The following is a 144179-nucleotide window of genomic DNA, read 5'->3' on the forward strand; positions in this document are numbered from 1 at the left end:
GCCACAGAGGACTGAACTCACAATGAAGCTAATAAAAGGTAAGGCGATCAATCACGCAGGAAAAGAATACGCCATTGCAACATATATCGCCCCGGGCGCCATAAATACACAGGGGGTCATTACTAATGCGTGTTGGGACAAAACTGAAGCTGAAATTATTAACGACCTACAACGCCAAAACCCCTCCGAGAAAATTGTCGCAGCCAGACACATGGGGCGCTCCAAATCAATAATGATCACATTTGCCCGAGGGGCAAGTTCCGTGCAAGATTATATACTTTGGAGGGGTCCCCTGTGCACCCCATATCGGCCCAGACCAGAAGGATGCACCAACTATTGACACCCTGACATGGACACCGATACGACGTGCGCTTAAAGCCAAGACAAACAGGAGAGAGACTTCAAGAAGACATCTCAAGCTAGTTGGTTCATCACAGAGAAAAAACAGCGCAAACTTCACAATGGACAGAGAAGGGCAGACGAGACACAGGCGCTGTGTCTCGTCTGTGTCTCGGCGCAGGAGAGAGACACATGCACGCCAACATGCATCCTGTGTGAAGGAGCCCAACTCACCGGGACAGGAAGATTCCAGGTAATGCCGCGTCCCAGCAGGACCAAAGCCAAGGACCCGCCAACCAAGCGATCGCACAGACAAAGCAGCAAACGAGGGAGACGCACTTTACAGAGCCGAGCAGCCGTGCCCCAGCGCAAACGAGACGGACTACGAACAGACCTCACATGCATAGACAGGGTCGACTGCCCTCAGGAACCCCCAAAAGTAGACCTGGCTTGCCTACGGGAAGAGCTACGACGCCTTCAACACCAGCTTCATAGCCCACCCCCATCCATCACATCCCTCCGCTCCGCTCCCATCTTGACAGCCCACTCACATTCCACCTCGGCAGCACCAGAAGCCTCCCCGTAATACGCCACCCTCACCTAAAAAGAAGTTCATAGAACAGGAACCACCTCAAACTGCACTCGAGGCGCTGCAAGCCTGACTCGAAGCAAAACTGCAGCAAATTAAACCGCAGAAAGAGAAGCGATTCCAATTGTTGACTCAGCAATTAGAAGCCTAATTGAACTCCGTCTGCGAACTGCTCAACCCAAAAGGGTGAATGATCTAGACCGCAATCGTGCGCACCATGCAAACAGTCGAATCCAGATTGGCTGCACTCCCACTCCCCCACATGATCCTTCCTGAGATACCCGCAAAAATGCCCCCGCCGACAGCACCCACTCGTGTGAGTAAGCAGCTGCACGGCCGATTATTCATATCATCCAGCACCAACAGAAAGGTCGCTAGGCATTTGGCGCTGGAAATGTCGCAGCCTACAGTGAACACATGACCACTTAAGATAGCTGTTAACAACACACCCATATCTCTAGACTATATCATCCTACAGGCCATATAGGTAGCCTTAAATTTACCAAGCTATATCACATGTCACGCCCCAAATCGGCAGAAACCAGCCGTCATCACCGATGTTAAACACGCACTTGGAGATATTGAGGCCAACCTGACGCAAGCGGCCACCATAGTGAGCCGTTATGCTCGCCGCTGCGGCCTTCAATGCTCCCCTCAAAAATCTGAATTTGGACACATACGCCCCTCACCAAGTGTATGGCCGAAATTGAACTCTCTTTGGAGACAAGAGCAATTCCTGAACCCACGTACGTCCGGGTACTGGGGCTCTTCATTCATCGACATAGGTGGTTGGACACTACTTTGGTGAAACTTCGTAAGGTGGGGGACCAGGTGGGCTGCATGGTCCGGCGGATTTCTAACAAAGGTAGAGGGGGGGGGGGGGTTCAGAGCAAAGACACCTTGCGGCTGGCGCATGCATTCGTTACCAGTCGAATCCTGTATTTGGTTCCTTACCTCCACCGTCGGAAGAGGATGCACTCGAAGTCATCCCGCGCAAAATTTTTAAGAGAGCCCTCGATATCGCCGTGACAACGTCCAACCTGCGTCTACTGGGCCTGGGCATGGTGAATACGTTCCGGGAGATCAGAGAGGCTCACTTAATTAACCAATACACACGTCTTTCAAAGACACTGTCGGATTGCCGCCTCCTTTCCCGGCTACACATCCAACATACCATCCTTATGAAAGAGCGTGTACGTTTCCCTTTCGAGTGCAGATGCGCCCTCTACGTACATCCTCTTCCTAAAAACATGACACGTGAAGACCACATTGCCCGGCGCCTGGCGCGGGCGGAAGCACTGGGCCGCTATTATGGGTCGAATCCCGACGTAGATGCCTCCGTCCCCCCTATGAGGGATGGTACACGGCCGCAGTGGTCCACCAGTCCAAAACTGTTAACGGGCTTACATTTCGAACCCGTCACATAACTCACACGGAGGGCGTCATTGCGCTGGCAGCTACCCACACTTATTCCAAAACAATTATCTCCGACTCGCCAGCGGCCTATCGGAACGTCGAGCAAGGCTGGGGGCCATACTTAGCCTACTGACTACTTCAAAATTGCACCTATACCAGGGACCCCGCTTACCGGAAAATTGTATGAGCGCCTCCTCTATGGGTCTCGAGGGGAATGTGGCAGCCGATGCCACCGTCCGCGCGCTTTCTTTGCGGGCTTCCCATCTCGACCCCCTTGATCAGGATCTCGAATTTGAACCCACGTATTCTTTTAAAGACATTGTTCTTTATTATCAATATTGCCATAGTCTTTACCTTCACCAGAGTAAAGGTCTATTTAAGACGGAGGAGTGGCTTCTACTCAGTCTGTATACCAACACTGTGCTGTGCTCGGCAGCACTAAAGCATTTTAATTCTTCCTTCATAGGCAGTTATCCGCACTGTGCGGAGATGTTTTCGGACATGTACCACAGGGTGTGGGCTTGTCCATCCAACCCAGCTATTCCTCCTCACCCCAACCCCACTTGGGAGGACTGGGAGGCGACCCTGCTCGACTGCTAAGACCTGCAGGCTCAAAAGGCCTTGGTCGAATGCGCCCGGGCCGCGGCCGACGCCACTCGGGTCCAGTACTAGGGAACCCACCCAGTATTATTAAGGGCCGGGTCTTCAAAGATACGGCTCATGTACACCTCCACCCTTTTAAAATCAGTAAACGTTTGTCACGACCACCGCCACCACTCTGACGCTCTGTACGAGACAATACACATAGCGAGGTACAGATAATCGTCGAAGTCCTCCCCAAGGATAACACTAAGGACTCTCTCATAGAAACCAACATATTTAACCCTGCCAGTGATAATCGCTCAGCCAGACGAAGACAAGTCCACTTGTCGAAACGTTGGCTGGACCTGCGAACTGAGGCTTCTACCTCTACCCTTGTTCAGTGTTCTCATACTGGATATAGTAGAGGATAATGAGTCATAAATCTGACCCATAAAAAATTACGAACTTCGCATTGAATTCTCTCTATGTTGCTAGGAGTCCTTATCATCGAAAAATACTTACCTTTTAATAAATGTTTAGAGCTTGGAAACATGGGCCAAAGGACCATTGATGCTGTCATAGAAGAACTTATAAAGCAACGCTAAACATCTCAATAAGCACATAACGAAACCTCGTTCGCCACTCGAGGTACACACCACCTTGAAATCGCTCAGGAAGGTTGTTCTACATTCCTAAGAATCGACCTGAAATAATGAAGGCTAGTATAGAAATCCAGAAGAGACTGCGGCTGTGGCAAGCATTAAGAAAGAGTGTGAACAAATGGTAAATTTTGACACCTACAACAAACAATGCGTATTTCTGATTCCCAGATACATGCATCACAATCGGCAGAGGTGTAGCCGAAACGCCAGAGTAGCAGCCTGTAAAAACTATCCAGAAACCCAGAAGCAATCTATGTGGGAATCGGCGCTTATGCTGAGGCAGTAAATGTAAAAAAATAGCAGCGGTTGACAATCAGAAGAAGCCACTTATCAGGGCTTCGATGTAGGATAAAAATCATGCAGTAGCGGAACCTCTGATCATAGCTATCAATGTCAAGAGCCATGATCAACGGGCGAAATTTTTCGAAGATAGAGAAGCAATATGCATCCGAGAATATACTGCTGGAAAACCTCGTGCAGGTGTGAGCACCCTATTAAATATACTCTCCCAATCAAACATCATAGAAAGGAGGTAGCAGCTGTCGTAACCCGACCTCGCACAAACCAGGTGGATCTCCCCCCCCCTGCCACCCATATAATTTGACCTTTCGGTGACGGGCTAGAACATCTCAGGAAGGAAAAAATAGCATTGGCTTAGCTCAACAATGCCAAGATAGTAGTCCTGAAAGGTACGTTTTCCTGGCTGAACTTGTTCTAGTCATGTATATTTAGCAATGCGAGACATCGGGCGTACACACAGCTTCATCACGTTATCAGTCATGGGACGGCCCTTGCTATCCTCTCATTCGGACGGCTTTATTTCCTCGATCCGGTCTTCCAGTAGTGCCAGGGGACGCTGCTGTTTCCGCTCCGCATCAAGGCGTCTACGCATGGCGATGTGGTCATTTCTCTGCTCCGGCGTCTCAGCATCTCTCTTGGCTTTGTGCCGCTCACTCTTGCTTGCCTCAACGGCGAAATGCCTGGCCACAACCTTGTAATTCGACTACTCGAGTTTCTCCTGTCTTCTACACTGCGCAACGTTGGCACCGCTCTCCTTGTTTTCCATGACAGTGGTTACGCCGCTGTATCAACCCCCGCACGCTCTACCCTCGCTCTTGTATACTCGAGACCCTTCCGTGATGAGCGCATGCTCTGCGGACCGCAAAACCCCTTGGTCATAGGCCAGCGGCGTCTGCACCGCAGTCTACAGCCTCGCAGGCAGCTGCGTAGCTTTAACATCTCTCGGCTCCTCGCACCTGCGTAGACTGCGAAACTCCAGACAGTTATAGGAGGACATACAATCATTAGGGCTAACACTGCATACTGACCCCAGCGTGCCCACACGCACGGGCAATAGCCTCAGTAGGCACATCACCCCCAATTAATTTAAATAAAAACACAGACACCGTGAGCTGGAAAAATACTCAGCAAAACTTAAGGAGCGATCACTGTATCATGACACTCACGCTAGGCAAAGGATTCAAAACTTGGTGACTTCAGCTACCGCAAATACACAATGGGACACATTCAGGCAGGTAAGAGGAACCGAAAATGTAGGAAGCATTACCGACATAGACAAGTAGTCCGAAACACTTAAGAAACACGCAGAAAAAGCATCAACTACCCTAGATGAGGAGTATGGTCAAGCAAGTCTTAACGGTAAACTTCTAAAGTTGTAGAATAAGAGACAAGATTTGGAAAAGAGGCTCAAGGCACAACGATGGAACTGTAATGTCAGGAGAGAGCTAGCACGGCACAACAAAGAAATAGAAATATATGTCATAAAATTAAACAAACAACTGGTGTCGAAGATGCGATGACATGGAACGAGGCATGAGCCTGGTCAAAACATGGAATATCCTCAGACACCTGCTACATTCGAGCACATGAAAGATGTAGTAAAATATAAGTCAAATCAAAGTTAAGCACGCGCTTGAGGAATCGGACGACCAGCTAATGAACAAATTAATCGAAATATATATTGGTCGAGCAGAGACCGAGATGTTACCAACATGAACGGGACAACCGAACCTAGACTTAGACGCTCCCATCCCGAAGGCCGAAGTCCGAACTCTGATATTGGGCTTAAAACGAGATCGGCCCCAGGCCCAGACGGAACCACAAACACAATCCTTAGAAACCCGGATGATGAATGAACTATGGCCTAAACGCAATATATGAACAAGGTGTGGGAGGACGGAAAACTACCACAAGCGCGGTAAAGAGCGAACGTAGTCCTCATACCCAAACCAGGCAAACCACCGAAATTAGAAACTCTGAGACCCATCTCACAAACATTGTGCCTAGGAAAGCTGATGGAGCATGTAATATAAACCGAGCTCACTAGATATATTGAACAAAAGAACCTCTGGCCACATGAGATGGTGGGCTTCAGGCCAGGCCTAAGCACACAAGTAGTGATGCTCCGACTCAGATACCAAATCATAAATCAGCACTCTTCAGACAGAAAGGCAGTTCTCGGTCTGGACCTGACCAAAACATTCGAAAATATCAAACATAAGGCAATACCCGAGGGACTCCATACGATCGGGGTCGACGACAAAACATACAAATACATCAAAGATTTCCTCTCGGACAAGGGAGATAACCATGAGTTTTCAGGACGTCAAATCCCCTACAGTCACACTAGGGTGCAAGGAGCACCCGAAAGCTCCATGCTGTCCCCTTTCTTTTTAACTCTGCGATGAGGGGATTACCCCCAGTGGTAGAACAGATACGAGACCTAAAATTCAGTATCTATGCGGCTGATATAAATCTCTGAAAAAATAAGGGCAGCGACGCAGAGATAGGGATTAAACGATATATTACCGCAGACGAGGTAGTCGAGTACGCTGCCCAAAGAGGCCTATCCTGCTCGCCGCAAAACATCGGAGCTCTTCATATACAACACGGACAATAATAAGGGTAAAGCAGACATAAAGATAAATGTAGGAATCTTCTCGGTACCTCAAATAGAGGAAATCAGAATTTTAAGAATGGTTCCTGAGGTGAAAGGCCAGACCACAAAAACCATAAAGAAACTGGAGAATTACGCGGCACAAGTCACGGGCATCTTCAGGAGAGTAGAGCTCTCAAGGCCACGGTCTCAAAGAACGCAGTTTACTGAGGATGGTCCAAGCTTACGATATCAGCCACATATGCTATGCCAAACCTTTCCTCAACATCAAGAAAGCTGAACGTAACATAATCAACATCATAATTAGGAAATGCGCAAAGCGAGCACTAGGTCTCTCCATATCCACCTCGATGGAGACGCTGGAAAACATGGGGATGAACAACGCATGTCAAGAGCTAACTGAGGTGGTCCGCATCGCATAGCTCGAACGATTGTCAAACGGAAACAGGGAGGACCATCCTTGAATAAAGTAGCCCACAACCAGACAAAGGCACACAAAAAACATATATTTCACCCGGCACATGGAAACACCTGCTGGTACCACCTCTGCCGACAAACATGCACACTCGGTACATAATAAAGTAACAAACATATAGCCAAAGTTATTGCAAAACGAATGAAACACAGGGCAGCCGAACAAGTAGCCTACGTCGACGCAGCGTGCGGAATTCATGGAGTGGCAGTCTCGGCGGTAGTAAGTGCGGATGAGGTGCCCGAAATTGCGGCTTCGAGACACACACGTGACACGAACACAGCTGAAGAGTTTGAAATAGCGCTCGCTTGCGTCGCACGAAGCCAAAATTCGTCATTAGCGACAGAAAAACGGCTGTCTGGAATTTTGAAAAAGGAACGGTTTCGGAGGAGGTCAAAAGGATCCTCTTTGCTAACCCGATTACTCGAACAATCTTCATCATATGGTTACCTGCACATGACGCAGTTCCTGGCAACGAAGCTGCATACTTGCTAGCCTGAGCTCTCTACCACAATGGGACAATGAAACAGCCCGACAGCAAGGGAATATAAGATTGCGCCATAACATACAATAAAATCACTAAATTCTAGTAAGGAAATCGACAGAGCTACCCACTGCCGGATTTTTGCCGCGGCATCACTTAACGCGCTTCGAAACTCTGTTATTAAACTCATGGCGAATGTTATAAAACTGTCTGCCGTTCGTTTTCATTCGTTCTAATGAAGCCCTTATTTTCAAAATTGTTGTAAAAAATGTGCTTGAAACAATTTTGCATACGCAGTATCAGCATAGCATAAATATCCTTCTGAAATAGGTACACTGATCGCTCAGCAATAACGTGCAAAATATTTAGTTTTCATTTAGCCGGGAGAGAGCACGTCTCCCCAGCCGCGAGTCGGAGACAGATAAAATTAAATTGTTGCCGAGAAGGATATTGCGAATTGTGACTCCTAAGTTAAGTTCACGAGGAAAAAAAGTCACCGCTACATAAGTGTCAAGCGTTTGTATCGCATATACGCCGTACAACCGCGAATGTTTATCGATTTTGCAAACAGGTCGCATATAACATTACAAACATCCTGATTATCACTGAATTTGTCTGCATTTACTTGCAGGTGGGATTCATGTTTATGAAAAACCTGTTACTTTGATAGGTTTCACTTTAAGGGAGAGGAATAATTTTAGATATGGAGTCAAATGGCTTTCAAGCAACGGCAGCCACCTTTCATAGCTCCGGTAGGGGTCTCCCCAGCATACCCGCAACCTCAGTGTATATTGTTCTCGTTTTTGAAATTATTTTCTATTTTAAATGGGCAGATAAATTTGTGAGTTTAGTTTTCAAGCATTTCGCGAGTCCTCGACTGTTAACAAGCTCATGTTCATGAATATCTTGAATGAGTGAAGAGCACGCGGGAAGAGGAAGGAACGGATGTTGTCACAGAAATAGTCTCTTTCCGATCATAGATTTAACGCCGTTTTGTTCTTTTCATTCTCTGGTAAGCGAAATATTAGTTGTTCCTAATGCACATCACAAATTGAATGTAGCAATCACATTATCACCACTAGATTTATATTCTCAATTATCCGCTTTTCATGAGTGAAACATTACTTTAACGTATCTGGTGGTCACTTGACTGTTTCTTAATGTCTACCTATTTTCTAATACCCGTTCTGCATTTATTTTGCTTACGTACGTGACTCGCAGTTCTCCTTAATCGGTCCCCAAGATACTTAGCGTCTTGAAGGGCGTTTACAGTGACTTCAATTGGGAACGCACCAGACCTGCTTCTTCATCGCAAGCGAAAATAGACCTTCTCACAAGCTGCCCAGCCAACAGCTGCGAGGCACAAAGGCAACTTAGTGCCTCGCAGCCCGACCTCAAAGTAAGCGATGCACAACATAATTTGTTAATACCGTCAGCCAGTATGGGATTCACGTTTGGCATTGCGTTGGTGAAAGAGAATCAATTCGCGGAGTACGGGAATACTAAAATAATGTTGGTGGCGTTGTTCTGTGCCAGATCTACCTCGAAGGCTCCGCTGAGAAGGTTCGACCTTTACTTCGCCGCAAAACCTGCCTTCTGACGTTCTTCAGAGATGTGTTCGTGTAAATTTCTTTGCAGGTCGTGGCAATAAATGGCTTTATTAAATTGTGTGCATATTTCGCGCCGCTTTAAGGGAAGCGCTAATGTCTGCTTGTGCTGCGGTCAAGCCAGGACAGTCTTCAAATTATTTCAGCGCATTCAATATTTGAAAGCTCCACCGAATTGAGCGTTTTATTCGGCGTTGTCATAAATATTTCCCGTAAACTGAATCTATTTAAAAAGCCGGCTGCATATTCTACCCAGAAGCTTTTATGACTAATTCTTACGAATAAATTCTATGTCGGGTCGAAACAAGAGTCGCCGCTAACCACTCTACATTTTCGCACATTACTATACCATGTGGTCGTATGAGCACATTGTATAGTAATAACGGTTTTTCTTATAGAAAATATACTGAGCGAAAGGTATCAATTGTTTTCTAAACCTCACTGCACAAATTATGCAATAAACACTTATTTATTGCGCTGCATTACGCATTTGTCTATGCGGTCAACGTTCAAGTTCTCCGCATATTTTCACTGAAATCCGAGGAAAGCGTTTTGGGTAACATAGTTATGTGCTTGGCATAGTCTAATTTGCATCACTCTTTCGCTAATTCTAATTTATAGTGTGGCAAGGAACATCTGAAACCATTATATCTATGACATTATTGTCGCTTCATGTGCTCGAAGTGACTGTCCATAATATATTTCCAAGCTCTGTTTTCGGGTCTCAGTAGGTTTGAAAAGACTCCCACGTTACGTTTATTGCCTGTGCTGCGCTGAAGCATGGTCCAGATGCCTAAGGCGTTCACTGACCCCACAACTGGCCTTCCAGGGAACGTTTCTATCCACACCTTGAAATCGTCTTGCCCGTTATTTTCGCCGAATGCCTTTTCCTGCGGAACTCAGCTTCCTTAGTGGGACCGATCAAGATATGAAAGCTGGCTAACGTCCTACAAAAGACGAGTCTCTTAGAAATGTGATGCCAAAGCAATGTTGAACAACAATACATTTTCTTGCCGGCGTCATAATCTTCTTATCATCGGAACCACAAGGAGAAGATTCGAACTAAGACTGCCTTCAAGCAAGAGTTTGTCCATCCGGAAGCCAGAGAAATCTGTGCCGGACATAACTTGCGTGAGCAGTCGCTTATCAGAAAACGTTTTACAAGCTACATAGATGAGGTAAGCGTATTCAAATGGCTAAAATTCGGCATGTCGGAAGGTGCAAGACAAAACACATCTTGAAAGGTGTTGACTATGATGCCTTAAGATTGCTTTAGCACTTGACTTGTTTACAAATGTCGCTGTCGTCCCGCTGTGCCAACAGTTCAAGCAGCTGAGCAAGCAAATTCTTCTGGCTCAACAGCACGCAGGTCAAGTTCTAAATTGCTTGCTGCATTGACACCTTAACGAGGCTACTCGTCTTTGCTGTAGTGAAAACGTCTAGTACGTGTAGACAAGGCACATCAGCTGCCTGTTCTTCCTAGCCCTTAAAACCGCCACCACATTTGGCTGCTTGCCAAGCTACTGCGCACAGTTTGCTGATACAATCCCTTCGCCAATCCGCCATTCCTTGTCGATGTCGTTCCAACACCTGCCGCTGCTCCGCCTAAGATGACGTCGTCGCATGCCCTTGACCGCCTACATACCCTGCGATGTCAGCACCCGTACATCGCTTTCATTAACTCATGTGACCGGCTCAACAAGCAAAGCAACTTATAACACAAACTATAAGCGCCCCATTTTGCAACATTTCCGGATTGTCTGTTCATAATTCCAGCTACTGTACCTTCACAGGGTTAGGATGAACTGTTCAAGCTTCTTCGGACTGATCCACAATCAATCGATACTTTTCATGTGTTTACCAATCATCAAGTATTCCTTTCAGCTCGACTGTTGCGCCGTCCAGTCGACGTTCACCTTCATCGTGAAACTGCTCTGTCTCCTATGCAACATCGTCACACCTTCTCGTGAGTGAGCATCTAGGGGTTCCAGTGCCAGAGATAAAACTGCGACCTTGTTGAACATTAAAAGACATTTTTAATTACCCGCCATATTAATCGACGTTACTGTCTAGGACGTTTCTGCAGTTGCTCTGTTGAAATTGGTGCAGCAATTTATTTCAAAAATGCTTAGCTCTGCCGCTAGTTTAGGAAAGTCAAGACACCAGTTTTATAAATCTCAATGCATAAGACCAGGATTATTCAAGTCAGTTCGCGTAGGAAGCGTGCGGCACACGAGTCCTAATGCAGAGCTCACTGTAAAGGAAGGATTCTTGCTTACATGTTGGCATCCTAGACTGATTTTGTGCCACTCTCTACCACTACAATCAGATGTGCTCGCAGTAAATGGGTTATTCTAACGGCTTCCAGGACACAGTGACATAGCGCGCAATCTGAGTGCGGAGGAGATCATGCGAACCGTCCACCAAGACGGCGATTGTGTGTTGATCCCCCCCCCCCCCCAAGCAGCACACCACTAATGGGCCAACGGTGGTCCTATGTTGGAAAACCGGTGTTCAATATCAGACCTACGTTGGCTCTAGGAGAAATTACTAAGTTTTTTTACATTCACGCCATTCATTACGTTCATGCCATAAGTGATGCAGCGTTAAACTACTATGGCGCTACCAATATGCGTTTTTTATTGGCGTATCCATTTATAGACCAAATATGACGGCCTTCCTAATTCATGGCATTATCAGGTTTGGAAAAACAATGCTTTCCTTATATTGTCATATTGACGGCTTTTCCATTTAGTCCCATTATAAAACTATTCATTTCGCAGGTGTTGACAAGCCGTGCAGCAGTTTATCCTACATGATGACGCGGCTACATTTTTCTATTTTACATTGTAAGGAGGGCATACAGGTAAATCCCCACTCACTGACAAACCTGTCATTTCTATCTTTCTGTGGCAACCAGTGCAGTGAACCTTTTTAGTCGCAAGCGAAAACACGTCAAAAAAACAGGCAGCAAAATGATCAGAAAAAAATGTTTGTTTGATTCTTGGATGTATGCATTCAGTGCCTCCTGGCAAAACACGCACAGGAGGGGCAGGTTCAGCCACTGGCTATTTCTTTAGTCTTTGAATATTCAGTAGATATTCAAAATTATATACCTATACCGTATGTGATAGGTATTCAGCTGCTGCAGATTCAAAGTAGCCCAATACTTATAAAGACCATTCTTTATGTATACAATTCATGGAGAAGGAGCTCTTGGGAGGTGGCTAAAGTCATCCAGGGAGGATAGGCTGCATCGCGTGATGAGGCGCCCAGGTGTTCAGAATTTCTCCAGGGACGGGAACCGTGCCTATCTGAAGAGGATGCGTGAAATCAGGCAGCCATTAGAATATCAAAAACCGGGAATCAGAAGCAGTCATTTCTTTGTTTCACTATGGCATCTGCAAAAAAAATAAACACAAGCATTACTGAACCACGTAGAAATCCGGTTAATTGTTGAAATACACAAGCAAATAAGAGGGAGCATACATGTCATTTAGAACAATGAGTCCCAAGCTGCAAGCAATATAAACTGTCCAATAATGATTTTAAAATGTGACAAAGCTCTTTCATAAAAAGCTTCTATGACCTATTGCCACGACTTCATGATTCTTCCGCTGTTCAGTATGCTGTGTTTATTATGTCAATATGACATTGTAGGCTGCTGAAAATGTGTTATAGCGCCTTTACAACAGATGGAATCGAATGGCAGCGGAAGTTTACACAGATTGAAGGGCATATGCTCTTTCCCTGTTAAGTTGTTTCGAGATGTAAAGTCACCATAATAATTACACAATCGTCATACTTATACCCTCTTTAAAACGACGGAAGGGTTGTGAAAAATAAAACAGGAAAAAAATTGTAGCAATATATGCGAAGTGTAAAAAAATGGTAGCGTATCTTAGTATTTTTGAATTCCAATCAACGATAATTAACAAAATAGACTGTTGCCTGGTACGTCATTACTCTGAAGAGAGAGATACAAGAGGGAGAATGAAGAAAACAGGGCGTAATTTTTGCTCAAAAGCAAACACTCAAGCTAGAATTTTGACCCATGTCATGACATGAAAGATACTGTAGAAAACCACATCCTGCGAGAACATATCACAAGGTGGTGCTGCAGGTGGTGGAAGGGCAATACAAAAAAGAATAATTTCAAACAAAATGGAAAAAATGGATATGCCAAAGGAGCTAATGTCTGGAGGCCAAACACTAGGGCATTGCTCAAGGAAACTTTGTCTGAGGCCAACAGTGTTCGCATTACCACGCCCTTTTTTTTACCGCATGTCAGATGCAAACTCTTGCGAAGCTAGGCTTCAATGACACATACATGTTAAGATGGCAGATAAAAGAACAAAGGCCATATCTACAAGTGAGTGCAAATCTGCTAAACATTACAATTTCCGTATAGCAGAAACAAGACATACACTTACCTACTTGGACGCATTGCTTACACCTCACAAACACCATAGAGTGCTCCCCGTCTATTGTCAAACTGTCAAGTGAGGACGACCCACATACCGCGGTCAGTCGTTTCTTTTCTGCAGCACAGAAGGGTGAGTGCAGACAGGAATCTTCAAATAGGCTGACTATCCGGGGATGCTTTATGGCAGGACTTTTTGTTTCCTTTGACAGACTCCATTCACCCCTCTCAACTCTTAAAGCTTTAGCCGCGCCCTTGGTGGCTGCGATCCTATGATGGCACTAGAAGGCGAGTTCTGAGAAAACCTTGAAGGTCTCAGCTCGCTCACCTCACCTTGTTCGCATCCATACAGTACGCTTTCGAGGTGTCGCCCGCGCTTGGAAAGCCTGACGCGAGATAGGGGCAAGCGACTGCGAACGCATTGCTTGGGGATCTTTTTGTTTTGAATCCCATTTGCATGCTGCGTCCCTCTCTTACTGCCGCGCATTCTTCAGTGCCAATTTACGCGGCCACGACGTCCCTTTCGTAGCAAGCTACTCCGGTCACCTGTCACGGACCACTACAGCACTGTATCGAGTGACAGGAGGGCATAGAACAATTGGATTTACAAACCCCTCGACAGTTTGCCTTACCATTGCCGTAAATGCTTGTCCTCTGCGCGCGCTTAGCCGCCTTTCTTTTCAAGTGACAGCTCAGCACACTTTGTCGCATCCTCTTCATGTCACCTTTCATTAGACTGCTGTGATGTCAGTACACACAAGTAAACCTTTTCTGTGAACATTTAGTTCCACAAAAGTCTCTTCAGCCTCACTCTGCTAGCACCGTAGCTTGCTTTACTCTCTGTTGCGCGCGCTTCGCCTCTGCTCCTTTCACGCGGTAGCCAAGCACCCTCCGTAGCAAACGGCACATGCCACTCGAGAAATGACGACTACTTGAGTGTCTCATGTTTGGGAAACACATACTGAAAATGCTGTGGGGCCTTGAACACATCGATCTGCGAATGCCTTGTGTTCTCCCCTGATACGTGCGCAAATTAGAGCGCTGAGATGCCGACACCTTTTGCTTATGTAGCTTCCCGGCTTTCAAATCAGCTTTGAACATGACCTGAGCTTCCTCCTCTGCCTTGAAACTCTCCTGCGTTGTCTTCGCTATGTGACGCCAACCTTCAGTAACTTCTACTGGCGTGTCACAATTTCTCGCAGAGCCCTCACAGGTTAAACTACCAGCCTCCCTCACAAGATCAATTTTGGGCACCTCTTGCTTTTTCTGGAGACTATGAAAATCCTCTTCGCTTTCAGCGTCCTTTCTGCTCTCTTCATCCCCACGGCTCGCTTGCAATCGACTATCCTAAGGCCGGAAGTGGGTGAGATCCCGAACATTGTCGCCTCCAAAACAAAGGCCATTTTCTTTAAGCAACCTATCCGAATTATCATAGCAACCGTGCGGATAATGCTTCGGCAGGTTTTGCGAGACGTGTCTATCTATCTGAGGGACTCCAAATGTCTCCTCAATCTCGACGCCGGCAATGAGCATGCTTACACTATTCTCCTGACCTACATGCCTTTGGAATTTATGCTGGCCTGTTAACTATTCCGGCCAAACGCCTAATGGGTGGACAAGATCCTTTTTAGCAGCCAAGGTACGGAGAACTTTACGCGGTTTACCTTTTCCCGCTCGCTCCCGCCCAGAGGGCTGCATTACTTGTGACTTGTACCCATTAGACTGAGACGAGAAGGTAACTTTTGGCTTAAGGCAACCAGTCGCTATGTGGCCAGGCTATTGGCAAAGAAAACCAACGACTGATTTCCTAGCTTTAAAATCCCTCTCCTTTTTTGCCTCTTTCTCTGTGCTACCTGGTGAATTTTTCTCTCAAGGCGGGCAATTAGCCAATGCGTTTCACATGCCAGTCTTGGCTTCCTCATTTGCATTAAACTGCGAATGACTATGCCTACCCACCTTCGATCCGAATCAAACGCGCTCTTGCTCCGAAACTCTTCGCTGCAATTGCTGATCTCTGATTTTGATTTTTGCATCTACTGAGATTGTCTGATTACTAGTCACATTCCTTTCGCTGCGCTTCATCTCTGCGCTTAGTAACTCAACTGTTTTAAGCTCCAATGCCTTTTGTTTTGCTCTCTTAAACCTGAGGGCCTCTTCCTCAGCCTCCCTGAATCCCTCCTGTGTGAAATTTCACCTTCCTCAGTTCCACACTCTTGAATCGCCCTGACAAGCTGCGGATCTCTAAGACTTTCCCCGACTTTAATGCCTAACTCTTCACAGAGCAAAATAAACTCTGATTTCAATAATTCACTCAGGCCTATGGCAACCTTTGAACGAAGACTTTTTCGAACAAATTGCAGCATGAAAACCCCTTCACCACGCACGCTGCACATGAACAATATCTATTGGTTTTAATAAAATTCCTCAGTTATCAAACCCGGAAGATTCTCAAAGAAAGGCAAGCGGTCACCATGTTGTCTGTGCCAGGACTAAGCATGGACAATCCCACCGCTGCCACTAGGTGATGTGATTAGGTTCGGGGCCTTAGACTTTACCGCAGGGAACCATGAGGAGTACGGATGACGGAGCAGAAGCAGCCAGGGAAGAGAGACAAAGAAAAGCGTTTTATACACGTTTTTACATGATGGGATATGTAGAAGTAGGAGAAAGAAAACGGAGCTCTCTGTGGAGACAATTTCCACCACTTAATACGGCCGGTTGCCGCCAATTCTCTAACTGGGGAAACAAAGTTCAATTGGTGCACTCCAATCACTGGGGCACCAGAAGTCGCTGGAGGTGTCTCCCACTGCCGAGGGTGGTGCTCAAATTTCTTCTCACATATTTCGGTGGCGACTGCAAACTTTTCCAGTGCCGATGACGCTCTTGTGCTGGTGGTGAAGATCCTGCACCAAGGCAAAACGGACCGCACAGTCGCCCGGTCGCGGCGGTAATTTCCCCTGCGTAAATCAAAGGTCACCCGCCTGCTTCGAGAATTTGGCAAGCGGAGTCAAGGCTGCTCAGTGACGCGTTTCTGGTTCATTCAACGCAAAGACACGTTCCCTGCAGCTGCTTTCACCGCTGTGGACAGCTAGGGAGATTAAGGCCCGAAAGGCAGCCCATCTGCGTCCCAAAGGGAGGGAGGCGGGTAGGGTTGGTCGTGGCAGCAGTAGGCATGTCACTGCCCTGCCGTCGCCGCCGCTTCAACTCATTTAGCAGCGGTTGCACGCCGGCGTCCGCTAGACCCGTGTCTGTCTTCCGCTGCTGGAGAATCAGCTCCAAAGTTCGGCCAGAGCCCCAGTCACAACAATGGTATGTGCGCGATGTGCATACTGTAAACCGCAATATAGGCGCACGATCTTCACCTGTCCTCCACGAGTGGGTCACGCTAGCGCACTTTCGTTCTCCGACGATCCGGGGTTCTGCAGATTGCAGGGAGCAGCGTTGTTCGTTGCGAAGGATTTGTGTTGAAGGGTGATGCGGACCGTTTGTTCATTGAAACATTTTAACGTGGGATGGAAGCACCGGCATCGGAAAAGAAAGGGAACGATGCAACATTTGTGGCCGATAGCGTGGGCGGGCTCAAAATTCAGATATTTGCCGATTTGTGTAGCATTTCTGTAAACATAAGTGGCAAGTCAATCCGGGGTACAGAGAACGAGAACCTAAAGAAAAGCGATCCTTCTAGCGTCTTCTTCTTCCATAGTAATTTAAAGACAAGTTTGAAGATACCTGAGATTGCCCAGAAACGAGTTGGCGTCCTCGCGGTGAATTACATCGAAACAATCATCCACATACCATAGAATAGTTTGAGACGAGCGTGGAAAGATAACAGGGCTGAACTTTCTATGTACTCAAGGGCGGGGTCCACAGGTTCCCGATACCAACGCAGCCTTATCGGTAATAAAACTTTGCTTGTAAAACTCGTTGTTGATGACGAAATATGTGTGTTAGACGCATAAGCTGAGGAGACGGCACTCATCTACCGTCTGAAAAGGCGTTCGGAATAACAGTGATGCATCGTCTTCAAGTACCTCTTGCCGCGTGCCACAACGAAGTCAACAGGAACTCATGTAATATCGACTTTTCATCTAACGATACCATGATGCCTGTCATCAAGAGACGTATCCTTGAGCTTCAAAACGATATCCGATGACTCTTTGACGTATGTCTATGTTCGACCTACGAGAGCTGCTGCAAATAGACAGGTTATGCAACGGGGAACTTGTGAAATTGACAACTGGCCAGAGGGGTACTTCCGGATTGTGTACCTTGGGTAAGTTATGGCATACCAGCTTGTCGTTTTCATGCATTCCCCATTGCAATATCTCTTTAAATATTTGGACCCGGTCTTGGACTTCTCATTGGCAGAATATCGATTTGCGTCAAATATTCACTACAAACGTCTTAGCTTGTGTTATGCGAAAAAAGTTTGTTTGAATGAAGAAATTATTTCCTTAGTTGTGCTTTTATAAACAGTGCCTGTAAAGCATGTCTGTTTACACAGGCACTGTAGTAAGCGCAGCAGAACTGAAACTTCATTGTGGAACACAAACGTGTCACCGTCTAATATCATGGTTTCGCATATGCATTCGTGCTTTTTACAAAGCAAACTGTGTCGCTTTAAATGAATCCAAATGCATCGCAAGTGAAATGTTTCCGTCTTTTGGCTACATCGAATTTTGAGGGCTCGGAGCGCTCAGTGAAGTCAGCACAAAATCTGTGCTGGTTTAGCAGAGTCAGTCATTTGCCGCCTTTTCGTGAATCTGATACTGAGGCAGAAATATTACTGAGCATAAAACGTTTTTGCTGCCTCATAATACGAAGTTTTCGCTTTGACTTATGGTCTCCTTAGGCATTGATTTTTTCAACTCATGTTCGTTTTCAACGACTGAATCATTATTGACCTAAAGAGCGAAGCTGCCTATGTACTAATATTTCTTCCTTGACCTGGCTTTTTCACTAATAATTATAATATTTCAGAAAGGAAGGTGTAAATTTATTACAGGTCTGAAATAGGTGAACTGGGATTACCTATGACAGCAGTTACCAAATATTGAATTTCGAATACTTTTTTTCCTTTGCGCTTCTATATATGGAGCATAGAAGTTACATTATCCACATTTGTTTCCCTTATTTCTGGTTGTGGTGAATACATTCTTTTGAATTCTCCATAAAGATATTGCCACTACAAGATTAATCGTTCTGCGTATTTATCACTGTTTCACATGCACATTTAAAGGCACTTCACGTTTTGTACTAAAGAAATAATATTTTGGCCGTAAAGTTTGATTTCCTTCGTGATAACAGATGTTCAAAAAAGGTATATTTTTGCCTTCATTTCTATGAAGCCTGGTCGGACGGACAGAGCGAAACAATTTGTTTTCCGACGAATACAAGGGAATAGCGCAGAGGTAACCCCCCGCCTAGACAACAGTCTTTAGCCCTTGAGCTTTCGCGGCGTCTTCTGCCATTTGGATAGGGTACAGTTGGGGCTCCGGGTCGGAGGTGAGCAATAGTGTCTCTCAGTGTTCAGAGTCTTTATTAATTCGTCTCCCTTGTGAAGCTTGAGTGCAACTCCAGATTGCATGATTTAGGTCGGCTTTATCATTACATTTTTGCATTTGTCTGAGTGATGTCCTTCGTGATCGAAGCTACATAATTAGGGACTTGGAAATCAGTTGGTGCGGAGTGGTCTTCAATTCGATGCCCGTGTTTAGTAAGCGATTTGTCTGCGGGTTGATATTTCAGTCTGGTAAGTCTGTAGTATTGCAGAATACTTCTATACTTGACTAGCTTGTCCTTTCTGTGAAACGCTTGGCTGGCCCTGGGTGACAAGCTCCGAAAGTAGGGCCCCGAGCTAGTTCATGGGCTGCATCTTTCACAGGAAAGGAACCGTGAGCAGGTTACCATACTACGCGAATTTGCCGACAAATTTGGATTTTAAGTAGAACTCGTCTACCTTTGCGCAAACTCGACCCGTGATGTAAATGTTGATTTCTGTTTTCGAATCGCTTTTCCGGAGGATCCTGCTATGGCGATGGCGATAGCGAATCTCCCTTCGTGCTCGTATGAGTCGTGAAAACCCCCGCGCGAATGAACAGGTTACCATGTTCGTCAGAACCGGTTGCTGCCATTCTGTCTTCGGCACAGTTTGTGCGAGTGATAGTACACCGCCGAGTTTTGATTATGAAAAATGTTTGCAGATTTCTGGCTCTATCTGTGCTGCGCTGGGCAGCCCGTTCTGCGGAAGGGGTAGAATTATTAGCTGGCTACGCATCTCATGTGGCCGATCCACTTTGGTTCCACGCTGATATTTAGCTTGGAAAGCTTGAGTCGGCAAGTTGGTGTGGCAGAGAAACGTTCATATTGCGAGATCGTAACTGCCTCTGTGATCTCTCCTAGAGTATTGTGTACACCTAGACCTAGAAGTCGCTCATTTGACGTGCGGATAGGCAGCCCTATTTCTTGTTTAATGCACTTTTTGATGCTGACGCTGATTTTATCTTTGTCAGCTGCCTTCAGTATGAGATAAGGACAAATAGGTCTTACGGCTAATCGCGAAGGCCTGTATGAACCTGAGGACAGTTGCTTCTCTTATACCATAGTGTCTGTTACCTGTCCATCGAATGAGTCACATCACTTGCTGTGCTGTGCCTTGAAGTGCGTTGATTGCGTCTTCATTGAAACCACTTTATTTGAGTACGAGACCTAAAATCCGGATTTTGGGGACGTGAGGTATGGGAACACCTCCAACCGAGAGCGCTGTGTTGTGCTCAGCCTGATTTCTTGTCAGGGTTTGCCGGTAGATAAGGAAATTCTTTTTAGGCGAAAGCCTTTAGAGCCTCATCGTTATCGACAGAAGGTTGTCGGAACAAGGCTGTCAGCACAAGGTTGTCACCAGAGGTGTCACGCTTTCAAGACGGAGAGTTAAAAATAAATTAAAAACCTTGCCTCTACCGGGAATCGAACCTCCATCTCTTGGATCCCCAGCCCAGCACTCTACCAACAGGGCCATGCCCTGTTTTTTTTCTTTATTGCCGACTTTGACATTTGAAAGTGAAATCAGAAATACAGCGCATAAAACGCGTAAGTCAGGCTTCGGCAAACACGGATTAAAATTCTCTCAGCGAAACCAAAACATCAAGCAAGGTAATCCATTCTGGTGGATCAGGGAGTGCTCGGTAACACTCTCAGTGAAACGACACTTTCAACAAAATGCTCGCGAACAGGACGCACGACAAGATCAGCATGTTCAAATTGCATCCTCGTTTTACATATTGAGTGCAGGCCCAGAAGCATAATCAAATCATATAGTATATCCTGTGATGTTTCTATCGGCAAGAACCTTATTCCATATGGATCGAGTGGTAACTGTTTCTTAAGCGTGAGCTGTAAAACATCCCAGTGAAATATTCGGTCCCAGCAGTCAAGAAAAACATGCTCTATTGTTTCAGGTTTTTTGCATCAAAAGCAATTGGTAGTCCAGGGTACGAAGATTCCTTTGCTATAAAGCCTTGTCTGAACGGGTAACGTGTTAGTGTGCAATTTAAAGAAAAAAGTTTTGACTGAAGATATTACCGGCATTCTTTTAACTCTTTTAAGGACGTCTTGTCCGGGGCCTCGACGGTATGGCAAACGGTACAATGGCTGGGGAAGCATGATGTCAGTAAGGTCTCTATAGAGTTTCTTCTTGGTCGCATTGCACAGATATTCATGAGAGAAACGCACATTTAACAACCTATAAGCAAGCATAACTTCACGCATATATCCAGTCACGGCACCGCACATATTTTGACATGACTCCATGCCCCGGTTTTCTCATTATTTCCTGTCAACAAAGAATATTACAGTGGGGCAAAGTCAAAGTATAATACCCCGCAGAGATTTAGCAAAAAGTAAGGATGCACAAAGTTTAACAAACGCTTTACATTAGCCAGCTCGCTCAAAACTGGCAACCATTCAGGTTACCCAATTAGGCTATTATAGATGGCGGTCAGGTTCTTGACACTCTCAATGAAATACCCCCTCGCTGACCGAGCATCCACGTCCGCGTGTCTCACAGCCATTCTCGTTTTCCATACACTGTGGAGGGAAAGCAACCTCTGCAGGATATCGAACAGAAAGACTGCATCCGAATAGTCAAGGAAAACATGGTGTATGGTCTCAGGTTTATGGCAATTCAAGCAGTCCACCGACCAAGTGAGAAAAACACCTTTTTCCCTTAACCACGTTTTAACAGGTAATGCACCAATGTGTAATACGAAGAAAAGCTTTTTTCTGATGACCTACTGGAATATTTTTTAATATTTTAAGACATCCTTACCTTCCCCTCCACAGTGCAATAAACTATACAAGGGCACTGACATTTTATCAAGAAGGTCCTTATACAGCTGCTTTTGGGTTACAACACTTATGTATTCCATTGAGAACCCCACTTTTAATGTTAAATGAATTCACAACCTCGCGCAAAAATACACTTCGTCTTTAGCATTTGATGTTGCGAGACCACACCAAGAACTCGGGTAAGTCTTCGCTTTCTAACTTGGAAAGCCGTACGCAGAAAAAGGTCGGTTTCTTTACGTCAAACATAAACCTTGATACTGTTTGTCGTAAAAAGAAATGGGCCAAACAAAGTGCTCCGAGGAAACAAATTTGATGACTCGCTCTCCCAAACAGAACCCCAAATGAAAATTGGTAGCAATCTGAAATTTCTTGACGCTAACGCTTGACATGGATAACACCTGCAATACATACCAGATTTTGCAACCATGAACAAATTGCATACAGTTATCACTAATAAATCAAAGCCACCCAAATTTTCTGTTTTCGACCGTGCACGTTCAGGTTCCGTATTACAGCTATTTTTTGTATCCTTGTTGTTTTCTAGGGGCCCTTCAAGGTATCTCGCAGGTGTGACAGACTGGTTCTCCCCTGATGGGGCTAGGGCAGGTAGGGTAACCGCCGCTTCCGGCGGGGGCTAGCCTGCCACCGAATTTTTATCTGTTGTAGGCCGTCATTGCACCCGCCACCGCTGAGGTGGTGGACGACGGCTGCTGTTGCGGCGCGCGTCTTTCGTTCCTTCTTCCTTTTCTTTCTTCTCTATTTTCTCTTCTGTCTGCATGAGGCAGCGGAGGTGGCTCAGCTACAGAGCCAGTAGCAAACCCGTGCATTACAGCCACAACAACAACCAAGAAATATTTTCGAAAAAGAAAGGAGCATTGCGCCAGACCCCATGCTACAGCCCCAAATATTTGTCCGAGTAGCCCCGCCGGGGTGGTGCAGTGGTAAAACGCCCGACTACTCTCCGGAGTTTCCTGGTTCGAACCCGACCACGGCGGCTTCGTTTCGATGGAGGTGAAACGAAGTGACGTCCGTCTGCTGTGCGATGTCAGCGCATGTTAAAGATCCCCAGGTGTTCGAAATTACTCCGTAGGCCTCCACTACGGGTCCCCTTTCTCTCTTCAGAGTGAAAGAATTTGCCTAATAGACGCTGCAAGTGGCCGACCGGGGGCGGCAGTCACCGCGGTACACGATGGTAGCGGCTCACCAGTCGTCTTCGCCACCATCCGAAGAAGAAACATAGACACGGCTGAAGAGGTGGCAATAACGCTCGCTTGCGTCGGATCGAAGGCTAAATTGATTTTTAGCGACAGTGAAACTGCTATCTAGGGCAGCCGTAGTGGAGGACTTTTCGACCACCTGGGAATCTTTTTTCAGCGCACGTTAAAGATCCCCAGGTGGTCGAAATTACTCCGTAGCCCTCCACTACGGCTCCCCTTTCTCTCTTTTCATTTTTCACACCTACTTCATCCCTTCCCTTACGGCGCGGTTCAGGTGTCCACATAGCAAGTGTGACAGATACAGCGCCTTTCCCTTCCTGTGAACCAATTATTATTATTATTATCGGAAAAGGCAGGGACTCGCAAGAAGACGTCCGAGTTCTATCAGCTGCAGCTAAAATCGATCACAAAATCACCCTAATTTGGGTCCCCGCACACACGTCCGTCCTCGGCAACGAGGCGCCCCATGATTTAGCCTGAGATCTCTGCTTCCGGGCAAACGCGTAGCTGCTTGACTGCCAGGAGAGGGACGAACGTTTGCAAGCAAAAAAATAATATAAAATTATAAATTAGGAAGACGTCTGATGCCGCCACGGGATCCTAACATAAATAATAAAGAGGCCTTAGCCTGTTGCGGATTACAAGCCGGAAATTTCCCAAACCCTGTCTGATTTTTTCACACCCAAATAGATGAGAAAAAGGATAAATGTAATGCGTACGAAGCGTGGGGGACCATCGACCATATACTTTTGGAATACCGGGCGCAGGGGCACCTTTAAAAGCACAGAAGTCTGGGGGACCTTGCTGCGAAGAGCCGTTCCCGCTGACCAGCAAAGCACCGGTGGCATGTCATCGTCGTCGCGGCGAAAACGATAGCCTGAGCACGCCTGCAGAACACGCGCAGTGCGTCCTACGTGGCTACACGACAGAATGCCGGGGGTTCGCTGTTCCGTTGCCGCCTGGCTCAACGGGTCCTGTCAAAATATATTTGGGGAGACCCGATGACGAGTGCCTGTGGTTAATCTCCACAAGCTGTCCGCCTGGCGGCTGAGGCTGCAAATAACCAATGTATATTCGCCAGTTCTTAGTCGCGCAGGGCCCAGCTCCCGTTCCTGCCTTCAAGGCTGCCTTCGCTGGGCATCCGATTTCGGCGTCCGTACTACGCCTTTCATTGCTGCTTAATCGTACTGCGCACCACACAGCAAATAGTAGCAGGTCCAGATGTTTAGGAGGCGTTTGTACAGCATGCTGATTGATTGATTGATTTTTAGGAAGGGAATGGCGCGGTAACTGAGTCACTTGTTTTCTGTGGACACCTCAACTGCGCCGTAAGGGAAGGGAGGAAGGTGGGAGTGAAAGTGAAAAGAGAAAAAAAAAAGATCTTTAACGTACGCTGACATCGCACAGCACAGGGACGTCTCTTCGTTTCGGCTCCATCGAAACGCAGCCGTCGAGGTCGGGTTCGAACCCGGGTACTCCGGTACTGTAGTCGGGCGTCTTACCACATCAGCGGCGTTTGAAATTGATTTGCAGAATAGAAAAGGCGAAGTATCAGACTGAATAATTCGCGCAAACATGAACCACGCGGTAAAAGCAAGGAGGATTGTGGGAGTGAAAGATGAGAGGAAGATAGAGGTGCTGTAAGGGGGGGGGGGGGCTATGATATACCGCGCTATAATGGCTTTCACCTCAACGTACTTTATTGGGCCACAGTGCCCTATAGAACTTTTTTTGGCGAGCATCTTAGTCCTCGAGGGGGGACGTATGCTTCAACTGAATATACGTCGTCTTCTAGTATCGCCTCTCTCTATGAATCACTTCCTACTGTTTTCCAAAGAGTGATGTCTGCATACAAACTAAAGTTTGTGCATAGAATGCATTCGAGGTTTATCTCCGGTTTTGTGCTCTGCAATATGAAGTTTCGCTATCCGACCAGTAAGAAAGTCCCTAACGTAGTTACATTTCATACTCGATCCCGAGATGCGGAAGGTTTGCCAAAATAGCGTGGTGATGAACGTTATCGAACGCCTTCTTCAAGTTGAATCCTACGCTGCCTCGTGTGTCCTGTGCGATCGCGTCAAGTAAGTGGCGTTTCATTTTCAACATGGGGTCCTGCGAGGGCAGCTTGAGCCGGAAGCCAAGCATGTTATGCGGGAATAATTGGCTCTCCTCCGTAAATTTATTCAGCCACGATTGAATGACATGCTTCATCAGCTTGCCTACTCACGAGGTCAAGGAGATCGGGCGGAGATTCTCAAGCTTAAGTTCCTTACCTTGTTTGAGGATATCATTATCTGAGCGGTCTTCTTCTCTTGTGGTAGATATCCTTCTTTTCTCATTTTTACATGTAATTGGCGGGTGCTGTTCAGGTAATTTTGTCCAGGTTCCAAAGAAATTTCTTTGTGATGCCGTCGGACTCGACGCTGATTTATTGTTTAGTTTGGCTCTTCTCAAAACTCTGCCTTGCTTACTGGTGCGTTGAGTCGGTTAACGTGTTTACTTTAAAATCTTGAAGAGATACGCTCGGTACTGTGCCTATGTAGCGGTCCAGAAACACTGCAGTAATGCCACTAATGCCACTGCGGCATAATAAAAGATTTGAAAGCAAATGTAGCATAAATAAAAAGACTGGCGCAAATAACACAGACAGAGACATAGGAGAAGACAGGACGAGCGCTAAACATCAACTGAGGATTTACTTGCTTTTATGCTCCCTTTATTGCAAGTAAGTCCTCAGTTGATGTTTAGCGCTCGTCCTCTCTTCTCCTATGTCTGTGTTATTTGCGCTAGTCTCTTTATTTACGATGACACACCAACTAGCCCAGCTTTCTGCTTTGACTGCAAATGTAGCAGTACATCAGTTGGCAGCTCTATATTTAAATATTGCTATATGAACAGTGGTAATGAGAAAATAATTTATTGTATTGGGAACAAAGGTTATGTTGGGTTAATTTCCAACTAAACTCATTGAGACCATAGCAACTTCACATCAAGTGGTTATTGTAAAACGTTTACAGTGGTCACGTATATGTTACGCCATGCAGAGATTTATCTAAATACACAATTATAAGCAGTTGCATTTATTATTCGCTGTTTTATAATATGGTTCACCTTGGAAGAGCTTTTATCACGTCCAGCTAAGAATTTCGAGTTATAATTGGCAATAGAGAACATGTTCCTCTTTAGGGAACAGACACGCTACGGACCATGACACGCAACGGACACTTGTACGCTTTTTAAAAGTGGGTGCTTTGTAGTTATGCCGATTAGCCGTTAACTTCGCAAAAAGCTGAAGATAAATAACGATGCTTTTATATCGATAACGCGCAATGTGGTTAGGGCCATAGTGATTGTTTTGTACGGAAGCCAGTTCTACCAATTTCTGAGTCGCGTTTGCGTGGCTTGAAGAGAAAATTCAGGATTTCAAAGCGAGAAAGCCAGGAATATGTCCGCAAAATACAGTGAAATTTGTTTATTCTTGCAATCCACTAACCGCAATAACCAGTGCACCACCAATTCCGGCCTCTGCAGGTACAACTTCCACATTGGCCTGCCCAGCCGCACCGCTGTAAAACAAAATGCGTATGAATATATATAAATCAGACTTTACATGCAGCTTTGCATGCTATCTACATTCATTTTCGCATGCCAGTCACTTTTTCATCCTTAGCAATATATAATACTGTCTCATTGTGGTGACAATGCCCTATTGGACAAACTACGAGATAGCATCGCCATGAAAGCAACTGTTGTGCAAAAGAGAAATATGCAACATGCCGAATTGAAAGCATCAATTTTGCTTCGAATTAAGAATGCGTGTTGCACTCATCAGCGTAGCGCTCAGTTTTATTTTTCGGCAGAAATGTCTGCATGAAGCCTCACAGAACTAGATAAAACTGGAGCACGAAAGAAACAGACGTGAGTGGCTGAAATAATTTTACATGCATCTAGATATTGCCTGCGCCGCACAAAATTGACAAAGCCGTTTTTGGGGTGATACTGAGTGGACAGTCATGGACAAATTTTTGCGAGATACCAGAAGACAGTTTTACAACTGCCCTGGCGTCACTAGACGAATATTTGATAGCATCAATGCTCCAAAGGATGATGACTAGGCGCATTGGCGTTCTTGATTCCCCAGAATGACTACCTGAGCGCTTGTTTCGTGTGAGGGAACGGCGTTTTCCGAACTTCGGGCTAGTGTTCGCTCTGGGGCTCTGGGATCCTAGCGCTTGCCAAAGGCTATGCCGCCCTCTTGCTCAATATGCAGCCAATCTACTGCACTCACGGCTCATGTTCACATAGTCGACCGTCTTTTATTGCATCTATAAAGGACAAAATGTTTCAGTCTCGTTTTTTATCTTGTTTGCGGTGATTAGTTGTTAATTCCAGGCCGGGGGACGGATTGCATTGTTTTTGAAAACTGCTCGCCGCAAGTAAGAAAATTTTGTCGAAGAAGCTGTCTGTTAGTCACAGCTGATAGCATTGACGCGCAACTTAGTTTATAATTAACGTGCCAGTGAAAAGCATTAAAACTAAAGTATGGGCAACGTGCTTATTGCAACGAAACAAAAATTCAGGATAAAAACGAATGTAAGAGTCCCTCTCAAATGAGACTATCTGGTACTAGGATAAGCCGCCTATAGTAGATATCCCTCTTGCCAGATAGCAAGCACGCAGTTGCACAGCTAACCGCCAAAGCGACAAGGTAAAGTGAAAAATACTGCAACATTTTTTTTTCTTATAGATGCCATAAAAGAATACGTTCCCCTTGTATGTGTGCCGTCAGTGCAGTAGTTGGCCGCGCATCGAGCAAGATGACCGCAGACGCCCACTACGGCGTCTCTCATAGCCTGAGTCGCTTTGGGACGTTAAACCCCGCAAACCAAGCATAGCTGCAGCCAGTGCGCGCAGCCAAAAGCGCCACTAGCCACGAATTTCGAAAAACGTCTCACCTCACAAGGAACAAGCACTCATGCAGTCATCAGGGCAAGTATTGGACATGATAGAAGAAAACAATGGTAGCGAAACTTCCATAGAAGCCTGCGTGTTGACTCTTAGCGAGGCTTTAGTTTCTTGGCGCCCCCTTCGAACTGTCTCGAAAAGCATATACATGACTTTGTGAAGTCACAAAAACTTGTCATGTCACAGAGAAGTACCACTAGCGAGGAATTTGATTTGTTTTGCTTTTGGAAGAGGAGTGGAAAATTTTATTGATACAGAAATGATTTGGGAGAGGGAGGTGCGTATAGTTATGGCGCTTGGTAAAACTAGGCCAACAACGATAGAGGCAGAACAATGCTCGGATAAGCCGAAAAAATGGACAGCGTAACTGCTCCGCCAACTTCACTCGACAGGGATTTCTTCGGCTGTCTGTGGATGTCAGAATGGTATGACATCCACATCTACTTGATCATAGCATCGTTCTGGTTCCGTCGTCATTAGCCTAGTCTTTCGATGCGCGTCATGTGAAGGCATTTTGGGGCTTATTTTTTCGGGCCCGTTTCTGACCATAAGGAGCCTACAAGTTAATTTGGGAAGACAACTGATAAGAATTACATGCCTTGAAGGATTTCACTGAAGGCATTATTGAGTAAAGCTGTGCTTCAGCGAAAATCAGGCTTTATTAATTCACGATTACATGCATAGACGCGTCCTGGCCGTGCAAATCTTGAACTGCAGGAAGGCGACCAACGTTCATTCGTTTATCATGCTCTTCATGTAAGTCTCGTGATAACAAAAACAACTGACCGTAGGTGTGTAAATAAGACGCGGTGAGATTATAAAGGGTAAGGTATTTTGCGAATAAGCAAAGTACATATCATTGTCAAAAACCAAAGACGAACGGGATAACTGTAACTCTAGTGTTACAACACCTAGGTATAAGAGCTTAGGTAAGAAATTCAAATGGGTATTGTTACTATTTAGAAGTTATAGCGTCGGCGAAATGAAAATATCTGCGATACAGATTCGCTCACTCCAGCTAAAATATCGCCCTTCTCGCGATTCCATTGATAAGGCGAAAGCCTTGAATGGCTTATACTCACGGCCATGACTGTCCATCACGCCACGATCATGTCACACTACTTTAACTGTTCACTAATACTAACTAATAACTATTCACTATGGCTAACTATGCACTGATACTAATTAGTCATTAGTAATGACTATTAGTATTGACAGATATCACTGTGACTACGTCGACATCACATCGACACGTCACATTCAGCTACCTCCAATGGGCGTAAGTGATGCCATAATGACATCAAATCCGCCCATGACATTACGACTGATCATGACGTCACCAGGCGACTCAGGCAATTACGAAGCTGACCTCGCCGGTCGTCTGATCTAGGCGTCCGTGCGGTGCCTGTCATTTGGCGCTTCATCGAAGGCCCCACTACACAATATCCTCCTGAGACCCGGCTATGAGGATTTGTCGAATATATCGGACACTAAGTAATCAGACAGTACTCCTATGCCAAGGCATTCATCCTCATAAAACCCTGCAGTCCAATATATTGGACACCTGCTAGCGCCATCTATGCAACATAGATGAAAGCGCATCGTTCAAATTCCCGCCAAAACTTTTCAAAACGGCGTCATTCAGCGGCGCGCGCTTTATGGCACCTGTCGGCGAAGTAAGTACTGTTTCTCGTATTTCTACCTACTTTCACATCATATCTTTGATTTTATATTAAAGGTAATGCAACAGCGAATGCGCAGAATAAGAAGTTGAAACTGTTCAAGCGCTTACTTTTATTCATGCGTCCTTTGATTTCTCGTGTCCACTGTGTTGGACGCTGGGACTCAACCCGGTCATTTTGACCACGCTTTTGCCACGGCCTTGTTATGAATAGCAGACGATTATTGTTGGTATTTAGCGGCTTGCGGACGAAATCGCTTCTCTTTGTTTTATAGCAGACCGGCCTCGCGTGTCTGATGAGAGAGCTGACGCAATTTTTCAATTTTATAATTTATAATTTTAATTAAAAATTAAAACTTATAAATCATAACATCATAAATCATAAATATAAAATGTTATAATTTTTTAATATATAACAATGTTCTTTTGTACCAAACGCCAGCTCTGCGTCTGCATCACAAAGGAGGAGGAGGAGGAGGAGGAGGAGGAAAAACTTTATTTAGTCCTATATTATTTGGCGGTTTTTGGACGTCTTCAGAGATGTCTGCTTGTTGTATCCACAAGAGTCTTCTCCGTCGACTTCGTCCACTTTTTACAATGGTCAGTTGCCCTCAGTCCAGGGCTCCGCTGGCTGCTGCCGCCCGTTGGGCTCGCTGTACCAGACCTTTCTGGTCTTCGCAGCGGTCGCTGGACAGCAGAGTCTCCCATTGCTCCGCACTCGGGTTTCGAATTTTGGGGACCACATCTATGTTTTGACATGCCCATGTGATGTGATACAGTGTTGGTTTTTCATAGCACCACGGACATCTGTCAGCGTATAAGGTAGGGTGCATTTTGTTTAGTATGTGTAGGTTTCGGTATGAACCCGTCTGTAATTGTCTCCATATGACAGTTTCCTCTCTGGTGAGAGAACTGTGCGGTGGGGGATATCGCATTCTTCTTCCTCTATAGTTTTCTAGTATGGCCGAGTATGCCTTGGGTGCTGGCAAAAGTTCCGCGGACCCGTCGGATGCTCGGAAAGTAGTGTATGCTCGAGCTATCCTGTCAGCCTCTTGGTTCCCTGCCACCCCCATGTGCCCCGGTACCCATATAATTTTGTGTCTGGTCTTGTTTTCTTCGTGGTTTTTAAATCTGTCGCTCGCTTCGAGGAGTATACGAAGCGCGTGACGACCAATCCTACCATTCATGAAATTTCGACAGGCTGTTTGAGAGTCCGTGAGTATCGTTAGCGACCGCCCAGCTCTATAGCCCTCCGCCACCGCTAGAGAAATGGCTACTTCCTCGGCCTCTGCTGCTGTGCAGTGTCGGATAGAGGCGCTGGTCACTTCGCGTAGAGACGAATTGACCACCGTGGCCACTGCAATTTTGTTCTGTCCTCCTCTCGAGGACGCGTCTGCATACACAGTCGTGTCTTCAGGAGCGTATGTTTTTTGAATAAAATTGGCCCTTGCTTCTCTTCTACCTTGGTGGAGGTTAGGGTCCATGTTTCTCGGGATTGGAGCTACCTTGAGGGACTTGCAAAGTTCGTCGGGGATCGTTACCGTCCTCGCTATTTCTCGCATCTGCTCACAGTATCCGAGTCTCTGTAAAAGCGCTCTTCCAGTCGTTGTCTGCAGCAGCCTGAGTTTTTGCGACTCAAGCTGCGCCTCGCGTAGTTCTTCGAATGTGTTTTGCAATCCAAGCGCCATGAGCTTTTCTGTAGACGTGTTGCGCGGTAATCGGAGCGCCGTCTTATACGCTTTGCGTAGCAGGGCATCAGCTTGTTGTATTTCACTCTTGTTGAGGCACTGGTAGGGCAGGCTGTACATAATTCGGCTCACTACCAGGTTTCTAACTAGTTTTAGTGTGTCCTCTTCGCGCATGCCATGCCGCCTGTTGGTGATGCGGGTGATCATGCGTGTCACTTGTAGCGTTGTAGTTTTGAGCATGGTAAAAGTGTGACTACTGCGTTGGTTCGATTGAACCCACATACCTAATATTCTTATTTTTGTCTTTTCAGGGATGGGCATTCCTTCCAGGTAGATGTTGAGTTTCAGGCTCTCACTGGTTGGGACGGTCCGGTTTTGTTTGTGTTTTTGCTTCCGCCATCTTTTGGTGAGACAGCGTCTGGCTTCCCATAGTCGCAGAAGGTGCCCGTCTACTTCGGGCGTTGTTGTTGTTCGTCTTACACTTTTTGTGCATTTGTCTCGCGTTTCTGTCAACATGCCGCTCCAGTCTTCTAGTGATTGAATGCCGCCTTCAGATTTTTTGCAAGCCCCGCGGAACGCGTTCCAGTCCGTGAGTTTTGCTTGTCCGGTCCGGCATCTTACCCTTTCCGATGCTATTCGCGTCCGGACGATAAAATGATCGCTACCTAGGTTTTCCATCATGTTTTCCCACTGTGACTCCTTGCTCTTCCTTACGAACGTGAGGTCCGGGCAAGTGTCCGTGCTCACACTATTACCGATTCTCGTTGGGGTCGCGGGATCTGTGATTAGCTTACAGCCAAAATATTCGGCTACGTCCGCTAATGTTCTTCCCTTGATATCTTGTTTCCGGTATCCCCAACTCGTGTCCATGGCGTTGAAATCTCCCACGATAATGAGTGCATTTTCTTTGGCCAGCTTGTGCGCTCCGTGGAAGAGTTCGAAGAATTTGGCTTTTCTTTGTCTTGGCGGGCTGTACACGTTTAGTACGAATGTGCTCCTTTCCTTTCGCTTTTTCGGAATGATTTCGACAAGCGCGTGCTCGATGTCCGTGTCGGCGATGGTATCGTGCCTGATTGCGGTGATGGCTTTGATGACTAGAACGGCTGCTTTACCTCCGTTTTGGCTCTCGTAAACATCGTACCCCTGTAGAGAGGGAAGACGTTTTGAAATTGCCCACAGAAAGTGAAGAAGCGAGCGAAAGTTTCTTTTTTTTTTTTGAGCAAAGGAAGGCTCGCTTTTACGTTCTTTTTCACCACTTTACCTTTGAAGTTAATAAAAAAAATAGCACACGAGTTTGAGAGCACTACCTGCGGCATGTAAATACATGCGCGCTTGGTGAAAAAAGAACGGGTAGAATCCCAGTGTCCAATATATTGGACATCGTACTGAGCCGATACTATCAGGGCTATTGAAAAAACGTTTAACACTTTTCACCTTCATAACCATACTGACTTATTCTGAAAGTCAAAGAAAAATCTGTGCACCCAATGCATTCCCGGTCTCAGGAGGATATGAAGAAACGAAACAAGTGAGAGGACCTTGCCATTCAAAACCTCCTAGACATTCCCAATACATTGGAGAAAGAGTGGCGGAAGTGATGTCAAAATTTAGGGTTAGCCAAGTCGGGCCATTTTCAACAGCATTGCTGTTACTATGAGCTCTCGGGAAACTAGCAACAGCGTTGCTAATTGAATGATTTATAGGAAGGGAAAGGCGCGGCAACTGTCTCACTTGTTCTCTGTGTACACCTCAACCGCGCCTGTAAGGGAAGAGAGGAAGGTGGGAGTGAAAGTGGCAAGAGAGAAAGAGGAGCCGTAGTGGAGGGCTACGGAGCAATTTCGACCACTTGGGGATCTTTAACGCGCGCTGAGCACGGACACCTCTACCGAGCCGTTAGGAAAATGAAGGAGATAGAAGTGAAAAAAAAAGAAAGAGTTGCCGTTGTAGAGCGCTCCGGACCCCCGCGAAATGTGATTTTCCCTAATCGCAATTTAGTGGTCCAAAGTACCCCCTATAATGCTGTATTTTTGACTCGCGCTTTATACGCAGAATTTCACATCTATGACAAAAATCCCAATGACAATACCAACCTTCCAGTGATACAAGCTAAAGCACAATCAGCGAACTTGGTTGCGGTAATGTGACGCAAAACGCAAAACAGGCAGCAAAGGGAGTGGCCCGAAGGCTTTGCGTAGCGCGACATACGTCTTGATAGCAATGAAATGTCGCCTTGGTATTTTCTAAATCCCGCCATACTAAAACACATGGACCCAACATTCATGGGCAAGTGCAAATTCAGCGGGCAGTATTCTGACATACCATATGGTGTGGGCCTGGCAGAAAAATAAAAAAACTAAAACCAATAAAACAGCCATCAAGGGAGGGCTGGAAGGCGGCCCTTTCCAGCTCAGAACTGGAGGCCCAGCGTCTCCTGGTCCAGAGAGCTCGGGCAGCGGCGGCGGCCAATGGAGTCCCGGAATAGGGTCTGCAACTCAGCTCCACAACGAAACGTACCTTCCTTCCGGAATCACATAATCGTAAATAAATGGTTTCTCCTCCGCCTCGCCTTGAGCTTTACCGTTAAATCAAAATGAACGCAACGAGACGCCGTTCATGCTGCTGTATCATCATCATCATCATCAGCCTGATTATACCCACTGCAGGGCGAAGGCCTCTCCCATATCTCTCCACTTAACCCGGTTCTGTGCTAGCTGCATCCACTTGACCCCTGCGAACTTCTTAATCTCATCCGCCCACCTAACTTTCTGCCGCCCCCTGCTACGCTTTCCTTCCCTTGGAATCCAGTTTGTTACCCTCAGCGACCATCGGTTATCCTCTCTTCGCACTACATGTCCTGCCCATGTCCATTTCTTCTTCTTAATTTCCACTAGAATGTCGTTAACTTGAGTTATTTCTCTGACCCACTCTGCACGCTTTCTATCTCTTAATGTTACCCCTACCATTTTTCGTTCCATAGCCCTCTGGGTTGTCCTCAACTTAAGTAGAACTCTCTTGGTTAGCCTCCACGTTTCAGCCCCATAGGTGAGTACAGGCAAGATGCAACTGTTGTATACTTTCCTCTTGAGCGATACCGGTAAGCTGCTAGTCATAATCTGCGAGTGCTTGCCAAATGCGCTCCATCCCAATCTTATTCTTCTTGTTATTTCCTTTTCATGGTCCGGATCTGCGGTTACTACCTGTCCTAAGTAGATATATTCGCCTACTACTTCCAGTATTTCGCTACCTACTGTAAACTCCTGTTCCTTCCCGAGGCTGTTGAACATTACCTTAGTCTTCTGCATATTGATTTTCAAGCCTACCTTTCTACTTTTCCTGTCTAGGTCATCAATCATTATTTGCAGTTCATCTCCCGAGTTGCTTAGCAAGGCAATGTCATCAGCAAATCGCAGATTACTGAGGTATTCTCCATCTAGCCTTATCCCTAACTGCTCCCATTCCAAGTCTCTGAATACTTCCTCTAAACAAGCTGTGAATAGTACTGGGGAGATTGTGTCTCCTTGCCTAACACCTCTCTTTATGGGAATTTTGTTACTTTCTTTATGCAGAACTATGGTTGCTGTGCAGCCCCTATATATATCTTCCAGCACTTTCACGTACGGCTCGTCTACCCCCTGATTTCGCAATGCCTGCATCACCGCCGAGGTTTCAACTGAGTCAAATGCTTTTTCGTAATCAATGTATACTTGTACATCAAGCCGCCACTTTTGCGACCTTCCTAAAACGCAGAGCTGGCCGAACCACCGAGCGGTGATGCAGTATTGTCGCATAGTCCGAAATACGCACACAAAGCGGGACAGTTAGCTTCTTAACGAGCAGGCACAGTCTTCGCATTGCTGCCAAGCTCTGCCATGACCAGCAGAGCAAATTACTGACGCACAGATAAGTTGTTCTTGTTGTGGCTGTAGGAAGAAGGAAACGAAGATGCACGGACTTGCTACTGGCTCTGTAGCTGAGCCACCTCCGCTGCCTCGTGCAGACAGAAGAGAAAATAGAGAAGAAATAAAAGGAAGAGGGAGACAAAGACGCGCGCCGCAACAACAGCCGTCGTCCACCACCGAGACAGTGGCGGGTGCACTGACGGCCTACAACAGAGAAATATACTGTGGAAGGCTAACCTCCGCGGCAAACGGCGGTGACCTACCTGTCCCAGCCCCATCAGGGGAGTGCCAGGACTACCCATTTTCTGCCACAGATAACCCACTTAGGACGTAGACGCTTGCAAAAGGCAGCACCCAACGTTGAGCAGGCCAATAAGGCAGCCACCCGCGTGTGAAAACGATTCGGCCTGACTCATCTCTGAGCTTCAGGCCGAATAATATGCTCAGCGGTTACGCTGAGCATATTATTACACGTACACGTGCTCAGCGGTTACGCTGAGCACGTGTACCTTCTTCCCAGAATTGATGATGCTCTAGATCGCCTTCACGGAGCTAAATACTTTTGCATCAATTTACGATCCGGGTATTGGCAGATCGCTGTTCTCAAAAAGGACCGTTAAAAAACAGCCTTTGTCACACCAGATAGCTTGAACCACTTTAAAATCATGTACAAGTCGGGGCGCCTTCATCAAGACGCCGACTGTTTGTCTCGATTATCCTGTAGAGCCCCCTGATTTCGGTGATACGGAGGCCATGCCCTGATATCTGGAAGATCGAATTCTACTCGGTAGCTTTGCGATTTACAAGATGCTGCCCTCTACCACCGTTACTTTCATAATGATGGTTCTCCTCTTCTTTTGGTAATTCCCAAGCTGCCACGCTGCTTTATTATTGAAGAACTCCCCGACCTGTTCACTGCTGGCCACCTCTGTGTGTCTCGCACCTAGGACCAGGTACGGCGAAGGCTTTTTTCGGCCTGGCCTATACCGCAGCCCACGGCGCTGCATTGCAGCATGCGACACGTGTAATCATCATCATCCTGACTATACCCATTACAGGGCAAAGGCCTCTCCCATATTCCTCCAAATAATCGGGTCCTGTACAAACGGCGTCCACTTGACCCTTGCGAATTTCTTAATCTCATCCACCATCTAATTTTCAGCCTCCCCCTGCTGCTCTTTCCTTCCCTTGGAATCCAGTTTGTTGCCCTAAGCGACCATCGGTTATCCTTTCTTCGCGCTGCATGTCCTGCCCATGCCCATTTCTTCTTCTTGATTTCCATTAGAATGTCAGCGACATGAGTTATTTTTCTTTATCACTATGCACGTTTCCTGTCTCGTAACGTTATTTCTACCATTTTTCTTTCCTTAGCCCACTGCGTTGTCCTCAACTTAAGTAGAACCCTCTTTGTTAGCTTCCATATTTGAGCCTCATAGGTAAGCACAGGATAGATGAAACTGTTGCACACTTTCCTCTTGAGCGATACCGGTAAGTTGCTAGTCATTCTCTGGGAGTACTTGTCAAATGCGCTCCATCCCAGTCTTATTCTTAGTGTTATTTCCCTTTTATGGTCCGGATTTACGGTTACAGCCTGTCCGAACTATATATATTAGCCTGCTACTTCCAGTGATGTGCTACCTAACGTAAACTGCTCTTCCTTACTAGGCTATTGAACATTACCTGAGTCTTCTGTATATTGATTTTCAAGCCTAATTTTTTACTTTTCTTGTCTAGGTCATCAATCGTCTTTGCAGTTTATCTCCTGAGTTACTTAGCAAAGCAATGTCATCAGCAAATCGCCGATTACTGAGGTATTCTGCATCTACTCTTATCCCTAATCTGCTCCCATTCCGAGTCGGAATGCTTCTTCTAAGCAATCTGTAAATAGTACTGGAGATATCGTGTCTCTTCACCTAACACCTTTCTTTATCGAAATTTTGTTACTTTCTTTATGTAGAACAAGGGTTGCTGTGTACCCTCTTTATATATCTGCCAGCACTTTCACGTACGGCTCATCTACACCCGTATTTCGCAATGCTTGTATGACCGCCGATGTTTCGACTGAGTCAATGCTTTTTCGTAATCAATACATGCTATGTATAAGGGCTGGTTATAGTCCGAGCATTTTTCTGTCACCTGGCTGATATGCAGATATGCTCGATAGTAGAGTATCCTTTCTGAAAACTTGTTTGATCTTCTGCCTAATTGCAGTCTAAAGTTGCCCTGAGTCTATTAGCGATTACTTTGGTAAATACCTTATACGTAACAGACAGTAAGCTATTAATTCTGTATTTTTTCAAGTACTTAACGTGACCTTTCTCATAAGATAATGTTTGCGTTCTTTTATGGTTCCGGTATCGTCGATGACACCAGACATCGCGTATACATAGTGGCCAGTTTTTCAGCCCAATATTGCCCCTATTCTGCAACAAATCTATATTTACCTGATCCCCTCCAGCTGCTTTCCCCTTTTTTCATATTTTTTATGCTTTCTTAACTTCGTCCTTCGTCACTGGCGGAACGTCTGACGGCACTTCCCTACCATCAATCTCGTTATTGTCATCACTTTTTGGCTGCTGTAGAGATCAGTATTCAACTTCTCGGCTAATTTGACTATCTTTTTCATATTCGTGATGACATTGCCTGCCTTGTCTTTTAGCGCGTACATCTGATTTTTGCCTACGCCTAATTTCTTTTTCATCTTTTAAGGCTTCCCCCGTTGTTTACAGCATGCCCGATTTTCTCCATGTTATGCTTCCTTATATGGGCAGTTCGCTCCTATTGATTAGTTTTGACATCTCTGCTAATTCTATCTTGCCTATTGGATGGGAAACTTTCATACTTTGGCTTTTCTCAATAAAATTGTTCGTCTCCTTAGAAAACTTATCGGTATCCTCTCTAACTATTCTACCGCCTACTTCTACAGCGCACTCAGTAATAATATCTCTGAAATATTATTTATTCCTTCTAAGCTAATTTCGTGATCCTCGGTTAGAGCTAAATATTGCCGCGAAACTTTCAAAACTGTATTTGTTGTTTTTAACAGCCGCCGGCATACAGGCTTATCACTCTGATTCTGTACCGCGTATCATTTCCGTAATCTTTGTTTGTTAATGCTCGATGTCGCGAGTCACACCTTTATCAGTTTCATTGTAGCGCAAGATGCACCGAGATCTGTCTCGAAGGTTCCGGCCACTCGGGTGTCTTTCCAAAATGTTCCAGACCATGCTGGTACCTGTTTGCGACGTTATCTAGATTGTTCTGTGCAGCCTTTAAATTGAGCGTTGACAAGTGTGACGATCATTCTTTGTTCGACGACCGACAAGCGCGTTTGTTGCTATCGCCGCCGCCGAGTTGCTTAGTTCTTTTGCGGGCGCAAGTCAGCCCAAATAAAGAGTTATTTCAGTACCATCACGCCTGTGTTTTCTTTTGGAGTGTACGGCCTTGTCACCACTACGTGACATCTGGTGGAGGTGCTGCCTTTGATCCTTCAAGCGAAGACCCAAGCCGTATTCCTGTCGCCCTCGAAGACCAGCCTACAAGTCACTGAGCCAGCCGCCGATTTCAAGGCATACAACCCGAACACGGTCTGCTGCCTGACCCCATTCGATTTCGGAAGGCATCGATGCTGACAATGGCCCAGCCTACAACACCGGTTGTTTTCTTCCAACCCCGTGAGCCCCCTGCTTCCATGGACAACCGGATGAAGATGCTGGAGACTGGATCGACCTTTTCGACTGTGTGGCAGAATTCAACGGCTGGAACGACGCTGCGAAACTGAGGCAGGTCTACATTGTTCTTCAAGGGCATGCCCGAGTCTGGTTCGAAAATCATGAGGCAGATATGAAAGATTGGGACATTTTCAAGGAAGCGTTTTTGAGTGCCTTTTCAAGTGTCGTCCGAAAGGAAAGAGCCCAGGCCCTCCTTCAGTCAAGACTTCAACTTACTGAAGAGCCTGTCCTGGCATACGTTTAGGAGATGAAGCGCCTCTTTCGCCGCACCGACCCTAACATGAGCGAAGGTGAGAGAGTCAAATTTTTAATGCGAGGCGTCGAAGAATCGCTTTTTGCAAGTCTTGTCCGAAATCCGCCAAAAACCGTGGCGGAATTTGAAACGGAGGCGTCTACTATCGAGAAGACGTTGGCCACCCGGATGCGCCACTACGAGCGACCACTTCAACCTGACTACTCAAGCCACTACTCCAGCGCATATACAAGCGCAGAGAACCTTCGGGACCTCATCCGGGAGATCGTGCGAGAGGAGCTCCGCCGAATGCTACCATCACCGCAACAACCCCAGGTGGCGACGCTCGCGGACGTCGTCCGTGAAGAAGTCCAGCAGGCGCTGGGCGTTCCTCAAGCGACGGCTGCGACTGCTCCGGCACAAGAGGCAACAGCGATGAAGTACGCTGGTGCATTAAGTCGCCCTGCGCCCCGACGTGATGACTTTCCGAACCCTCGCCGCTACCATCCTTTTCCCGAAAACCTCCCCTTGGCCCGCGCCCGCCAATCTTACCAACGACCAACAGCCCAAGGAAGTGCGACGCATGGAGGACAGCGAACAACCGGCCATTATGCTTCCACTGCGGTGAGGCCGGTCACATTCTGCGGCACTGCCCGTACCGACGAATCGGTCACCGCAGATTTGCAGCCGACGCTCCACGACCTCGCCCAGTTGAACGACCGCAAGAAATCGACAGCTATCTGCGTAGCGGTGAGATTGCACCACCAAGCCGTCGGTTCAGATCTCCATCGCCGTACAGGGCCCGCTTTGCGTCGCCAAGCCGTAACTATGATGAGAGTGTGCGCGGAAGGTCCCCAAGCCCGCGCAGAGGAAACTAAAGGCACCAACCTTTGGGGGTGAGGTTGCTCAACGGCGAAACGACGAAGATCCTCCGCTACTGACGACCGCTAAGGACGACGAAACCATTTCATCGCCGCTCCGCACGACGACATCGACGACAACACGACCAGAGTGCAAGCAGACACCACCGCCCAGCGAAGTAACAACGGTATGCCCCGGCCATGACCTGAAGAAACGACGGAGCCGATATCGAACACTACGGCCCACGTGCAATGCGAGGACACTAACAAGTGACCTTGAAGTTGATGTCGACGGTCGCACAGTCACTGCCCCAGTAGACACCGGAGCTGACTATTCAGTCATGAGTGGACCATTAGCATCTCAGCTAAAAAAAGTTACCACTGCTTGGGATGGCCCGCTGATTCGAACCGCAGGTGGAAACCTGATTACTCCATCGAGACGATGCACTGCAAGAATAACAGTAAATTGGCGTACTTACCCCACCAGCTTTGTGGTCTTGCAGCAGTGCTCCCGCGACGTGATTTTAGGCATGGACTTCCTAAATGAACATAGGGCTATCATCGCCCTGCGACCCAAGCTCATCAAGCTCTCTGCAGACAAACCATTCCTGCTACGAGAACGTCGACGCAACACATTGCTCTAAACGTCCTCGATGAAGAATTGACCATCCCGCCCCGATCAAGCATCGCAGTCAGCGTAGGTAGCGCAAACATCGAAACCGCTGAACTCATCGTCGAAGGAAATATCCAATTGCTCTTAGAACAAGGTGTCGGCATCGCAAGAGGCATCAGGAAATTCTGGAGAGGTCCAGCTCAGGTTATGATAACAAACTTCATCGAAGAATATCTGCATCTCAACAAGGGCACGACGATCGCTTTTCTCGACGAATTAGCGGACCTCGAAGATGTATTCGCCCTCCACGACCAAACACTGGAAGACGCACCGGACCTATTCCGTTAGCCCACATTTGACATCAACCCGGCATTGACCCACAGCAGGAAAGACCAGATTCTCAGTCTGCTTCGAAGCTACGGGGAGTGCTTCTCATCGTCATCAAAGGTACGACAAACACCACTGGCCAAGCACCGCATAATAACGGATGAACACGCCCGACCTCTGCGCCAAAGCCCTTATCGTGTATCGGCGCGAGAACGCCAGGCCATTCGCGATCAAGTTGAGGAAATTCCGCGTGATGACGTAGTCCAGCCATCGTACAGCCCCTGGGCGGCACCAGACGTTTTGGTCAAGAAGAGAGACAGCACACTTCGCTTCTGCGTTGATTACCGCCGCTTGAATAGCATAACGAAGAAGGATGTCTACCCGCTTCCCCGCATCGACGACACTCTCGACCGGCTCCGCAATAGAAGGTACTTCTCATCGATGGACCTGAAGAGCGGATATTGGCAAATTGAGGTCGACGAAAGAGATCGCGAGAAGACCGCATTCATCACACCGGACGGCCTTTATGAATTTAAGGTGATGCCATTTGGCCTCTGCTCCGCACCAGCCACGTTTCAACCAGTAATGGACACAGTACTGGCAGGCTTTAAGTGGCAAATTTGGACGTTGTTGTCTTCTCCTCGAACTTTGAAGACCACCTAAAACGACTACAGACAGTGCTGGAAGCCATCAAGTCATCGGGACTAACGCTAAAAGCAGAGAAGTGTCACTTCGCCTACGAAGAACTCCGGTTCCTAGGTCACATCGTTAGCAAGGACGGTATTCGCCCAGACACGGAGAAAAGAGCTGCAATCACACAATTCCCACCACCTGCCGACAAAAAAAAAGCTGTGCGCCGATTCCTTGGGCTGTGCGCTTATTATCGACGATTTGTCAGAAACTTCTCGCGGATCGCCGAACCGTTGACGCAGCTTACAAAGGCTGACGTACATTTTAAATGGGAAGCACCTCAAGGAGAAGCCTTCGACGAACTTAAGCGCCTCCTGCAATGCCCTCCTGTACATTGCCACTTTATTGAAAATGCCGAGACTGAAATTCATACCGACGCGAGCAGGGTGGGCCTAGGAGCCATTCTCGTCCAGAAGAGTGGCGGACAGGAGAAAGTAATCGCCTACACTAGCAGGTCCCTTACAAAAGCCGAAGTCAATTACTCGACGACCGAAAAGGAGTGTCTTGCAATCATCTGGGCCACTTCTAAGTTTCGTCCATACCTATACGGCCGACCATTCAAGGTGGTAAGCGACCATCACGCGCTCTGCTGGCTGGCTAATTTGAAAGATCCCTCCGACCGCCTTGCCAGATGCAGCATACGACTTCAAGAATATGACATGACTGTAGTTTATAAGTCGGGCCGGAAGCATTCCGACGCAGACTGCTTATCCCGCGCTCCCGTCGACGCTCCCCCGAAGGACGATGGCGACGACGCCTTTTTGGGACCGGTAAGCGGCAGCAGTTTCGCAGAACAGCGATCAGACCCTGAGCGGAAAGCTCTAGCCGATTACTTGGAAGGAAAGCCCGCTTCCCCTCCTTGTGTGTTCAGGCGACATTTATCATCGTTCGCGTTAAGCAATGGCCTCCTTGTAAAGAAGAACGTCGCACCCAACAAGAACGCGCAGCTTCTCGCAGTGCCTAAAACCTTCCGGCAAGAAATTCTGCAGGCGTTGCACGATGAGCCCAAAGCAGGCCACCTCGGATTTGCGCGCACGTTGCATCGAATTCAGGAGAAGTACTACTGGCCGCGACTGCCTGCCGAAGTTGCCCACTACGTGAAGACGTGTCGTGAGTGCCAACGACGCAAGACGCCGCCGATAAGACCAGCAGGACTACTAAACCCGATTCCGCCCCCAATCATGCCCTTTCAACAAATTGGGATGGATCTCCTTGGCCCCTTTCCATCTTCGTCTATGTGTAACAAGTGGTTCATCGTGGCCACTGACTACCTTACCCGTTACGCCGAATCAAGAGCGCTACCAAGTGGTACCGCAGCAGATGTCGCCAAATTTTTTGTCGAGCAAATTCTCTTGCGACACGGCGCCCCAGAAGTGCTCATCACGGACAGGGGAACGGCGTTTACGGCAGAGTTGACGCAAGCCATCCTGGAATACAGTCACACAAGCCATCGACGAACAACAGCGTACCGTCCCCAGACCAATGGCCTTACGGAGCGCCTGAACAAAGCGATCGCGGACATGATCGCTATGTACGTCGACGCTGACACAAGACCTGGGACGCCATCTTGCCGTACGTGATCTTCGCGTATAACACGGCAGTCCAGGAGACGACCAGAGCGACCCCGTTCAAACTTGTGTACGATAGGGAGCCCACGACAACGCTCGATGCAATGGTACCGCACGTAACCAATGAGGACAACCTCGACGTCGCCGCCTACCTGCAGCGTGCAGAGGAAGCCCGACGACTCGCACGGCTGCGTAATAAAGACCAACAGCGCACCGACAGCCGACGATACAACTTTCGCCGGCGCCACGCAGAGTACAATCCAGGAGACCAAGTGTGGGTTTGGACACCAATTCGCCGTGGCGGACTTAGTGAACAGTTGTTGCGTCGATACATTGGGCCGTACAAAATCATTTGCCGCGTTGGACCACTGGACTACGAAGTCATTCCCGACGGAAAATCAGCATCACAACGGCGACGCGCACGCCCAGACATTGTACATGTCGTACGACTGAAGCCTTATTACGCGCGTTAAAGAATCTGTGGCGTTTAAACTTCGCAGTGTTTATGTTTAAGTTACTTTGTTTTGGAACATCGAGGCATGTTTTTTTAAAGGGGAGAGTAATGCCGCTAAACCTTCAAAACTGTATTTGTTGTTTTTAACAGCCGCCGGCATACAGGCTTATCACTCTGATTCTGGACCGCGTATCAGTTCCGTAATCTTTGTTTGTTAATGCTCGATGTCGCGAGTCACACCTTTATCAGTTTCATTGTAGCGCAAGATGCACCGAGATCTCTCTCGAAGGTTCCGGCCACTCGGGTGTCTTTCCAAAATGTTCCAGACCATGCTGGTAGCTGTTTGTGACGTTATCTAGATTGTTCTGTGCAGCCTTTACATTGAGCGTTGACGAGTGTGACGAGCATTCCTTGTTCGACGACCGACGAGTGCGTTTGTTGCTATCGCCGCCGCCGAGTTGCTTAGTTCTTTTGCGGGCGCAAGTCAGTCCAAATAAAGAGTTATTTCAGTACCATCACGCCTGTGTTTTCTTTTGGCGTGTACGGCCTTGTCACCACTACGTGACAATATCTATTATGTAGCGAGGTCCTGAACTCCATAGGGAATCATTCGGGCGACATGAACGCTCTCGGTACGTGGCATAGCGAACTGTTGCGTCTCATGCACAGGGGTTCTCGTATGTCACGGAAGTGACTGGCCGTAAAACATTGTAGGGTCCTGCGCAGCGTGGCAAGAGCATCTGACACAACCCAACTCTATGAGCGGGAATCCAGAGCAACACGAGACAGCCCGAAGAGTAGTGGTCGTCCCGTCCCGCTGACGATAATCATGGCGGCGTTTTGGAGAATTTTGGGAGGAAGCTAGTCGGCGCGAGCAATAACGGCGGCGTCAGCTCGAGATATGGCATCACGAGCATAGGAACTGGGATTAATGGTGGGAGGCAGTAGGCTGTAAAATGGAAGGGGAAGGTCGCGGCCATATAGAAAACAGTACCGTGAGTAGCCCATTATGTCGGGACGGGAAGAATTATATGCGAACGTTACAAACGGCAAAGTAACATCTCAGTCACGTGATCACCCGATACATACAATGACAACATGTCCGTGAGCGTGCAGTGGAGGCGTTCGGTGAGGCCGTTCGTTTGTGGGTGATAAGTGGTGGTGAAATAGTGCTTAATGGAGCATTACAGGAGAATTTCGTCGACTACTCGAGCAGAAAGCACTGCCACGGTCAGTGAGCGGCTGGCGTGGAGTACCATGGAGCAAGATGACATCGTGGAGAAGAAACGCTGCCACGTCAGTTGCACAGCTGGTGGGTATCGTTCGGTTGACAGCGTATCGCGTGGTATTTCAAAAAGGACTTTTATGCGAAACCCAACTCGCACTATTTCTTCACGACATTAGTATTAACGCAGACCGTAACATACCGGTTGACGGCCTCTTCATCGACTTCGAGAATGCTTTTGATAAAGTCCCTCACAAATGGCTACAACTGAAACTTTCGCGACTATACCTTATCGCGCTGGTCTTCAACTGCATTCAGAATTTTCTCATTAATCGTCAGCAATTTGTAGTGCCCAACCTTACAACCTTTACGCTATCTAACGTAGTCTCTGGTTTGCCGCAAGGCACAGTCCTTGGCCTTCTTCTTTTTTTAATTTACATGAATGACTTACTTAATAATATTTCATCAAATATTCGCTTATTTGATGACAATTTTGAGATTTACTGTTCTATAACAGCGCTGCAGATAACGATGTTCTTCAGTCTAATTAACAAATTTTAGAAGAGTGGTGTCGTAGATGACTCATGATCGTAGACACTAACAAAACTGCTCATGTTTCTTTCCACAGACGACAAAATTACCCTACGCCAAATTATCTTCTGAACGGTTCCAGTGTCTCATCCTTCAACAGCATTAAATATCTTGGTGTTGATATCTCGGGCGCCCTTAATTGGTCCACACACATTACGCGCATAATTAACAATGCTAATTGAACTCTTGGCTATCTTCATCGTAATTGACGTCTGGCTTCACCAGGAGTTAAATTACTAGCTTATAAAACATTAATTCGGCAAAAATTAGAGTATGCATCTGCCATCTGGAACCCCGCTCAACTTAACCTAACTAAATCCATTGAACTTCCTCAAAACCGCGCCGTTCAGTTCACCTACTCAAATTACTTGTACTCCACCAGTTTTACTTGTCCAAAAATTAATGCATGCCTACCTAACCTCCAGCAACGCTGTATTGTTGCAAGACTATGTTTGTACTATAACATATTTCACCATTTTTCCTATAGCTGTCCTATTCAGCATGCTCGTCGTTCTTCAACCCGCAGAAGCCACCATAAGGCCGTTTACCCTCCACCTGCCTGGACCGTCAGCCATCTTCACTTCGCCTTTGTTCCCACCGCTCGTGACTGGAACAATCTTCCCTCAATCATGTACCAACTAACTCAACTTTCCGTATTACTGCAATCTCCCCACAAGTGCCATCATTCATACAAGCCCACACTAGACCATTTCAAGAAAGCCGTAGAGACATTGCTCTATCACGGCCGCTCGATGGAAGCGTACTGTACCTAGTGCGCTTCCATCGAGCGGCCGTGGCTCTATTAACACCAGGTTGTTTGCCCACCCTTCATGTAAAGCCCTCACCCAAGGGCCCGTGAGGTATCTGAAATAAATTAATAAATATTCTGTGGCCACCGCAAGTCATATATTCCCCGACGTAGAGAGTCGGAAAGGCCCGAGGACATCAAGGCCAACTGGGGAAAACGGGTCTACTGGAATGTAAGTCGGCTTCAGATATCTAGCAGGCACCACAGAGCGCTTCTTCCGTCGCTGTCATCGGTCACAAGAAGCCACGCACCAACGAACAGAGCGGCAGAGGCCTGGCTAAATGAATCGGCGGCGGCCGCTGTCGTACGTACGAGATAGACAAAGATGGCCCTCAGTGGGCGCGTCGTGCAGTTGCTGTAGAACTGTGGAACGCAGGTCTTCGAGGACTACGAGCAGAAGCTCGGCGCCATCTGGACGCATATTTCGCCGGTATAAGGTGCCATTGTGGAACGCAAACAAAGCAAGGGTAGCATAAGGGTGATTAGTACTGAGGCGATTGATAATGCTGAAAAGCTTCGTATCTAAGCGCTATCCATGGCGAATGTTTAAAAGATCAGAGATGGCCAACACACGTGTGTCATTGTCACACTCGCTTGTAGGTGGCGGATCTACCGGGTTGCGGGACAAGCAGTCGGCGTCAGCGTGCAGCCGGCCGGACATGTGGACGACAGAAAAAGTGTAATCCCTGAAGGCGGAGAGTCCAACGCCCCAGGAGACCTGTAGGGTCCTTCAGTGTAGAAAGCCAACATAAGGCATGGTAGTTTGTGATGACGGAGAACGGGCGGCCAAACAACTAACGGCGAAACACTATAACGGCCCACACGAGGGCTAAGCACTCACGTTCTGTAATCGAGTAATTACGCTCAGCCGCAGAAAGGAAGCGACTGGCATAAGCAATGACGCGAGCGCGACCCATCTGCTGTTGGGCGAGAATGGCACCAATATCGTGACCACTGGAGTCGGTGCGTACCTCCGTTAATGCAGAGGGATTGAAGTATGCCAGGATGGGTGGGTTGGTGAGGGCCACAATGAGCGCAGAAAAGGCTAGAGAGTGTTCTTGTTCCCAACAAAATCTAGCGTCATTCCTCAGAAAATTGGTGAGTGGACGAGCAGTCTCCGCAAAGTTGGGGATAAACCATCGAAAATAGGAGCAAAGGCCAAGAACATTACGCACATCGCTAATACATCGGGGTGTAGGAAAGTCACTTACAGCACATATTTTGTCTTGACCTCCATCAAGATGATGCATGGGAAGAAGGTTAGCTAGAGAACACAACGGCTGATGACATTAGTGAATGTTCGGGCAAGCGCCAACCTTCTCGTACCAACAACTACCATTCTAAAAGGGGTGATGAAGTTCATACAGCCTTCACAGAAATGGAATTTACACTGCTATAATCATCGAGAAGTCGCAGCACTACCTGCAACACAAACACGGTCACCAGACTTGACATGGTGAAAGGGCCCAGGTGCACCACAATGGCAGACGAAATTATATGCGTGGGGTAGTGACCATGTCTCCATTAGTATTGGTCCTAATTAGGGACATGTGAAGAAAATTCTAAAGAAAGCTTCTGTAAAACATTGGGATGGTGTATGGCAGGATACTTGAACTCACTAAGCCCGAATACTCTTGTTACCACTCTTCAAACGGTACTCAAGAAACACACCATTACAACTACAGTGAACGAAGATCACCCACTCTCGAGCTGCACCTGCTAACGCTTTGGCCACGCCGAAAACGGGCCGCGATACAGGCGGCTCTGCACCCTGAATAGTGGAAAAAAAAATTTGGTAAACAGAGTGACGGCACAGGCACGCCAACATGAAAAACAGCTGGCTCATAGGAGATGAGATGAATAGTGCAGTCGTTTGGGTTCAGGAACGACCAACAAGCCCCTGTGGAGGACTTTTCATGCCATGGAAAAGAGGCGGCAGGTTACAGATCATGCGGAAAGTATGAGACTCGTATTATAGCTTACACCAGTGGAGTTTGCAGATCAGGCTGCTGCCCTTTTCTTCCCGAACCGTGCACATTATCCGGCACTTTCACCGACAGTGGACGCGGTTGATAAAACAGGAATAACATTACCCTTTACCAAATTGAAGTTAGTGGCTGCTATAGAAGAAGCGAATGGTAAAAGTGCTCCTAGACATGACGATATTCCTTATGAAGTCTTCAAGAACTTCGAAGGAGCAGCAGTTGGCAGCCTGTTGGATGTGGTAAATGAGGTATGACAAGGAGGAGACATTCCACTCTGCTTTAAACACTCGATGGTGGTCTCAATACGAAAGGCTGGGAAACCTCCAACAAGCCTAGAATCTTTGCGGCCTATCTCACTTACACCCACAATTTGCAAGATCTATAAAAAGATGATAACCACGCGCCTGTCATGGTGGTTGGAAAGTAATAAAAAATGCCATGCTAGACAAATTGTGTTCCGAACAAACCTTGGCACAGAAAATGGACTAGCTATGCTCGCTGAAGAGGTCATACACGTGTCGCCTTACAGCCACCTAGTGGCAACTGTAGTGGCTACCGGCGTGGCGAAGGCATACGACACCGTTTTACATGACAAGATTCTTAGCAACATGGAATGTATGGGCATTCGCTTGTAGGTTATAAAAGCAGTACATAATCTGCTTAAGGAAAAGACGTTTTCTATCCGTATAAACGGAAAACAAATTCGCAATTACACCTCGAACAGAGGCGTGCAACAAGGGTAATTGTTAGCATCTTTGCTATTTAATATCGCACTGATCCCATTGGCGTAGAAATTAGCTGAAATACTTGAAGTGCGGTTCATAATATTGTCACGTAGTGGTGAAAAGGCCGTTGACACCGAAAGAAGACACAGGCTTGATGATACTGAAATTAACTCTTTATTGGCTGACTTGCGCCCACAAAAGAACTAAGCAACTCGGCGGCGGCGATAGCAACAAACGCGCTCGTCGGTCGTCGAACAAAGAATGCCCGTCACACTCGGCAGCGCTCAATTTAAAGGCTGCACAGAACAATCTAGATAACGACGCAAACAGCTACCAGCACGGGCTGGAACATTGTGGAAAGACACCCGAGTGGCCGGAACCTTCCAGACAGATCTCGGTGCGTCTTGCGCTACGACAAAACTGATAAAGGTGTGACTCGCGACATCGAGCAGTAACAAACAAAGATTACAGAACTGATACGCGGTCCAGAATCAGAATGATAAGCCTGTATGCCGGCGGCTGTTAAAAAACAACACATACTGTTTTGCAGGTTTCGCGGCATTACTCCCCCCTTAAAAAAACATCGCCTCGATGTTTCAAAACAAAGAAACTTAAACATAAACACTGCAAAGTATAAACACCACAGATTCTTTAACGCGCGTAATATGGCTTCAGTCGTACAACATGTACAATTTCTGGGCGTGCGAGTCGCCGTTGTGATGCTGATGTTCCGTCGGGAATGACTTCATAGTCCAGGGGTCCGACGCGGCGAAGGATTTTATATGGCCCAAAGTATCGACGCAACAACTTTTCACTTAATCCGCGACGGCGAATTGGTGTCCAAACCCACACTTGGTCTCCTGGATTGTACTCTGCGTGGCGTCGTCGTAAATTGCATCGTCGGCTGTCGGTGCGCTGTTGGTCTTTAATACGCAGCCGTGCGAGTCGTCGGGCTTCCTCTGCACGCTGCAGGTAGGCGGCGACGTCAAGGTTGTCTTCGCTGGTTACGTGCGGCAGCATTGCGTCGAGCGTCGTCGTGGGCTCCCTGCCGTACACAAGCTTAAACGGGGTCGCTCTGGTCGTCTCCTGGACTGCCGTGTTATACGCGAAGATCACGTACGGCAAGATGGCGTCCCAGGTCTTGTGTTCAGCGTCGACGTACATAGCGATCATGTCCGCGATCGTTTTGTTCAGGCGCTCCGTAAGGCCATTGGTCTGGGGATGGTACGCAGTTGTTCGTCGATGGCTTGTGTGACTGTATTCCAGGATGGCTTGCGTCAACTCTGCCGTAAACGCCGTTCCCCTGTCCGTGATGAGCACTTCTGGGGCGCCGTGTCGCAAGAGAATTTGTTCGACAAAAAATTTGGCGACTTCTGCCGCGGTACCATTTGGTAGTGCTCTTGCTTCGGCGTAACGGGTAAGGTAGTCAGTGGCCACGATGATCCACTTGTTACCCATAGACGAAGATGGAAAGGGGCCGAGGAGATCCATCCCAATTTGTTGAAAGGGCAGGATTGGGGGCGGAATCGGGTTTAGTAGTCCTGCTGGTCTGTTCGGCGGCGTCTTGCGTCGTTGGCACTCACGACACGTCTTCACGTAGTGGGCAACTTCGGCAGGCAGTCGCGGCCAGTAATACTTCTCCTGGATTCGACGCAACGTGCGCGCAAATCCGAGGTGGCCTGCTGTTGGCTCATCGTGCAACGCCTGCAGAATTTCTTGCCGAAGGGTTTTAGGCACTACGAGAAGCTGCGCGGTCTTGTTAGGTGCGAAGTTCTTCTTCACGAGGAGGCCATTGCTTAACGTGAAGGATGATAAATGTCGTCTGAACACACCAGGAGGGGAAGCGGTCTTTCCTTCCAAGTAATCGGCTAGCGCTTTCAGCTCAGGGTCTGATCGCTGTTGTTCTGCGAAACTGCTGGCGCTTACCGATCCCAAAAAGGCGTCGTCGTCATCGTCCTTCGGGGGAGCATCGACCGGAGCGCGGGATAAGCAGTCTGCATCTGAATGCTTCCGGCCCGACTTATAGATTACAGTCATGTCAAATTCTTGAAGTCGTAGGCTCCATCTGGCAAGGCGGCCGGAAGGATCTTTCAAATTAGCCAGCCAGCAGAGCGCGTGATGGTCGCTTACCACCTTGAATGGTCGGCCGTATAGGTATGGACAAAACTTAGAAGTGGCCCAGATGATTGCAAGGCACTCCTTCTCGGTCGTCGAGTAATTGACTTCGGCTTTTGTGAGGGATCTGCTAGCGTAGGCGATTACTTTCTCCTGTCCGGCACTCTTCTGGACAAGAACGGCGTCTAGGCACACACTGCTCGCGTCGGTGTGAATTTCGGTCTCGGCGTTTTCATCAAAGTGGCCAAGTACAGGAGGGCATTGCAGGCGGCGCTTAAGTTCGTCGAAGGCTTCTCCTTGCGGCGCTTCCCATTTAAAAGGTACGTCAGCCTTTGTAAGCTGCGTCAACGGTTCGGCGATCCGCGAAAAGTTTCTGACAAATCGTCGATAATAAGCGCACAGCCCAAGGAATCGGCGCACAGCTTTCTTGTCGGCAGGCGGTGGGAATTGTGCGATTGCAGCTGTTTTCTCCGGGTCTGGGCGAATACCGTCCTTGCTAACGATGTGACCTAGGAACCGGAGTTCTTCGTAGGCGAAGTGACACTTCTCTGCTTTTAGCGTTAGTCCCGATGACTTGATGGCTTCCAGCACTGTCTGTAGTCGTTTTAGGTGGTCTTCAAAGTTTGACGAGAAGACAACAACGTCGTCCAAATACACCAAACAAATTTGCCACTTCAAGCCTGCCAGGACTGTGTCCATTACTCGTTGAAACGTGGCTGGTGCGGAGCAAGGCCCAAATGGCATCACCTTGAACTCGTAAAGGCCGTCCGGTGTGATGAATGCGGTCTTTTCGCGATCACTTTCGTCGACCTCAATTTGCCAATATCCGCTCTTCAGGTCCATCGATGAGAAGTACCTTGCATTGCAGAGCCGGTCGAGAGTGTCGTCGATGCGGGGAAGCGGGTAGACATCCTTCTTCGTTATGCTATTCAAGCGGCGATAATCAACGCAGAAGCGAAGTGTGCTGTCTTTCTTCTTGACCAAAACGACTGGTGCCGCCCAGGGGCTGTTCGATGGCTGGATTACGTCATCACGCAGCATTTCCTCAACTTGATCGCGAATGGCCTGGCGTTCTCGCGGCGATACACGATAAGGGCTTTGGCGCAGAGGTCGGGCGTGTTCGTCCGTTATTATGCGATGCTTGGCCAGTGGTGTTTGTCGTACCTTCGATGACGATGAGAAGCACTCCCCGTAGCTTCGAAGCAGACTGAGAATCTGGTCTTTCCTGTTGTAGGTCAATGCCGGGTTGATGTCAAATGTGGGCTGACGGAATAGGTCCGGTGCGTCTTCCAGCGTTTGGTCGTGGAGGGAGAATACATCTTTGAGGTCGGCTAATTCGTCGAGAAAAGCGATCGTCGTGCCCTTGTTGAGATGCCGGTATTCTTCGGTGAAGTTTGTTACCAGCACCTGAGCTTGACGTCTCCGGAATTTCGCGATGCCTCTTGCGATGCCGACACCTCGTTCTAAGAGCAATTGGATATTTCCTTCGACGATGCCTTCAGCGGTCTCAATGTTTGCGCTACCTACGCAGACTGCGATGCTTGATCGGGGCGGGACGGTCAATTCTTCATCTAGGATGTTTAGAGCGATGTGTTGCATCGACGTCGTCGTAGCAGGAATGGCTTTGTCTGCAGAGAGCTTGATGAGCTTGGATCGCAGGTCGATGATAGCCCTATGTTCATTTAGGAAGTCTATACCTAAAATCACGTCGCGGGAGCACTGCTGCAAGACCACAAAGCTGGTGGGGTAAGTACGCCCATTTACGGTTATTCTTGCAGTGCATCGTCCCGATGGAGTAATCAGGTTGCCACCTGCGGTGCGAATCAGCGGGCCATTCCAAGCGGTGGTAACTTTTCTGAGCTGAGAGGCTAACGGTCCACTAATGACTGAATAGTCAGCTCCGGTGTCTACTAGGGTAGCTGGTAGACACTGGTAGCCCGTGCTGGTAGCTGTTTGCGTCGTTATCTAGATTGTTCTGTGCAGCCTTTAAATTGAGCGCTGCCGAGTGTGACGGGCATTCTTTGTTCGACGACCGACGAGCGCGTTTGTTGCTATCGCCGCCGCCGAGTTGCTTAGTTCTTTTGTGGGCGCAAGTCAGCCAATAAAGAGTTAATTTCAGTATCATCAAGCCTGTGTCTTCTTTTGGTGTCAACGGCCTTTTCACCACTACGTGACATCTGGAAACAACAAATACTGTTTTGCAGGTTTCGCGGCAATATACGCAGATGATGTCACGATTTGGTCTGTTCATAGACATAAAGAGACAGAATCGGTATTTGCAAGAGGCTTTAAATACCATAGCTGAGCACGCCCAATATGCAGGTCTCGAATTGTCACCTCAAAAGTCCAGTTACAGTCATGTTGAAAACAAGAATGGAAGAAAACAATTGACAATGCAGTCACCCTAAAGATTGGAAATCAGGCATTGGAAGAGGTGGACGAGTTGAGAGTTCTTGGCCTAGAAATTCCCAAATCCGGCAAAGGAACACAATGGCTTCATTAGGAGAAAAGCGTAGGCGCGACTTCCTTAAACTTGATAAAACGCATTTCGTCTAGGGGAGGAGGAGCTCGAGCGGACATGTCAAGACGTCTTGTACAATCGGTGTTACAGCGAGGATACTATACCAGGCCCAATTCCAAAATACTCATGAGGCGGCAGTTCTCCAAGAGTTGGCACAGATAAATACGTTGACAGAATTATTTGAACAACGAGAAGCAACAAGGAATATGAAGCGAAAGTACGCTATGCCCATACCATCCTTGTACAACGAAGTGGCAGTTCAAACACCACCAATGGCTGACCCCCCTCCGTGGGAATTCACGACTGTTACGACAAACCAGACCACTCGGCTTCGTCGCAAAGAAACGCTTGCGTCTCGACCTCTGGTTGATGAACTTCCAGGTACCTGCAGCAGCAGCTACTAGTCCAACACACAGTGAACTAAAGGTACATAAAAAATATGTCTCAGAATAGCCGGACCCGCTTGTGATGGAACTCTAAGCAATCCGCGATGCTATGGAGGCCATAAATAAAATAGATTCCATAACAGAAGCCTACATCTATACAGACTGCTTAGCCGCCACACAGCAACTGAAGAAAGTGACAAAGACGCTATGTGTAATGCAGGAAATCCACGCACTCAATAAAAAAACAAAGATACGCATCCAGATACATTGGGCACAAAACGATGCTGAGAACGCTGAGCAGAGCAAAGTTGACCACCTCACACATGGAGTTCCAGACACTAATTCGCCCCCCACCAGGCTCTCTTTTGATGCCCGCTTCGCTGTTCCCATCTGAGCATCCTCTTTAAGGAAAAGTACACGCGCCCTCATTCCCCCGTGTACATTCCCCCTCCTTCATAACCTAACGAGATTTAAGGAGGTTTCCCTTAGCAGGATAAGTGCTGGGCAGCCCCTACCCCGTCGGTAACATGCCGATGGGAATCTCAAGCAAACATCCGACCAACCACATTCCCGAAGTGTTTCACACCAGCTGCAGTAGTGGATGCTCACCACCTGCTGTGGACTTGTGTAGGGACAAGGGCATCAAGGACACATATTCTGCGCGAAGTGGGACTAACCACAAGAAGGGAAGAAGACTTCTCTAAATGGCTCACCGACAACGACAAGAGTGGGAGCCTGCTCCGGTTCCTTACCGAAAAAATTTACATGAGTTTCTATAATATGCCTTATGGCAAGCTTGCGTAACAAAAAAAAAAAACTACTATTGCTACAGCTTCGTCTTCCTTCCCTGTCACGCCTGTTGATCGTCGTCTTGTTCAACGTCCAGCGATGCAGGGCATATATGTAGCAATATTAACCTCTAATGTTACAATAAATATGCTAACAGTACTTTAACACCTGAGCCCCTTTCATTACAATATCTAATGATATAAAATGATGTAAATGTAGGCATCGGAATAGTTAGCCCCAATTTGAGGGAAGAGCTCTTGGAAGGCGGCATCCGGGAGCTGACATGGGCGGACACTGCATGCATGCACAGTTCTTCGATGCTGCAAGACCACGCGCTTCTCAATTTAGATATATCTGTGATGGGAACTCTGTCTCCCATTAATAGTGCCTCCAGATCGAGGCATGCAACCCCCGGCCCATGGAGGAACATTTGTAGGGCCTTATTGAGTTGTGCTTCAAAATTGTTTTGGTGGCCTTAGTAAAATAGACATTTTGCGATTGAGTTCTAAATTATCTTCATATTTAGGAAATACATCAACAGGAATTAATTAGGCTATCGATCCAGGAAATATGCGAGAACAATCATTTTCAATGTTTCCAGTAGAGGGAGACAACTGCTTTCACGCTGAAGCGTCCTCAATGTTGTGCTTTGTTCTTGGAACTTTCCTATCGCTCAAGAGAAGCAATTTGTACTATAGGAAAGTTCCAAGAGCAACAGCTCGGATCCGGGCATTCAAGCCTTGGCCATCGAGTGGGCCACTAAGGTCGCCGCCAGCCATAGACTGGAGGCCATCTAGAGCGGACCGTCTGCATCTGCATGTTGACGAAATACATGTTTTCCAATCCAATTGGAACTTTCCTTCTTTCGCGAACAGACAAGTTCGTTTCCAATACGCAGGCACCTGTCTCCCTTCCGGTTGGTTATGCAACTAATCTGCTATATATGCAATTTTCTAAATGACAGATATGCGCTAAAAATTAATACGTTCGCACGAATACACGCAGCCTGCAGACTCTTGCTTTTAAAAACGTCCATCGTCGTTTTATGACCCCGTATTGCCTTTTTGTATAAAGAACACTTGAGACACTTGAAGTGTGGCCCTAAAGCAAAGTCGCGAAGCTTTGTCGTATCTAGTGTGCAGCCCCATTGAGGATTCTTCAACAAAATCATGCAGGTTATCTCGTTCTTTGTTCACGAATATCTTCATTTCCACGTATCTTATCTTAGATAACCTAACTTTTAGTATTTTGTCGTAAGAAAAAGTTAGGTGAACCCAGCACGTGGTCGAAATAAATTCAACTTTAACTAAGTCGTATTACCATGGGCGCGTGCCTCTAATTAGCTTAGCTGAATCAAAATCCAAAGACCAAAGCGGGTAGGATTTCAATCCAATCAACCTTTACTTATAGAGCCGTGCAAGTTACCTGTGTAGGCTCGCGACGTGACACAATCTACCGTTAAATCTGCAAATTTCATGTCACAAGATTTTCCTATCCGTGATGTTTCATTTTTCTGGGGTTAACTGCTTGGGAAGTGGTTCAGAAAGGGCCACATAATGGGCTTCTGCGGCACTAGGCGGACTTATGGTTGTCCAATGGCGGAATGGATCACTGGCCCATCGGCGCAACCATCCGAACATATGGCAGCGTTTCTCGATCACAGTGTTAATGACAGGCACTCTGCAGAAATATATTTAGCGCTATTGCTTTCCCTGCCACTCGTCTTTAGACAGACTCCATACAACAGTACAGTGGCATGAAAAGACGGGACTTAGATAATCTCAACGATCCGAAGGCAGACATGATTGCTATTTACGTCTATGCCGAACCCTACATATCAGACACCATCCTGCCCTACGCCTTCATAGCAGCACCGCGCGGGAGAACACTAGCTTAAGCCCATTTCAACATGTATATACTACGGTGTCCAAGACAGAGCTCCACATAATGCTGCTGCATGGTGGAGAGAACAACGACGATATCACCGCTCGCCTTCAACGTACAGGGCAAGGCCCATGATTCAAACTGCTGCGTAATAAACACCAACTCACCAATGCCAAATGCTAAAACGTACAATAACGCAAAACACACTAGCAGCAGGAAGAGAACCTTGGCACGCAAATTTACCATTGAGGACTGACTGAAAAGCTCGTTTGGCGGTACCCTGGCTAGTGTAGAGACCTCAGCCATTTAAGTTAACTCGACTAAGATATCATCACCGTTTTCGCGACCACATCGCGAAGTTGTTGCGCCCGCCCAGAAATCATGTATGTTGTTTGCCATAAGCCCAATTATAAAAGCTAAGAACCCATTAATGCTCAAACTTTTTGTACATGTTTAGCCTCAAGTAGGGTTTTCTGGCGGGCTAGTTGGTGCTTGTCGCTTATGATTAAAGTGCGCGAAAAAACACGGACAGAGACAGAAAACACGTACACACATAGACTGCAGAACTTCCAACGTTTCTTTGAAAAAGGCTTACAACTACCACATGAAACAGCCGGGATCAAAAACAGATAAGTATTGACAGTTACGTGTACATGATGCACGGACCCGCCCGAGCGCCAATCTAAACTACACCGGTGTATGCAAGCTTACCCACCATTGAACTTTGATAAAATGTTAACAGGGAACCGAAAGAATACAAATCCTAAAAATGAAGATACTACCAATACCACGAATGAGGGAATCAACAAAACGCTGTATTACTAGCGAAACGTATACAGCCAAATGGGATGAGACGCAGAACCGAGAGTAACAGCGGAAAACGATGAAGGTGCAAAGCCAGTAAAAGACGTAAGCTGAAAACGACTAAGAACTAAGAAAACCGCCGAGGCTAAAACCGTGAAACTGAGCGTGAAATATGGGAGACAACAAAAAACAAAGTTAAAGGGGACGCGAGCAATGAAAAGGCAAAACACCAGACTGAAATCTGATGATGTTGGAAAAAAACAACAAGAGGGCAGGTGAGTATTTAAAAAGGACGATTTAAAGTCGTTTCGAAATACAAGATTTCTTTATCAGAAAGCATAATAGACGGCGTGCTCACACAAATCTTCGAATTCTTCGTGATTAGGAACGCCTCAATTATCTCCCTTTCCGTTTTAGTTCTAGCCGTCGCTAATAACTCTGTGCTTTGAAGAAACGGATGACAATCAGGTTTTTCGCACTTCTTACAATGTAAAGCTAAATTTCCTCCTGAGGAGGTAGAAAGGTTGCGAACATGTTCAGCCGCCCTCTCATTGAAACATCGCCCGGTTTGACCGATGTAATCTTGCAACGGGATAAGGGCACTTGATAAATAATTTTTCTGGCACATTCAGCGCACTGAAGGCTGTGATTTGAGGTGCGTCTTTGCTGCCTATCATCTCGGTTCATGATTCCACACAGTTTAGCGTGTTTACATGGGCCGAAAACACGAGTCTGACGCCGTTAAATTGTGAAACACTCGGTGCAGGTAAGGCTTAACACACTGATTTTCGATCTTCGCTCATTTGACGGTTCGTATTCTTCATCCTCTGTAGCCGACTTTCGCAAACACAGGCTATTATTTGCGGCGAATACCCAGCAGCATACACCTTCTCAATCTGCCGGATACCCACCTTCTTAATCTCACATGACTTTTCTAGGGCCGAACGGCAGGCAAGGTGAACAATCCCTCTTTTAACCAACTTTGAATGTGCACTGTCAAAGGGTAGTAATTCTGCTTGTTCATTCTAGGGTTGTATGACCAACAGATAAATTCTAGATCCAGAACCTGGATTTGGTTGCCTTTGTGCAAAATATTGTCACGACTGAAGTCAGAGGGAGCCGTGAAAGTACACGTAGCCGAGGACCCGAGAATAAGGTCGGCTTGTAGTTCCAAACACACAGTCACAGAGCCCAGCACCAGCGCGCCGCTCGTGCCAACCACCGCTTCGTTGTCGTCGGCACCAAACACGGCTGTCGCGCGGCGCTAGGCACGTGGCATTATTCCCCCCCGTGAAAGAAAACATCGTCCCGATGACAAGGTGAGAGGAGAAAAAAAAGTTAGGCGTGAGGTGAACTGTACAATAACGCAAGGTTTCACTTACATTGAACGCTCAGTCACGCGAAAAGTACGGCTTTAAGCGCACCACATGCACAATTTCAGGCCGCTGGCGTCGAACACTGACGGTCACAGTTCCGTCTGGAATGACTTCGTAATTAACGTTGTTTAAGCGGCGCAGGACTTTATAGGGTCCGAAATAGAGGTCGAGTAGTTTCTCGCTCAAGCCTTTGTGACGCACGGGGGTCAACACCCACACTTGGTCCCCTGGTTCGTAGTGGGCCTCCCTGTGCCGAAGGTTATAGTGTCGAGCGTCGGTGGCATGCTGCTCCTTGATGTGCAAGCGGGCCAGCTGACGGGCTTGATCGGCCTGTTCTGCGAAATGGGCGGCGTCGAGTTCGACAGCTTCTTCCCCGCACGGGAGCATCGCGTCCAACATCGTGCGGGCCTCTCTGCCATATACGAGACGGAACGGCGAAAACTTCGTGGTTTCCTGCGGCGCAGTATTGTAGGCGTAGGTGACATACGGCAGGATCTCGTCCCACATTTTATGCTCAACGTCGATGTACATTGAGATCATGTCCGCCAAAGTTTTGTTTACTCGTTCCGTTAACCCATTTGTCTGAGGGTGATGCGCTGTTGTTGTGCGATGCTCGGTATGGCTGAGACTTAAGGTGTCCCGCAGTAGCCGAGCTGTAAACGCCTTTCCTCAGTCAGTAATGATAGTCGACGGTGCACCGTGTCTGAGCACAATGTCGTTCATAAAGAATCGAGCAACTTCGCCGGCAGTACCTCGGGCAAGGGCCTTCATTTCAGCGTAGCGTGTTAAGTAGTCTGTGGCGACTACGATCCACTTGTGTCCTTTCGAGGATAAAGGAAATGGGCCTAAAAGGTCATGCCCACTTGCTCGAAGGGTGTGAGGGGTGGTTCAATAGATTGTAACATACCAGATGGCTTGAGCGTGGGTTTTTTTCGCCGCTGGCTTTGTCTACAAGTCTGTACGTAACGTCTAACGCTCGGAGAAAGATGTGGCCAGTAGTAGTTCTGCCGGACTCGGTTTAGGGTGCGTGTAAAGCCAAGATGCCCTGAAGTTGGTTCGTCGTGGCAGGCCAGGAGGATTTCGTGCCTTAGATCAGCCCGTATGAGTAGCAGGTATGTTTTCGCACTCGACGTAGAATTCTTCTTATAAAGCACCCCATTGCGGAGGCAATACGACGACAACCCGCGAGCAAGGTATCGGGGTATTGTTGGATGCCCACCTTCAAGATGGTCAATAATCAGTCGCAGCTCGCCGTCGACACGCTGTTTGGAGGCGAGATCGGACGTAGTGACTGCTCCGAGGAAGCTATCGTCGTCGGTGGCATCTGACGAAGGAGGGCCGACGGGCGCGCGGGCTAGGCTATCAGCATCGGTGTGCTTCCGGCCAGACTTATAAATAACATCGAAATTGAACTCCTGTAGGCGCAATGCCCAACGTGCTAAGCGGCCGCAAGGATCCTTTTCCAAGTTTTTCAGCCAACACAACGAGTGATGGTCAGTGATGACGCGAAACGGTCAGCCATAAAGGTACGGGCGGAACTTGGCAGCGGCCCAAACTACCACCAAACATTCTTTATCAGTGGTGGAATAGTTATACTCAGCACGGGAAAGTGCACGGCTGGCGTAGGCAATTACTTTCTCGACCCCGTCTTGGTGCTGAACTAGAACGGCACCAAGGCTGACGTTGCTCGCCTCCGTGTGTAATTCTGTGTCGGCATCATCGTCGAAATGTGCCAGGATCGGGGGTGACTGGAGCCGGCGTCGTAACTCGTCGAAAGCCATCTGCTGCTCGGCGCCCCAGGAAAATGATGCGTCATCTCGAGTCAGGAGAGTCAGAGGGCTGGCCATCTGTGCAAAGTTTTTGATAAAGCGACGATAATAGGAGCACAGCCCCAAAAACCGTCGGTCTGCTTTTTTGTGTGCGGGGACGGGAAAGGCAGCAACGGCAGCAAGTTTCTCAGGGTCAGCTCGGATGCCATCAGCACTCATGATGTGCCCAAGAAACTTCAAATCGGTGAACCCGAAGCGGCACTTCTGAGGCTTGAGAGAAAGGTTGGCACACCGGACAGCTTCGAGATCAGTTCTCAGGCGGCGCAGGTGTTCCGTGAACGTCGGTGAAAAAATTATTACGTCGTCGAGATAAACAAGGCATGTCTGCCACTTAAGACCCGCTGGAAGGTGGCAGGAGCACAGCAGAGCCCGAATGGGAGGACGCGGAATTCATAGAGCCCATCTGGTGTTACGAAGGCGGTTTTTTCACGCTCCCTCTCATCAACTTCAATTTGCCAATAATCACTCCTGAGGTCAATGGAGGAGAAGTACTTGGCTCGGCGAAGTCGGTCGAGAGAGTCATCAATCCGTGGCAGCGGATAGACGTCCTTCTTTGTCATACTGTTAAGTTTCCGATAGTCAACATAGAAACGAAGTGTTCCGTCTTTCTTTTTAACGAGGACTACAGGCGAGGACCATGGGCTGCTTGAAGGTTGAATGACGCCATCGGCGAGCATCTCCTTGACTTGATGTTGGATAGCGTCTCTCTCCCGAGGAGACACACGATAGGGCTGCTGATGAATGGGTCGAGTGCCTTCATGCGTGATAATCCGGTGTTTAATGACCGACGTTCATTATTAAGGATAAGGCAATATTATTATTAAGGCAATATTAAGGATAAAACTAACTACATTAGGCAGACTAGAGTTAGAAGAGAGGTCTATCATCACGAGATAATCATCAACGTACAGAAATACCCGCACAATGCGTTGGTCGGAGAGACACTGTTTCTAGCGCCGGTCCGAAGAAGCAAGCAACGTATTACCTAAAACTGGTGCCACAGGTGATCCAATACAAGTATCACTTTTACGAATGTAAAACTGTCCTTTGTAGCAAATCGCGGTCGATGCTAGGTTAAATTTCAACAGTTCAAGGAATTGTTCCAAAAACATGTTAACAGCGCTACGGAAAGTGACTTCACCGTATTCTTCTACTTGCTGTTTGAGTGCTACAAACAAGGCTTCATGCGGAATAGAGTAGAATAGGTCGTCTATGTCTATCGAGAACGCCGTGGTGGTAGAAGTTACGTCACCTAGAGTGGCAAGAAACTTTTTTGAGCCCTACACTAAAAACGCGTCCGGTCCGGACATATGGTGCTTGTTTAGAGCGCATTAAAGGCATGCTCCAGCTGTTTTTCGAGTGAAAGAAGTTCTGCGCTCTATGTGTGTACGGGTTTTCTGTATCTGTCCGTGCTTTTCCGCGCAGTTTAATCATGCATGTTTAGCCTCCCCTGTTTATTTTCCAACGCGAGGCGATATTTTCAACTTTAGGGGAGTAACACCACGAGCTATTGAACCTTTTTTTGTTACTGGCAACAGCCGCAGACATAAAGACTGAACACTTTGCTTTTAGCATGCAACCTTATCTAGAAAATGACGCGAAAATTTTGCTTTGCGCACACAAAAACCTGCTGTTATGATCGGGCTTCTGCCTCAGGATTGCGCGACACGGCTTCTGCAGCGGTCGACGTCTGGAGCCGAGTTGATGTCGAAGAGCGCCAGATGCCCCTTTACAAACTTAAGGCTCTGCGCCGCATGGTTTCAGCACAGTCAGAACAAACCTGGGATCCAGACACGTTTCGGCACATTTGCCAGAATTTTTGGCGTCTCTACCCCGTCGCTTGCGCCGTTAAGGCGCGTTCTCCTCCCCTCTCAAGCCGCTGCAGACATGCTGCGGGTGAGAAGCATGTTCGCTATTGGGCCTTCTGGGCCGCCGCCGGCTGCTGCCTCTAGATTGGGCAGTTTAAATGCCAATGACTTCCTTCTGTAAAAGAAGGTACACTTTCGGTTGTCGAGGTAAGTCGTCGACTGCAGTGCTGTTTACCTCGAGCAGAAGTAGCGGAAACTCCCTGCCCGTCGCTGAGTGAAGACAGTCGCGAGTAGCCACTAGCTTTCGGCAACCATGCTGGTGTTGTTGTACCTTGTACTACGGCCGAAAATAATATATAATTTCACTTTTAGTTTACCTTATCTCGTGGTTTCGAGACCTTGATTTGCGTACACGGAAGGAATCGTGACATTACCGGGCACAACGATAACATTTTCTTCATTGCGCAAGATGCACAGATATGTATTAAGAATGCGTGCTACCTCTCCCGTCTGTCTGCATCTGATTCCAGGTTGTTCTAGCACTTTTGGCATTTTTTTAACGTTTTTGCGGACCTAACACAGAGCCCTACAAGTGAAATGGCATTCGTAGGTCTATAACCGAAGAGCTCGTTTGTGGCTATATTCGCTGCATTGGTACCTAATTCTTTTGCGGCCGAAAGTCTGCCCATGAAAATCTACTTTCAGTAGGTGCATTAGAATTTCCAGTCCCGAAAAACCTGCTGACAGATCTCTGCTTCCGCTTTGACAGGATGTAACATAGGGTAACATGACATTGCAAGCTCGCGGCATCATCTGCTTTAGATGTTGATGCTACCTGCTAGTCATTAATATGAAGTTCTGAAGCCGTGACACCATTAGCACTTTTATCTTTGACATGTGTGTTATATTAAATACACAAAACATAGGGGAGAATCAATTGATGGGAACTCATCTTGGGAGAGTTTGCGTGCCGTTGCCTTCCAAAGCAGACAAACGCGTTTGGAAATGATTTACAAGGTGCATTAGCTGCTACAGCATACAACAGTTCATTTGTAATACTTGCAGCCCTAGGTAGTGAAAACAACGAAACAGGTGCATTTTTGAGAAGCACGAAGAAACACTCCGTACCAGTGGCTATCCACCTGAGCATGCGTGTAGTAGAACTGAAAGGAAGGAGGTGCCAATTCAACATAAATTGTAATAGCGACTTCTTTATACCACTTGCGGAGCTCGTATTACGGTTTAACGCAATATATTGCCTGCAAGAAGGCAGTAATTAGAACGAGCATGGAGTCTAACGAAGAATTTTGTTCTCATGATTAAGGGTTCCGAAAATCAATAACCCCAACCTAGTTTAATTATTTAAAAAAAAAACAATTTTACGAAAATAATTCAACAGAACGTATTTTAATCTAAATTAGGTCAAGTGTACTGCAGTTCTTATTAGGTGTTCCCAAAATGCACACTCCAACTTCATGATTATGTTATTTCAAAAATGTAAATTTGCTAATTGTTGCGAACATCCTTTATTAATTTACCTTACTTCTGCTCTAGTCTGGTACTGTCAACACTAGGAGAGATTCAGTTGATTAGGCGACACAGACTAAAAGCTTTATTATTTGGCAGCAATGTTACTCACTCTTCCAACACAATCCGGGTCATGTTGTCTTCGTTGTGGTATATTTGCAAAGCATCCATTCACGCTGAATAAAAAAAAATGCAGGCTCTATTATGATATCTCGTAAAGGTGAACAACAAAATCATGTTAATAGTAGTATATAATAGTTATTTTATTCATTGCTACTTAGAACTAAGCATTTTAGTCCTTTTTATTCACTTTCATTCATTACAAGTCGTCACTAAAGATATTTTTCCTTACAAGTCATGATTAGTGGTTTAAGTCATGTCTACTAATTTCAAAACATTTTACTCATTTGTAATCAATTGTAGTTGTTAAAGTCGGCCCCAGATATATTCCTCAATAAGAGTAATTAGTATCTATTACGCGTAATTAGTAGCCATTACAGGTAATTAGTAGTCCTACAACTAATATTTTGATCATTTTAGTGATTACTACTCATTACAACTGAGGCCGCTCAAGGAAAGGCCCAATTTTTGGAATTAGGTGGCAATGTATTTGCAAATTGTGGCCCCATAATGAACCTATTTTACAGGTAGCTCACCAATGTTGGCAATGCCACTTTCTGACACTTCCAATGATTGTCCGATATCACCTATTCCCCCTTTTTAAGCATTTACACTACGTTACACTTCCAACGATGGCCCTGGTTGTCCAATATTCTGCTTATATAGGCAGTGCCACGCCACCACACTGGCGACAATGGCCCTTGTGTGCTGATTCCCTCAAATTTGCCCTACTATTTCTATAACGGGGCAGTGCAGGACCTTTGACCCTTATTCTCCGATGTTCCTTTATGTAATTCACAATAATTGTGTAAATATATGCAGTTCACATATGCAGTTTTAGTGGAAAGCAATATAATTGAGGTCAGGCATGTCCACTTACTTGACGGGAAATCATTGAACTGAGACATAATAAAGGAAATGACAACCAGACGGAGGGAAAACTGGGCCATCAAATGCGTTTTCGGAAAATTATCAAAATAGCAATGCGTTAAGGAATGCGGGCTGAAGAGCCCAATAGAAAATAAATCCAGTATGGCTCAAGCAAACTACTATCCTTTTTCTGGGAGGGACCAGGCGCAGCATTTCAGGAGTGGTGCCTGCATGATTTTTGGATATAAAAGCGTGCTTATTTCGTAAATGGTCAGATAGCCTTCTTGACCAGGCGCTTTCTGTGATTTGCTGGTATGAGTACCTCGAAAACAGCCAGAACGTGCTCTAACCTATACCATTCACTTCCAAAGTCCTGCAGCAGAGTCTTTGTATTAGATGAGCTGTGTATTATAAGCGCGTTAGCTGAAAGGCTTCAGTGTACAGCCAGAATGAAATCGGTAATCTAATGTAAAAAATCAGACATGCAAAATTCGTAAATATGGGGTCGGCTTCACGAACACAGACTGGATTCCAGGCTTTTTGTGCTATTTATGATAGCAGAAGATCCTCCGTTGCTTCATTTTAAATTTTGTTTCTTCGGTTTGTATAGCAGTAAATTCTTGTTATCAAAATTTTGGACTTGTAGTATTTCTCTTGCTGCTCCATGTATGTGCCTATATTTTGAGGCACTTTTTTTACGCGCGGCATTTATAGTAGAGCAGCATTTGGAGTAGTTACCTACTTCAACTCTAATCCCTTTTGTACATTTTCACTTTTCCTAGCATAAAGCTGCAAAGCCAAAAGGTTGAAATTAGTGCTTTGTATTTCTTCCGGCAAGCGTAGGCACGCACGTACAGAGGACACATAGACATGTCGTTAGGCGAAATGCAAACCTTTTAAGTTAAACGTAGCCGATTCTTGGTTGTGTATACACAAAGAATACTATGACCCCTTGTTTTTTTTGAGCTTGACATTTAGCTTGTCTGCCATAAGTACACTAATAAAAAAAATTAATTAGCAAGCATCGTGCCTTTTATGGTCACTCATATACTTTAACAAGGTTACATAATAAACATTTGGATCGGGAGAACAAGCGGTATATGTCCTAATTGTTGGAAAGTCTGGGATGTGTATTAAACTCCTGCTTAGAGTCATGCATACGCACTTGAACATTGTGGCTCAAAACGAGTGTTGGCATTATAGCAAGAGTTTCAGGGTACAAACCTCGGCTGGATCTCATCACATGCAAACATAACTTTCATCTGACCTTGCAATAGAGCAGCATCTCTAAAACACATTAGCAGTACGTAAGGGTTTGAATTTTAGGTTATGGCGAAAAAACTGACAAAAGGCGTAATCGCAACACTGACGTGGCCCAATTTGGACAAACTGGCTGGACAATGGCACAGTTAAGGCTCGTAGACTGGGCCATTGATGATAAGATGCTTGCATATAGGCATAGGCTTGGCGCGAACGCGTGCACTGTTCATAGAATGGCGAACCATGGGCCAATACGCAGTGAGCGAGGAAAATTTCTTTCTAACTTATGCATATATGATGCGGCCATTGTTAGAAAAAAGTCTAGGATTTCCAAAATGTCAACGCAGGACTTATTTTGGCACCCAAATACCAGTGAAGGACCAATGTTCTTTTCCTGCCTGGGTAAGTATCTTTAATACTTTGTAATCAATTGCGTTCCGGTGAACACATCCAAATCCACCAACGTTCTACAATTAGTTTAAGAAAAGGCACAGATCTGTACTCGCGCATACTGCTGACAAGTCAGGGACAAATCCGGCAGTAGCATGATATTCAGCATTACCGTAGAAATGCTTTCGTCTTAATAAATGCATGAATTCAAGAAGTTAAGCAACTTTGCCTTTGCGTGGTATACATAAAGCCAGTAGTATCAAAAGCAGGGATATCAGTAATGCTATGGCGAAATAATGGCATTCGTAAATGCTATAGAGAATTTCAAAGCTTTTGAGAATAAAATCCCGATATCTTTATCGGGAACGCTGACTCTGGGTAACCGGTACTCTCTTTATATCTCTCGGAAATGATGGTGAATAATTGTCGAAGAAGGAACTCGAAGGAAGAGAACGTCAAAAAAATGAAGAAAACGCGTGCGTTCTAAACTCCTTAGGCCGCTGTAAAGGAGAGAAGCTGATAGTGCTATTTTGTATATTCAGAGTGCAACGCGCCAGCAGTTAACTAGTTCGATAGACGGCTTCGATAAAATCTTCTTCTCGGCTCCTGAGGCAAACCCGGTTTTCTATCTGTCAGGAATCCCCAAGGGAAACTTGCCATGTGTTGAGAGGAAAATCACAAGCATGGGTCTGGCAGCTGGCATGGCCGATCAATAACAGGGCATAGGATTACCTGACGTTAGCTTTGGCAGCAGCGGCAGACTCGCGCCTGTTCTATCATATCGGAGGATGATACCAGATTCAGCCTGCTAGGATCGCTTCATTCGAGTTACCCTTTGCCACGCAAGTACGTTTATACGGGTTCGCTAAAGTGCGGCGTTATATGTGGGCTGTCAGGCTACGCTCTCTTCTTGTACTTTTAAAGGCAGCTTGAGTTTCCCCCCTTCATTGTTGTATGGTGGTAAATTTGCGGTGCGAATATTTTGAAATAAAAATGAGGTGTAGCTTTGTGCATTTTTGAGATGAGGAGGGAATTCGTTGTAGTGATGTTTACACTTCTTGGAGCAGGTTGTTTTATCCTTCTACTGAGCCTTATTACTCTTTAGAGACAATGAACCATACATTCCCAGTGGGGCCAGGTGGAGAGCTATTATATGCAGTACAAAGCCTAACTATTATCTTGAATAATATATAAAATACCCAATAAACTTTTATTGTTGTATAATAAAGGACATGAATGTAATGTGTAATGTGTAAACGTGTAATGTATAATTCGATGCTCTTGGCAATAAACGCGCACCGCATTTTTAAATTTTTTAATGGCTGTGTGTTTACAAATATGTGTTTAAAAAAAAAAAGCAGTGTTTCTTCGTTAGTGTAGCGATGCTACCAAACATATGCGACATTTTCGACGCAATCAGTTAAAGAAATTGTTCGATATATGGTATAAAAGAAACGCGATAAGTCATGCGATTACTGTGCACTGCAAAATAATAGGATCCAGCTTTTAAATACGCGCCGCACTCCCAATTGAGCAAATTTAAAACTGGTATGGAAGAAGGCCAGGTCGAAACGAATGCCGTATCTGGCGTTTCTTCCGATGGACAAAGAAGATCTTTGGAAGGTTCATACAATTTTCCCGACAGATCGGAAGCGGCTAGCTGGGCCGCTCATAAGCAACTGCTGCATCGCGGCGCACAAATGGCTTCAAACGAAACACATGAACTATCTCAGTGCCACGGTGACATCGATCGGCTGGGGGATGAATAGGTGTCACTTTGTAGTTCACTGAGGAAGTTTGGGCGATGATTGTGTGTAGACCAAGGTAGAGGTGATGAAATTTATCACTAAGGCCAGGGGTGCGCAGAAGTGCGTAAAGTAGTACTTCGTCACCAAGACTTAAAGAAACCTCACGATCAGTAGAATCATAGCGACTCTTGCGATCTTCTTGGCAGGCTTTTGTGTTGAGGCGAGCAAGGTGACAGCATCTGGCCACACGAGATAAGAACTGGGCAGGTACTAATGTGGAGGAACAGTCTGATGTAGAGAAGAATGAACTGTCGAGAATTGCGGTGGGAGGGCGGCCATAAACGAGCAAAAATGGAGAGTAACCGGTAATCCCCTGTACTGCTGTATTATAGGCAAATATGACGAATGTTAAAAGATTGTCCCGATTTCGATGATCCGTTGTGATGTCACGAAACATATGCGACATTTTCAACACAATCAATTAAAGAAATTGTTCGGTATATTGTATAAAAGAAACGCGATAATATACATGGAGATCATATCCGATGAAGTGCGATTAAATCCTTCAGTCAGACTGTTACTCAGAGGATAGTAGCTTGAAGTGGTATTGTGAAGGGTGGATGATGCGTGGAGAACTTCGGCAGCGACTGTTGATAAGAAGGTCGTTCCGCGGTCGCTTAGGAGCACCCGCGGTGTGCCATGCCGCAGTACAATATATCGCAAGAAGAAATTTGCAACCTCATGCGCCGAGCCAGTGGGCACAGGTGCTGTCGCCACGTAGCGCGTAAGGTGATCCACAGCCATGATGATCCAATGATTGCTCCGATCAAAGTCAGCCAGGGGACCATATAAGTCGATGCCAACTACTTCGAATGGTGTGGCGGGACAGTGAAGGCGGACAGTGAAGACAGGAGGCCAGCAGGTGTAGAAGTCGTCCGTTTGCGACGTTGTCACAAGGGGCAAGAAGCGACATATTTAGCTACACTGGAGGACAAGCTAGACCAGAAGAACCATCTCTTCACTCGGTCGTAGGTTATGTGAAAACCAGGTGGCTTGCCGTAGCGTCATCGTGTAGAGCCGCTAGGATACATGGGCGAAGCACACGCTGGAGGCCCGGGATACAGCGGGTTCGCTCAGGGCAATACACATAGCAGAGCAGGATGCCATCTTCGAGCTTGAAGTTGTGTAACTGTCGGTGGAGCCTAGCACTGAGTGGGTTTATGACAGTAGGCGCCCGCTAGTTGCTGCGAGCGGAGGGTGTGTTTGTTCTCATAAGCGTTAAAAGAAACTGCTGTGATATGCGTCGGAGGAAGTGAGAATTGGATCTGGTTAGAGGAGGAAATACATTGCGTAGAAAGACTGCAGGTTGATAGCGAAAGTGGACAGCGAGAAAGCGCGTCGGCACTTGGTGGTGCGACTGGATTTATAAACCACGTCGAGCGGGTACTCTTGTAGGCGTAGAATGCAACGACCAAGTCGGCCTGTCAAATGTTTCAGCGAAGACAACCAGCAAAGAGCATGGTGATCGGTCACAACTGTGAAGTGGCGACCATATAGATAAAGACGAAATTTCTGAACTACCCAGACGACGGCAAGACGTTCCTGCTCGGTATTGGTATATTTTGCTCAGCTGAAGTCATGGTTCAGCTAATAAAGGCAATCACTTTCTCACGGGAAGTTGCGTCACGCTGTAGAAGTACAGCGCCGAGACCGCGACCACTGGCATCTGTATGGAGGAGGGTTGGAGCCGTGTCGCTAAAGTGGCCAAGAACAGAATCCGGTGTTAGGCCGTGCTTGAGGTTCTTGAATGCAGTTTCGCGTTGTGCAGTACACGCGACAGCATTGCGCGCTTTAAGTAGTTATTGAAGGGGAGCAGCAATAGTTGCAAAATGTCTAATAAAAAGGCGGAAGTAGGATGCCAGGGCGAGAAATTGCACAAATCTGCAGTCCGCTGAGAACGAGCGAAATTCAGGACCACCATGATTTTTTCAGGGTCTGGATGAATGCAGTCATGACTAACTAGATGTCCCAATATTTTCTTTTATTTTGTGCAAAGTGGCAATTTTTGGTGTTAAGTTCAAGGCTTGCGGACGTGAGATATGTGAGAACTTCATTCAGGCGCGTATGATGGTCGTTAAAAGTGAACGAAAAGATAACAATGTCGTCAAAATAACATAGACAGGTTCTTTAGTCCACGGAGTACCGTATAGATCATTCTTTCAAATGTCTCTGGTGCGATGCAAAGGCGGAAGGGCATAACAATAAAGTCGTAAAGTCCATCGGGAGTTGCGAAAGCGCAGTTTTCTTTGTCATCTTCGTGCACAGGTATTTGCCAATAACCAGAACGGAGGTCCAAGGCCGAGAAATATTTAGCGCCTTGGAGAGAGTCAATAACGTCATCAATTCGCGGCATCGGGTATACATCTTTGCGGGCAATTTTATTGTGTTCACGGTAGGCAACACAAAGGCATACCGACCCGTCCTTTTTTTTTAGTTAGTACTACTGGAGAGGACAATGGGCTTGTTGAGGGACGAATAATATTGCGCTGGAGCATGCCCATTTAGAGTTTCTTCAATAACTTTTCTTTCAGAGATAAAAACCCTTAAAGGCCGTCGGCGAACAATAGAATTACCTTCAGTAAAGTTGCACACTGGTCCGTCCCTGTGATGGGGACGTAGCATCGAAAATTTTTTGGTAATGTCGAAGCAATGTCAGCAGCTCTTGGCGTTTATAAGGCGTGAGGTTCGGATTAATAGTATTTGAGAGAACAGGCAGAGAGAGACGTATGTTGAAACTCGCTGCTGAGGCAGAGGCGCGGTGAGGGCCATCACGCACAAATGTTGAACATCCACCACGCAAGCAGGGAAGTTCCTTTTGGGAGCACGAGGGATTCACGTGAAGTGTTGGTGGCCGCTACTGACGCTGAGCCGTTGCGGAACCGGACAAGACTGGACGGGAAGGCGATGCCGCATGCAAGCTGACGATGAGATGGTGCGATGAGCACGTCTCCGTCAGTGATGTGGTCAGAAACAACGGTAAGTAGTTTTTCGCGCTGAGAGGGGCAACAATATCAGCTGCGGCAATGAGGGGATAATGTCGTTCAGTAAAGTCAAATACAAAATACCTGTCTATCATATGGATGACACAGTCGGCACAGAAAATTAACGCTGGAGTAGTTGACAAAAATTCCCATCTAAAAATTATCAGATGCGCACCAGGTGAGAGCACAGCAAACTGCACATGGTGGCGGGCGCCGTCGATAACAACTCAAACAGTGCAATTTGCTGAAGGGTGCAGAGGAACGTCATTGGATCCACATAGTTCAGGTCCTTCATATGGTGTCGTCAATTTTCATAAGCGGTAGCACAAATGAGCATGAATAACAGAAATTGCAGCCTCTATATCAAGCGAAAACCGAAATCGTATTGTACAGGCGATCAGGAGGACTTTTAGTAAGTTCGGAGAGTAAAGCTTGACCTCCGGCAACTGCATCACTTACTTTTCCGAATGGCGGACAGGGGGAGTTGTGACGGGACGGAGAGGAGAAACTGAGCGGCGATATGGGGATGGGGAGCGGCGCCGAGATACATTGTCTCCACTAGGCTCACACGAGGACACTGGAGGTGGAGAGGACCGACGAGGCGGGCTGGGTATAGACCGACTTTGATAATATGAAGCTTAAGGCAGATCAGTTTCGAAGGCGTCGTAACCATGTCGCTGGTTTTGAAGGCGGCGGCAACAGAAGCGGGATATATGTCCTCTAATGCCACAGTAGTGGCAGATTGGTCGGGAGGGGCGCAAAGGTGCGTAATAGCTATTACGCACCTTGGGTGATTCAGATTGAGCCGTCGCCATTGTGCTGATGTGATTGTAGGGCGGTGCCAATCGGGGAGGTGGAACAACAGGAGGGGGGATGCTGCGACGTGCGCGTAAGTCTGTTCTGGGCGGATGAAGGAAGGTCGTATGTCATAGGTTGGGTGATTGTTGCCAGCTCTTCTTTATTGATGCTGCGGAGAGCGGTGTCATTTGGAGTTACCGAAGAATGATCACACCCATGTCGACAGGCAGGCTTGAGGGCTTGGAGCTGCTCGTGGATAATGGCTTGAATCAGTGCCCACAGATCGAGGTCAGCAGACGTCGGGCCAGTAGTGATGTCGGGCTGCAACTGGGAGGACTGCAGGTGGTCAAGGCATTGGCAGGTCTTAATAATGGCATGAACAGTTCAAGGATTCTGGGAAATTAGGGTGTTATAAGCCACAGCATTATTTCTTTTCAAGACGTGGTGTACGCGTTCAGGTTCCGGCATGGTGGGACTAATACGCCAGCATAGTGCAAGTATGGCCTCTATGTAAGACGCATATGAGTCATCAGGACCTTGAAGGCGGGAAGTGAGCTTGTTCGTCGCGATCTCAGTCCGAACTGCTGCTTGAATGTGGTCCAGTTAATGTTGTGGGGTTCGCGGTTAATAAGCCAGGTTCTGGCGACCTCAATGAGGTAGAAAGAAACATTGATAAATTTTGGAGCATCGTTCCACAGGTTTTAGGCACTGCAGCCTTCACAGGAGTCAAGGCAGTCATCGACGTCTTCATCGCGACGACCAGCGAACAGCGGCGCATCGCGTTGCCGTGTGGGCACAGTCGGAGGGGGTGGTGCAGCCGATGTATAGAGTCCGGTCGGTTCGTGGGTACTCTCGGTAGGCATAACAATGGTGTGGTGGCGGGTGGTAAACAGCGACCGGAAAGTAGCTCCAGCGAGAGGCACGGCACAAAGCCGGAAGGGGGGTCAAGTCTCACCTCCACCACTTGTGGAATAAGGCAAGGTCGAGACCACAAGGCAAGGAATACCGTGTCTGGTGTTTATTCCGATGGACAACCGAGGCGTGTGCCACCAGTGGCGCCACGGGATGATGACGATGGTATATATACGTGACAGAAGATCCTTGGTAGGCTCACACTAGGAACAAATTTGACGTCCATGGTGTTCACTTCGCTACTCCCAGTTCAAAGAAGCCAGCCGCAACGTTTAGACGTAGTTCTTTTGATGTATGAAGAAGGCTTCATGATGAAAAATAGCGCGAAAAAGTACACGAAATACGGAAAAAGTACACGAAAGACACGGACATTTGTTTCACTTCTGGCGAACGCAAGCGACGCCATTATACCTGCGAATGACTAATGAATGGTAAATTAATGGTAAATACTTGCTGTTTAAACATATTGCATCGTATGTTTTGGCGCCTTCTTGCAATCACATAGTTTTAGCGGCTATTTTCAATACTCTACAATTTTTGTATAAAAATAGAAACCTCGTCTCTGCTCGGCGCCGTGGCTAGACAATCTTCGCACAACTTGAGCCGTCAATCAATTTCGGAAGTGCCACTCATCTTTTATCTCCCGGCTCCGGTTCTCTCCTATGCTTGCTGCTCCAACCAAGGCGAAAAAGTGGTGTGCCAATTGCAGATTTTGTTGATGGCACGGTCTGCAGCGCTTTCTGTGCTGGTTTTAGGCGGGGAGCATTTTGTGGCAAGAATTAGTCAAATATGTAGAGTGACAACGCCGCGGGTGATCGTGTTTTTGAGATTTTGAAACCTAATATACCTTTTAACAATGGCTTACTTTAACTTCCTGACGGAAGCTTGGCTCTTAACTGTTAATACTTAAATTGGATTTATTTGACCATAGAAACAGGCGTACTGGTTCCTCTTATTCTCCACTTCCCTGACGTCCACCTAACGCTTGCACAATTGTGTCACATAAGCCTCATTTATATCTCCGATAGTGTGGCCTTGAAAAGTTTCGCTCAGCCGCTGATTCAAGCCCCACGTATAATATTGCCCCATTATATTGACCGCAATATGCTGATCATCAGTTTCGGTAATTCATCGCACACTCATTTTCATATATGTTATAATATCCGCCTGTCTGAAAAACGCAGCTGGACGTACCACAAGACATATTTACAGTCTGTGAAAAAAGATTTTTCAGTCTACTAGTTAATCACTCTTCAGATACACCACGTGTGGCGAGCTTAGTTTAAAGCCCTCCATGGAAAGTTACATAGTGTGATGACACGCCTCTAGTAAATGATAAAAACATCTCGTTGTCTCAATTTTCAGTAAGATTTGGTGATATTGCTAGTCTCTAAATATGTACATACCTTAACATTAGACTTTGCACAGAAAGCAGAAATATGAGTGCGTAGACCAGATGCTGCTGCATTGCGCCCCTTCTGAGTGGTCACTTCGTGGTACTCGCACTGAAAATATAGCATATAAGCATACGATGTCATTAACTGAGAATGAATAACAACCCACAAACTGGTGTCGACATTGTATGCCCAACTATCCCAGGGCAAATTTATTACACGAGGGAACTTTCTTACGGCCCCTGCCAATGCTCACTGATCGCCCCTATGCAGACTCGCAACAGCTGCAAGCGTACTCTCCGACACTAAGCCTGATGCCGTGTGAAATAGAGAACAGTCGATGTGTAAGGCTGTTTACTAACATCTTAGACCAGAATTTGCTACCCTCACACGCAGGCTGCTAATGCGCTTCCCCTCTTAACACCAGGCGCCATCTGTTGGGCTCGAATGGCCAGGAGACTACGGGTCGCGCGGGCGCCTCGCGTTGAATATATGTTTGGGAGCGAGCGTTCTTCAATTCTGTCATTAACGCGCTCTACCAACTATACATGTAAGTGTGTGCTGTGCATTGCTACTAACATTTGTCCCTGCTCCAGAGGGTGCTGCAGCGATTTGAATAGGAATATACAAGGGCAGTTTACCATGCATAGTTAATAAGTGTAAATCGCCATTAATGAGCAGTAGAGATGTTTTTGTATTTGTTTTGGGTGTTGGGGTACCCTTCACGTGTAATAAATCCACACGTTTTTTTTTACTTTTTGATAGTGCCCACAAGCATGCAGATGTTTGAATCTTACTCCATGGAGTAAGGTTTAGCCGGATCGACCAGCATCGTGGCGAAATTTTCTTAGGCAAAACCTATTTGTGTCGTAAACAGTGGTTGCTTTGGCTTTCATTTTTCTTTAAGGGAATCTGAGTACGACTACCAGGACTCCTAATTGTTATTTCCTTATTTCACAGAGAAATGGGCCTGCAAAGCGGTTGAGCGTAGCAGCCTTTGCTGTTAGTATCTACCTCGGACGCAACAAACACTATTTCATCGCTTGATATGACCTGGTCCAAACGAATAATAAGCGGTTTCACTTTCCAAGTTGTTCCGGTGTTCCAGTATTCCCTTGTTGATACAGCGCCCTGTTACAGCGCTGCTTAAGAATTACATGTATAATATTCGAGTCAGGATATTGACTACGCATGTATTGATTACCTGACATTGCCTTTCGCGGTGGCGGTGGTGTTGCAGTTGACACTCGGAGATTGAGCACAGTGGCGCTCTCTCCAGAGCGGCAGTGAGTTTGGCTGGATTGTGCATAGAGGCAAAATAACAGGCCATGTTAAGGAGCACCTCCTAGTTACTTTGTATCACCCCTAGTTGGCTTCGATGAGTCGGATGCAATGGCGCTTCGTAGAGTGACCACCTCCTTGCGTGTTCACTCTGACAGTAGACGACAATATACAGCTAGGGGAATGGTATGAAATGCCAACCATCGACCATGCTAGGTTTGATGCCTCAACGGGGAGATGTCAAGTGGCAAGAAGCGCACATGAAAAGTACTCGGAAGGCATCTGGATGTAGTCAGTGTATCATGTTGCGCTTCATAACGTCCTTTCCTTGCATGCCGCTCATTTCTTTTTTTCTGTATCTTGAAAATGTAAAATTGTATCCTTTATGGCAGCCTTCACTTCCTGTTGCCAATACTTTTCAATATAAACGCTATTATTGAAATCGGAAAAAAACATAAACAATATTAGCTGTTGGTTTGAAAAGTCAAAGAAGGACGTTTAGCCAGCAGTGAAACAGTAGAATTTTGGGAGACACAAATTAGCACGGAAATGCATCTTGTAAAGTTACGTAACACGAAGCATAATTAAAGAATAATAAGAAAATATTTCCCTATCTGCAGCATTCGCCTTGTCTGGGACGCGACTGTACTCTAAGAACTGGTTGAAGAAAGCAAGGACTCTATCGCAAAAATACCTGTGCCCATACTGGCAAGAGTACTGCTGAATTATCTCTGCAAAAACATATAAATAATTTGATCAGTTTTCACTATTAATGTGCCTAGATCTCGCCTCTCAAGTGAATATTTCGTTTACTCTGCACTGCAAGGTGTGGGCATTTTTCTTTGACTGCAGCTTATAGCTTTCTTCTATGAGTTGAAAGGAAAGTGTTATTCGGCATGTTCGGGCAAAGCTCACCGCTGTTCTAACATTAGAAAATATGTGTCAGAACTATGTACAAGAACGCTGATGCTTCATGTTTTGGATCCGTTACAGATCTAGATATACCCCGCGGAAGCGAGGTATACTTTTATGTCGAAAGTAGATGTTCTCGAAAATTTTGAAACAGGTACCATCCTGCAGAGCTACCGATACTGTACAAAAAACCTGGCATGCAGTATCCACGCATGTGCTATCGGTATTGTCTGGTAACTACTATTGAATAGAGCCAAAACGCACATGCGCTCCCTTGGAACCACCCCTTTTATATTCTGTCATCAAATTTCTTTCTGGAAGCGTGTATGAGTTCAGAACATCTTACGAGCCTTATGGATGACTTTGAAGCCCTCTCTTCTGAAATCCAATCCGTTATTGTAGTTCATATAAAAGAGCTCTCCCACTGGAGCCAGCTGCCGCCATTGGAAGTGCTCTCTTTAGAGATTGGTCTAGGAGATATCAGTTCAAAAACACAAATGCCTTTGCGAGTAAGTGTTTTTGCCTGTTCAATTTCTGTCGCTATCTTTTATTTTCATAATACTTTACTGAATACCACTTTACCACATATTATAAAGACCACTATCCAGTGGTACTTATAAATGAAAAAAAAAAAAACGAGCTTAAGTCTCTCTTTAACACGATATTTTAGGGCGCTATTTTGACCTGACGACGTCTACTGAAACAAGCGAAACCCGGTGATAATTGGGGGTTTATATTCTGTCTGTTCGTATAGAAAGTTACAGTATGGCAGCTTTTTTAGGTCCCATGGTATGCTTTATCATTCACTATTGATATGCTGCTGTTATGAAGCTCCCGTTGCAAAAGCTGCACATCGCCACAAGGACCTGTATCAAGAGAGCGAATATACTTATTGTCTGGCAGAACAGAGCTATACCAAAAAAGAAATGAACACAACCTTTCACTATTTTCTGTTTGCGTAATGTTTAAAACGCCACTGCAAGGGCCCTGTTAGCGGATAAAACTACATCATCGTCGGTGCGGCTATCGATATTATGAAAGAAAAATACGTTATCCATTTACCTGATTTTGATTGGCAGGGGACGTGTACGGCCGCTGACTGGTCGTCGCTACGTGCGACCTATCGACACCACACTAAATCACTCAGATGACACAAGCTGTCGCCTTGGGATAATTATTTCTGATGTTGAAATGCCAACTTGGCTTCAGAATCTCACCTAATCAGACTTGCTGATCACGACTAGGACATTCTACCCCTAAGTCACACAAACATGTTTCTCTGGCTTCTCTAAAGAGGGACTTTACATCTGAGTTGAGCAGTGTTGTTCATAATGTGGGAGCTTACAACTGTATGTTAATAGTATGGTTGACAAAATAAAGGCATGATTTATGGATTAAAGATTAAGTGAACAGAGAGACGAACGTAAGAGAAGGATCCGCAAGGAGATGCGGATGTCAGTAATTAATTATGTTGCATCACGCATTAGTAGGCGGAGCTTAAGTGTCCCTTGATTTATGTCGCGTGCATGATTACGTTATGCTCTGATGCCCGTAAATAATGGGCTACTGTTAAATGCCGAAAAAGAGACTAGCGCTAGGATCAAAATGGTTTACATACAAATCTGCCATCAAATTCAAACTGACTGAAGACAAATATTTTCTGTATTCCTTCATTAAAATTATATGGCCTTGTAAATTCCCTCGATATCTTCGTCTTCTCTGGACCAGTCAATGTTGCAGTTTGTTAGCAAGCAGACATAGAGTAGTACCGTTATAGAACAAGTCCTTTGGCTACGTTTCCTTGATTGTTGCAGCAGTTATTCAGGAGGTAAACTACAGGAAAGCATGTCTGACCGCGTTTAATGGACTTCCCGCTCTTTAATCTAAGATTAAAAATTGGTGAGTCTAGCCTGGCTTTTCAGTACAGAATACCAAAGCACAAAAATATTTCGCTTCAATTCCCGAGCTAAGTGGAGCTAAGCGCAGTCACATTTTGTTGGCATTTTCGACAGTGCCAATACGAGCGCTTATAATTATGATTTTAACACACAGAACGGTTTTTATTATACGCGTTGCCTCCGATAAGTGGCTTTAAATTTTGTGCCGTTCTTCACGCGCCTAAATGTATATCGACCGATTCCAGCACCTCGCGTCCCTTTATACAATGATCCAGGTATTTTTGGCCATCCTTGCGTTTTACCGATGCTTCTTTGGTGAATTTTAATTGCACTGTCGAATCCAAATGTTATTAGTTGTTGGACATCCGCCATAATGTGTTGCGCTATCCCCGCCACAGTTGTTTGATTCCTTAGCGGGCAATGTCTAACTATTATGCAAATTATTTCAATGAAATCCAAGTTTTCTCGATGTGATATGGTCTTGTCAAACCCACGTGACACCAGGCGCAGGCGCGGAAGACAATCAACATGAAGATGCCCCTGTAGGCATAGCCAGCGGAGGAGGCACATACTCGTTTTCGTGCAGCCTTGTGGGCCCCCATCATCAACGACCGGACAGATGAGGATGCGGAAGAAGGACTTAACCTTTTCGACTACATGGCAAGATTCAACACGTGGAACGACATAATCAGCTTGAGGAAGTATATTTTGCAGTTCAAGGACCTCCTCGGGTGTGGTTTGAAATTAATCAGATTGTTCTTGAGTGAGAGGTATTTAAACAGTGTTTAAAGGCGTTTACAAGAATACTGATAGAAATAGCTGAAATCGCTTCAAAAGCAAGATACAGCTTCCAAAATTGCCCATCGTAATTTAAACTGAAAGAAAGAGGCCATTTCGTGCGCAGGCCCGTAATTCCCAGTCGGAAAACACTACAGAAAATTTTCTGATGTTACACAAGAATTTCTGTGCGGTTTTTGACGGGAAACCTATTGTGACAACAGAACATTCTGCAGTAACATCAGAAATTTCTGTTGTTACAACAGAAAAGTGCTGCAGAACTACAGACAACAGAAATATACTCAAGAAAAACCACAGAACTACAGAAAAGTACAACAGGACTACAGAAACATCTGATGGTTATGACAGAACTACAGGATACTTTGTCGTATTTTTGACACAGTTCTGTAGTTTTTTCGACTGTGTTCAATAAGGCAAAAAACTGAATTTTTTTTCATGCGAGCATTAAAGATCCCTTCTATGCTGGCCTCGTGAGAAACCCATCCTAAATCATGGCTGGATTTAAAAGAGAAGCGTCATAAACAGAAAATACCCGACTCCCGGGCTCGACAGTACAACAATAAGCTTCTTATCAAACAAGTGCGATGCCGCAGCAACACGCTGAGATAATGCCCGTGAGATTATTTGTGAAGTCCTACGACGTGAGCTGCCCAGACTCCTGCCATGACCAAATGAGCGCAGGTTGCTTCGCTCACGGCCGTCATCAATGAGGAAGTTCAGGAAGCATTGGGCATTCCTCAAGCGGCCGTTCCTACAGCTCCGATGCAAGGAGCAACAGCGATAAACAATCGGCTTCTCTACTACGAGGCCCTCCAATCCCGCCGGAAGCAAACAGGCTTGTACTCGACGTTTTGTACTCTGTCACGTTGCATGCGTGGCTGCAATGCTCAACTGGAAAAAGGAACATCAGAGAAGGCTTGAAGTACATGTACGCCGAGCTTTCAAGACAGAGTTGGGGCTCTCCGATAATGCCTCCACTGAACTACTCTTACAGCTAGGAGTGCACAATACCCTTGCCAAAATCATCGAGGCACAGCACACGGCACAGATTGCACGCCTATCAAGCACCAAAGCGGGCAGAGAGATTCTCGTTAAGCTCGGCCTGAACAGCATAGTAGAAAAGGACAACGTCCTGCAGTTACCTAAAGTCGTGCGAGAAGCAATCAGTGTCCCCCTTCCCAAGAAACGTACACCCGATCCACAATCAAGGAAGAAGGCTCGCCCGCGCCAAAGCCCTCGCTGCGGACGCGGCACAGTTTCCCTACCAGACAGCTTTCGTGGATGCAGCGTACATACCGGAGAAGCATACCTACTCGGTAGCAGTAGTCGACGGACACGGGCGTACGCGCAACTCACTCACACTCTACGCCAAGAAGCCAGAGGTAGCTGAACAAGCAGCGATAGCACTAGCTCTAAAAGACTCGAACTGTATACAGCGACTCTAGAGCAGCCACTCGAGCTTTCGCCAAGGGCGGGATAGACAAGACGACGCTACGGATCTTAGGCGGAAGTAACATCACCGATCACTCCATCGTATAGTTCCCGGCACATGGGTAGCTTATGGGGCGGCCTGCGAAATCTCAATGAGATCGCACACGAGACGGCGCGAGGACTCATCGACCGTGTCCCTCCGGTTTCCCCTGCTACTCCACATATCGAGTACAGAGATCAATTATTCACGTACAACGAGCTCACTAAGCACTTTTATCTAGGCAGACGAGCATTTCCCCTCCCGGATAAGAAATTAACCCGCAGCCAATCAGTCACGTTACGCTTGCTCCAAACGAACTCATACCCCAACCCCTGGCGCATGAAGCACATCGACCCAGACTACGACGGACAACATGTGTGTGAACGATGCAGTGACCGTGTAGACATAAACCATATGCTGTGTGGTTGTGCATCGAGCGACGCCTACGCCAAGAACAAGGAACGTTGCGACAAGGTGTTAAAAAGTGCTTCACTACATGATCAGCTTCGGGCTGTCTAGGAGGCCCGCGCGGCGGCGGAAAGGTTCGGGCTCTCTGTGCCGACGTGGGAGCTGCCCTCTACACCTGGCGCCTAGCCGAGTGTCCTCCAGGGCCGCTACTGCGGGAAATAAAGTTTTACCAAACCAAGCCAAAACATCACCGTTTAGCCTACACGCGCCATGCTTACAAAAGCTAATATGGCGCCAGTAAGTGCAACGCATGGAGAACTACAAACGCCACCCTCCATGCTTCCATTGCATTGATGACGACCATAATGCAATACTCGTACAGATGTGAACGCTCCCCGCGGTTTGCCAATGGAAGTAACACAAACCCGCACCGGTGCTCGTCCAAAACAAAACCAAAACGACGTAATGACATGGCTTTGAAATATGCTTTGATGAGCAGTAGTATTGAAAACATATCTGATGTAGGGCGATATGGCGTGGCAGTTCTTGTGATCGGAGTCACATGCTTGTCAAACATGTAAAATAGTGTCCTGTGTGTACGTGCTGTCAAACGGTTTCTCTGCGGGTAATATCGAGTTGAGTGTCTGCGGGTTACTGAGCATCAACAAAGTAGCTCGTCAATGGTATCGGTTTTAATCGGCGGTATCGTTCGTTGATTATTCATTTCTCAGGAGGACTGAGTTCAGGAAGAGCAGCGCCACTAGATGCATGGTAGCGGATGGCAGAATAGATTTTTGACAATATTGTGTAATATAGTCCGCACATACCACGAATAATCGATTTTCATTCGGAGAATTGGGAAAGGGCCAAGCAGAGAAAATTCGACCGGCTCGGACGGACTGCTCCAATACAGATAAAGATGAAGTATGTCATGTGGAGCATGGGTAAGGTGGTTCTGGCTCTGACGCTGTGCGAGAATGGTCGCTCATTGTTCTGACGCGGAACGCATTATCGGCCAGTAAAACCCCTTCTGTCTCGACGAAGCACACGAGCTAATCACCCTCTCTACGGTTTCTTCTTTTCTCCCAGCTCTCTCCTGTCTGCACCGGGCAGACGTGTCTGGAGACAGATGACTTCGGACCGCGCTGATGAGCGGCCGCTAGCGTGCACCTCTAGTCGAGTTCTAATAAGCAGTTTTTTGTGTTCGCAAACACCTTGTTCCTTCAAGCCAACCGCGGACATAACAGTGGCGAAGTGGTAGCATATCCAAGACCAGCGTTCTGCTACGCCGTACAACAGTCATGGCTACGCTCACGCTTCCTGGACTTATACCGCAGTTCAACGGCTCCTGATGAATATCGTGGTTTGGGCACCTTCAGTTCTACTTTGAAGCAAGCAACATCGCAAGAATGCCCAGAAGAGGGCCCACCTGCTTACTCTCTGCGAGGAGGAGGCGTTCCATACCGTTTGAGCTCTAGTTGAGCCAAGCACTTCGGCTGCCGTGGCCTGACGACTTCGTAGCTGCACTGCAGGCTACTTCGACCCGCTGCCATCCGAAGTCTATGGCCAGGCTCGCTTTTAACGACGTGGCCAGTTCGAGGGAGAAACGGCAAGCGCCTACGTTGCGGTACTAAAGAGACTGGCTGCCAACTGCAATTTTGGGATGCTGATTGCGAGCACATCCGCCACCGAAATGTCCGCCGGAGCAAAATCATCCCTGTCGCCAGCTAACTCCACAATGCTCCCCTTGCACAGCATGCTGCGCAATCAATTCGTGTGTGGACTGCGTGACAAGTCCTTGCAACAGCGCCTGTTCGCGGAGGACCTGTTCTTCGCGAAAGCCTATGACGCCATCTTGCAAACGGAAAGTGCAGGGCAGCAGCAGCGACAAATGCGACGATCTATCGATTCAGTGCACCAGACAAGTCATTCGAACAACCAGAGCTACATCATCGTCATGAACCTGACTATACCCACTTCAGCGCGAAGGCCTCTCCCATATTTCTCCAATTAGCCCGGCTCTGTGCTAGCTGCGTCCACTTGAACCCTGCGAACTTCTAAACCTCATCCGCCCACCTAGCTTCCTGACGCCCTCTGCTACGCTTTCCTTCCCTTGGAATTCAGTTTGTTACCCTAAGCGACCATCGGCTATCCTCTCTTCGCACTACATATCGTTACCCCCACCATTTTTCGTTCCATAGCCCTCTGCGTCGTCCTCAACTTAAGTAGATCCCTCTTGATTAGTCTCCACGTTTCAGCCCCATAGGTGAGTACAGGTAGATCTGCCAGAGCCACAACAGGTGTGCCAGAGCCACAACTTGAAGGCAAGTTCCAAAAATCTTTCAAGGGTCCAACCCTGTTGGCCATGTGACGAACAGCATAATCCAAAGACGTACCGCTTCCAAGCAACTATATGCATTTTTGCCACAAGTGTGGACACATCGAGAAAGCTCGTATAACTAAAAAGAAGCGGGTAAATCTGCCCAGTCCCGCAATCATAACGTAGACGCTTCTGATGTCGCGGCAAAAGTAGGTCGCACAAGCGTTATGCGACCTAAACGTCGTTGCCAAACATCGGCACGCGTCAGAAAATATGACCTGCTTGACCATCAATAATAAGCTGATCGAGTTCGAAGTCGACTCCGGAGCTGCCCGCACATTCATCAGCGCGGGCACCTTTCGAACAACGTGGCCTTGAGCACGCATCCAGACCAAAAAACGCCGACACGCACCTCAGGACGGGGTCAGGTCAGAGTTTGCCGCTACTGGGTAGTGCCAACGTCGACGTTGTGTACAACGGGAAGAAATGCAAGCTGTCACTCTTGATTGTTAAAAGCAGTGGATCCAGCCTCCAGGGAAGAAACTGCTTTGACGCATTTGGGATCACCATTGGCGGCGTCCACCAGACTTGCACAAAGTCAGTGGTGGAATGCCTTCAAGCGAACTACAAGACAGTCTTCTCTGATGACATCGCTGGACACGAAGGACCTGCTGTCGACCTAGAGTTGGTCAGCAATGCCAGCTCCAAATTCTTCGAAGCTATTCTAGTACCTTCCGCCTTAAGATCTGCAGTAGAAGCGGAACTTGATAAATTGCAAGAACAAATGCATCATTGAACCTACACAACACTCTGAATAGGCAATACCACTTATCATAGTTCGGAAGAATAATGGCACTCTACGACTATGTGGAGACTAAAAGATCACAGTAAACAGTTTTACCAAACCTTTCTACTACACGCAGCCAACGCCGTGGAGGTCTTTAGCACACTTCGCGGAGGGAACTTTTCACCACCGTGGACCTCGCGCAAGCGTACAGCAGCTGAAGGTGAGTCAATCAACATCTCAGTTGCTTACCATCAATATGCTGCAGTGCCTCTACAATGTCAAACGACTGCCATTTGGCATAGTGGTAGCCCCAGCAATCTTCCAGAGTTATCTTCCACAATACTTCGTGAAACTCCTTGAACATGCCCTTATCTCAATGATATAATCGTCACAGGAGCAACAGACGAGGAGCATGCTGCAAGTGTGGAACAAGTGTTCGAAAGGCTAGCCAACGCGAACTTGTGTATATGCACGGAAAAATGCTGTTTTGCCGTACACAAGGTGAAATCCCTTGGTCACTTAATTGACGCTGAAGGCATCGATCCCACTGAAGACAAGGTGCGAGCCTAACAGAGACGCGAGCACCAACTAACAAGCTGGAACTCTAATCCTTTCTTCGACTCCTTACATTCTATGACCGGTTCTTAGAACAGCGAGCAACTGTGGACACCGACCTGTACAAACTATTGCAAGAGGTCCTATGGACCTGGTCGGCAAGCTATCAGGAGTCATTTGGGGCGCTGAAAGGGCTTATTTTGCAATGCACAGCCACCAAACTTTAAGATGAGTGCAAGCCCTTGATCGTAATCTGCGACGCATCATCCTACGACATATGTTCTGTTCTTTCACAAGCTGACAGTGAAGGAAAAGAGGCACCAATTGCTTTTGTGTCACGCAGTCTATGAGCAACAGAGCGCAACTACTCTGAGCTCAAATTTGCTAGGGGCTTGCCGTGGACTACGTGGCCGAACACTTTCACCAGTACATTGCTGTATGAAAAGTAACATTCACAACAGATCACAAGCCACTGCTAGACATTTTGAGGCCCCTGAAGTTAATACCGTAAACGTTGTCACCACGCATGACACGCTGGTGCATCAAGATATCAGCTATGACTACGATCTTGCGCACCGATCGGGGAAGAAGCACCAGAATGCAGACGCACTGAGTCGCCTACCGCTGTGAACGACCAACGAAGAGCCGCCTAACCCGGTAGACGTGTTAATGGTCGAAGCCCTGCAAGAGCCGCCGCTATCAGCAGATACAGTTGCTACGTCGACTCAAGAGGACCCATCCGTATAGGAGCTGTACAACGCAATTCAAGAAGGCAATGTGAGCCGATTAAAGGGAGCAAACATAAACGCCTACTGAAAGAGAGCTACGGAGGCAAGTACGTACCGAGGTTTCATCACCTGTGGGTCACAAGTTGCTATCCCACCAGCACTACACGCGAAAGCTACGTCACTGCTTCATGTAGACCATTGAGGCATTGATGCTATGAGGAAGTGCCCTCGAAGCTTTATGTGGTGGCCTAGAATAGACAGCAACATCGAAACAAGTGCTCAGAATTACAAGATATGCCAAAGCAAGCAGAAAGCGCCACCAACGGCCCTGGCCCCACTGTAGGAGAAGGCAAGTGAGCCCTGGCAAACTATTTGTATCGACTTTGCAGGACCGGTCGAGGGAAGCTGGTTTCTTGTTATTGTCGAAGCCTACACTAAATAGGTCGAGGTCAAACAGATGACCAAAGTAACGTGAGCTGCAGTCATTGATGCGTTCAGAAGATTGTTGGCCACGTTTGAATTGCCAAAAAAATCGTCTCTGTTAACTGCAGCGCCTTCGAGTGAGCGGAGATCAGGCAATTTTTCAAACAAAACGGTATCGCAGCCCTCATATCCGCTCCCTACCCTTCGGCTCCAACGACCACGTTCAACGATACGTGGCAGAGCTAAAGCGAGCTCTATAGAAGAAACACGTTAGTTCATCGCACCTACGCATCGCCTCCTTTCTCTTCAAACAGCCCAGCACAGTGTAAAACACAACCTGCTGAACCCCAGAGAAGATGTTCACACGCGAGCTGCGAACCCATCTGAGCAGCATCCCTCCGGAGCCAGCACCTGAAACCAAGCAGAAGGAAGGCGATCTTGCATATTGCGGCGGCGGATTGCGAATGGTTTGGAAGAGTTCGCGGAGCTTTTCTTTGCTGTCAACTAGCTTTCATGAGCCTCGTACCAGGCTAGCGCCATGCCCTCAGGGGAAAAGCAACGTACTGAAACGTTCGTAATTACGTGTCCATTGTTCTGTCTCCGCAGTATCCGTACCACTAAAACAGCCAGGATCACGCGGGCGGATGAGGATGCCGATGACAAGGCCACTGTTTGGGCGGAGACAGTATCCTGAGGCATTGTCGGGTAGGAAAACAGGCGGCCGCTGTGATGTTTGGTCACGCGGAGATTGACGCCGGGATCAATGGCCGCACCTCACCCAAGACTCCACCAAGACGGCCACACCTCCACAATATCGGCGACTGGCTTACCAGCTACGAGCGAGTCGCCATGGGGGACAAGCAGCTCAACATGAAGTCTGTTTATTTGGCACTTGAAGGCGCTGCCAATATGTGGTTTGAAAATCATGAGCCTGCCATCACAACCTGGCCTGATTTCCGGCAGCAGCTTCCGGGAAATGCCGGCAAAAATGGGAGAAAAAAAGATGGGTGAACTATTTTTACCGGCCCGAGCATAGCTGCCTATTGACAGCTTCGCCATGTTCGCGAAAGAGGTGACTCGGCTGCTTAACCACGCATATCCACCCCTTTCGGAGGCAAAGATTGTGCGCAACATTATGTGCGACGTCTAGGAGCACCTGTTTGTCGTCTTTGTACTACATTGCCCGAGTAGTGTATGTGATTTAACGAGGGAAGCGACAAGCATAGATCATGCCCTACGGTAACGATTTGTGCATTATCATCGATCAGCGAACATCGCTGCTGTGGTCATTCTCTTGCAAATGTCCGTGAGCGAGAGTGCAGCTTTCCGTGAACTTGCCTGCAGTGCAGTCACCTCCAACACCCGCGTGTTGGCGGTAGCTCGATTTTGGACTTGAAGAACTCTGCCAACTGTGCCAGCAATGCCATTTCCACAGCCGCCTAAGCGTACGTCAAGACCTAAAGCGACGTGTTGCATGCCCCTGGCGCCAGCACCACCAGTACCTTGCAGCACCGCTCATAACACAACTCCGTACCGCTATCCGGTTCGACTGGTGCACCTGATGCTCTGCCGCGCGTTACGAAAGCGCACGCGTGGTTCGCCGAACAACCTATCGCTGTGTTTCCACTCCAGGGAAACCAGTACCGTGCTGCGGCACTGCTTCTACCACCGCATGGGCTTTCACGGAGTTTCACCGCATTCCCTTCTCTCACGCTACGGAGAACTACCTCAGAATATTGACCATTTTCTCAGCGACAACGTCTCACCTGCATCCCTACCGCGACGCCAGTCCAGATCACCCTCTCCATGACCATTTCCATCCAGTCTCCAATATTCCTTCAGGCACTCTCCAAATTCGCATCGGGAAAACTTAGGATGGCGACTCTTAAAGGTTGGAACGTTGTTCATCTGTTTAACAAACATAACCATCCGCGCACCGACTCGATCAAATAGTCTGCCTTGCGAATCTCCTCAGGCCAGCAGACTGACCATCTTCAGACAATCACAGAAGCTTTCCTCTGACGCGTCCAATCTACGCACTGAACGATCCATCAGTCTGAAGAACTTCCCAAGACCACTGAAGGATACCTTCGACGCAGCTATTCGACGCACGGAATAATGAGCCAGGCGATGTTGAAAATCCTCCAAGGTAGGCTGCAGCAGTATGTGGATCGGGAGCTTCCGGACGTGCAAGCTGGGTTTCGCAAGAGCAGAGGAACTAGAGACCAAATTGCCAACCTTCGCTGGATCATGAAAAAAGCAAGAGAGCTCCAGAAACCCATCTACTTCTGTTTTATTGATTATGCGAAAGCGTGTGACTGCGTAGATCACAGCAGATTGTGGCAAGCTCTCCAAGAGATGGGAGTTCCAATTCACCTCATCTGTCTCCTCAGGAACCTGTATGAAGGACAAGAGGCCACAGTCAGAACTGGGCATGGTCTTGCTGATTGGTTACCGATTGAGAAAGGAGTGAGGCAAGGCTGCATACTGTCGCCCTGCCTATTTAACCTATATGCAGAGTGCATCATGAGGAAGGCCGGTCTGGAGGAGTCTTCAGCTCGAGTGAAGATTGCTGGAAAACGTGTCAACAACCATAGATATGCGGATGATACCACTTTATTGGCAGAAAGTGAAGTGGAACTCAAGAGACTTCTGATGCGCGTACAAGAAGAGAGTGAGAAGTTTGGGCTTAAACTGAACATTAAAAAGACAAAGATCATGGCGTCTTGCCCTATCAAGTCCTGGAGCATCAATGGACAAGAAGTGGAAGCTCTGACAGATTTTCTCTTCTTGGGCTCCAAGCTTACCTCGGAAGGAGACTGCAGCCATGAAATTAGGAGACGCCTGCTTCTGGGAAAGAGAGCAATAGTTAGCCTTGACCGCCTAGTAAAGAGCAGAGACATTAGTCTGCCAACCAAAATACGTATAACTCGTGTATGGTCTTTCCAGTTGTGTTGTATGGATGCGAGAGTTGGACTGTGAAAAAGGCTGACCGCCGAAGAATTGACGCGTTTAAATTGTGGTGCTGGCGAAGACTCTTGAGAGTTCCTTGGACTGCCAGAAGATCAAATCAGTCGATATTGTCGACCATTAACTCTGACTGCTCATTGGAGGGTCAAATTCTAAAGTTAAAGCTCAGCTACTTTGGTCATTTGATGAGAAGAGAGGAGTCGCTGGAAAAAGATTTGATGTTGGGAAAGGTTGAGGGTCGCCAGAGAAGGGGTCAGCAGCAAGCGCGATAGCTAGATGGCATCCTCGAGGCACTGCAGATGAAGTTATGTGAAGTTAGGAAGATAGTGAGAGACCGGAAAGCGTGGCGTGACATGGTCCATAGGGTCACGAAGAGTCGGACACGACTGAAAGACTGAACTGAACTGAACTGTCTCCCCGTCAATTTGGGGACGGTGAGCTCCTTTCAACTCAGATACAAATCGTCGTTGACAACCACCACACGACTGCCCTTATGAATAACGGCGCTGAATTTTGCATTATAAGTCGTGGGCTTGCTATCTATCGACGTAAAGTCCCGACTCCTTGGCACGGAGCGCCGATACAGACAGCAGCATATTTTACGGCTTCGCTCTGATTGTGTTCCACTGGAATCGAGATTAGCCACGCGTCGTTCTGTTGTTTTACTGGGCTGGAAGAGTGCTCTAAGAAAATGGTCATCGGTCTTGATTTCCTTCGGAAAAATGGCGCAATCATCGACCTCCGTAACCTCATAGCGACTTGTTTTTCACTCAGCGCACAATTTGCAAGGCATGAAAATCATGGAGGCCAGTCTTCTGAGTGTGCGATGACTACTTTACTTCACTCTACCTTCAGACACCAGCTTTGTTAATAGCGTGCAGTGCGCAAACCCGCTCGTATTTCAAATCACGCGGAATTGTGCGTAAAGTGGCTGTTGGGCCTATAAGTCTGCGCCGCTCGGAGAGAATTTGCCTCGAGCAACCAGCGAACTCAACTGCTCTTAACAAAACTATAGCGCCGCATACCGCAAAATATTGCAAGGTACCGTCGTCGCTTGTTTTGATGAAGTCAGCGAACCATCCGCCCCTGAACCATATCGCTGGTCCTTAAGAACACTGCTGACAGTACTCGTTATGCATTTAGAACGGACGTGAATCGTGACTTGCCTCTTGGCGATAAACGACAGCTTCGAGACATTCTTGACTTTTCCCATGACTGCTTTGCCATCACTTCCAATTTGAAACGGGCCTGAGTAGCAAGACAACACGTTACAGTTGATTCCAAGGAATGCCTTATCCGCCAACCTCTTACCGAGTATCGGCGAAAGAACGTGAGGCTATTTGTGTGCAGGCTGATGAACTGGTTTGAGATGACGTAATACACACTTCTACAGGCCATGTGCCTCGCTAGATTTCCTGCTCCTCAAACGGACGGAACAATCGAATCCTGCGTCGACAACAGCAGGCGCAAGAAAATTATGAAAAAAAAAGACGGATACGCGCTGCCTCGAAACTATGACTCGTTCGACCTAGTTCGGAATGTGACATAACTTTTATCGCTTAATCTACGCGGGACAAGCAAATTGAACGTGATGAGCGTAATCACAATAAGACCGCACTCATCGGTTCTGATGGACTGTAAGAATTACACTTGCTTCCCTTCGACTTGTGCTCCACTCTTGTCACTATTCAAAGAATGATGGACACTGTCCTAGCGGGCCTCATGAGACAGATGTGCCTCGCCCACCTTGACAACGTTGTCACTATCTCTGCGACCTACAACGAACATTTGAAGGGCTTGACGGCCGTTTTAAACTCTCTCAGCGCGACCGGCCTCTAGCTAAAAGCAGAAAATGCCGCTTCGCATTCGAAAAGCATGAGCACTGAGAGGTATTAGTTCTGACCAAAAAGATGGCGGGTGCCATAGCTGCGCTTTCAATCGCCACTGATAATAGAGACGTGTGTAGAGTTTTGGTCTCTGCGCAATTTACAGCCACTTTGTGCAAGACGTCTCCAGGATAGCTGAACTTCTGACTCGCAGGACGATCAACCTCTGACCTAGGACAAAGAGCAGCACAAGGCGTTCGAAGATCTTTCTAAACGAATCCAAACAACGACCATACTTCGTCGCTTTGATGAGGAGGGGAACACAGAATTCAATACCAACGTCATTACCATCGGCGTCGTTGTCGTTCTCCTTCAGTGGCAAGTTGGTGTTGACTGGCAGATTGCTTACACCAGCCGCACCCTGTCTCATTCGAAGTGAATTATTTTGTTGAAAAGTTGCGCTTTGCAATTGTGTGAGTGACAGCAAAATTTCGGCCGTATTTGCATGGTCAGCCATTTGGATTTGTAAGGCACAACCACAAACTTTGTTGGCTAGCGAACAATGAAGACATTTCGGGGTGGTTAGCCCGCCGAGTCCGCGCTTACACGAGTTCGATGCCACTGTTGTGTACAAGTCCGACAAGAAATACAGTGAAGCTGACTGCCTGCCCTGTGGCCCTATTTCATGCTCTTTATTTGACAAAGATTATTCCGTTTTTCTAGCAGTTCTTTAGATGCTTGATCTCGCTCAAATACAGCGGGAGCTCCTGTTGTCCACCTATAAGTTAAGACCCACCAGGTATTGCCAACGTCGATAGCCACCACCTCACAAGCAGGCTTGCCTGCTGCCTATCGATCCTCCTCATGTACCTTTTCACCACTTCGGTAAGGATTGCTCACTCCATTATTTACGCCATTAATGGGAAACCGGTACATTATAGTCGCTACTGACTACCCCATCTGCTACTCTGAAACAAAAGCTCTTGCCAGCAGCACCCCTTCTGATATTGCACACTTGTTTCATATTTAACCTAGGCATTCGTCATTGTGCCCCTGGAGGCGTTCAACATGACAGAGGCACAACATTTACTTCAGCTCTAACAGAGGACGTTATTCGGCTCAGTGGCACTTGTCATCGGAGAACAGCCTACGATACTCTGTCGAATTGCCTTACTGAGTGGCTCAACAAGACTATTGCCGATATGATTTCTTGTAGTATGTCGATGACAATTACAAGAACTGCCACCAGATACTCCCTTATGCCGCAATCGCGTATAGCACTGCAGTACAGAAAACAACCCGCTTGACAATGTTTCTTTTGGCGTATGGTCGCGACCCAATTAGCATGCTGGGTGCAAAGTTACAGCCAGATATTGCCCACCCATCAGTAGCTGGTGCGGACCAATTCGTTCATCACGCTGAAGCCTACCGCCGGCTATTTTATACCCGCTATGTCAAGCCACATCTTATTTCTTTTCTTTCTGTGACTAGGTCTTGCTTCTCCGTGTGAACTTGACATTCATGCTCCCCGTGGTTCTGCTTAAACTCAGAACGCCGAATCGGGACTATGCCTTTTGCTCTGGGAAGTGTAAGGCCGCAATGCCAAATACTTACGGCGCCGCCATGTGGTCTGGCTCGGGAGAGACTGACATGCGATCGTCGTCTTCGATTGGAGAGTTTGTTCAACCGTGTCATCGTTCGCCAGTGCTTATGTGTTGGTGACAGTAAATGTGATACTTAGCCGTACCGGCTTGTGTTACAATATTACCGCGAACCACACAAAGCTTCACAAAATTAAATCTTTGCTGACCTAGCAGGAGCAAGTAAACTCGGCTCAGAGAAACTAGAGTGACACGCGCATGAGCGCATGCGGCGAGCCGAGAGTGTGGCACTGGCTTCTACTTCGTACACACGCTGCATTTTTTTCACACAGCTGAGAATAACGTTTCCTCACACAACGAGACAGCCTTCCAGGCCCTTGCCTACCTTTCCCTTCACATCCATCGCTCCTTCACTGGATCACTTTCTTGGATCTCCACATTAAAAATTCCCTCGATACATTTCCTTTTCCTAGACAAGACTGCAGTGCACTTGAGGTTCATGGATATACAGTAGCCACACTCTAGAAGGAATGCTTCTGCTGCGTTTCCTTGATATTCGCAGCCAGCCATTGAGGAGTTACACCAGAGCAAAACTGTCTGTCCATGTTTAGTCGAGGTTCCACTCTCTATGTCAGGCTCAGGCCTAAGTGACTCTCACCAGCCTTAACAATACTGAATATCCAAGCAAGAAAACTTTTCGCCTCCGTAGCAGGGGTTAACAGAGCTAAGCCTTAGTGATTTTTTGTTGTTTTTACAGCTATGAGCACGCGATCTTACAAATGTAATTGTTCGTCAAAGAATAAAGACTTGTGCATGTTGTATGCCGCTTGGACACAGTATTATTATTTTTGCTCCTTCAGATACGCCGAGATGTATCTTCAGGGATTCCAGCCGCTCGAGCTGGCAATGTTGTTCAAATTGTCCAAATCAGGGATGTGTAATTGTATTTAATAAAGGTGATTTCAGCGAACTTTCCAAAATACTGTTGCTGTTGTTCCGCAAAGTACTCGAACACTAGTTTAAACAGGTTATAATATATTGCAATACACTGTATTTTAGAGCATTGACTACACATTTGCGGATTTGCGAAGGACAAATAAATTTAATAGCATACAACCAAGATGCTACTCTAAAGAGCTGCGAACATACATGTTCTAAATTTGTGTTTCAGGACATATCAAGATAAATTCTTAGCTATTTATTCTATAACGCACATTCTATGAAGTTTACCTGTTAGACAATGTTACCACAAGGGGCAGTGCCGAAGAATGTCCATCTCAAAACGACTTCTGCGCCATGAAACTGTTTTTGGATGAAATATCATTACGCCAGCAGCTTCGTTGGCTCTTTGGCTCAGCGATCACGCATATGCTCTTCAAGCGCATTCGCATTCGTGCCACCCGATGACTAGGTACACTTCACGAATTTTAGCGACATCACATTTACAAACAGTTCATTTACCATAATAGCAGGGACACTCACTCTTCGCTCTTTCGCAACCATTGCTCGATATCTTCGTCCTACCATGCAGGAAACCACCGCGTGCTCCTTTCTGGTCGGCCAATTACTCTGTGCTAATGGTAGGGTCCAGGATGACAAATTTCAATCTACTGCAATCGGCACTCGGCGTTCAAGTAACATTTTTCGTCGTCATCAACCATACCGTCCGTGCATTCTACTCGGAAGAGCCGTTCATACAGCGAAGTATTAAGCAGCCATTCACCCGCCTCTCACCATGATGTTTCACCCCTCTTCACGTCATTAGCGCATTTTAAATCATCGCAGAGCCACTTCCCGCCGCTCTTGCAGGAAAACTAGACAGCAGTGCCAATGGAGATGAGGTCGCTAAACAATGTGGATATTCTCCATGTGTTTACATGCTAAATAACACCTTTAATATGTTTGTCGACAGGTTGCTAAATGGCATTAGTATACAGTAGTGCTACATTTTGGGTAATGAGGTCAGCTTTTACCAAGCTTTTGGGAACGAACCTAAAGTTATGTGGGACAACCTTGCTCTGATATGTGGGGTTATAGGTTTGCGTTCTATCCTAATGGAGAGTGTAGGAGTAAAGTTTGGTGGAGCTCATAAAAATTACCGGCACAATTTCCTGTACTGCTTCGATTCACACTCGGCTAATCTTGGGAAATTACTTCCTGCGTATTTGACTTTTGACTGTCCTGTCTGACTTGATTTTCACGCGTTAAGCGCTGAGCCATATCGGTCCTCTTCCGCATGGACGTTTGGAAGATTCAACGAAGTGTGACAATGTTTTGTACATATATGTGCGTGCTGATGTTGTCATACCTCCTCGTTCTTGTCCTGCTCTCGTTCCTGCAATGCATCGGTATGGGGTTTCCGCGGCGCCTCTTCATTCATAGTGCTTAAATAAGATGTATCAGTGGCGCATTGCTTGGTCATCGTGAAAATTGGAGACCCTCGTAATTTCCATTTTCACGGGTTTTTGCTTCCCAAGAGCGTTCCAATTATGGGTGGGGTAGCCGGGATCTTCATGTGTCTTATACTCTTGGAAACTTTAAGCTGCTTTGGTAGCCTTTCCAAAAGCGCTGCCTAGCGGAAGAAGCCTTGACGCTTTACATTGGCCAGACATCATGGTCGACCGTGTAAGCAGCCTAAACTATAGGATAGCGCATGGAAGCGAGTGGTCGTCCCTTGTCCTCTACCGACTTGGTACATGTCGCCTGGTTGAAGCCTTGCAATTCCCTTGGGAACGACTAACTACCTCACCAATGCAGCTTGGGATTAGCATTGGCGGTAAATATAACAGCCCTGAACACATAATTGTAAGATCAGCAAAGAAAAAGCCTTATACATTAGATTTTAGTCAAGAAAGGCGAAGTTCCTCAGATAGTTAAACTTTTCTTCCTTCTATTCAGCACTGCGGCAATAAACTCGCATTCGCATCAAATAAAAGTTTGCCCGCGGCTTCGGCATTCGACATAATTCAATGTTATTTGCTCCCCAGAAAGACAATGATAATCTGCGTGCCGGTAATCAGAAAGAGAGACCAAGAAAAGTGTGAAGATTTTAGTGACTGTACTCCTACGGGATTGAAATCTCATTTCTACAAAAACATTGAATGCGGCTGAAATTTCTATTTTCATCCATGATAGAAGGAACTACAATTATTGTCGCGTAAACCTACACATGGCGCTACGTGTTGGCATGTCCAGTCCTGTGCAATATATTTGGTAACAAAATAAAGCAAAAATAATTTCTCTAAGTAAGATTAGACTTTGATATAATATTCATAATAGCTTCATAAAACAGGTATAGCGAACGCAAATTTTGCTGTTTTATACCCATAAAAATCGCAAACATACTCACAGGTAATGCAGGAAATCATAAACCGCAATGCAGTAACTTTAGGTTCGGTGGTTTTACAAAGGTTGGCTAAACACAATCTATTTCTTTACTGGCGACACTAGACTAGCAGCAACGTATATAGCCTCACCATCAAGGTAGTACGTTGGTCATTTTTTATTTTTTTTCATGTCAAATGTGACAACACAATACATTGATTAACCTTTCCGGCTGCCTTTAAAACATCTACGTATTTCGAGCAGTAAACTGCTCGAGGCTTGGTGCAAGACATCGAGCTCCCAGGAAAGCTTAAGAATAAATAGAAAGCAGCTTATATATATATATATATATATATATATATATATATATATATATATATATATATATATATATATATATATATATATATATATTTTTTACCGCGAACCATTTTATTCTTTATTTGTTCTTATTCGACAGCCACTCGCATGTGGCCTTATCATTGTGGTACTAGCGCGCTCATAGATTCCGTATTCTGTGTTTGTTCATAGTGCTTGTCGCGAGATATCTATCATTTTCTTTGCAGCGAAAGAGGCGTCCGGATGAATCTCAAAGATTCCAGCCGCTCGCGTGTGTTTGTACAATGTTCCAGGCCATGCCAGTACCATTTGCGGCTTTTCTAGATCCTTCCTCGCCGCCTTTCAAATAAGGGCTCACAAGTGAAACTGGCATTCTTTGTGCGACGACCGCCGAGCAAGATTGTTTCTATCGCTGCCACCCAATCGTTTAGCTGTTTTGCGGATGCAAGTCTGCCCAATTAAGAGTTAATTTCAGTGCTTCTATACCTGTGTGTATTCACTTGTGCTCGCGAACTTGTCCCCACCACGTGACAATATAAACAATTCTCCACACTGCTTCCAATATTATTTTGAGCACACGTTTGGTTTGGAGCCTTTCTTTTATCAAGATTTGACATACAATGCTCTAGGTGTACTCATTATGATATTTGGAATTCTCATAGGGGATATAAAGACATTCAACCGAGGACGCCTTCATTATTGCGAACAATCAGTGCACTCACACAACATGCACGGAGGTAAATATAGACAGAAAGGCAAGCAGACCGCTCTGGCGCCTTCAAGTGAGGTTTACACAATAAGGAAAGTATCGAAACCGCATATGAACAGCCATGACCAATAATTTTGCATGAGGCAAACGAAATTACTAGGGATGAAAAAGTAAATGGAGCTCATTCCAAAGAGCTGATGTCGGCGCGCATTCATACAGCCCGTCCCAAGTGGCAACGAATCGTATCTGTACATGCGAGTATTAAGGCGAAAGCCTTTAATTTCTCACACTTTCGGTGTACAGCCGGCCACACTATAACTGTCAATCATCCTGACAGCCACGCGGGACCCGTGAGAAGCATATCTTAGTTCTGCTTAGCTAGCGTCCTGCCAACGGGGTCGCCATGGGGACCACCCCCGCTGCTGTTTACCTTTAAAGCTGTCAATGAACAGCTCTAGTCAGCGGTAGATAGTGACCGATGATGACAGTCACAGTGATCATAACAGAGATGATTGTGACGTTATCCCATGGTGACGTCATCATCCGTGACGTGACAGCATAACCGAATGTAACATTCTCATGACCTCACATCTGGTCATGTCTAATGCTCGAAACTGACGTCGTCATGAGTGTCATATACAGTCATGTCATCATTCAGAAATATAAGAAGCTGACTCCTCATAGCGTCTGATCCAGGCATCCGTTTTGCGTCTTTCATTTGGCGCTTCCTCGAACGGCGCACCAAAGAGCATACAGACGAAGATGCGGTAAAGCAGGAATTATCGGCATTTTAATTAGAATTATGTTTATTTAACATCCTGATGATGTTGGGTGCGCCGGCAAAAGGCCAGAAGAAAGGCTTGACGAGGCCGACGCACCCTACAGAGGCATTGCAATGGTACATAGAATAATATCACTCTTACAAACAAGAACAAACATAAACGAGCTGATTTTTATTACCTATACGTTTGTTCAGAATGTTTATTTAATCAGTTCAGGAGAGTGTAGTTCAGAATTTGATAACCATAATTCGTTCGGATCTTAGGTACAAGCCATTTCGGTGTCGTTCGTGTAGCGTATATTGACTCTTTGTGTTGCAATCCTGAAAGTTTTATCATCAGGCAGTTGTTATTGTGAACACCGATTTCATACCGCCGCAAGAGTAAAGTTTCGTATAATTGTGGCTAGCGGATAATTCGAAGTTCATTGAATATTGATTCAGTGTGCCCAAGTCGGAGAGAATTCATAACATTTCGAACGGCTTTCGTTTCAAGGAGGTATAAGCGGTTAACATCAGTAAGGATCGTGGTACCCCACAACAAAAAGCAATACTTAACAACAGAAGAAAACAACGCATTATGCAATATTTCCTTAATACGCTTCGGCATAAATATTTCAATCGACACAAGATACCGACAGCCTTTGACAGCTTGTTCACTGCCATATCATTATGATCATTCCAACTCAAATTCTCGTTGAAAATAACGCCCAGGCTTTTTACCGCCGAAACCGTTTGGATGTGTGACGCACCGATCTTTAAACAGAGTGGTGGCATGTTTGTCAAATTGTTGCGAGGCCGGAACAGCACAGCTTTCGTTTTTGCAGTGTTTATATTTAAAAGATTATTTTGAGACCGTTCTAGAAGCGACTGTAGGCATTTTGAGGCTTGTTTCTCAAGAGCTATCAGTTGGGGAGCTCTGAAAAATAAACTGGTGTCGTCAGCATCAATCACAAAAGTTGGTAGATTAGTGATACGGACAACGTCATTGACGTAAAGAAGAAGCAGCAACGGTCCCAAGATACTACCTTGCGGAACACCAGAAACCACGTGCTTGACATCTGATAAGTCATTGTTTATTTTTACTTGTGATCGAGAACTTAAATAGGACTGTAATATATGAAGGAACTGTCCGCGGAAACCTTTGTGTTCGAGTTCAGCCAACATTATTTTGGGATTGATTCGATCGAATGCTCTTGAAAAGTCAACGAATATGCCAAGAGTTAGAAGTTTGTGCTCAAACGACTATAAAATTAGCTCTTTTTTTGTTAGCAGTGCAGTTTCTGTTGAAAATTTTTTTCTAAAACCATGCTGACTGGGCGTATTATGTTGTATTTGTTACAAAAACGTAATACCTGTGTGAACAAGATCATTTGGAAAACACTTTGAGAAAACAGGTAAAATAGATATGGGACGGTAATTTGACAGATTATTCCGGTCTCCACATTTGTGATTGAGTGTTACTCTGGCAAACTGCGTTCCTTAGGGAATACTGCATGTTCAATACAGCAGGTAATAATATATTCCAACACTGGTCTGATTACATCAGCTACATGTTTGACTGGGCAAGGTTTGAGGTCGTCAATGTCAGGCGACTTGCTGTTTTGTAAAGTCAGGATATAATTTTGGATTTCGTTAGCACTGGTTGGAGACAAGAATGCACGGGAAACAACTTGCGAGTCAAGGCACTTCACGTTATGTTCCTGGAAACTGCCTAAGACACAAAGTAATTATTGAACTCATCGGCTAGTTGTTTCCCACTCACTTCTTTCATTGTTCACCAAGATTTCAAGTGCACTAGTAGCAGTTGTAACTCGATTTAAAATTTGGTTTATGTTTTGCCACACAATGTCGCTCCTTTCTAATAAATCTTGGTTGAATAGTTTTTCCATGTATACTTTTTTCGCCTGAAGAAGATAAGACGTACCTTTGTTCCGACATGCTTTGAATTGTACAAGATCATCCGATGACCTCGTTATGATAAAGCGATTGTACAGGTCTGTTTTAGTTTTTATTATTTTTAGGCATTCAGCGGTTATCCATGGTTAGCGAGCTCTGCGGGGTTTTTTGGATGTTGCAAGAGGGAAAAATTGTTCGCGAATAGATTTAAATATGGCATTAAAAGTATTGTAAGTCTCTTGTAGGTCCTCTTTGTTTCGCACAATAACATTTAGCAACGCTGCCCTAAAGTGGTCCATTGTGTCATGATTAATTCGTCCAAAGGTGGTAAATGGGAACATACAATTTTTAGGACAGGAGACACTCTCAATAAGCATGTATATTGGAAGATGGTCACTTATGTGGCCATTTATTGCTCCAGAAGGCAGACCATCAGCTGAGGAGTTAGTAAAAAAAGACATCGATTGCTGTCACTGCTTGTAATCGTGTAGGAGCATTTATGACGTTAATAAAGCGACTACGCTGCAGTATCGACTCTACCTCTAGTTGATTAGCTGAATGTGAAAGAAAATCTATGTTTATATTGCCCGCCAAGAAAGCATTCAGATTGTTCTCTGTGATCCATTGGAGGTATTCGTCAAGGAAGCAGGCAAAATTAAAGAAGTTCTTTGGAGGGTGGTACAATACAAAAAAGACGTTTTTACCACGTTGCAAAGAGAGTATTTCATAGTCATCATGAGTTGCAGTAAAATCGGTAAGAACGCTGCATTTGATATTTCTATCTATCGCTACCATAACACCCCACTTCGTTTATCAACGTGATTTTGCACATACGTGTTATATTTTGGCAATTCTAAGGCTTCGTCACTGCTTTGATACTATGTTTCAGTCACCATCACTTTGTTGAAACGAAAATTAGGTGCAGAAAGGAATGATTCAAAATTGTCACCTTTGTTACTCAATGACTGTGCATTAACGTGAAAGAAGGACATGCTTTTCTTTTTCTGAGCACACGCAGGGTTTAGAGTAGGTGGCATGAAGAATTGAGGCTTTGTTTGGCTGAAAAGGGAAGGAGGCGGGTTCATTTAGGGTGCGCAAAGTGGATTACTCCCTCTGGGCCTAGCCCCAAGTAGTTCATCAAGTTTACTTTCCCATGAGATGACTATTGCTGGCAAGCTGTCACATTTCCTCGCCAGTACTTTGCCATTTCGGTACCAGACATATTTGAAGCCGTGTTGTTTTGCCCACTCCTTTGCGTGTTTCAGCAGTTCGCGGTTCTTTTTCGTCAGGCTTTCAAGCACGTGCGCTGTACCATTTTCTGTTTTTCCTGTTTGCCCACCGCAGATCTCAGGTTTTGTGCTTTGCGAATCGGCAGATAATAGCAGGAATCGTATGTGGGTTTAAAGGCATACGATGTATGGCATCCACATCGTCGCAGGATAGTGGCGGGAGCTGAATCGTAGCAGCAATGACATTAATTTTTCCTAGAAGGTCCTCTTTTTCAGTTTGGGGAATCCCACGAAACCACAGGTTGGCGCGCCTATTCCGCCATTCCAATTCATTAGGCTGAGTTAGGAGTGATTCAGTGCATTCACTTTCCTCTAGCCTTCCAATTCTTTTCCTGATTTGTGTTATTTCTTGCTCATTTTGTTTTACACGTTCAAGCAAACCAGTCAACTGATCAAACATGAATTCCACAGCATTTACCACATCATCGACAGTTTACCTGGCATTAACACTTCCAGTTTTTTTTTCATGGCTAGCAGCATATTCTACATGCTCCGTAGGTGTGGTTCTGCGTCTGCGCTCTCAAGCGGTTGCGTATTGGCTTTCGACCCTCTGCATTTAGGACATCTCCAAGTTTTTCGATAGTCTTTTTTTACTTCAGTGTCGCTTCAGAAACGCCTGCACATTTTCTTACGTGGAACGAAGTGAGGCATATACTGCAGGAAATACCATTTCGATCTTCCACTACTTACTGACATTTCGGACATTAGACATCATCAGGCATTGAAACACGCTTGGCAGCAGCAGCAGTAGTCAAACAATTGACTAAGGTTAGGCATAAAAAAGGGGGAGCACCAACCTGCGAGAGTACAGAAAATGTATCAGAAGTATGTCGCTGTGACCACTGCTGCCGCCAATGTTAACCTAGATGGCCCGGTGGCCTCTTTTTATCCTCGATCAGTCGATGGTACCGCCGCCAAACGGATCACCGATGCCTAGTGCCGATGACGAGAAGTTTGTGTGTGGCCAGGATGTTTTTTCCTCATTTTCTTCTGCAGGAGAAGATCCAGCGTGTATAAGCGGGAATCTACGATAGTACAGAGAATGTATCAGAATTATATCGTCCCTACTGCTGCCGCCAAGTATTTACACAAATGAAAATGCGCAGTATTTATCACAATTTTCCGCGGACACCTGCACCGGGCCTTAAGGGAAGGGATGATGGTGGGACTGAGACAATAAAGCAAGGTGTCTTAAACGGTGGCTTCGGACCAAAGAGCATTTAAAAGTTTTCGCCTCATCGCACTTTACTGTTTCAATGTGCCCCCTAGAGTTTTTCTTAGTGCGTTGTCTACTCGGAATTACATAGGCGTATTCCAGTACTTCTATTTTCCTCTCCTTTCGCTACCTAATGCTATAACAAGTCGAATAAAAACACTGGCCACCATTATTTAGAAAAGGAGGACGGCTGCTGAAATGCGGACTGCTAAAAATAGCAAACATTGTGTACATTGTGTATCAGATTTTTACCTGTGTATACAAGTAACCTCGAAATAAATTTCTTTTGATAATATCTGGATGATATGCAAACGCCAAGGAGGACGGGGTCATGCCATACATTCCGTGTCACCTTTAAGTGGAATTCAGACTCCACAAATTCCGCCTCTTCTCGTCTCAACACTTTGTTCTTCCACTCCATTGTCTTTTCTCCTCCTGACATTTTCCTTCTGCGCACTAGAACTATGCCGGATGAACTTTGATGTCCACCTTGATTACATAACTTCAGACGGCCGACGTGTGGCAGTATAGTTTTCAACAAACTGTGACTAGTTGCGGTGACGCGCACAACTACATATGTAGTTCAGTAATTCTGGCAATGCCCCCTTAAGGGTAATCATAATGGACCAGTAGTTTTCATACAATCCTTGGCGCAGGATTTGGATTGTATCAAAACGTATTGCTCGGCCATTGTAGTGGTTCTTGAAGGATTCTTATATACAATGCAACAGTGGCGGGCAACCCAATGAGTTTCTTTAGTCAAATACAATAACTCTCCGCAATACAAATTCGGCAGGATTAAGTCCCGGCTATAGTACGGTGAACCAAAGTGCAACATCTAGAAATGAATATATTCGGTAGTTTCATAAGTAGTAGAATTGAAAGTGCGTCTGATCTAGCGAAACTGATGTGCCCATTTTTATGATCTGATTCTACATTTGTAGGCAGACATGTAGGCCATTGTCCTGTCTATGCATTCTGTGAAACATTTCGTCGACGGATATGGCGTTGAGGGCATAGAGGGGAATGTGCATAAACGTAGCAGCTCCTTAATGATGTCGACCAGTAATCGGCAACCTCTGTCACTGTTTACCCTCGTGATGGTTTGTGTCGCATGAGGACCGAGTTGAGGAGCAACAGCGACACTTGATGTGTGGCAACGAATGGTAGAGCAGATGTTTCACACATGGAGCGAAGCAGTCGTACATATCATGCTGCACTCTCTTTCATATGGATGTTTTGGAAACAGGCAAGACAGATAAATTCCGACCTGCTTAGATGGACAGCTGCGAGGCGGCACAGGGTGAAAAGTGGGCCAGGTTGAGCATAGCTAAGGTGAACACGATACTAGTTCTGTGTCCACATAAGAACGTCACGGACACAAAAACGACCTTTACCTTCCTCGTTGCAAACGGTACCAAGATAGACTGCAGACTTGAATCTTCTAGTTCCTGAGATTTAAAACTGCAACAGCAGAAATTCGTAAAGGTAGTTGAAACGTAATGATCAAAATTGTCACTGTCGCCCTCTCTGAATGGTAGTGGCACTCGTGAGAGACAGCCTGCGTCAGAGCGTCTCCGCTTGTTCCTCTATACGACATTGAAATAATCCTGCTATAGATGCAGGGTCAAGTATAGGAGGTGACCTCATGCATCTTGAAGATTTACGAGGGATGAGAGAGAGAGTTCTTTAATCACAGTAGTGAATAGGCCATCATTGGAGTACGAACAGAACATTTGTACAGCGAAGATCATAGCCGGGCACTCTTGTATGATGAGACCATCGTTCTACTCTCGCTTGATGACATAGCGCTTTGCACCGGCCTTATTTGAGTTGACACTTAACAGCCCCAATTCCAACACCACTAGCACCGCTGTAACGCTCTGTTTGCGAGGAGGACTCGAAATGCCGGAGTTTGGATGACACCTCAAGATAAACGTCTGCTGCGGATTGAGACATTGCACCAGTCACTACATTCATACAAAGCTCCTCTGTGGAGGATGCACATCGGCAGGTAGGTGATGTCGCAAATCTGAATGAAACGCCCAAGGAGCATTACTGCACTAAATTTCGTCTTACACTCCGTTGTGATAAAATGGTTCAACAGCTGCCGTTTTTGCTAGATCTGGTCACGCGCCTGCCCATTGACAATATTGCTGAGCCCCAACGCTTGCCGCTTTGAAAAGTGGCAATTATTAAAACTGAGGAGTAGTATAGCGGTATGTACGCAGTATAACCCAGGATCTGAGCTTTAGTTATGCTCACCGTACCGTTTTAATAAAACGTGTTTATAATTGTCTAAAATCTCGCATCTGAATTGCGAAGTTTAAAATGCATCACAATAGATCCAAAGGCTATCCCCGGTCGCAAAAGCCGCATTTGTATTGCAGTAGAATAGATAATTCCCTGCAATCTGATCATAAATGTATGCATCTAAAAGTAATATTCCACATCCAGGCCGTCCATGGTGCCATTAGTCATTAGTGCGAGGGAACGGGTATATATACTCTCTGTTGATCCCATTCAACAGGCAGTAGTCCACAAAAAAAATCTCCACATGTCACCTTGCCGAAGTGAATTACAGTAGCTGCCTAAGGGATAAACGGCTTCCCCTTCCAAGCATCCATTTGGATTCCTCGTGAATTTTTCTGTGCTCTGACGGCGGCGCACGATAGGGTTTTTGATCGCTAGGGAGAAAATCAGTGTCGATAATGTGGCGGTACAAGACATGGAAATGAGGGGTGCGCGGTGAATGGAGAAGCCAGAGACAGCCGAGTACTGCAGGAGAGCATCTACAAGCGAGACGCGTTGAGTGGAGCTCAGTTTTCTTATCCACGCTAAAAGTTGCTCTTTCAGGGCTGGGCTATTCTACCGGTACAAGAGATGCAACTGCGACTGACGGTTCATCTGGAGGAGATCGTTTACGTAAACCAAATTTTTAAACCGCTTGACAAATTGTGAATTCAAACAGTAAGTTTTCACACCTACTCGCTACCGTCAACCACATATATCGAACAGTGTGACACTATAACGTCGTGCTATAAGCAGGTTGAATGTGGTGGCTCCGCTACAGCCTTAAACATTTCACGGTAGATGAGGCAGCAAATACCGGAACGAACACTTGCCTGTGATAGAGTGAGAATCGCCTTGAAATACGCAAAACAGCGCTTGGCATGAGACAAAATTTCTATCAGCTGGAAACATTCGCATCGTTCAATGAACCCCCCCCAAATTGCACAGTCGACTTCGAAATGCCCATTCCTAAAATACCGTCGCCGGTGGAGTCAGAGGTAACAATCAGTTCTCTTGAAAAACTTTCTGCCAAGCTAACTTTCAAAATAGACACCCCAGTGGGACGCAAATGCTCGCCGATTAGCCATCACATGTTGAAGTTACACCGCGTTTAAGCATAACTTTGCGTCAAAGCCAGCACTTAAACCTTCTATTGACCACAGAAACAAGGGTGCCGGTATAAACGAGAGCTAATATGACCACATCCTTAACAATCATGCTATCTTTGTTTTTAAACATGAGACGCACGTAGGAATATAGAATAAAGCCATCAGTGAAGCCATTCAGTGGCTACACATCCATCGGTCGGACTGGTAGGTTTTCCTGAGCAGGGGTTACAGGCCATCGACGAGGTGACAAAGACCGACATGTATGAATCAAGAGAAAAGTCACAGTCTGGTCTGATACCGGAGACGAATTAGAAAGGATGGTGCGCTGAAGACAGGTTGAAGGGCAATCGCTGGCAGTCATGACTGCCTCCCTCTGGTAATCCTGTCGCAGTATGAATGTTTATGGCCTGTGCGAGATAAATGGCCCTGCCAGGACCTTGACATATTGCCAGGATTTCTGTAGCCGAAACCAACCAGATGCGGGCGCTCAAGGGTCTGTGGCAGGCAGTGTGCATCAGTGCAGAAGGCCATCAGGAAAAGACAGTAGTATACTGTGCATGGTTTCTGAACACCTTTGTCTACACTGTGGTCATTTTTGTGCCGTAACAATGTACAGTAGAGACGCATTTACGTTTCGCCACCAAAGAGCGGCTCGCTCGGATGGAGTTGAAACTGAAGCAAACCAAATTCTCATCGTCTTCTTTATTAAGCTTGTAAACAGTGAGAAAATATGCAGAAATTTAGAATGAATTCAATAGTTTAGAGCAAAAGTTGTTTTCAGGATTTGTGCACCTAAAGGTGGAGAGAGAGAAAAAGAACATGATTTCAAAACAAAATTCAAAAAAGAAAGAAAAAAAGGGGGGGGCAGTGAGTGGAGTTTACATTTCAAGACCCCAGTGGCCTCGGCTGCCGCTCTTGCCTGAGTTATCAGCCTACACTGGGTCGATAGATTAGAGCATAGCAGAGTGGACTCCCACTGCACCTCCGAATGGTGTATGTTTAAGTCTGCAGGTTTGGGGCCTGTGCACTCCCATTTGACGGGGTAGGCGGTTGGCTGGTCGTTGCACCAAGGGCATATATCTGTGTAGTGTTCTGGGAAAATTAGGGTGTATTGATGTAGGTTGATGTACCTGTTGGTTTGGAGCTGTCTCCATTCCCGCGTTTCCTGTGCATTTAGCCCTTTATGAGGACGGGGATAAATCCTATGTTGTTCTTGTAGGTACTTAAGCCACGCGCCGTAAGCGGCGGGGACAGGAATGCTAGTTGTGAGATCGGAGATGGTGGCCGCTTTGTTTGTGTGACCTCAAGCTAGCCTATCCGCGACCTCATTACCTTCCAACCCGAAGTACCTCGAGAACCAAGTGATCTGATGTTTGAGCAGTGAATTTGTAGCCAGTGGGTTAGTTGTGAAGCGAGCTAATTTTGTAGGTATTCTGCCTTCAAGAAGGCGCCGCTTGTGGCATGACGCTTGTGAGTCGGCGATTACGTGAAGCTCTCATTTGGTCGCGTCACCGTAGGTAATGGCCAGCACGATCGCCGCCATTTCCGCTTCTGTGATAATGCACTGCGGGATGGACTTCTGTGTAAGAAGAGCCCAACCACCACGGCTGGTGCTGCGTTCGATGTATGCTCGTATAGAGCGGCACCCACATCGACAGTTTTCGGACTGCGTTCCACTGCACGCATAAGGTAATTCAATTGGACGTGTCTTCCGCCTCCATTGTCGACTGGAGACATGTTCTTTGGGAGTGGGCCCACATATACTCTTGCCCGGTATCAAACAGGAATGTTAGTCGTTGATGGATGAAATGTAGGTCCGAAGGATAGCTAACGCGCTCGATAATGAGCCGGCCTGTCTCAGTTAACAAAAGGCGTTCCCTCTGGGACAGGACGACATCTTGCATCTCTTCAAAAGTGTTGTGCAGTCCAAGAGCTTCCAATGCGACGTTGGAGGTGTATAATGGGAAGCCTAACGCGTTCTTGTAAGCTGGACGTATCATTGCATTTATTTTATTGAGATCATTTCATAGCTAAGTGAGGTAGGTAGTCCATAGGAGAGGCGACTGATGCACATCACCTGCACCCGACGGGTCGTGTCTTCTTCCCGACTGCTTTTTCTGTTTCTGGCCACCCGGCAGATCATTTTAGACATATGCTATGTTGTAGTCTTGAGGAGGCGGACACGTGGTATACTTTTCTATCGCATTGGAGACCCAGAATCCGGAATAGTGGCAGTTCCCGGATTTGGGATCCGATGCAGGATGATGCTATTGAATGAATTCAGATTTATAAGGGGGAGCATCGGAGCCCGCATAGAAAGGCCTGTTTCCACGCAGGTTGCTGCTGCTTGAAGTGTTTCTTCCTTATGACCTAGAGAGCCGTAGGTGGTAAAGATCGTGATGCCATCAGAATACAAGGTGTATCCGATGTTCGGGAACTGTTGCAGATTCCTTACGACTGCAATGAAGACGATTTTGAAGAGAAGCGGGGAGTTGACCGATCCCTGTGGCGTGCCCTTGTTTGGCATGTCTTGAAGATCCGAAATCATGTCATCTATTCCTATTGTTGCCGTTCGGTTGGGCAAAACATTTTTACGTACCCAGGTAGCACAAAGTGGGCTAAGTAGGAGGCCCCTGGTAAGTCCGATGTAGACAATACAGGACAGTCCCGGTGGGCTCAATGTGGGTGCTGCAAGAGGGGCCGACGTAGGCCTGAAGGGGGCTGTCGACAAAGCCCCGATGGGCCCCACTAGGGACCGATGCAGGCAGACCTAGTGGGGCTGCCCATATTTATCTCGCAATGCCTAAAGGGCACATCCCGCCAACTCTCCACGATGGTCCTATTTTAATTTTATTTTATTTATTACTTTATTGACACTGCGATCTTTTAGAAGACCTTCGCAGGGTGGGCACACAATATGGAAGTACATCAGTGCTGGAAACAACACAACGATCTTAAATATGAACAACACAATTGCAAAAATACAAACGAAACACAGGAATGTAGTGGTACAACAATTTAAAGGTGGTTTTCAAACCCTTTTAGTGAAGTTTGCGTTACTGCATCATTAGTTAGATTATTCCAGTCTGTAATGGTTCTGGGGAAAAAGGAGTACTTAAAGGTGTTAACTCGTGCGTGTAATGGCGTTACTGTAAAATCATGCCGTTGTCTAGTGTTGTACCCCGAGGAGAACGATATAATGTTGGATGTGTGAATATTGTACTGGCGTTTGATTAACTGAAAAAAGAACTTTAGGCGACAGATGCGGTTTCTGTGAGGTACTGGAAGCAAACCACTTTGGTTAAGAAGAGCAGTCATAGATGTGCGGTTATATGAATCGTAAATAAACCGTACTGCTTTCTTACGGACACTGTCTAATTTAGCAATTTAGATTTAGTGAAAGGATCCCATATTATGACGGCATATTCTAGCATAGGGCGAATAATAGTGTTATATGAAAGTGAACGTACACTGGGGGGGTTGGGCTTCAGAGCACGTCGGAGGAAAAATAGTTTGCGTAGGGCATTTGCTGCAACGTTGTCTACATGCTCTGTCCAGGAGAGGTTATGGCAGATCCGCAGGCCAAGGTACTTGCATGTATAGACTTGAGAGAACATTGTTTTTAGTAGTATAGTTAAACAAGAGAGGCTTCTTTTTCTGAGGTATACGCATGAACACTGTTTTATCATAATTAACACACAATTGCCATTGGTCACACCACGCTAATACCTTAGTGAAATTGTTATTTAACCGGACTTGGTCCTCAGCAGTAGTAATCTTTTCATATAACACACAATCATCAGCATACAGTCTAACAGAAACTGAGATGTTATCGACATTATCATTAATAAAAATCAAGAAGAGGAGTGGCCCGAGAACAGATCCTTGGGGAACGCCGGAATCTACAGGAACTGGAGAAGAAAAGGTATTTTTTACTATTACAATCTGACGATGGTTTCTTAAGTAGGCTGCAATCCAAGCGAGTAATTTGTCATTTTTTAGTACATTGCCTAATTTGTGAAGAAACTTGTTATGCGAAACTGTATCAAATGCTTTTTTAAAGTCCATAAATATAGCGTCAGTCTGCTTTCCTTCATTTATTGCCTGCTCAAAATCATGTATAGTTTATACTAGCTGAGTAGTAGTGGAAAATCTTCGTCTGAAGCCATGCTGTGCAATAGTTAGAAACTCGTTTTGTTCAAGAAAATCTGCTATATGTTTATGAATGATGTGTTCTAAAACCTTGCATGCTGTAGATGTTATTGATATCGGACGGTAATTCTGAATAGATGTTTTGCCGCCAGTTTTGTGGATTCGTTTAATTCTTGCCGTTCTCCAGTCATCCGGTAATGAGCCTTCATTTAATGATTTGTTAAATAAGATCCATAAATACTTGGCACACCATTCTGCATAACGCTTCAGGAATGCGTTGGGAATGTCATCTGGTCCGGGAGATTTTTTTTTTAAATCAAGCTTCAATAGTAATTTGAGACCTGCCTCGGAAATCACAACATCAGGAATTGAAGGCAAATTCACGGAATATCAAGGAAGAGAGCCGTCACCCTGCGTAAACACCGATTTAAAATAATCATTGAAAGCCGTGGACACCAAAGCATTATCACGCTCAAACATACAATTTATTTTAAAAGTATCATGAAATCGTGAAGCTGGAGTTATCTGCCTCCCGAATTTCTCAGGGGATGTTTTAATGAAGGTAGGTAGCTGAGTAGAAAAGTACCGTTCCTTATCATGGGCAATCAGCTGTTTAATTTTTCTGTTTCTTCATCAATGATCATTTGGGAACAGTTGCCAACTCTTAATCTTTTGTTCATTCTTTTCAGTTTTCGTTGTGAGCATGTCTCTCCTGTAATCCACAGGTTACATTTTGGAGACTTTTTGGCAATTTTTCGAACGAAGCGTTTAATGCACTGAAAGACGACACTTTTGAAAAATAGCCAGAAGTCATTCACATTTCCTTTAAAATTTATAAAGAGGTCATTATGAAAGTCAAGCATATCAAGAATAAATTCATCATGTGCACGAGAAAAATTAGGAAAGGAACTGACAGTATTTCGGCGACAGACAGACAGACAGGCAGGCAGGCAGGCAGGCAGGCAGATAGATAGATAGATAGATAGATAGATAGATAGATAGATAGATAGATAGATAGATAGATAGATAGATAGATAGATAGATAGATAGATAGATAGATAGATAGATAGATAGATAGATAGATAGATAGATAGATAGATAGACAGACAGACAGACAGACAGACAGACAGACAGACAGACAGACAGACAGACAGACAGACAGACAGACAGACAGACAGACAGACAGACAGACAGACAGACAGACAGACAGACAGACAGACAGACAGACAGACAGACAGACAGACAGACAGACAGACAGACAGACAGACAGACAGACAGACAGACAGACAGACAGACAGACAGACAGACAGATAGACAGATAGACAGATAGATAGATAGATAGATAGATAGATAGATAGATAGATAGATAGATAGATAGATAGATAGATAGATAGATAGATAGATAGATAGATAGATAGATAGATAGATAGATAGATAGATAGATAGATAGATAGATAGATAGATAGATAGATAGATAGATAGATACGATTTTAGATTCGGGCAGCCGCTCTGGATCAACATTTATTTTTTTATTTTGGTTAGCCACTCAGATAATGACATAGAACCGGTGCGGGGTCTATAGCGCAAGCCGCGCTTAGGCTTGCCCACAATATGCTCATAGGGGTCCGACGCACAAAATTGATCAAAAGCCCTTTTCTATGTTTTTCAAATCATTAATTATGCCCACAGTTAACTATTTTATGCATGTCTGCCCTTTCTAAACAGCCACAATAATAAATTTTACAATTAACTATACCATTGTTCTAGCCTACATGACTTTCTGTACATCTTGGTCAGGCTATGGAGGTGTGTGTGTTCTGAACAGTAATATTGTGCTGAGTGTTGCAGGCTATCCACTGTAACCATATTAGGAGCAACAGTTAGCAATCAGTATGTTTTAGTATTTTTAGCGGAATTTTCTTGAGCGCGAGATTTAAAGCCACGTAATATTTCTAACCGACTAAACATGGCAACAACTGTTATACAAATCATCTTTAAATGTAACATAGGGCAACATCTAATGCAAAGGCTGGAAAGAATCATTACACAATTACACGCATGCCTTCTATTCCCATTGCGGCCGATGTGGGTCCTACAGCGGTTTTGTGTGGGCAGCCCCAATTGGGCTCGGTGTTATTTCTGAATCTGAAGCCCACTTGCTGTATACGTGCCTTGAAATGTCCCAAAAGGGACCAATTTTGGTCCATGCGGGAACGCCCACCTTCCACCACTATTTCAGCCTATGTGGGACCTAAACCAATTTAGCTTAGGCTGCCTCATTCGGGCTTTACGATGGCTTGCCAAAATTGAGCTCTTATTCATATTTCACCTACCTTCAAGTAACCTACAAGGGGCCGATTGAGGAAGCATGTGGGCATGTCCGTTTTTTTCTGCCCCACTACGGCCGATGTATCTCCCACCAAAATTTTATGGGGGCGGCCTCATTTCGGTTCTATGAGGGCTTTCCCATAAAGAGCCCACATTTAGGTTGGATTGCCCTTAGATATCCGACAAAGGAGCCTTGTGGTCTAGATGAAGGGATGTTGTCTTCATTATCCCGAGCAACGCTGCTATGGGACCTATGCAGAAGGAACACGGGCAAGCCCAAATGGGGATTGCCCGTATTGGCCCCATCGGGGACCGATGCAGGTTTTGTGGTGGTTGCCTCAGCCCCACTTACCTATCTCGGACCTACTGGGGCCGTCCCACATTCTGTGCTACATGGGTATCATAAGGTGCGTTCGCCATAGTTTAGGTTATTGATGTCGGAGAGGATTGTGTCGTGAGACACGTTATCAAACGCGCCTTTGAGATCTAGAGCCATAATGAGGTGTTCCCCTCCTCTCTGAATGTTGGAAAGTACCTACTCCTTGAGGAGACGAAAAGCATCTTGAGTGGACAGGTCCGATCGGAAACCGATTATGGAGGGACGGAAGAGGCCGTTATCGTCTATGTAGTGTTGAAGTCGCGTCTGGATGACTCGCTCGTAGAGCTTACCCAGGCACGAGATGAGTCATATGGGTCGTAGAGTTTCGGCCGCCGGCTTATTGCCCGGTTTCGGAATTAAGATTATCTTCGAGCAGTTCCACTCTCAGGGAATTTTATTCTTCTCCCACAGCGAGTCGTTCAGATACTTGGCAAGGTCGCTGATCTGCACCTTGCTGAAGTTACGGATTATGGCGTTGCTGATCTTGTCTGCTCCCGCCGCCATTCTGCGAGTGTATGATCGGATTGCAGCGTACACCTCGGCTTCAGAGATGGGAGCATCGAGTGCCGGATTTTCCTCGCCCTGGTAGGTCAAATAGCAAGGTGGTGCTGTGCTACTGCCGATGTATTTGTCCTTTAAAGCCCAATTCAGCGTGACGTCGTCCCCCGGAAAAAGGCGAGCAATGCGCTTCAGGGTCCGTGTAGATGCGAATTTTGTTTAGAGGGGTGAATCAGGTTCCGCAGCATTGCCCAAGAACGGGAAGTTCCCAGCGTTCCTCTCAATGACTCGCAAAACTGTTGCCAATTTTGTAGTGCTAGGTTGGTAGTGAATGTCTGGGCTTTTTTCATTACCTGCGCAATCCGCAGTCGGAGAAGTCTTATTAGACGCTCACTTTTCCATCGCCTCACAAGGCAGCTGAAGAACTTAAAGAATAAGAGTGAAGAAAGAAGGCCACAGAGAGAAACATTCAGTGTAGGGAGGCTCTGCAGGCTACTTTCGGACACCTGGAGTAGTTTCAATGCTACTGACATCGCGAAGGGCTGAAACAAGATATGTACTTCGCCTCCATAAGACGCGGCCTCAAACAGTAATACAGTTAGGACTCGTCGAGCTCAATAACCTAAGGCAATAAGTAGTGAGCCATCGCGACGGATCCGCGACTACGCAAAGCTGCGACTCGGGCTATATAGAGATATTTGATGGCGATTCAACCCGGTTATGCCTCGAGAAACACAAAGAAAGCTGCCAGACGGATGGTTCACAAAGTTTGGCTAAAATATTTTTGCTCCCCGAACATAGACAGCGCGATCAAAAACATCACAGATTTTCTATACAGATTCAGAAGCTGAATAAAGGGATGCAAACGCTGGCGGAGAGAATTAGTTTAATACAGCTGGAGTTGGAAGCAAAAAAAAAATAGCTCAGCTTCAAGATGGACACAAATAAGCATATCAACAATCAAGTCTATAGTAAAATTGCAGAGATTTTAGGAGAAAGAGGTCAGTGCTATAGCATCATAGGAGGAGGAAGATGAGGAGGAAAGGCAGGAAAGTTAACCCGTAAAATAAACCAGTTTGCTACCCTGCATTGGAGGAAATGGCATAGTGGATGGGCTGGGTTGAGTTAGTAACGTAACATAACGGTAAAATCATAGAATTTCGATTAGGCCTGTGCTTTTCATAAAGCGGAGCAGTGCCTGGGAGGCCTTCACCTCTGACAAACGCCGTGGCCAGGAACCTAAAATATTAATTTCAGTCAATGATCGTCCATCTAGACAGTCCAGCGCACGGCACAGACAATGTTTTTTTCACTATATATGGGGCAATCACGAAAAATGTGGCCTACAGTTTCGTCGCACCCACAGTTTGTACATTCAGGGCTGTGTGCCATACCTATCTTAAAAGAATAAGAGTTTGTGAATGCTACTCCAACCCACAGGCGGCACAGCAAAGTTTCTTCACATCGGGGTCGGCCAGGTGGAAGACGGAGCTTCAGGTAGAGATCCAGGGATTTTAAGCGGCAGTTCGCAAACTGGCCAGAATGAAAAATTAGATAGCACTCCTCTCGCAACAGCGCTACAGGAAAAGGAAACAGACGTCTTGCGAAACTGACAGGATACCAAGCTTTTTATAGCAACAAAAAAAAAGCAAAATGAGAATGACCACGCTTGTGAACATAAATGTGGCAGCACTGGAGCATGAATTAGGGCCCAGGGACATAAAACAAGTCTTTGTTGAGGTATGAACCGGCACATATCCCAGAGCCAAATATTTTGATGCTCTACATCTACAGCTCGCCAAAGCAGAAAAATATAAGCTTCCAAAATTATACTAAAATTCTAAAAACGTTTGTATATGGCAAAAGCTATTGATAGTAGGAGACTTCAATGCACATCATCAAGCATGGGGTTATAAAAAACAATGCCCGAGGGCGAACAACTTTGTGAAGCAAATCAATAGCAAGGCTTCATACAGAATAACAACTCAGGCAGCCCAATGAGGATAGAAAATATTGTCAGCAAGGACAAACCTCCGGGCCTTACTATTTTAAAGAACATATAAGCACTAGATAGGTACAATCAAGAATTGAACTTAGGCAGTGACTATTATATCACAGTTCATATAGAAAGGAGACATAAAGCACGAATGATCAAGGAAAGCAAAATTACTGAGTGGGACAAGTTTAGAGACTGGAGAACAGAGACGGAAATTCCACCCATACACATGTGGGAAGCCAAGCAGAGTTTTGAGTAAAGACTTAAGGAACAAAAATGAAACTGTTTTCTTGGAAGGATATCAAAGCCTCAAAAGAAATAGGAGACAACGCATAAAATCTAAGCGAGCAAACCTGGGGCTACAGATGCCATCAAATGGAAGACAAAATGGGTGCGACTAAGATATGGGGCTAACAGGATGCATTCCCGGATGACTGGAAGGAGGGAAAGGTTGTTCCCGTCTATAAATCAGGTAAAAAGACACTCCACTATATTTTCTTCCAATCTCATTAACCAGCGTGGCATGCAAAATTATGGAACACGACATCTACTCTCAAATCATGAACCTTCTTGACAGTAACAGCTTTATTCATCCTTCACAACACGGGTTCTGCAAAGGTTTGTCATGCAAAACGCAATTAGCCATCTTCTTTCATGACTTGGATACTAATCTCGACCTATTTAACAGACTGACGCTATCTTTCCAGACTTTGCAAAAGCACTTTTCAAGGTACCTCACAAGCTTTTAATGCTAAAACTCTCGTCTCTAAATCTGCATCCTAATGTCTTATCATGGATCGAAGAATTCCTCACTATTCGATTCCTTTTTGTCCTCGTTAATGCCCATAGTTCCGCTCCTCTCCCGGTTACTTCAGGTGTCCCCCAGGGCTCTGTACTAGCTCCCCTCTTGTTCTTAATCTATATAAACGACTTTCCATCAACACTGGCTTGTAATATTCGAATGTTTAGCGAAGGCTGCGTCATTTATCACACAATTACTAACACGTCTGATCAAGCGCGGCTCTAAAATGATCTTAACAGCATGCATCATGTGATGACTGGTTAATGTCCCTTAATCGCAGTAAATGCACACTCTTGTCTTTTCATCACTATCGTAATCCATACCAGTTCACGTACTCAGTTTTGGCAGAGAGTTCTACCAAAATGTGATTCACTGGAGAAGGTAATGGCAACACACTCTAGTATTTCCTGCCAAGAAAACCCTATGACCAGTCACAACATTCCCTAAGAATTTGTACATTCATACAAGAACTTGGTCGTCACCGTGTATCAGGATCTCTCCTGGCGCACACACATAACAAACATCGTCACATCCGCTAACCGATCATTAGGATTTTTGAAGCGTCATCTACGACATGCACCTCAGAACATTACGCTTCTCGCGTATAAATCACTTCTCAGACCAAAGCTAGAACATGCATCTGGTATCTGAAGTGCGCATCCAGCATGTATCTCATCACCACACTTAAATCAGTTCAAAATCATACCACGAGGACCATTCAATCCGCTTATTCGATATCAATGTATCAGCACACAAAGCACAATCTGATATAACAACTCTTGCTCATCGTAGTTGGGTTTCCTCTCTTTGCCTGTTTCAAAATTTTTTTTACAGTTTACTTTGCCAACCACCCTACATCATCCCCCCCCCCCCCAACCCGCATATCCCATCGCAACAGCCATTCGCTCCAAGTATTGCTCTAACGGGCTCGCACCGTCACATTTTGCGCATCCTTTTTTCTTCGCACTGCAACGGACTGGAATGGCCTTTCCCACAATATAGCTGCCATAACCTGCCCACCAAGTTTTCTAAACAATTTGTGCAACCATTTCAATGATATCACGTGATCACTAAAATCAAAAATTTTTCTTTTCCCACCCCTTATGTAATACACCACCATGTGGTCTTTAAGGTAATAAAGTGAAGTAGTGAAGTGAATACGACACCCTTCAGACCCGGAGTAAGCTAATACACTAACTTTTATTAAGTTGATAACGGCCAGTCTTATCATTGAGGCAGCGATGAGAATTCAAAAGGAATTAGGGGAACAAAAATTAAAAAACTACAAAGGACAACCAAACCTGTGTCTATATGCTCCCATAACAGTATCTGAGGTGGTGGCAGAAATCCGTAAAGGCGCAAGTGCCAGAAGGAATAACGATAAAGATGCTAAAAAACATGGATAACGATTCGGTTCTGGAAATAATAGATTTCTTTACAGATGCTGGGAGATAGGGGTAATCCCAGAGCAATGAAGGCTCGCTGAAATATTTCTAATACTCAAATCTGGAAACATCTGACGGACGATAATTTGAGACTAATCTCTCTCACATCATGCATAGGTAAACTATTCAAACATGTTATTCAAACAAGACTTACTAGATAAATGAAGGAGAATGAGCTATAGCAAAGGAAGGATAAAAGGCTCTGGCCACATCTTAGTAAGCAAGATAATATGCTCATTATATGCCACAACATAGTAAAATCAAGATCCAAAGATGGTGAATTTTTCTTAGGATTGGACCTGAAGAAGGCATCTGACACTAATACACGAGGCTATTCACCAGTACCTTACAGAACTAAGCGTAGGTGAAAGAATGTATAAATATAGAAAAATATCGAATGGACAGAAAAGCAGAAGTCTGATATCAGGGGATAAAACCTCAAATATTCGACCTTTGGAGAGGGGCACACCACAAGGAGTGGTGATATCACCGAAATTTTCAACATATCCATGCGTGCACTCCCACAACAGCAAAGGCAAATAGAAGATATTAAATTCAGCCTATATGCGACAGACGTAACTGTTTGGGTAAGCAATGATATTGATGCTCAAATTAACAAGAAACTGTAGGTGGGGGCGAACAACAGTGTAGAATATGCAATTTTCTTCACAAAAATCTGAGTTGATCTTATACAATCGGAAACGCGCAAGGAGAAACGATCAAGTGGACATAGATAAAGAAGGTAAGGGGCATGTGGTGCGGAAATTCTAGCAAATGGTGGTACTAGGAATGGTCCACCAAGCAAGCAGATTCAACAGATCAATTACAAATAATGAGGAAGAAATCATACAAACGACAAACGTTTTAAGAATGGCCAACAAAAAGGGAGGCCTTAAGAAGAGCAAGCTATTAATGCTCATACATGCTTTCTTAATAAGCAAAGTCAGCTATGCCATGCCATACTTGGAGCTAAAAAGTCAGAAAAAAATAATGCTCACAAAATATAATAAACGAGCACAACTTCTCACGGAAAGTACCTCCACGGACACGCTAATCATGCTGGAAATGCACAACATATTAGAAGAAATATTTGAGGGTGACTAGCTACACGACGTAATAAAGCTAGAGAAACCTGAGGGTGGAAGGAACATACTCAAAGTTATACGTATGCAACTGAATGAATACTGGAACAAGATAGACGAAATAAAAGGGGAGGTCCGAAATTGTAACCAGTTTCCCTCAATACCAAACAACATGCACCCAGAATACAATAAGCAAAGACGAGAAAAAAAGGCAGAATCAGACATGGAGATTAGAGGCAAGAGAACCAGGAAGATATGCATATGTAGATGCTACCTAATCTAGAAAAAAAATAATACAGTTGTAGTCAGTGGCGAGAAAGAAATGGTAACACCAATCTCCCCCTCCCCCCTCGTTAAAAAGAACAGGACAGACAGCGAAGCGGCTACTATAGAACTAGCTCTTGCTCAGATCGAGGCAATATATACAATTAGTGACAGCAAAAGCGCAACCAGTAGCTACACCGCAGCCGTCATGGCGACGACCATGGGCAGACTACTCGATGAAAAGCCAATAGAAAGAGGCGTTACCCTTGTGTAAGGAGCAAGCGCCACTCAAGTAGGACGCAGAATACGACAAAGAGAAGTAAGAAACAAACAAATGCGGGGCGTATTGGGAACGTGCCACGTGAAAAGGGCAACCGACACGTGGCGCATTGAGAAAGTGCCGCATGAAGCAAGCAAAAAATGCAGACGAGACCGCAGGCAAATCAGGGGGTCGGGTCCAGGACAAGAAAGAGAACAGTCAGAGAGAAAATGTCTCGCGGATAAGTCTGTCTGCTGGTGACCCGAGTGAACAGGCTTTCGCTTTCGCCCCAGAAGTTCGGGATTGCTGACCAGGATAGCCCTCGACGACAGAAGATTCTGCTGTTGACCCGATCGACCAGGCTTGGGTTTCTGCCACAGATGTCATGGATACCAAAAATGGATTGACCCGATCCTGATTCTACAGGCATCTTCTGTCGAAGCTGCAGGAATTGTCGCAGCTGTACTTTTACCTTCCCAGCAGCGGTGATGATGTGGCCAAACAAAAGTGGCTCGCGTCTCCACCAAACGCTGCCCCAGTCATCTGAAGTACGCGTACGAGACTCATAGCTGTCGAACCTAGGCTGCACCGCGTTGTAGAGTAGCTGTTGACCTGATTCGTCGATTGAGAGTGCACCCAGAGTTTTTAAAGAATCGAAACTTTCGTTTTATATTTTCGTAATTCGCGCTTGAAGGGGTTGTGCTCCAAACCGAATATGGCGATAACAGTCCCAGTATTTTATTTGCTTTCACATATAGTGCAGGTTTAATTGACCTCGGATTGTTATTCACCCTATATAACACAGGACAATCATTTCAATCTTTTATGAGACATACATGCTTGCCGATATTCCCAGAAATGCGCATTTTGTGCACTGTCAAGTCATATTTACTACTCAAAGTATAACATAGTCAGTGTGAAACGGAATAATGATGTCTTTTGTAATTTTTAGCCGTCTTGGGCACTGTGGAAGCTTAAACCTTTCCACACAACTAAAGATGGCTGCTTTCGGTGACAGTGAGGGCAACATTACGATCTTGCTTCATCCTCAGTCTGCCGCTGCCGATGTGCAAAAAATCCTTTTCTCTTGAGTAACCCAACCGGAGTGTATTTGTATAGCATCCCATCAGAAAAAGCAAGCGCTGACATTTAAGAAGACACTTGACACAGCGAAAGAATTTCAACTATCAATCTTTCCTTCCCCATTCGAGCGCGAAAACAAGTTCTGTGCGCCAACTGCCTAACAATGAGCCTGAATTACTCTTGTTTAAACTAAGGATACCGAACAGCGCTTAGAGAAACATGAACAGCAGTAATAAATAAAAACGACAAATGAACCAAAGCCTAAAATAGTATTTATGAGGTGGGAATACCGCGACCAATGAAAGCATTTGAATTCTTTCATTATTCGAAATTCTAACAAATAACACAAAATACAGTGAAACTCCCCTCAGATGAGTAGCGCAAGAGAGGCTAGCAGAACACTATACATTATGGCAGTCGTGAGCGGCTCTCGCCAGGTAGCCATAAATCTTCCCAGCGCCTCGATTTATTCTCAATTATAGCACATAACACCTATTAGAAGCCGTAAAGGCCTAAGAAAGCAAACCCGTTGTAATATAATCGGCAGCTATAGAAGGAATTCTTAAGCAATAACGTCCCCTGAGCAGACATCAGTGCGCCCATGGAATTTTTTGCAACCTCTGAATTCTGTAACAAGCTCTTGCCATAGCTATTGGGATATGCCCCACGATGTCTTGCCTTAAAAGTAATAAAATTTGGTCTAGTGTCTTCACGATTTGCGAGCATATGAGCGCAATGCTCCAGGTTTGTGCCGCGACCGATTTGCTTCTGTGAACATGCATTTTGAAAACGTTTGGTGCAGATTGTTATCGGGCGGCCCGTTTACAATTCACTCAAGCTATAAATACTAGTTAGAAGATTTCTGCGTCCAGAGTGCAGTTCGGGGGATCCCAGCTGAGTCTTTGACCTTTGTCCTGCTCATGTGTGAGCTATTTATGCACATGGAACAACTAACGAGCTTTGCTCAAAACTACAAGTTACGGCAAATCAGGGGGATCTTGACAATCTCACGAGGAGAGGTGAGTTCAACACAGACTCTTTCAAGCTTCCTATCTCAATAGGCCTGCCAAACATCATGCCGTGATGAAGCTCTCGAGCAGTCACGTGTGCAGGCTGTACTGCTGCAATCTTCTATTGTGTACAGTCTCAGTCTAACCTACTTTGGACACCGCTGTTTAGCAGTTCACTTGCGCATTCATGACAGAGCACGCCTTCTAATAGCGCGAGCATTACGTTCAGCAGTATTGATTGGATGGAGCAGAACTGGGGTCACCGTCTTACGCCACACTTTAGACAGCAAGCCTACCATCAAGCTTTTGGGCGCAAATGTGGCAGCAAATTGGCTTATGCCACCTATCTGCTATCGAATCTGCCAGTGTTAGGAGTAAAAGAAGAATCCGATGAAAACGACGACGATCTTAAGCAAAAAGTACTTCAAGATATTTTTTCCGAGAAACTTGGAGTCTCATGTTCTTCTGTAGGAAGGATCCACAGGATTGGTAAGCCGGGGAAAACAAGACCTGTCATTGTCTTTTTCCAGGATTATAACGAAAAACAGAGTCTTGAAGAATGCGTCTAAACTTAAAGGCGAAGACATATCTCTGCAATGTGATTATTCTCGTAACACACTCAGAAAACGCAAGCTCTTGTGGGAAAGTGCCAAACAAGAAAAGAAAGACGGCAAAAAAGTAATTCTACTGAACGATAAGCTTCTTATGAATGGAACGCTGTACGCATGGGATGGCGCCAGAATGCACGAGTGAAGCTGCCAGGCCAGACTTCCAGGCGAGAATCTGGCAGGTCAGATCATCAGAGCGGCTCGCAAACACCTTGACTTGCGGCTCCGAGTGATCACATATTCAGACTAATAAACCTTAATGCACGCAGTGTTCTAAACAAAACAGAAAAACTTGAGGCTATATTACTTGATTATGATCCGCACATCGCTGTAATTACGGAAACTTGGCTACGAGATGAGATTGCTGACACAGACGTTTTTCCACCCCGCTATCAAGTATTTCGTTGTGATAGGCCTTCTCGTGGGGGTGGGGTAGCGGTTCTTGTAAAAAAAAGCTGTTCCGCTATTAATCTAAAGCAAATCGCTGGCCATGAAAGTATTTCTTTAAAAGCATCCTGTTGCGGTTAGTCTTTCCTAGTTTTTGCAGTTTATTGACCTCCAGATTCACCAGTAACATTCTTTAACGAACTTGCTGATCATATGTCTAGATTTAAGGGTGACAGGATTATATTGGCGGGAGACTTCAACCTGCCAGGAATCGACTGGGATTGCCCATCTCTTGTTTCAGGCTTTGGTGCACATGCTGATAAGTTATGTGACATAATGCTTTGTCATGACCTGCAACAAGTTATCAGGGAACCAACACGTGTGCAAGGCGATTCCGCGTCTGTGCTTGATCTTGTATTCTTCAGTCGTTCCACCCAGAATTTATCCGTATAAGTTGAATGCGGCGTGTCTGATCACAGTATGGTCCACATTTCATTTGCTGTGCGTGATATGAACAAAACTCCTATTGCTATAACAATTCCTTTCAAGGATTTTTCACGTGCAAATGATGAAAGTGTACTAGAATATTTTTAAATTGTCTTGACTTTTTTGATGAATCTCACGTTGTTGTATTATGGGAAAAGTTTAAAAAAAAATATGTTTCCACTGCAGAGACAATTTTGTTCCGACGAAAATGAAGAAAACACGTAAAACAAATCCTTGGATCAATCGAAACATAGTGCTTCTTACGAGCAAAATTAAACGGTTGAAACGCAGAGGAGCCTGCTTACCTATAATTCAAACTCTCAAATTGAACCTCACTGAAGAAATTCAGAAAGCAAAACGGTACTATTTTGAGCACACACTACCAGGATTTATTCATGACTCCCCTCAAAAGTTTTGGAATTATTTAGCAGAAAAGAAAAAGCCTATTAACCGTATTATACATGAGGGTGCAATTCTTGTGGACAAAACTAACATCCCTGAACACTTTAACAGGCACTTCCATAGTGTATTTTCAATTCCAAATCCGTGCAGATTGCGCAATGATGCATTTTGTTTCCCTGATCCAGACATTGTATCTTTGCAAAAATTAACTTCATTGTTGTTGAATCTGAAGACTCAATCTTCTCCTGGTACGGATAAAGTCTCCAACATCTTTCTGCATCGTTATGCAGAAATTATTTCTAAATTTCTTGCAATAATATTTCGCACCTCATTTACCACAGGAAGGCTACCTCCCGACTGGAGAGCAGCTTGCGTTGTGCCTGTTCCTAAAAAGGGTGACATGGCATTTGCTGCTAACTATCGTCCCATTTCACTCACTTCCACATGTTGTAAATTGGCAGAGCATATTTTAGCTAAATATATAACCAAATTTCTTGATGACAATAGTGTACTCTCTTCTGCTCAACATGGCTTTAGGAAAGGTTTATCCACTGTGACCCAACTAATATCGGTTATCCACATCTTTGCAACAGTCCTTAACCGCTCAGGGCAGGTCGATGCCATTTTTTTTTAGATTTTCAAAAAGCTTTTGATGTTGTACCACAAACAAACTTGAACTAATTGGTCTTCCTATATTTGTAGTCACGTGGGTTTCGTCATATCTCACCAACCGTGTACAGTGTGTTAACATTGATGGTTATCACTCAAATCCATTACCAGTTACTTCAGGCATTCCACAAGGAAGTGTACTAGGGCCGTTCCTATTTCTCATTTATATAAATGATATCGTTACTGTCATATCTGAACCAGTTCAAATCAGGCTCTTTGCTGATGATTGCATTTTGTTCAACGAAATAAATAGCCCTAAAGATCAAATTCTCCTCAACTCTAACCTCCAGAAAATTCGCACATGGTGCAGTAGTTGGGATATGCAGCTTAATGCCGCAAAATCTGTTCTTGTGAAAATAACCAACAAAAAACTAGCACATTCATTTCCATACACCCTCCCATCGCATCCTCTTGTAGAAGTTACAGAATATAAATATCTTGGTGTTACCAAAACTAACAATCTAAGTTGGAACAGTCATATTGCCAATACATGCTCATCCTCCAACAGAAAACTTGGCCTTCTTCGCCACAAACTTAAAAATGTCCCTTCCAAGGTAAAGCAGTTAGCATACTACAGCCTCATTAGACCAAAACTAGAGTATGCTTGTAAAGTCTGGGATCCATACACCAAGAAGAATATTGTGGCATTGGAGGCTATCCAGCGGAAAGCCGTACGCTTCATGTTTGCAAAGTACCGCACATCTGACTCTCCCTCCATTTTAATGAATGAGAACTCCATCCCACAATTGCAAATACGAAGAAAAATTCAGAGACTAAAGTATCTATTTTTGCGAAAAAACAACAAACTTGCTTTGAGCCCTGAACCTTACCTTACGCCCCTTACAACACGTCTAACAAGACATCATCATGCACAATCTGTAACTCCGTATCAAGCCAAAATCAATGCATTTAAGTATTCTTTTTTCCCTCGTACTGTTGAAGAATGGAACAAGCTGCCTTCTAATGTAACAATGTCCATTGAATCTATAGATAAATTGCTGGCGTTTTAACCATAGTCGTGTTTCATGTTGATGTATATTTTCTTGTTAGTGTTGAACATGTCTTACCGTAATTTGCTTGTCACTTGTGTTTAGTATGTTACTTCTGACGAATTCATATTTTATTGCATTGCATTGTATTCTTTTCGCCCCTCCTGCTAGGGCCCAGTTAGGACCTGCAGTATTTGGTAAATAAGTAAATAAATAAATAAAATAAATCTATAAGCCACCAAAACTGCGGGCAGCAATGCTACCGTCAAGCTTATGGGTGCAAATGTGGCAGCAAATGTGGAGTTGCTATCTCATACATTTCTCCTGCGTGATAGTGTGTCGAATAGAAGGGGTAAGCAGCTGGGCTGCAGATGACGGGCGTTGGCCAGAAAAAAGCCCAAGCTGTCGGGAGATCTCATCTCGAAAGAAGTCTTAGATGTGAGCCAAAAGGTCGCCGCACACAGCCAGGCCAGAAATGGACGCAGCAGGTGCGGGAGGGCGACGAGTGCTAAGGCGTTGCTTGAGCGACTCGTCGAAACTTAGACAAAGGCTGTATACTGACGCCACCGTAGTGTGGCTCTTTTCCCACAGTATGTGAAATGTATCGGCATCAGTGCTTTTTCTTTTTAGCCTTATTCATAGCCAGGTTCACGCGCTTGTACAAATTCATGACGTCTTCAATGTTGCTTGTGAAGGTTTCACCTTTATGATGAACTCGTACCCGCAAGGATTCTCCAGCGCGCAGTTTCCGCACTGTGGAACGACCTAAAACGTTCGTGAACATTGCATTGAAGTTAGCCCAAGTTGGCATGTTGGCCTCATGATTTCGATAACATAGGTTAGCAAAGTCACTGAGGTAGAAGATGATGTTGTTGATCTTCATTCGGTCATCCCAGTTGTTATGACGACTCACTCGCTCGTACGAGGCAAACCTATCTTCTACGTCCTCTGGTCGCCTTGTCCACTGAAAACTGGGGGTCTCGCTACCGATAGGCACCGGAGCAAAAAATGGACTGCAAAGGGGCTGCCACTGGCTGTTGGCCTACCTCGTTTGTCGCCATAGGTATCGTACGGCTGTCGAGCTCCACGGTGATAGTGTAAGTCTTACACCGGCACGTTTCACCATATGAAGAGGGTGGAGCTTACCTCCTCCTCCTTCTTTTGCACCCTCGAACTCGATATCCAAGCCCTCCGCTGACGCCCTAACTTCCAACGACCTTCTTTTTGAACAACGCCAGGATTCCTAGATATTTTCTCTCCTAGACGTCCTCACCGCGTCCTCAACGTATTCATTCCCGCGAGCCCTTCGTCGTTAAGCATCCCATTTTATGATCTGGGGTGGTCAGGTATATCGCAAACGCTATCGCCCGGATGGTCGCAAATGGCTCTTGGTCATTCCTCGCCATCTTCGCATAGAAATTTGTGCCCATCACCATGCCGATTCGCAAAGCGCACATGCTGGCTTACTGAAGACATACGAGCGTCTCCGCCAGTGGTATTACTGGCAGGGGATGTACAACTTCGTCCGCCGCTATGTTCGCTCCTGTACTGCTTGTCAGCAGCGGAAGTGGTCTCCGCGTTCATCCGCCGACCCATTAAAGTCATTGCCTTGTGCAGCGCGACCCTTGCATCGTGTCGTCATCGACCTCCATGGCCCGCTCCCATCTTCGACATTAGGCAACCGCTGGGTAATAGTCGCCGTGGATCACCTCACTCGCTACGCCGAGACTGCAGCCCTGCTTTCGGCTAGTGCTCGTGACGTCGCCTCCTTGGTCCTGCGTCACTTCGTTCTACGTCACGGGGATCTTTGTGAACTTCTTAGCTCCCGCGGCCGCGTCTTCCCATCACAAGTGGTCCACGAGCTGTTGGAAACTCTCAAAATAGTACATCGAACCACCACAGTTTACAATCCTCAAACCAGCCGCCTCACAGAAAGCTTTACCCGAACTCATGGTGACATGCTCGCTATGTATGTTCCTTCTGACGCGTGTAATTGGGATCAGGTGCTTCCTTACGTCAACTAAGCCTATAACACAGCATCTCAGGACACGACTGGAGTTTCCCCATTCTTTCTCCTATACGGTCGTGAGGCTTCCTGTGTACTGGATACCATACTTCCTTACCACCCCGACAATTCAGAGTACACTTCTCTTTCTGCTGTTGCCCGTAAAGCTGAGCAGTGCCGTCAGCTGGCTCGCTCATTCACGTCGGACATTCAAGATCTTCGCCGACATGAGAGCGATCACGGCAAGCCCGCTTCTGACTGTGCTACCAACACCCTCGTTTGGCTGTGTGTTCTTGCTGATTCTAAATTCTCTCCAAAGTATAATGACCCTTATCGTGTATTAGAGTGTATATCTCCAGATCACTACGTCGTGGTGCCGGCAACGCCTTCTCCGGACCAGCATCGCTGTGGGAGAGAAGTTGTTCATGTCAGTCGACTTCAATCCCCTTGTCATCCCCTCGCCCTAAGTCGCCAGATAGGCTCCCTCTCCCCGCCGGAGCAATTGTAAGGAAGAAGATGATACAGCGCCCACGCAAACGACGATGAAGACTGCTGAGTTCCTGGCGGATCAGCAGGCGCGCGCACTGGAAGCACGGACTGTGTTGTTCGAACAAGATTGTGCTTCACTCACCGATCGTCGTGTGTCACCGGTCGCCGTCTCCAGTCCTCCGAATAACTCCCAATAAACCGCTCTTCATTAATATATATATATATATATATATATATATATATATATATATATATATATATATATATATATATATATATATATATATATATATATAGCATTAGATTAGCGAACAGTCTCGAAAAGCAAGGCAAACTTTTTTTTTATTCATACTGTTTACATTCACAGGAATGTTGTCTTGTGTTGATTACTGGAATAAAGAACATTAAATGCAAAGCGGAAGGAAAAACAACGCACCGATGGTAGGAGTCGAACCCACGACCTCCGAATGTCGCGTTCAGTGCTCTTCCAACTAAGCTACATCGACGGCTATCCCCCCCTCCGCTTACTTGGGTAAATATGTTCACTAACCGGTTTAAACATGTGAGCGTGCACCAGCGCCATCCTCATCCCTAGCGGCGGATGTGAAACATCCTGTTATACCGCGAGCGTCAGGTAGCACGTGATCATTAGGTAGGGAGGCAGCTGTGCTACAGCCCTCTTACGCTAGCCAATGCGACCTCCAGACTGCAAGAACCGAGACCTTCGCAAGCTATTAAGCAGACAGTTGAAAGGCAAATAAAAGGCAAATAAAGCATTTAAATGAACGAACAGTCTCGGAGTGCGAGGCAAACTTTTTTTTTTATTTATACTGTTTACATTAACAGGAATGTTGTCTTGTCTTGATTACTGGAATAAAGAACATTAAGTGCAAAGCGGAAGGAAAAACAACGCGCCGATGGTGGGAGAATATATACATATATCTATATATAAAGGGGAAGTGAGGGTGCCCGTTATAATACATGAAGGAAAGAAGCCAACAGTCGGCAAGGCCAAGGAAAGCATTGGGGATTATGTTTTATGTCTTTTTTTAAATTTCTACTTGGATAATCACAGAAATGAGTAATGTAACCTGCTTAGGGGAAAGATAATTAAATACAAAGTAGAAGAAAAAACAACGTGCCGATGGTGGGGACTGAACCCACGACCTCCGAATATCGCGTCTGTGTTACCGCCAGCGTCACGTAGAACGTGATCAAGAGCGCGGGCGAAAGCTGTGCTAGAACCTTTTTACGCTATCTATGGCTTCAAGACTGCAGAACCGATCCCGTAAGCTACAAGCAGATAAATGACGGGGAAATGAGGGTGCTCGTTAATATAACGATCTGCCATCGATCTGATTAAAGAAGCTGTTTCGTGAGGTCGCAAACGCATGGCCGCGCTCGGGTAACTAAAACTAGGTTTGGGGTTGCGATACCAACGCGTTTTTCAAGCGTGCCAGCCAATAGACAATGAGTGAGCTAATGTCTGACCAGTCATTTAACATAACCTCCTACTGTGCTTTTACACATATACAAATCATCAACTTATTCTAAACCGGAGGGAAGAAACTCTGGTATTGAGGTTTTTTAGGCGAGCGTATTAACCATTGAACAACAGCCGCGGGTGCTTGCGCTTACAGGAAAACATGTAGCAGGTACAAGAAAACATGCAACACGATCCATTTCATGAGGCGGACCCTGAAAAAGGTGGCTGAAAAAGGATAAAACCAGTGGCCTTCGGTATCAAGCGAGCCGCTGCAACTCAGCTGATGGTGGAGGCCCAAGTTAATCCTGTGCCATTCCATCCCTTTAATCAAATATTGGCTTTATTCATTCATTCTGCCATTTTATGCTCCGGCTCCCAGATGGCATCATATGGGAAGATCAACGTGCAGCCCACCATTCATGACCGTCCATAACCCCAGAAGTCTATTTTACGTGAAAATATGTTACAAAAACTACAATTCCAGCGACATAAAAGCAAAAAAGCTCCTTAGTTTTCGACACAAGAAAGGTTCATTAGAGATAACCGCTACCATTTATTTGTTTTCGCTTTTGGCTCTTTTATTGACCTTTACTGGCAAGTCTGTACAGTTGGTCGCTACAGATGGTTCAATTGTTGTTTGCTTTATTTGCTCGTTCTTTGAAATTTTTGTAGCGTTTTTTTTTTCGGTAAGACACAGAAATTCCAATTTCTTTTCTTTCAGCGGCTTTAATAAACGCACATAATATGAAAGTCTGTCCAAAACAAAACTACTTCCCAAAGCTGAAAATAAAAAATCAAGTTTTGTTGAAAAACACGAACCGGGGTGCCACGCAACCGAATAAACGACTTTTTAGCGCCATAAATGTTTTTGTTCAGAATTGGATAACTGCTCTGGACAGTAGAAACGTGTTTATAATGTTGTCAGAAAGAGCAGGGTAGTGCAAGCAGTCTGTATTAGGTATTGTGTTGTTTTCTTGATACCTCTTAACTTCATTATAAAAGCAGTAGTCTTGCCATTAAACTTTTTATAAAAATCTATTTCACTGTACTACACATTATGAAGTGATGGAAAAAGTAAGCAGAGCTTGTTATTAGTATTCATGATCCATCACGGTACCGAGAAATGTGTGAGCAGCAGATCGAAAGTACACATACCGAAGAATCGTATACATTGATATCAGATACAATGTCACATATAACTGGACAAACTGTATTCTAACTTCCATAAGTGCAGCACCGCTACACGAAGAGATTCCCGAAAACTATTACAGCGCTTGTCGCGAGCACATCGCTCCCACCATTCACAGGTGCTGGTAATGACAATAAGCAAACGTTTGTTTGAAGCTCTTGCATCACTCTTTGATCAAAACACATTCATAAGCAGTATACGCCATTAAAAATTATTCAAAAGCTTCTAAATGCGACCTGCTCAGCGAGTGCCTAGTTTAAGGTGGCATCTAGTTTTACGCAAGGGCTTGGTTAGAGTTCTAAAGTAAATAAAGAACTATTGCTTATAAATTTGAAACTTCACCTAGTATTTTCATAGCACCAAAATCCATTCACCATTGAAACCTGAGCCTTGTGGGGCTCTTTTTTTGCATGAAAGGCGTCGCCATTACTGTTGACGTAACCTGTGCACATCCATTCGTATCACCAGGTGATTCTTCGTCAGGTCAGCGGTCCGCGAGACCCCTCTGAATTAGGCATGCCGCAGTAGCGGCTGATAGGAGCTTTTCCTCTTGCGTTGTTAAACGTGATCACTGCTTTTTGCTCATCATTTTGCCATGTTCCATTTAATCACCATCATGTTCCATCATTTAATCACAGTTTTGTCTTATTTTGATCACGCGGTTTTGTTCGATGTTTAGGCTCGCTGTCAATGAGAACTAAATTTTTCCTAGACCTTACAGTAGTTTCTACAGCGGCTTTTACGTTCTATAATTGATGGTCGATGAATTCTCTGAAACCGACGTCATGCGGCTAAAAGTTTCCGCTCCATCAAGTGACTGACAGTCTCTCGCTATACATGAGCGTGTGTAAAAATGGTTGTACACGTCACCATTCTGTCTACGTAAAGGAGAATAAGCAAACGGGGTGCTTATTAGAAAACGTAGAGCATGCACCACTAGGGGACACAAAGATTTTTTTTTCTTATATTTATCTTCTCGGCCACATTCCTGCCTCCACTCACCATTGCGCCTTTTACGCCCCATTAAATCCGCAATTGTTTTCAACCCGAAAATTAAGGATATAAAACTACCCATTTCATGTTGTCATGGTATATGCTTCTCTCAAACACACACCACTCACACAATGCGAATTTTGATTTTCAAAGATTGGCTGCGAAATATCTACAATTGCAGATAAGTCCATGCTATTAGTTGGAGAGCGAAACTACTTTTCTGCAAGTTACCTCGCTAACAAGGTCGTCATCTCTTTTTACCGTGCCATGCAGCAATGTCCTTTTAAGAAGCTAACATATCTGCTTGCTGCAAGAAATGCTGTTTGGCTTAATGATGAGGCTCCTAGGTTCTAATATATTACCAAAAACGTGGTTTCGAATTCTAAGCTCAAAAGCAATAGACATCAAAGGTAGCCATGCTAATATTTTATAATGCCTTGTTATCAAAGCTGCACAAAATAACGAGAGAAAATATTTTAAGGTTTCAGTAAGACATAATTCCCTCCCATGCATTTTAATCTGTTCGTCACAGTTTTTCTTATAATCTGCTGGTGATAGAGCATTCGTCTTGGAATCATCGTCATCAACAATGTGAGGTAGTTATTTTGAACTAGGATTATTGTGCGTTGAACGTTTCATTTGTTTTTGCTTTCTTAAATTGAGACTGCCAAATTTTGAAAGGCAATATTAGCAGTTAATTACCTTTAAATCAAACTTCTCTCCATTAATTCTGCTTATACTGGTTCAGCATACTCTTAGTGTTTACTCAATAGCACTAAATTTGTATCTCGCTAGATCCAGTATTTTAAAAAGAAAAAAGTTAAATGCAGCAAAATTTATTGTTTTGAGATAATTGCTTTCAATTTGAAGAAATAGCTCTACAAAATATAGCCGTCTAGAAGCCGAAAAATAATTTTCATTGACATCAGCCTGTGAGTCACCTCCAACTTGTAAGATTGCTGCAGTTTTAGTGTAATGTGTGAGGTGTTTGACTCGTAACAAATAATGACTGCAGCAGATTGTTCCTCCATGCACTGATGTAGAAACGGGCCTTGGAAAGCAAGACCCATTTTTTATCTAGGGTGCTTAGCGGCGCCAAGAGAGGAGGTTCCTTTCATTGTACTTTAGTTATGGCAGCGTCTAATGCAACGGGAGCAGACAATATTTAGTAAAGCTGGATTAAGCTCTTTACTAACTATACGAAGGATGAGAAAGCAGGGGCAGGTTCACAATATTCCTTTTTTTAGGCTGTTTTGCACTTAAGGAAGAAATTTACAATAGTAATGAATGCACAGAAATGACCTGTAACATCAAGATAACTCAAGCACATTGCACAAGCTTGTTAACCATTTCAAGCGCAATGTATTGAAAAATTACATTTTTGCTCACTAGGATGTCATTGCCATAAACGCTACTTATGCGCTCTGTGCAGATGTTTTTAACTCTAAACCGAAGGGTTATTCGAAAGTGAGATTAGGCATGCCGAATACGTTTGTATAAAAAATATAAATAAACAAAAATGTATACGACCGGCGAAAAATGTTAAACATGACAACTGGCATTGTTTTCTATGAGCAACCAAAATATAAAGGAGACTGAACGCCACCCTGTGAACGCATTCAGAGCGTAGAGTATTGAAAACAAAATTCTGAATATCGCTAAAAGCTAGCATTTCGTGACATTATATGGATTACAATTTAAAATAAATACGTTTATAAAAACAATGCAATGCACTCGGTTTACCAGCCCGAAGAATAGAGTCACTAAGCATACACTGCATACAGAGTGCATCGACGACATACAATTGAATGAGTCAATGTACCATTCATAAAGAAACCCAATATGGCATCTGCAGCAGCCAATTTCATTTACTATGAGCTAAATGTTAAATATGCTTAAATCAAGCAGGCCTATTTCACTTTATCGTTTAGAATTCAAAGACCAAAACGATTTGCGAAGCAAGTACACCAAAGAGCGTCATCTTATTAAGTTAATCCAGCTTGGGCTGTGACATTGAAAGATACGCACCAAAAATAAAGCTTTGTTGTAGGTGGTATCATTAGCTCCAGGAAGGTCGACGCCTTCTCTAATTCCGATTTTATGTAAACGGTCAATTTTCGGCAAATGCTCAACGTGATAATTTTCCAATAGGTTATATCGTTGCATATCACACCCGGTGCCGAGGAAAGGCTCTCGTTGAAGAAACGAACACTGTAAGCGCTTTAAGAGTTCCTCCTAGCGAAGGTGTTATGATACTGTGAGGTTCTTTCTTTAGATATTCTGGCCACCTTATTCTGTGGCTTATTCCGAGACAGTAATCTAAATAGACGACCAGACTGACCAAGCTAACAGCGAATACTTTTATGTACACAGGGACGGGACGAGAGTAGAACGATCAAGTGGGTCAAAGACTTAACACTAAGTTATCTACAGTCACCAGTTAGTTCATTGGGTGGAGAAGCCGGTGCAGACGCTCCGAGTAGTCAGAGCTCTGCAGGGTCGGTGCAGTAGGGCCTCGGTAAGCCCAGCGGAAGGCTAGGCCACCGGATGGGGCCCAGTAGAGGCAAAAGGCCTCGAGTGGCCTTTCCACGGCCGATGCGTTAAGCCTCCCCGACGTGCTTGGGCTCAGCACGGCGCCGAACGCTCGTGCCAGTGAAGAGCGGGTGCTGTGGCACTCCCGGGCGCGACCACCGTTCCGAGTTTCGTGGACGACCGGAGAACAGGACAGGATACGGCCGGCAGGCCCCAGGTCTGGATCCTCGGGTCAGGCCTGGCAGAAGACGAACCGCTCGAGCTCCTAGGACAGCCGATCGGCTCCGCTGCTCGCCTGTTCTCCCCTGCTCATGCCTCGCGCTCCTCGAGCCAACCTCCACGTTTTTCTCTTCTTCTTTCTCCTTTCTTCGTTTTTTTCTTCGTCTTTGATCAATTCTCACACGTTCTTCACAGATACTCCCCTGCAAATATATTTAGATTTTCAAGCCGCATTATATAAGCATTTTTTACCTAAGTCGTACACATCTCAGCTCAGACTTCACCCCAAAGTGTGTCCTGGGATTTTTTTTTATGTCAAAAATGTTGCCAAAGGCACTGTTGATTTCATCTGTAAACCGGATCCAAGTGATAAATGTGGCCTCGTCGTTAAAAAGCCGCACGAGGGCGGACCTGGCATAACGAATACATTACAGAGTTAAAGATTTAAATCATAATGTTTGCAGTTTTGCACCTTCTGACTCATTGACGATGCCTAAGAAAGACTTATGATTCTGATCGGGTTCACCTCAAAACAAGGTTGTTGGGAAAGCAGCGCAGCACTCGTGCGTAGAAAGCATACAATGCTTGCATGCCCAGCCCAGACGACCTGTTTGATATACTGTAATGGATTAGATGGATTTATTAACAGCTGCATGCTGGATGAACAGCATGCATTGTACGCATCCGAGCGAGCACGTTTTGCCTTTCTTCCTACTCCTTCTTCCAACTATGCCATTGATCGGTGTAAGGCCGCATAGAAAAGCGACTCGCGCGTGGAGTCGAGCTGGCGGTCGAAACCCCACGCGCCGAGGCCAAGGAGCCAGTGCTGTGTTTTTTTTTCTTTTCTCCCCTCTCCTCGGGCAGTGGCCGCGCCGCGCGGGGCGCACAGGAGGCTCGGTTTGTTATGTCCCTTCGCCCCCAATGCATCGCAAGGAAGCGACGGCAGATGCATCCGTATCGGTCGGGAACAGGTGCGCTTCTGCGAAACACTTTACGGCCGGCTCGCAAAGCAATCTCCCGCTGGGGCGCCAAACATCGGTGCAGGGAGACAACGGTAATGAAGCATTTTGCATAGCCACTAGCGCTCACTAAATGTCCTGCAGAAGGCGACAATAGCGCGACACTTGTCCACCCCAAGCAGCGACTCAGCCCAGCGGCCTCCCGTTGTGTGGCCAGACATCGATGTAGAGAGAGCCCGCAAACGAAGCCATTCGCCCTGCCCCGAGCACAGACTAAATATCCTACAGAAGGCGACAATAGGCGCGGCCCTTGCCCCCCCCCCCTCCCCCCTGCCACTTATCGGGTGCGAGCAACGGCGACTGTACACTTTTCTGGGACAGTGCCGCCCCCCCCCCCTTCTCGAACGGGACGGCTGGGTTGCCTACTCCCCAGATCTCCCGCGGCGTTTCTTCCAGGAAGGTGTCAGTTACAAGGTCGCGTCGCAAACATGGCGGGAAGGGGAAGGAAAGACAAGCGCCAGGTCAGAGGGCTTGGAGACCGGCGAGTGGAGAGTGAGTGTGTGTTTTGAATGTTGTAATTTTATTTGACGTAATTAATGACCTGGGCCCAAGATCATTCCCAGACCACTGGGGTTGTGGCATGTTTTTCAATAATTTGATTGCTGCTTCATGTTGGAGGCATATCACCTAAGGTGACCGCCCTCGGGTCTTTGCTGGTGTTTGTCATCAAAAAGCGGTCCTCGGACCATCTTTGGCAGTCAAGATTGAGACTCCGTGCTTAGCACATATCTACAGGCCCTAAGCCTTTAACCTAAACGCTCGGTATGAACGTAAGGGCTTGAAGAGTGACTACTCTGTGTGAGAGTCTATTTTCTTTTAAGTTACAGTTGCCTGTGTGACTCTTGTTGCTGTAATTTACAGTTTGTCAATGTATACTATTTTACTTCTGTAAATATAATTCTCCTCTTCACCACCATCTGATCATTGTCTACTGCTTCTTCACTTCCGAATGAGCACGTTTGGAGAGGCCTCAGCCCCTCCGAAGATTGGCAACGAACGAGCATAAAATTAGTGGCACAGCACGACAGGATTTGGCAACATACGACACCGAGTGAACATCGCCCTCATCCAGCAGTTTCCGGATAATTCGAGACGCCCAGCTGGTAGCAGTCGTCCGGGAGGCCTGGAGGGAGCCGACCTCAGAGTACCAACAAGAGTACCAACAACGAACTCTGGTGCCTCAACCCTGAGGAGTCGTCCATCCCGCAGCCCCGGTCAAGGCGACAACGGAGAAGCAACGTCAGCCGCCACCGACACCAGCACGGGTGAGCGGGATTCCCTACGTATCGTTGAGGTGGTTATGCCTCAAGCATAGAACGGGCGTATGGCGTTGACAAGAAGCAAGATGGCGAGCTCAGCTGGCAGACGAGAAGAGAAGAATGGCCTAGAGGGCAATGGTCTGCCGGCTGTGGCATCACAACAGGATGCGACGGCTGGACCAGCGGAGGAAGCGACGATTACTGAGCCAGTGGCAGGCGCGCTACGAAAAGTAACAGCACTGACTGAGACCGAGGCTATAGAATTTCGCCGCATGGAAGTCGATTTTCATCTCGAAAAGCTCGAAATTGAGTCACGAGAACGCCTGGAGCTGAAAAAAATGGGATTGGGCACGACAGGTGATGGGCAGACCCCCGTGATGTCGGAATCCGACGAGCAACGGTGATCGGGCTTTGACCCGGTCTCTCAGTGTTCCAAGGTCCTAAAGAGACTCAAGCTACCGTGTGATGCGGACGTACCCTTGGGATTCGATGAAGTGGAGAGGGTATTCATGACGTACGATGCACCTGAATACAGCCGCGTAGACTTGATCATGCTAGCGCTTACCAATCGGGTTCGGTACCTGCTTCGCGGTCTTAGTGACGAATAGTGCAGCGACTACGAGTCAGTGAAAACTGCTGTGTTAAGCAAAATAAAGCTTACCCCCGCTGAGTACTTAGACCGGTTCTAACGCGTCACTAAACGCATGGAGGAAACATGGGTACATTTTGCCTCCCGCATAAAGACCTACTTTCACTACTATCTTCGTTCGAGGGAAGCAGACATTAAGGACGATGTGATAGCCCTCATTGTTGCTGATAGGATGAAAGCTAGCCTAAGTGCAGAGGGCTTGGAATATGTGTGCCTCTGTGAGGGAGAAAAATGGGTGAAATCGGATGAGATGGAACAGATACTGTAGACATTTCACCAGGCAAAGGGAAAGGGACGCGTGGTGCAACAGGCGGCCGCTCACGGCGAGAAAGGAAAAACCGAATCCCTCTCGAAAGGTAGCGACAAGCGAAGCGCGCAGTGTTACGTGTGCCGCGCAGTGGGTCATCGAGCCAAGGACTGCCCCCGAGGTGTTCATAATGCACAGAAAGCAGACAGGCACGTCCGAGCACAAAAAGTAACAGTCGCCAACATGAGAACGGCCGAGACCTTAGCGCCAGCTCACCTAGACAGGACGCTGATTGCAGACATGAGAGCGCCCCAATCGTCCGAAGAAGTGCATATACATCACAATTACAGCTAGTAGATATAGAATGCGCTGGAGTTCCGACAACGGCAATCATAGACGCCGGTAGCGAAATTGCGGTAGTCAGGGAACGTCTCGTGCCTAGCGAGTTTGAGGAGCCTTGCGGCAAGATAAATCTTGTGTCAGCATTTCGAGAAACAGTAGAGGCAAAACTAGTAACCCTCGCGGTCGGTGTGAGGAGGCGACCGTCAGTTATAGCACAGTCGAAGGCTGTAAACCTCGTATGCGCACTTACCAGCAAGCTCGCGGAGGGGTATACTGCCTGCTTTCACGTGAGGATTGGGAGTTGCTAGTGCAGTCCTGTGTCAGTGACGGATTGTTTCTTCCGAATCAAGCTTTAGTGACTGCCGACGAAGCTAGTGCATGCTTCAAGATGGGCGACCAAACTTCCGATTCCTCCCAAACGAGCGATGGAGCTCACGCGAGAGAATCTCAGGCAAGCGAAGAGCCAAATAATGAGTCGACTGTAACACAAGGCGAGAAATACGAAGCGGGCCAGGACGGGTAGTCAGCTAATGGCGAGTGTTTGGCGCATTATAACGAGGCCACGGCCTAAAAGCAGCGCGACGAGCTCCGATCAGCCCAGCGGTCTGGTGAAAGCTTTAGGAAAGCTTGGGCAGTATGTTGAAACAGGCAAAGGGGGCATGTTTAATTCGGAAGGGTTAATATATTACTGGGATTCTATCGCAGGCACCAGAGTAAAGCAGCTCGTGCTACCCCTGAGGGGACATGAAGAAGTCCTTGCTCTAGCTCACGAATCACTCTGGGGAGGGAATTTGTGCCGAAGGAAGACGAGGGCAAGAATTAAATACAGCTTCTTCTGGCCCGGTTTAGAGGCGGATGTAGCGTTACACTGCAAAACGTGTCACGCGTGCCAGGTCCGGTCAGAGAGACGCATTAGAGACAGGATACCTATAACGCCCCTCACCAGACCGAACCACCCCTTCCAGGCAGTGAACGTGGACATCATCGGGCCAATCGATGTACCCTCAGGCCGGGGTCACCGGTACAATCTATGTCTGGTTGATTTGTGTACGCGGTGGTCCAAGGTGGTCTGTCTGCGTTCACTGACCGCAAAAGCAACATGCGATGCCCTACTCACCATTTTTAGTCTCACTGATATCCCGGAAGTAGTGTGTTCAGACCAGATTACTAACTGTACGGCACAGCTTACGCAATAAATATTAGCGACGTTGGGGTGTGCCCCCGGTTTTCGGTTCCAGAACACCCAGAGAGCAATGGGACCATGGAAAGGTGGAACCATGTCCTGAAAAAACATGATTTTCCGCGTCATAGAAAAGGACCCGAAAATCTAGGACAAGCTGATACCATTCGTTCTCTGGGCATATAGGGAAGTTCCCCATGACATGACGGGGGTGGCTCCCCTCCGACTCCTTTATGGCAGGAACCCCACGGGGCCACTGGTCATATGGCAGCGCGCTTGGACAGGTGAGCAGCCGCTTCCAGCCACTCTAAGAGAAGAGCCCGTAAAATATTTTAGACAGCTACGTTAGCAGCTAGAGATAGCCGCAGAGATGACGGGACTGACTTCGAGCGCGCGCCAGGGGAGCTATTCTCAAGCATACAATAGAGAGGCCCGCAACAAAGTTTTTAATGTGGGGGACCAGGTTCTCGTTTTTGACACCGACTGCAGCAGCAAACTGGCCCCGAAGTGGCTCGGCCCCTACGTGGTATCAGCGCGCGAAAGGCAGAATTATTACCGAGTCGATACCGGTGCGCGAGCCGCGCTGCTCGTGCATTCCAACAGGCTTCGGCCTTACTACGCTTGTCCGCGTACTCAAGTTTCCCTTCGGTCGAACGCGAGAAACTGGCACATTTGGGCTCCCAGCAGCGCGATGAAATCACGAGACTTTCAGCGGTTATTCTGATCTATTCACCGAGACCCCTGGGGCCGTAGAGGTAAGACTGCACAAAATCAAGGTTCACGACAGGTATCAGCCAAACCGCGCTTTTCCTTACCCAGTGCCTGAACTTCTTATGGAAGAGGTAGGCCGGCATGTAAAGGTGTTGTTAGACCTGGGCCTCATATATCCGGTTTAAAGCAACTATTCTCATCCCGTGGTCTGCGTAGTGAAAAAGGACGGATAAGTGCGTGTGTGTATCGATTACCGCGCGCTAAAAGCGGCCACGAGCACTGATTCATTCCCGTTGACACCCCCGCAGGGGCTAATCATGAGGGTCGGCCGCGCCAAATATATTACATTGGTATGGATTTGCGTCAAGGCTATTGGCAAGTACCGGTGGCCCCGGAAGCCAACACTTGACGGCGCTTGTAACCGACGAAGGGCCGTATGCTTGGCACGTCATGCCGTTTGGTTTGAAAAACGCGGCCACAATCTTCCAGCGAACGATGAATACGCTGCTATCGAAGAATGAGCCCTATTCTGCGGCATACCTTGGCAACATCGCCCTGTTTTCGGCTCCTTGGCAGGAGTAGCTGAAGCATTTAAAGGCTGTGTTTGGCTTACTCCGTGAGGCTAAGCTCAAGGTCAGCCCAGAGAAATGCCAAGTCGCACAGGCTCAGATAAAGTACTTTGGACATGTAGTAGGTGGTGGTACTCACGCGCCGGATCCCGAAAAGCTAGCTGCTATTCAGAACCTCGTGCCACCTACCATGAAAAAGCAGCTGGGATGCCCACTGGGGCTATGTGGCTACTACCGCTATATGTACAGAATTACGCTGAAGACGTTGCACCACTCACGTCGTTAACGAAGGGAAGGGTATCAAACGCGATCCTTTGGACTCCGGCAGCGTAGTCAGCTTTCGAGAAACTTGACTTCGCTTTGTGAAGCAACAGCGTTAAACACTCTTGATATCTGCCGGTCATATTGGCTCTTCACGGATGCGTCCGATGGGGCGGCTGTTGCCTGTTTGGCGCAAATTGGAGATTCTGTACAGAGGAACCGATCGCCTTTGCCAGCCACTGATTCACGCCAACTCAAACCCGCTGGTCAACACTGGAGCGCGAGGCTTTCGCCATCATCTGTTCGCTAAAAACATTTGATCATTGGGTGTTTGGAGCGCAGGTTAACGTGGTTTCTGATCACAATCCCCTGTCCTATCTGACGGCAAGGACGCATCATGGGGCAAAACTAGCAAGATGGGCTCTGGCATTACAGCGCTACAATGTGGTACTTACACATCGTAAAGGCGCCTGCCATGGTAATGCAGACGCGTTGTCTCGCATCCTCAACTCCGGGTGGAGGAAAAGAGCAACAAGATTATGGAGCCATGGTCCCTCAGTCGCATGAATGTTCCCGCCACGCGCCGTCTTATGTGATGTGAACGGTGACGCGTGCTACAGCTGTGCGCCGCGGATGGGTCCTTTTGTGCTGAAACTCGGGCTAGCAGGGAGGAACTCTGTGTAGCCTACACGGGCTCTTGTAGTGCGCTTTTTTAGTACGTCTTTGCATGTGCCTCATCTATAGCAAATTTTAGGGCACACTACTGTGCGCAATGCAAGATTTGGCACGCTGTCATAACGAAATTTCATATTTTCTGTGGCATTGTTTTGTATGAGGTTTATTTCCCGACTTCGAGTGTACGATTTCTCTCAGTAGGGACGGATTTAGATGCGCTGTAGCCTCGCGAAATAGTCACATGAAAGAAGAATCTGGCGGCCTTTTTTTGTGTGTGTGTGTGTGGGGGGGGGTAAATGATCGGATTCCAAGCTCATTTACCCTTTTAGGAGGGACGTGTAAGGCCGCATTGTTAAGCGACTCGCGCGTGAAGTCGAGCTGGCGGTCAAATCTCCGTGCGCCGAGGTCAAGGAGCCAGCGCTCTGTTTTTTTTTTTATTTTCTCCCCTCTACTAGCGCGCTAGCCGCGCCGCGCTGGGCGCACAGCAGGCTTGGTTTGTTTCGTCCCGTCGCCCCCAATGCGTCGCGAGGAAGCGTTAGTAGACGCACCCGCATCGGCCGGGAACAACTGGTGCGCTTCTGCGGAACACACTACAGCCGGTTTGCCCAGCGATCTCCCGCTGAGGCGCCAAACATCGGTGCAAGGAGATGCCGGTAATGAAGCCTTTTGCATTATCACAAGCGCTCACTAAATGTCCTGCACAAGGCGACAATTGGGCGACTCTAGGCCCCACAAGCAGCGACCTATTGGGTGCAAGCAAAGGTGACTGAACACTTCTCTGGGACAGTGCTGCCCCCCCCCCCCTATTATCGAACGGGACGGCTGGGTAGCCTAGACTTCAGATCTCCCGCGGCGTTTCTTCCAGGAAGGCGTCAGCTGCAACGTCGCGTCGCAAACACAGGCGCGGTGTGGAAGGAAATACAGGCGCGGTGTGAGAGGGCTTGGAGACCGGCGAATGGAGAGAGAGTGTGTGTTTTGAATGTTGTATTTTTATTTGGCGTAATTAAGGACCTGGGTCCAAGATTATTCTCAACCCACTGGGGTCAAGCATGTTTTTCAAAAATTTCAATGGTTGCTTCATTTTCGGGGCGGATCACCTAAGGTGACCGCCCTCAGGTCTTTGTTGATATTTGTCATCAAAAAGCGGTCCTCGGACCATGTTCAGACATTAAGATTGAGGCTCCGTGCTTAGCCCGTATCTACAGGCCCGAGGCCTTTACCCGAAAAGCTTGGTAGTAAAGTAAGGGCTTGTAGAGTGACTTCTCTGTGTGAGAGTCTCTTTTCTTTTACGTTACATTTGTCTAAGTGACTCTTGTTGCTGTAATTTAGTTTGCCAATGTATACTATTTTTCTTCTGTAAATATAATTCTCCTCTTGACCATCATCTCATCATCGCCTACGTGCTTCTTCACTGCCGAATTACCCCGTTTCGAGAGGCCTCAGCCCCTCCGACGTTTGGCAGCGAACGAGCATAAAATTACTATCGGCACATAGCAGTATTGTGAATTACGAGGCGTTAATGTACCTAAGGAAACGTAAGCGAACACACAAAATCTAACATCACCAATGCACTACTAGAGCAATATTTTTAAAGAAACTAAATTGGGCTGTTGGTTCACAGTGCGCCACTACACAGTATCATTTTGAAGAAACTAAAAACAGACAGGACAAGTGAACAGAATAGGCGCCAATTCCAGAAATTGTAGGCAAATTTCGCACCCAGGTTACCTGGTTGCGATTTGTGCTCAAAAGGGGTGCCATCCGGAATTTGCTGGAACATACATAATAAGGCATGCCTGCCAGACGATTGAAAGGCAGATTACGGAGACATGCAGTTTTGGAGGCAGATACGGAGATACGGTGTTAGCAACGCTTAATTTGCTAGATATGCATGGCAATAATTGAAGAATGACACATCTAAATACAAACAAATATATGTCCGGAAAAGATCTCATTTGGAGTACACCAAATATTCGTCAGAATTTATAGTGCGCTGCGCTTCTGCAGTGGTAAACGCTCTCGAAGTCTTAGTCAAAGGGCGTCGGATCTTATCCTGATCATAGGGAGTGCTTTTTTGGTGAACACAAAATGAAAGGCGCTAGTTTGTTTTGTAATGTAAATGCACCCTAAACACACTCAGCTGCTACAATTTTCTCCAGGCTTCCGCTACGGCATCCCTCATAGGCTGAGTCAGTTTGGTACATTACATCTCATTAACCAAAACAACCTTCCCATTTGATGCATTTACTGCCGCAACCTCCCTGGGTTAATGGCAGGGTTCGAAACCTGTCTTTTGTCAAGGAGCCTCAACAGCAGCAGCATATGCCACACTGCCCTCAACCCTCCCTTCCCGCAAAACTTTTGCAGCGTTGCCAGTGAATACACCTCCACTTTTTCTTCTGTCTCGTTTAGTAGGGTTTATGGGCATTTGTCTATTTTCTTCATTTTAGTAATCGTGTTTATTTAAAATGTTCATCTCTCATTCATGCTCAGATATTTGAATACACTCCATTATGCAGAAAACTAAGTACACGACGACCGCACCACCACACTTGTCCCTTGATCACAGCTGCCTAGCGCACAGAATCACATTACAGTTATCGACGCGGTCAGTGACTGTCTGCCATCTTTCCTGTGGCAGCAACGCTGTGAAGGCGTTTTTTTTTTCGGCCCATTTTGGCACTGCTGCACAAAATTGTCTTGAGCGATGAAGAACTGCTGGGTGCTATCGACGCCATCGTAAAACCTATACCAGAAGCAATTCAAATCTTCCGCGGAAAACTGAAAAAAAAAAAAAAAAAAAAAAAAAAAAACATTTTTGCGACCACTATACCTGGTCAGCACGTAGCAAACAGAGAAGGAGGCAGACCAGTAGGAGCTTCCAGAATCCACAAACGATGCTCGAGGAATCCTTGGGTTTCTGGTAATTAAATTTGAGAAACCATGAGTTAGCGCAACATATATGTGGTCTGCAGTCGGACAACGAAAGAATCCAATTTTTTTTTATTTTTGAGGCAAATCTTACAGAAGCTACTGCTGCGTAAGATATTAATGATACATACTCTTCTCTCTTACTTCAAACAAATCAAAATACGCTGACTCTGCGCCTTAGGAAGCGACTGCAGCCACTTAAATATAGTAAAACATACTTGAGAAAAATCCTCCAACAGCAATGAGCCCTTGCATACCGGGAAACCAGGTGAAACCACTCTGCTAATGCCGTCCGCATGCATCTATATTCTACAGAAAGATTGAGAAGCATGATGTATAAAACGTAATTAACAGCCATCGAGTAGCAAGGAATGTTTCAACCAAACACATCTTACAGCTTTGGAACTGGTCAGACGAAGTGTAACTCCTGGTTGGGTAGTCAGTTTTAAGAAATGTGACAATATCTTACACTGCTTAGTAAGGAAGGAACTGCTTGCAGAACCTAGCACTGTGTTACAAAGCAACCGCACGCTGCATGCTGCTCCCAGCGCAAATATGAAATTTATTTGGGGGAGCGTATCTCACGACAGAAATTTCCTGCAGTCTAGTGTGTCCTGCAGAAGGTGTGCGAATTTCGTTTTCCTCTTTTTGAAGTGAGCCGTCTTGACTCCGGAAGTTTCTTTATTGACATCAGCTTGGGTATAAATTAATAAACAACTATTTTGTACTTCGCGATATGTTCAGAACGTTTCTGTTTACGGTTGTGACAGAAAGAAGACTGCTAGACAGCCTAAGAAAGCGCAGAAGAAATCCTTCCACAAACGTTAGTAGGGAAGTAAGTGAACGTTGGCTTAAACCGCAGTACTATTGATACCGCAGGACAAGGTTCTTTTATGTGTTCACCACTCAGGTAGAGGAAATTCCGGAAGAAACATACTGAGAATAAGGGCGCCTATGCTACCTACGGGCCAAGGGCTCCTGCCAAT

The 144179-nt window shown here is 46.1% G+C and overlaps 1 long non-coding RNA gene across 1 annotated transcript; it reads right to left on the reverse strand.

Annotated features, from left to right (window-relative positions):
* Positions 1–26498: 26498 nt before the first annotated feature.
* Positions 26499–96137, reverse strand: LOC146174355 (uncharacterized). The gene is made up of 4 exons (XR_014702134.1): positions 95993–96137; positions 74678–74776; positions 64245–64308; positions 26499–26617 (listed from the first exon to the last, which is right to left on the reverse strand). It is a non-coding gene; the product is annotated as an uncharacterized LOC146174355 (long non-coding RNA).
* Between the last annotated feature and the right edge of the window lie 48042 nt (positions 96138–144179).

This window comes from Amblyomma maculatum, chromosome 11 (assembly GCF_055883805.1).
Source record: "Amblyomma maculatum isolate TAMU_Amacu chromosome 11, ASM5588380v1, whole genome shotgun sequence".
Taxonomy (NCBI): domain Eukaryota; kingdom Metazoa; phylum Arthropoda; class Arachnida; order Ixodida; family Ixodidae; genus Amblyomma; species Amblyomma maculatum.